The sequence below is a fragment of the Trichosurus vulpecula genome, chromosome 1 (assembly GCF_011100635.1).
Source record: "Trichosurus vulpecula isolate mTriVul1 chromosome 1, mTriVul1.pri, whole genome shotgun sequence".
NCBI lineage: Eukaryota > Metazoa > Chordata > Mammalia > Diprotodontia > Phalangeridae > Trichosurus > Trichosurus vulpecula.
Window position 1 is genome coordinate 77,601,935 of NC_050573.1, and position 125,138 is coordinate 77,727,072.

General features: G+C 48.2%; 10 protein-coding genes and 1 pseudogene across 16 annotated transcripts; 7 read left to right on the plus strand and 4 right to left on the minus strand.

Annotated features, from left to right (window-relative positions):
- The first annotated feature begins 5,410 nt into the window (after positions 1-5,410).
- Positions 5,411-20,261, plus strand: TYK2 (tyrosine kinase 2). Of its 4 annotated transcripts, none has more exons than XM_036758703.1 (25): positions 5,411-5,498; positions 6,707-6,801; positions 7,900-8,146; positions 8,892-9,015; positions 9,538-9,688; positions 9,975-10,138; positions 10,759-11,149; positions 11,262-11,465; positions 11,579-11,736; positions 11,966-12,083; positions 12,171-12,384; positions 12,622-12,728; positions 12,961-13,140; positions 13,232-13,319; positions 13,464-13,591; positions 13,834-13,969; positions 14,067-14,218; positions 14,436-14,586; positions 14,945-15,042; positions 15,171-15,363; positions 15,789-15,907; positions 15,997-16,169; positions 16,385-16,502; positions 16,601-16,711; positions 17,051-20,261. In XM_036758703.1, exons 3-25 carry the CDS (start codon positions 7,969-7,971, stop codon positions 17,183-17,185), a joined length of 3,591 nt encoding a protein of 1,196 aa, XP_036614598.1. In that variant the 5' UTR covers positions 5,411-5,498; positions 6,707-6,801; positions 7,900-7,968; the 3' UTR covers positions 17,186-20,261. The 4 variants fall into 4 exon arrangements, with proteins under 4 accessions (XP_036614598.1, XP_036614619.1, XP_036614605.1 ...); XM_036758710.1 differs by having other exon boundaries at positions 5,445-5,571; XM_036758724.1 differs by lacking the exon at positions 6,707-6,801 and having other exon boundaries at positions 5,436-5,498.
- Positions 20,262-46,530: 26,269 nt separating this feature from the next.
- Positions 46,531-47,720, plus strand: LOC118829549 (annotated as a pseudogene).
- A 3,152-nt stretch (positions 47,721-50,872) lies between these two features.
- Positions 50,873-54,709, plus strand: ICAM3 (intercellular adhesion molecule 3). Of its 2 annotated transcripts, XM_036757519.1 has the most exons (6): positions 50,874-50,977; positions 51,067-51,153; positions 51,524-51,784; positions 53,614-53,931; positions 54,031-54,306; positions 54,474-54,709. In XM_036757519.1, the coding sequence occupies exons 2-6, from the start codon at positions 51,087-51,089 to the stop codon at positions 54,680-54,682; spliced, it is 1,131 nt and encodes a 376-aa protein (XP_036613414.1). In that variant the 5' UTR covers positions 50,874-50,977; positions 51,067-51,086; the 3' UTR covers positions 54,683-54,709. The 2 variants fall into 2 exon arrangements, with proteins under 2 accessions (XP_036613422.1, XP_036613414.1); XM_036757527.1 differs by lacking the exon at positions 51,524-51,784 and having other exon boundaries at positions 50,873-51,153.
- A 199-nt stretch (positions 54,710-54,908) lies between these two features.
- Positions 54,909-62,909, plus strand: RAVER1 (ribonucleoprotein, PTB binding 1). Of its 2 annotated transcripts, XM_036757510.1 has the most exons (14): positions 54,909-55,226; positions 56,597-56,663; positions 56,785-57,254; positions 57,577-57,768; positions 57,911-58,043; positions 58,146-58,246; positions 58,815-58,902; positions 59,222-59,430; positions 59,521-59,602; positions 59,723-59,838; positions 60,168-60,251; positions 60,338-60,472; positions 60,753-60,836; positions 60,924-62,909. In XM_036757510.1, exons 1-14 carry the CDS (start codon positions 55,020-55,022, stop codon positions 61,068-61,070), a joined length of 2,115 nt encoding a protein of 704 aa, XP_036613405.1. In that variant the 5' UTR covers positions 54,909-55,019; the 3' UTR covers positions 61,071-62,909. The 2 variants fall into 2 exon arrangements, with proteins under 2 accessions (XP_036613405.1, XP_036613397.1); XM_036757502.1 differs by lacking the exon at positions 60,753-60,836 and having other exon boundaries at positions 54,966-55,226.
- Positions 62,910-63,276: 367 nt separating this feature from the next.
- FDX2 (ferredoxin 2) lies at positions 63,277-65,472 on the plus strand. The gene is made up of 5 exons (XM_036757542.1): positions 63,277-63,490; positions 63,647-63,704; positions 63,791-63,897; positions 64,612-64,699; positions 64,954-65,472. Exons 1-5 carry the CDS (start codon positions 63,337-63,339, stop codon positions 65,108-65,110), a joined length of 564 nt encoding a protein of 187 aa, XP_036613437.1. The 5' UTR covers positions 63,277-63,336; the 3' UTR covers positions 65,111-65,472.
- Positions 65,473-66,539: 1,067 nt separating this feature from the next.
- On the plus strand, positions 66,540-69,004 carry ZGLP1 (zinc finger GATA like protein 1). The gene is made up of 5 exons (XM_036740791.1): positions 66,540-66,706; positions 66,930-67,367; positions 67,610-67,710; positions 68,022-68,115; positions 68,757-69,004. The coding sequence occupies exons 1-5, from the start codon at positions 66,540-66,542 to the stop codon at positions 68,908-68,910; spliced, it is 954 nt and encodes a 317-aa protein (XP_036596686.1). The 3' UTR covers positions 68,911-69,004.
- A 2,433-nt stretch (positions 69,005-71,437) lies between these two features.
- ICAM5 (intercellular adhesion molecule 5) lies at positions 71,438-79,322 on the minus strand. The gene is given in 12 exon segments (XM_036740063.1): positions 71,438-71,918; positions 72,090-72,356; positions 72,478-72,717; positions 72,801-73,061; positions 73,157-73,402; positions 73,762-74,010; positions 76,452-76,706; positions 76,820-77,116; positions 77,413-77,733; positions 78,119-78,388; positions 78,966-79,274; positions 79,277-79,322. Coding segments are annotated over 12 exon segments (3,051 nt in total). The 3' UTR covers positions 71,438-71,628.
- A 2,310-nt stretch (positions 79,323-81,632) lies between these two features.
- Positions 81,633-85,884, minus strand: ICAM4 (intercellular adhesion molecule 4 (Landsteiner-Wiener blood group)). Its single transcript, XM_036740801.1, is given in 5 exon segments — positions 81,633-81,787; positions 82,046-82,360; positions 82,539-82,805; positions 83,420-83,620; positions 85,866-85,884. Coding segments are annotated over 5 exon segments (957 nt in total).
- LOC118841411 (intercellular adhesion molecule 1-like) lies at positions 85,698-95,760 on the minus strand. Its single transcript, XM_036748838.1, has 7 exons — positions 95,522-95,760; positions 94,609-94,884; positions 88,888-89,223; positions 87,871-88,161; positions 87,511-87,753; positions 87,123-87,359; positions 85,698-86,417 (listed from the first exon to the last, which is right to left on the minus strand). The coding sequence occupies exons 1-7, from the start codon at positions 95,586-95,588 to the stop codon at positions 86,233-86,235; spliced, it is 1,635 nt and encodes a 544-aa protein (XP_036604733.1). The 5' UTR covers positions 95,589-95,760; the 3' UTR covers positions 85,698-86,232.
- A 2,721-nt stretch (positions 95,761-98,481) lies between these two features.
- Positions 98,482-103,865, minus strand: MRPL4 (mitochondrial ribosomal protein L4). Its single transcript, XM_036769547.1, has 9 exons — positions 103,722-103,865; positions 103,549-103,606; positions 103,303-103,465; positions 99,918-99,969; positions 99,695-99,812; positions 99,448-99,554; positions 99,120-99,229; positions 98,859-98,932; positions 98,482-98,692 (listed from the first exon to the last, which is right to left on the minus strand). The coding sequence occupies exons 1-9, from the start codon at positions 103,848-103,850 to the stop codon at positions 98,547-98,549; spliced, it is 957 nt and encodes a 318-aa protein (XP_036625442.1). The 5' UTR covers positions 103,851-103,865; the 3' UTR covers positions 98,482-98,546.
- A 9,911-nt stretch (positions 103,866-113,776) lies between these two features.
- S1PR2 (sphingosine-1-phosphate receptor 2) lies at positions 113,777-122,539 on the plus strand. 2 transcript variants are annotated; one of them, XM_036750648.1, is made up of 2 exons: positions 113,777-113,828; positions 119,963-122,539. In XM_036750648.1, exon 2 carries the CDS (start codon positions 120,063-120,065, stop codon positions 121,113-121,115), a length of 1,053 nt encoding a protein of 350 aa, XP_036606543.1. In that variant the 5' UTR covers positions 113,777-113,828; positions 119,963-120,062; the 3' UTR covers positions 121,116-122,539. The 2 variants fall into 2 exon arrangements, with proteins under 2 accessions (XP_036606543.1, XP_036606553.1); XM_036750658.1 differs by lacking the exon at positions 113,777-113,828 and adding an exon at positions 114,141-114,270.
- Positions 122,540-125,138: the final 2,599 nt, after the last annotated feature.

Below are 125,138 nucleotides of genomic sequence, written 5' to 3' on the forward strand. Positions count from 1 at the left end.
AGTAACTAGGAGAAGGCAACTGACACATCAAAAAAACTCCAGCTGTAATCATGTAGGTCCTCTTAAGAACAAAAAATGAAAGAAAAAGCTGGAATATGATATGCCAAAAAGTAAAAGAGAAAGCAAAACTACTCAGAATAGTATCTGTGAATTGAACATACTCTTACATGAAGGAAAAAAATGTACCTTTTATAGGATGACTGGTTTTAATGATTCCTTCACAAATAACCAGATACGAACAGGGCTTTGAGGTACAAATCACTAAATTGAAGCTAATTATATGCAAATCCAATAGCTTGAAAGCTTTATACACAAATGCAATGTTTCTCTGTTTGTTAAGGAGTAGATTAAAATGTCTGCCCGGTTTTGGGGAACAAAGAACAACTATAATTAATCCTGATAATGGTGGTCAGACTGTCATCCTAAAGAAAAGTTGAAGAGAGGGGAAGAAATTGATTTAGTCTTTTTGGAATAAAGCATTTCATGTAGCATTGCATCAAACTATAGCCAAGGAATTCAAACAAAAAATATTGGAGAGGGTGTAGGGAGATTGTGATTAGATTGTTTTAAAGCAAAAACAAGTATAGACTGTTCTAAAAAAAAGCCAGCTCCTGGTATTTGGGGCAGGGTTGGGGAAGGAAGGGGTGTGTTTTGAGAGAGAAGATTAGGACCGTCTTATTTCAAGCCAAATAAGGTACAGTTAACGAGTACTGTGTTGGTTTTTTGTTTTTTTTTAATAAATCATTTAGCAGGATTTGATAAGGGGGAAAACATTAAACAATGATATCCTTTTATTATAATGACTTTTTCCTGTGTGGAGTTAGGCCAAACACTTTGGAGTGATTACAGATCTCATTTATGAGGCCCTTAAATGACCTGGGGCTGGAGGTAATCAGTGAACATCAGCAGCAAAAGGAAGCACGTAAAGGACCCCTTTGGAGAAGCCCTCTTTGATTTGGTCTTTGCTCTGGATATTGTTAATGACATTGGGAAACACCTGGGGTAAGCCTGGCTCTCTGCTTTTATTCCTTGATGGTTCGTGGCAATTAAATGGACAAGAGTTCATAGTGCTGGCCTGTGAGTCCATACGTCTTAGACAGACACTCCATGGGGATAATGAACTGGGAGAAAACAAGGTGGATTTTTCTTTTTTTACTAGACCTGTAATTTCATCTGTGTAGGAAACCCAGGGAGGAACTTTTCCCCTACAAATACAAATTGATACATACTCTGCAATTTAGTGTCTTCAAGAGTTGCCCTGGACAGTGGGGAACCTAGTGACTTGCCCAGGGTAACACAGCCAGTACATGTGGCCAGTCTTGCACTCATAATGGTTTCTTTGCTCCATCGGCACATCTTTGCTAAATTTCACAGCTCCTAATGACAGCCCCCACTTTTCCCTTGTAAAAAAGTTCCTTAGAACAAAAAATTTTTAAGTGATGTATGGCTGCAAATCATAGAATTCCATTCCCTAAAGTATTCAAGTTGATCACCCAAAGGACAATAAAAAAAAGCAATTGGTAGGTACGAACAGGCTGCAACATTGCAAAGGAAGAATTGTGTTGGAGATACAATGTGAAGGAATGGCCTTGAGGGATATGAAATTAGGGTATATATGAGAGCCACTTTTTCTCTGAGCTGAAGCTCCTGAGCCCTCCCTCATCCCAGTTGGTAAAGGATGTCATTAGAGAAATGTATGACTGGGGTGGAAGGGGAGAGGAAGATAGGTGGCTCCCATGGTGAGATAAAGGGATAAATAATAGGTATCCCAAATATTCCATTAGTACCAATGAAACATCAAGAGACATAGAGCAAAACCCTAATATATTGTGTGAACCCCCTGTGGCAGATTTACAAGGAGACAGAGACAAGAGTTGCACAGGATAGACAGAAATGGATGGGCTGTAATCTGTGTCATTGGGAAGAGTGTCCATATTGATGAGATCACAGATCCAATGAAATAAATTAATATTTGCAATTTGCCTGTGACGAAGAAGAAAACTACATGAATGATTGGTGAAGGAGAATTCTAGGGATATAGAGGCTTACTGGCATTCTCTATTGGAGTTTGTGACTATGTGGGACAAAAAGTAAACCCAAAATTAAACTCAGGCTTCTCAAGTAGAAAGTAGAAAGGGAAAGGGTGGTCTCCCATGCCATAGACAATCCATAGGGAGAATCGGGGCCCAGAGGGCAGAACCCAGCCTTATACTCTAAGGTAAACAACTGCCCCCCCCCCCACCGGCCTTTTACTCTCATTGGTGGAGTCCAGGCTCACAATTTCACAGAAATCTACTACCCCAGGTACAATTTAGCCAATGCCAAACTCGTAAAACACACTTTTTTCCTTATTTGGCGAGGACACAGTTCAGGTGATTTTTAGTAACTTAAAACAGGCCTAGCTATCAATCAGAAGCCCTGAGCCATGCCAAAAGGTCCCCACCCCCATTCATTCCACTCAAGTCACAGAAAGGCCGAGATCCAGATTCCATGAGAGGGCTTCACCATCCCACTCAGTGACCATTCAGAGAGAACCAAGAGGTGTCTAACTACAACAGCAACATCTTGAAATCCAGAAAATACGGGAACATCCCTGAGCTTCCATTGAGCTAGGAGAGAGACAAACAAGCTGTGACAAAACTGGGGAGATTGGCTGATGATCCCAGCTCAGATGCAGGCACTTGTGGGTGAAATCTCCCATCCCTCACTTCAGCAACAGAGGGAGCTTGCCTATTCCTTGCCTTAACCAATCCAAGAGTCTTTTGGAAGAGGTTTCCCAATCTACTCTCAGATAACGTGGAATGACATTACTTTCTGATGCTTTACTATTAATTTCTGTCTTGATTAAATGTTTTGCTTTTTGTCCCCTGGGTATGTTTGCAGGGTAAGCAAATAAGGAAGAAACATGATGTAGTGAATAGAGCATTGGACCAGGAATCAGCAATACCCGTATTTACATTCCCCCTCAGATATTTATTAGCTGTGTGACTCTGGGCAAGTCATTCTCTAGGCTTCAGTTTCCTCATGTATGAAATGAAAGGTTGGACTCAGCCTTTAGAGCTAGAAGATACATTCCAGCTCTAAATCTATGATTCTATGACTATTTAGACCTGAGTTAACTTCAGAAGTTCTCAATTTTCTAACTGCGTAATAAGCAAAAGGGTAAGCCCCGACAATTTGAACCCTAGTCTTAGAGGATCCAGAGATGGTAGGATCCAAGGACTACAATTAAATAAAATATTAGCAAAAAGGCTATAGCAAAAATAAAAAGTGTTAAAAACAAAACTTTCATTATATTTGTACCAGGAATGCAAGGAAGTTTCAACATTAGGAAAATTATTAACACATTAATTATTAAAAACAAATACATTTCCTTCTGGCTAGGAAAAGGTGTTGACCAGGCTCAGGATGAATGCAGATCTCTTTCTGCTATGTGTATTGGCATATCTGGTAGTGAATTCGTTTTAAAAAAATTAGCAAACAGAGCTAAATTGGCTTAGGTTCCTACATTGTCACCAGCTTGGGCACAACGGTTCAAAGAGGAATAACTGTCACAGCCCCAGATATGAAGTCAAGACACATGTTTAAACAGCATGTAAATGAATAACTGAATTGTGGGGAAAGTTGTAAGCTGTGGCTAGAACCACATTCAAGCAGGTTTTGTGTGTGTGTGTGTGTGTGTGTGTGTGTGAAGATGAGGAAGAGGGGGCTGTTTGGAGGAATGTGGCTGTTACTCCCAGAAGTGTGGGGTGGTTGAATGATGGTGCAGCCTGAAAGCTCTGTTGGATAAGAGCTGGGAGAAGGGCCCAAAGCCACCCCGTTGTCTCTATGGAATGTGTGTAGATTCCTGCTCTGGCTCTTGGAGGGAGACCCTCCACCCTTGAGAGCAGTGGAAGAACAGACAGTAGGAGTGGGCCTGACCCTCCTGGGTGTGAATTTTGGTGGGGAGGAGGCATGGGAAAGGATTATCCCTTTAATGACTTGGGAGTGGAAGTGACTGCTTCTTGTCAGGAGAGGAATAGGAACTGAAGGCTATTGCAGGAAGTACTCAGAGGAAATTATGGTTTATGTGAAAGCCAGCTGTTCTCTGAGCTGAAGCTCCTGTCCTCTCCTTATCCCACTCAGCAACCATCTTCCCCGCACTCCAGACCCAAAGCTCTACCCACTGAGCCATCTTATTTTCTCTCAGCTGTTAGTCCGATTGGGTTAATCCCTGAAAGAAGTATTTGCTAAACTCCAACTATGTACCTGGCCCTATGCTAGACAGTGGAAAGAGAAAAACTAAAGGGACATGAGGAGCTTTCATTCTAACGAGGGAGACAAAACAAACATTTATAACTAGGTACAAACTATATAAAGCAGATACAATGTAAGTGGAGAAGGATCTAGCAACATGAGGGAGTGAGAGTTGAAAAGAAAGGGGGATAGAAAGGTTGGGACAAAAATCTTTGAGACCTTGAGTGCCAGAATGAGGATCAATGAATTAAAACTGGAAAGCACCTTAAAAGTCATCTAGACCAACACCCCCTCCCCATTTCGTCCTTATCGTTCAGTTGTTTTCAGTCATGTCGAACCTCCGTGATCCCATTCGGGGTTTTCTTGGCAGAGATATTGGAGTGGTTTGTCATGGCCTTCTCCAGCTCATTTTACAGATGAGGAACTGAGGCAAACAGGATCGAGTGGTGACTTGCCCAAGCTTTGGAGGAGAAAGCGAGGCTGGTGACTTTGCACAGCTCACCCGCATTTAAAATCCACCTCACTTGCATGACACCTCCCTGTCACCGTCCTATTCAAGGATGCTAGTAGTGTCTGAGGCCAGCTTTGAACTCAGGAAGGTGAGTCTTCCCGACCCCAGGCCTGGCGCCTCCTAGGTGCCCCTTCCCATTTTTCAGATGAGAAAGCTGAGGCTCAGAGGCGTGAAGGGGCAGGGGCAGAATCTGAGCCCAAGAGCTCTGATTGTCAGGTCTCCGTCTCTCCGCGGCACAACGCGCCTCCTCTAAAGGGCTGAACTTGATCCTACAGGAAATCGGGACTTGGAGAGTTTCAGAAGATTCATTCCCCCGCCGCCCCGCCCATTCTCATTTCACCCTGGGAGAACTTCAGGGACCGCCCACCTCCTAGAGGAAATATCTGTAGCCCGCCCCCTCCCCACCAAGCCCCCAGGCACCTTTTCCGCCTTCTTCCCGCTGACCAATCACTGTAATTTTCTCCTGGGCCGGAGGCTCCAGCCAATCAGCGCCGAGGACCAGGTGCGCTCGAGACACCAATGGAATGACCGCCGCCGCACTCCCAATGAGAGAGCGCTGTAGCAGCCACCAATGGATGAGCTTGTTGCAGAAGACCAATGGGATGCGGGTTCTCGGCTGCCCAACTAGGGAGGCCCTGTCAGTCAGAGGGTCCAGTGGCTGCTGCGGCGGCTGCGGTGGAGTAGGTGGCGGAGGCGGAGGAGGACCGTACCGGGGTCCAGACTGGGGCTGGGCTGAGCGAGAAGCTGACAGGTGAGCCCGGGCTCAGGCCCGAGGCCGGGGAACAGCGCGGCCCTGGAGGAGGTCCGGGAGTCCGGCGGGGTTGGTGCGTAGAATCCCCAGGGACTACGTTGGCCCCAGGGCGGTGGGGACGGTGACCAGGCGGCCCCTGCGCTGCCTTCTCCGGCTGGCACCGAGGGGGCAGTGCCCGGGATGGGGGCAGTGCCCGGGGAGGACGCGGATGGGACGGTGTCCAGGGTGGGCAATGACTGGGGTGGAGGCAATCCCTCGGGTCGGAAGAATCGGGGTAGTGACTGAGATGGGTAGTGGGTCAGTACAGGGGACGGGCTCAGAGAGTGTCAACAGCTCCTGGAGGAGGCTCAGACCGAGGCAGGCATCGCCCGTGGTGAGAGCAGACGGGGGGCAGTGCCTGGGATGGGCAGTAACTAGGGTGGGCAGACTAGGGGTGTGTAGGTGGACATTGTGGAGAGATGGGAGGGAGGATAGCATTTGATACGTGGGGATATGAATGGGATGAACACGCAAGAAGGGCCTGTACCGCTGCCAGGGTTGGGAAGCATCACTGATGAGGCCTATAGTTTCTAAGATACTGCCTCTGGTAGTCCTGCACCACAGTGATCCCCCGATTTTGGCTCTGGCTCTGGCTTAAGTTCCCTCAAAGCTGGGCCAATGCCCTGTGTAAGCACTTACTGCATACGAGGAATTGTGCTGTCTGTGTCCCTCCCTTGTCCTTTGCATAGATCTGGTCTTTGGGCAGGTAGTGGTGGATCTGCGTAGCTCCTTCACTGAGAACCCTTTTCTTCACTCCTTCAAGGACTGACTCTAACCCTCCAGTAGAATTATTCTCTGTCTCAGAAACACTTTAACTAGTTCAGTTATACTTGTTTTCCAAATGACTAAACTAGGTGTTTTAGAGTGAAGAAGATTAAGGAGAAACAGAAGGATGAGCTATGACTAATGGTTAGTTTTTCAGTAGTCTTGAGAGTGTTGATGTGAGAGCTAGAAGTAGGATGGTGTTTACATCCTCCCATCCTCTGGTCTCAAGGGGTCCTCCTAGCAAGAGAAAGCTTTTTTATGGAGACCCAAGGGTCTGGGATAAGCTGTGGGAGTGACACAGAGCCCTATCTGCTAGAATGGGCCCTGTGGGAATGAGCCTCCTTAGGGAACAGGAACATCTCCAGAATTGGGTATTAAGAGAAATGTTTCCCTCTTGGATTCAGCTGGCGATACACACAATATGACTTTGGCTGCTCTGCTGATCCTCTGCCCTTTTTCCTTCCTCTGGGATTGATGATCATTGAACAGAACCATCAGGGTGAGCTCATACAGTGGTGAAGTCCAATGTTCTCACCCTGTCTACCAGGGAGAACTTGAGCTTTTCTCAGCCAAACAGCTGAGAATTTCTGTCCTCAGCTCTTTGATGTCAAGACCCTGGCTAGTTAGATTGTGTACTCTTGGCTGAGGATGTTCCCTTTTAGGCATCCCCAACCTCAGTTTCCAGCACCCCTGCTTCATTTGCCCTTATCATCTCCCAGCTGCCTGAACCTTTGTGACAAGATAGGGCTGCTAAGGGGTCAGCCTTCTTTCCAGAACAGTAGGGTATGACTCTGCCTTTTTACCTCAGGGTTGCAAGGATAGCCGGGTGATAAAGCAGACTGAGGTGCCCGTCTACTTGTGTGTGGGCTGTATTCATTCTGAGAAAGCCTAACGTAGTGGACCCCATTCATCCTCAGTTCTGGGCCCTTGGGTATCATTGCTGTATACTGTTTGAAGATGCTACCTTCTACTGTTTTGGCAAAGGGCTGAAGTTGCTTCTGGAAATTTTAATTTGGGAAGAAAGGAGCTGAATCCAGCACACATTGATGGAAGGAAGGCTTGCTAAGGATAGCTGAGCTTAGAGAGAATTCCAGCTGCCTCGAAGTATGGTTTTCTACTGACAGACTGACTATTTCATAGAGTAATGTCTGCAGTCCATTATTAGAATTGTAGAGCAGTAAGGCTTCTTAAATATCTAGCCCAGAGGTGGGGAACCTGTGGCCTGGAGAGCACATGTGGCCTTCTAGGTCCTTGGGTGCGGCCTTTTGACTGAATCCAAGTTTTACAGACCAAATCCTGTTATTAAGGGTACTTGTTCTGTGAAGTTTGGATTCAGTCAAAGAGGACCTAGAAGGCCATCTGTGACCTCAAGGACTTAGGCTCCCCACCCATGATCTAGTTCAACCTCTCATTTTACAGAAACGGAATCAGAGGTGAAATTACTTATTCTATGTCACCTATCTATCTATCTATAGTAAGTGTCAGAGCTGGGACTCAGACCAAGGTCTTTAGACCTCCAAGTCCAGTGGTCTTTCCATTATTTTATGCAATGACTCTCCATTTGTTTTCCTCCTTTTTCTCCTAACTCCTGGGCCAGGGCAACCTGGGTGGAGAGAACTTTGGAGTGGGGAGCCTAAAGCGCCCCTTCAGTCCGCAGAAGATCAAGATGCCACTATGTCACTGTGCTGCAAGACACACTGACTCCGATGGAGACTGGGGCTACCCTGGCAGCAGCGGCATCAAGGTTCTCCTCCACTGGAGCAATGGGGGTGACCCGTATGTGACCTACAACCAGGGCACCATGACTGCAGAGGAAATCTGCATTCACATTGCACAGAAAGTGGGTGAGTAGGGTTTGAAGTAAGAGAAAGTTGGATCAGAGATGAGGATTTAGTGGATTAGGGATAAGGAAGCACCATAGTTTTGAATCCTGCTTAGAAGCAGCTTCTCCCCCTCCCCTCCCAATACTCCCCTAATAAAATGGATGAATGAGGGCAGTAGGATAGGGAGGTTGGGAAGGAGCCTCCCTGGGCAGGACAATGAGGTCTGCTTCCCACCAAGTTGGTCTCAATGCCTTTGGTAGGGTAAGTATAGTTGTTCCATCCACCTCTCCTAGTCCCATGGATATGGGAAGAAGCTGGTGGTGGCTTTGGGCTTGGAATCTAGAGGCTTTCCAAGACTAAGTCTTTGTCTGAAGATATCAAGGCACCTTGATATCCCAGCACCTGGGTCCTCCGGAGGGTTCTGTGGTGCCCGGACCAGGCTCTAGGATTTAACTCCCGCCTCTACATTCTACCACCAGCTGGAATCATGGTTGAGCATCTATTTCCTTGCCTTGAGCCCCTCAGAATTTTCTACCCTTATCCTATGCCTACCTCTGAGAAAAAACCAAAATGTTAGGGTTGTTGCGGAGATTTCTTCCCCTACTCTCACTTTAGAGTAGGAGAGGGGGAAGGAAAATAATGCCTTGATATGTCAAGTTTCTTTCTAGCTGGGAGAAGCAGGGACACGCTAGTCTGTGTGTGTGTGTGTGTGTGTGTGTGTGTTTAACTCTAATGCCTTTCTTATCTACCTTGTTTCTGCTTCCAGGGATCACCCCACTCTGCTACAACCTCTTCGCATTATATGATAACCAGGCCCAAATCTGGCTGCCTCCTAACCACTTCTTTGAGATCACCAAGGACACCAACCAGATCCTGCAGTTTCGAATGAGGTAGCAGCAGCTCCCCAAGCTTTGGGCTTAGGGGATGAGGTCATGACCGAGGTGTTTCCCTCAGTGGCAACAGGCTCTCCAGGGAAAATACCCACATAGAACCTTTAGGGGCCTACTCAAGAAGTGGTGGTTCTTGGCTAATGCTCTAGGCTGGGAGAGCAGTTTCCTTTGGTGGCCAATTTTTCTCAAAACTTGGGGCAGGGGGAGTGAACACATACTGTCCAATTCTTTGTGTGCCAATGGCCCATCCGCTATAGTAAACTTAGAGACATGGGCTTTAGCCTGGCCTGTTCCCTGGAAATTGAAGAGGGGTAGAGTAGGAGGCTTCCTGTCCTTTATTTCTTCTTGATCTGAGGCACTAGAATGAGGAGGAGTAACAGGTGTCGGCCAGTCCTTTCTGGAAAGCTGCTTCCTCCCTCACCCATCAGCTACCCCCAGGATTGTAGGCTATGGTGGTACAGAGTAAGGAAATATTCCTTCCCTTCTGCAAAGAACCATGGGATAAGACTATGTACCCTGCAGGTATTACTTCCGAAACTGGCATGGTCTGAGCACCCAGGAGCCAGCTGTGTACCGAAGCATGCCTCGAGGTGTTGAGGTCTCTGAAGAGAAGAGCATTGAGCAGGGGTGTGCTTTGCTGGACAAAGCCTCCTTTGAATACCTCTATGAACAGGTTGTGGGGTGGGGTGGGGAGCATCACTCTGTGGGCTAGATATGGTGGGATAGGTGGGAAAGCCCCAGGGGCTTCCTGGGGGCACTAAAGGATTCCGATGTCAGTGATCCTGCTCCCCTGCTTTCCCTTATAAGCTTTTCCAGACTGTTTTGCCAGACCCTTATCTGTCTTTTCCTATTGAGAGCTGTGCATACTAATGGTCAGCAGCCTCTCTTGAAGGGTCAGGGAGGGAGGGCATAGAAGTGTTCTCCTGGGTCATTCATCGCACCCTATCCTGTTCCACCAGGGGAAGTTTGAGTTTGTCAATGATGTTGCATCCCTTTCGGACCTGCACAGTGAAGCAGAGATACATCACTTCAAGAATGAGAGTCTAGGCATGGCTGTGCTGCACCTTTCCCACCTTGCCCTACAGCGTGGTGTCCCTCTGGAAGAGGTGGTGAGGAAGACCAGGTACCTGGCCCCGGGAGACAGTAGGGGTACCTAGGGGTATCAGTCAGTCAACAAGAATGCCCGGCCTAGGAGGAGACGGAAGACATATAAGATATGTTCCCTGTCCCGTGGACAGCTCAGCCATATGCCTGAAACACCTTGAGGATAGTAGACAGTATGTGGGCTATAGTCAGGGCAGGCTGCCCAGTGGAGAAGATGGGAGGTCTGTTTGTCCTAAAGAACAGACAGAACTTAGATTGATGGAGAATGGGAGTGAGAATATTCTGGGTACAGGGAACAGTATAGGAAGTGGATCAGAGCTGGGACTCTATCGATATGGGACAGTAAGGACGTTACCTGATTCAGGAACTTTGAATGAGGCCTGTTTGACCCTGGGCAAGCTGCGCTAAGAAGTAGTGGGTCCTCTGGGGAAGTGCTCAGCATTGGGCCTGATGAGATGGTGCTGGCATCATGATGTGAGGGACCTTAGAGGCTGGAAGAAAAAGACTTGGGGCTTATCCTGGTAGTCAGGTACGAAGAGGGTTGGAGTGGTGTTGGCTCAGTTAGAGCTCATTCCTGTTGGAGCCCCTCAGATCCCACTCACCTTTTCTTTCCCCAATCTTCTGCTCCCCCCGCCTCAGCTTCAAAGACTGCATCCCTCGCTCCTTCAGCCGACAAATCCAGCAGAACAATTCTCTGACTAAATTCCGCCTGAGAAATGTTTTCCAGAAGTTTATGCGACGTTTCCATGTTCAGACAGTGGGTCCAGGACGTCTTAGTGAACAGGACATTATGTTCAAATACTTGGCTACTCTGGAACAGCTGGCCCCACGCTTTGGCACCGAGCGCTTTCTTGCCCTGACTTTGGCATTGGCCACAGAGGCCGAAAGGGATCTGTGCTATGTCAATAGCAGTGAACAAGGGCCTACCGTTCCACCAGGAGCCACTCTGTCCCTTGCTGACCAGGCTCCCTCCCATGAGGTTCTAGTGACAGGTACAAGTGGTATTCAGTGGCGGCCTCTTCAGGTGGAGGTGAGCAGACATGCATGGAGGGCTGCCCTCTGGGGTCTTCAAGCTCCCCTCACCTTGGGTAGACTGAGGTGAAGAGGGACAGTACACTCATCTATCCATGACTGAATTTCAGGATTCTGACTTGGAAATCAGCCACCCCCGAAGCTCCTTTGGTAAGAAGTCCAAGGCCCGGGAGGCAGAGAGCCGGAAGCCAAGCCAGCTGCCCACTGAAAGGAAAGAGAGCCCCTGGACATATTTTTGTGATTTCCAAGATATCACTCATGTTGTGGTGAAGGAGAACAACGTCAGCATCCACCGTCAGGACAACAAGTGCCTGGTGGGGGCTAGAGCAGGGGAAGTGGGCCGGAACGACTGGGGTGGGACTGCTGAAGGCTGGAAGATAGTTCTAATGGGGAAAATCCTGCTAATGCCTCCTTCCCCCATTCTTAGGAACTGACTCTCCCTTCACCTATGGTGGCCCTCTCTCTGGTATCCCTGGTGGATGGTTACTTCAGGCTGACGGCGGACTCCAGCCACTACCTGTGCCATGAGGTGGCCCCTCCGAGGCTGGTGATGAGCATTCAAAATGGCATCCATGGGCCCCTGCAGTGAGTGTGTTGGTGTGCGTGTGTGTGTGTGTGTGTGTGTGTGTGTGTGTGTGTGTGTGTGTGTGTGTGTGAGAGAGAGAGAGAGAGAGACTGTCTTATATGTAACTAGGTCACTGCATAGTTGTGTCACTGTGGGAATATGAAGATTGACACTAGGTTCGTGGAGCAGAGGGAAAAGTTTCCCCAGACTTCACTTGCTTCTTCAACCCTGATACTTTCCAATGTTCAGGGAGCCTTATGTCCTGTCCAAACTGAAGCGAGAGGAGGTAGAAGATGGTCTCTACCTTATCCGCTGGAGTTCCTTTGATTTCCACCGCCTCATCCTGACTGTGGCCCGGAAGGACCAGGTAAAGGCCTCACAGTTCAGGGAATAGGAGGGCCTGTTCCCTCTTTCCCTGGGGAGCCAGACTGCTCACTCCTCAGTGCTTCCACAGGCATTCGGAGCACAGGGTCTCCATTACAAGCAGTTCCGAATTGAAGAGCGGGGCCTGACCTTCCAGCTGGAAGGCTGGGATCAAGCCTTTTCCAGTGTACGTGAGCTCACTGTGGCCCTGCAAGGCTGCACGCTGCGATCCAGCTCTGGCTCTGGTCCTGGTTCCAGCCTAGAGAGCTTCACACTCAGCAAATGCTGCCTGCCTCGAGCAGGAGGTACAGCCAGGGGCAGGAAGGAGGGGGGGATAGATGGTGGGGGACTGTGGCTAGGCTCCATGGGCACAAGGACATTTACCACCACCACAGGTTGGTGGTGTTCTTTTTTGGAGGTAGATGGTGGGGAGTCTGCTTCCCTGTAGCATCATTTGGAAATTTCTCATTCTCAAGACCTCGGGTAGAACTATAGATAAGGCTTCTGTCTTTATCGTATCTCTTCACCCCTATTTCCCCCAGAAATTTCCAACCTGATCATCACTCGGCAGCGTCCTAAGGAAGGCCCCAAACCACTCAACTTGTCTCAGCTTAGCTTCCACCAAATCCGAAAGGAAGAGATCACCCAGGTAGGTCAAGGGTGCCCCTGTTTCTTGGGACACCCAAGGTGCCTTGATGGGTTACTTGTTCCTCCACATCCGGATCTCTTACTTTGGGTTTGGGTGATGGGTTAGACAGAAAATAGGTTTCTTAGAGCTAAGTCCCCTGGTTTAAATTGGATAGACTATGCTGCATTTGTACTGACGTGGTCCCTCTCTTCCTCCTATCCTGTCCTATCTCGGCCCCCAACTCTCACCTCAGCTGGCTCACCTGGGACAGGGTACCCGAACCAACATTTATGAGGGACTCCTACACGTGGGGGGTGGAATGGGAGCTGAGGATGAGGAAGAAGAGAGCATCCCCTCAGAGCCCAACAACAACCATCGGAAGCTTCGAGTGGTGCTGAAGGTGCTGGACCCAAGTCACCGTGATATTGCTCTGGTGAGAGGGGACTGGGGGAAACATTGTGTGTACAAGCATCTCCTGGCTGGCAGTGTGGATTCCCCATGTGTTCCTGTTGTACCTCCCCCAGGCATTTTTCGAGACAGCCAGCCTAATGAGCCAGGTCTCCCACATACACCTGGCCTTCGTCCATGGTGTTTGTGTCCGGGGCTCTGAGAGTGAGTATATTTCATCTATTATTTACTCCCCCTACTTTTCTTCACCCTCTCTGTTCCTTGAGCCTCTTTCTCCAAAGGCAGAGGTTTTCCCATCCCTGGCCTAAACTGCCCCTAGATGTGAGTACTTGGTCTCGCCCATTATAGATATCATGGTGGCAGAACTTGTAGAACATGGGCCACTAGACGTCTGTCTACGCCGGGAGAGGGGCCACGTGCCTGTGGCCTGGAAGATTACTGTGGCCCAGCAGCTTGCCAGTGCTCTCAGCTACCTAGTAGGTGCCTGGCCTAGGGAATGGGAGTGCCAGTGGAGCTGGGGGCTGGGCAAGGAGAAGCCAACACAAAATTGGCTGTTAGGAAGGCATTGTAATATCTCTCCAACTTGGAAACCAAACCAGAAACTGTACGTTCTGTGTGAGATGTGTCCTGCATACATGCCGTGGTTGAGTTCTTACTTCTATACCTGTGTTCTGTAGGTCCCAGAGAATGACCCTCTTCTCTTGATATCACTCTTTAGGAAGATAAGAACCTGGTTCATGGTAATGTCTGTGCCAAGAACATCTTGCTGGCAAGACGTGGCCTTGGGGATGGCACTCAGCCCTTCATCAAGCTCAGTGATCCTGGAGTCAGTGTCACTGCCCTCTCCAGGGAGGGTGAGGATGATGGGGACTGGGGTGGAAGGCTAGTGCCCACCTACCCTGAAGGCAGGATACAGGTACAAAAGCTCTGACTTCTGACTCTGGCCCCCAGAGAGGGTAGAGCGTATTCCTTGGATCGCCCCCGAGTGTGTACCCAGTGGAACTGGCCTCAGCACAGCCGCTGACAAGTGGAGCTTTGGAACAACACTATTAGAGATCTGCTTTGATGGGGAAGCACCTCTACAGGGTCGTACTCCTTCTGAGGTATGATCCCTCCTCCCAACCTCAGTCTTGCCCCCTCCGAGGGAATGCCTTCCCCTTCCTCAGGGTCACACTGTCTCTGTTGTGGTTTTCCTCACACCCTGTTCTCAATCATCTGGGATGTTCCTGAGTAACCAGGATAGGAGGTCAAAATGAAACCTCGTCCCTAGCCCTGCCAGGAGCTGAGCCCTTCCCTCCACTTCTCACCCTCAACCTACAGAAGGAGCGCTTTTATGAGAAGAAACACCGACTCCCTGAGCCCTCATGCAAGGAGCTGGCCACCCTCATCAGCCAATGCCTCACCTATGAGGCCAACCAGCGACCTTCCTTTCGAACTATCCTCCGTGATCTCACTCAGCTGCAGCCCCAGAGTAAGGCTGACTCTCTGTTGCTTGTACTCCTCCCCTCACTCTTGGTTACTTCTATTCCTCCCCTGTGCTGTCAAACATAAAGAAGTGTTAAGCAGCAACTAAGTACCAGTCATAAGAGAAGATCCACTATCCAGTCACTTAAGAACCTCCTGTCTGAAAGAGGAGACGTGGTTTCTGCCTGGCTAATGAGGCACTTAGACAAGCCCACCAAATGAAGGCTGTCCCTTGGGACCCCAGACAGAAGGGCCCAACTAAGCCCAAGATTTGCATGGAGTGGAGAGGCTAGTGAGCTTACCTGCCATGGGTTTGTCCCTGACTCTCTTGAACCCCTTCCTCATGAATCCATGATCTTTTCCAGATCTCGTTGACATCACCACCGTAAGCCCAGAGTTCCCAGCCTCAGACCCTACCGTTTTTCAGAAACGCTACCTAAAGAAGATCCGAGACCTGGGAGAGGTCTGTAGGGGGGTGGAGAAGAAGTGGGCTTGCATATGTGGATGAGGGCAAAGGGCTACAGGTTCCACTGACCTGGTACAGTCTTGCCTGCAGCTAGTCCCTCCCTCCCTTTCCCTGTCTCTCCTCAGGGTCACTTTGGCAAGGTGAGCCTCTACTGCTATGACCCAACTAATGATGGGACAGGTGAGATGGTGGCTGTAAAATCTCTCAAGGCTGGCTGCAGCTCCCAACTCCTGAGCAGCTGGCAACGGGAGATCGAGATCCTTCGGACACTCTACCATGAGCACATCGTCAAGTATAAGGGCTGCTGCAGTGACCAAGGTCAGGGAGCAGAGGTGACCTTGGGTCTGGCCTGAGGAAGGAATTTCCCTGCAATCATAGGCCTTGAATGATGAGCTTTAGGGCTGAGAAGGGACCTTAGAAACTGTCTAGTCCCACCCCCACATTGTACAGATAATGAAACTGTGACCTATAAAATGGAATAGATCTGCCCAAAGTCACATCCTGAAAGACACAGAAGCAAGATTTGAACTAGAATGGGAAGGACCTTTGAAGATCATCTATCTGTCCCAACCCCCTCATTGTACAGATCAGGGAATTGAAGCCCAGGAAGGTTGTGACCTGCCCAGGGTCACACCAGAGCCAGGATTTGAACCCAGGCCCTTTGACTTCTAACCCAGTGTTCTTTCCACTCTACTTTACTTCCCTCTTTCCTTCATACCTTTCTCCTGGGATGGGTTTCGCAGGGGAGAAGATGGTCCAGCTGATCATGGAGTATGTGCCACTAGGCAGCTTGCGGGACTACCTCCCTAAACACAGTTTGGGGCTGGCCCAGATTCTACTATTTGCTCAACAGATCTGTGAGGTGAGGCCCCTCTTAGGCGGGGGAAGGGAGAGGACTGTGGGCTCTGTGCCCTGTGACCCCAGCTTCTGGTGACCCTCCCTGTCCTCTAGGGCATGGCCTACCTCCATTCCCAACACTACATCCACCGAGACCTGGCAGCCCGAAATGTTCTTCTGGAGAATGACAATACTGTCAAAATTGGAGACTTTGGCCTGGCCAAGGCTGTGCCAGAGGGCCATGATTACTACTGTGTCCAGGAGGATGGAGACAGCCCTGTCTTCTGGTGACCAGGGGCCCAGACAGGGGGATTAATCCCACATACTGCCACTACTCTCATGCCTAAAAGTATAAGTTTGGGGGGGAGTGGGGCTGACAGAGTTAAGGCCTTTGTTTTAACACTCAGTTCCCTGTGTCTTTCCCCTCTCCTCCTGCCATGCCTATTGGGTACCTCCCATTTTCCCTCCCAATGGCCTGAGTGTCACCCCCAGTATCCCCTAGGTATGCCATGGAGTGTCTCAAGGAATGTAAGTTCTACTACGCCTCAGATGTCTGGTCCTTTGGGGTCACCCTCTATGAGCTGCTGACCCGCTGTGACTGCAATCAAACCCCGCCCTTGGTGAGAGCCCAGCCTTGGACCCCTGCCAGCCCTTCCTCCCATACTCCTTAGCAGCATTCACCTGTGTGACAACTCCCCTTTGCCCTTTCTCTGGTCAGAAATTCATCGAAATGATTGGGGTCACCCAAGGCCAAATGACTGTGCTGAGGCTCATTGACCTGCTGGAGAGAGGTCAGAGATTGCCTTGTCCCAAGGATTGTCCCAGTGAGGTAAGTCCCTCACCCCACCCCCAACCTCTCTACTAATGATCCTCCCTTATATTAAGATATGATCTCATCACCACTGCTGAAGATACTGATAGATTTCAATCCTTCCCTGTGCGCTGCTCCCCCTCCCTCGCCCCCATTTGAGTTTTCTTCATGCTCGTGGTGACTGATGACAGAACATTGAGAGGCCTTGCCCAGCCTTGGGGTGTAGAGTCCTCCTAAACCCTCCTATAAGCCAGGACACAATCCCCCATGGTTCCAAACTCTGGTAGGTGAACCTCACCTGAAAATGTGGGGCCTAACACTCCCTTCTTCCCCTCCCCCCCATTCTCTCCCTGATAGATCTATCTTCTCATGAAGAACTGCTGGGAATATGAGGCCTCCTTTCGCCCAACCTTCCAGAATCTTGTTCCCCTCCTCAGGACATTCCATGAGAAGTACAGAAATCAAGCACCCTCTGTGTTTAGTGTATGCTGAAGGAGAGAGGCCTGGAGCAATTGTGACCAGCCTGGGCTCATCTACTGCACTATGGGAGTGGGAAATCTAATTGGGGCCTTATTGTTAGGACTCCTCAGTGATTGGAGACTGTCTCCCCCTCTCTCCATCATCCTCAGTCCTGGGGGGAGTGGGACCTTATTTAACCCCTTGAGACCCACAGGAAAGGGCCCATGGTGGCATCCTCAACTTTTTTTTCCCCAATGCCAGGTGGTGCCCAGGGGTTATATGACTGGGGCTGCCTAGCTACTCCTCTATCACATACAGGTTTGAAACTCTGAAAATAAGAGGCACTTCAGCTAATGGGGGGACCTAACACTGTGACCTCTGCCAGCCCTCTCAGAGCTGGGAGTGAGGGGTCAGCCAGCTGTCCTCTCTCCGGAAGCCACTTGCCTTGTGCCTTGCCCCGGTCGTCCCCGTCCCGTCCCCCCCCCCTCCCGCCGCAAACACACCTCTGCCTCCCCCTCCATCACCTCGGGACCAATGAGGGGAAAACTCGATGTTGTTGCCTTCTCTCCAAGAGGCCTTAACCCTCTTCTTCTGCCTTCATCCTAACCCCTTCTGTCCCTTCCCCTTCCGGGGCAGGTTCCATTTTGGATGGGGAAGGAAGGAGAGAAACGTGAGCATAATGGAGAATCTTCAGGGTGGAGCTCTTCTAAGCCCCTTGTCATCTCCATTGTACCTTCAACCCCAGTCCAGGTGCCCTCCCCCCAACTGTGTGCTCTCAGTGCCCTGCTCTACCCACAAGTAAACCCATGTTCCTTCTGCCCACAGGAGCTTCATCTGTGTAGGTAGAAATGTTAGGGGTCCCTTTTTGAGCTAGGCTGAGTTGACCTAGGAAAAAGGCTAAGGACCCTGGTCTTAAGAACCAGTCATAGGAAGCTACAGGTAAATATTCTTGTTTTCAAAGATTAAAACACAGGGTCTGTCCCTCCCTGCAGTCGATCACTCAGGCCAGATGAGGCAGAGAATGGGCTTAAGTCTTGAGTTCCATTTTCCCTCTTACTTTAGCCACACTTGTTTCATTCTCTGTATCTCTCTCTCTCTCTCTCTCTCTCTCTCTCTATCTCTATCTCTCTCTCTCTCTCTCTCCTCTCTCTCCCCCCTTCCCTCCCTCCCCCTTTCCCAATCCCCTTTCTTTACACTGGGTCCCCCGGGCTCTAAAGTGAATCTAGGCTGGGTGTGTCTGAGAGTGTAGTTAGTCATCATGGTATCACTTCCTTTCTCCAAGAAACACTGCCATCTCCTTTTCATTTCCCACTCAAGTCCAGCAAGCAGGTCGACTTTCTGTAAATCAGCTTCTCCCAGAGTCTCTGACACCAGCCTCTGGTCAGGTTTGGATTTGGGGCCCCAACGACTCAGAAAAGAATGATTGTGTTATGTAACTGTGTGACAGAAAAGGAGATTGAGAGAGGTCTCCCTAGCCATTGAAGGCAAGGATCTTGTCTTGTCTTGCCCACAGTACAGTGCTAACTTCACACCAAAGAGGCACTTGGGAGCGTTTGTGGTAGAGGAAGAGGAAGAGCAGGTAGGTCCCCAGCAACCGGGTCCTCTAAGGATTATGATTGGTCTGCAGATGTTATGTAGGTTGCCTCATGACATAATGCATGAGTGTTGAAGACAACAGAATTACAGCCAAGGTAAAGATTTAATTAATAAAAAGGAAGAAGCTTCTAGGCGCCATCCAGGTGGATGGGACTGAGGAGGCAGCTGCCTCTGTTTATAATTAGATATCCACCCTGGCCAAAGTTTAGTGCCTTGTTTAGCTTTTGATGATCCCTGCTTCTAATACTTATACAGAGTTACGGACATCCATGTATTTTGATATGCTTAGACTTTCCCCAGGGGCCTGTCAATCCCCGCCCCCCACACACACACATAGTAACTGGGGGAGGAGAGTACGGTTGGGACAGGGAAAGGAGGGAAAGTTGTAGCTGGAATGTCTCTGGCTGGACACTGAGTGTGGCTCAATAGAACATCTTCAGGGAAGCCCAAGCAGCGTTGAAGGAGTGCTTATGGATGTGCTGGGTCAAGTTCATACTCTGTTCACCATCCTCAAGTTGTCTAGTTCCTCCCTCAGCCCAGAAGCTTCAGTCTCAATCAGTGCAGTGGAAAGTTGGATTTGGAGGCTAGGGAAGTGGATTAAAATTCCCAGCTCTGCTACCTCCTCTGTGTGTTACTTTGGGCAAAGCCCCAAAGTAAGCCCCTTTGAACCTCCGATTTCTCATCCATAAATTGATCGGCTAAATGACCTTGAAGGTTGCTTGCAGTTCTAAATTTGATGCTGTTGTAAGGAGTCTACCATATTGGAATTCAGCAAAGCTGACAGTTGGAAGAGGGGAAAGACAAGGACATTGAAGTATAAAGCACTCTACAACTCAGAAAGAACCTGAGATTTGCATAAATACAGACTACCCCATGCCTTTGTCCCCAGCCACTGAGCTGCATAAGACCCCAACCAGGGATCTGGGAAGTGAACTGGTTGGCCATAATAAGTTAGGATGAGGTTCCTCACTGAGGGAATCTGGATTTGAATAAGAACATCCTTTTGACCCATCTGGCAGAGATGTTACTTCCTGTGAAGAACACAACCAAACAGCCTGCTTAGACTGGACTGGCAACAGCTGCCCAGTGGGCAAGAGACTTCTGCAGGTTGGTCAGTCCACAAGTTCAGTGAGGGGCTGGTTCAACAGCAGAACAAACTACTTAATAAGCTCAGCAGTATATTGTGCCATCCACCCAGGAGTGGCAAGCAGCTTAATCAGCCCCTCCAATGGAGATGCTGTACCCTAGGAGGAATCAGCCTAGCCATGGAGTGACTTGTTCATCACTGTCACCAATACTGCCCTGCAGTTGAGGATTCTGGAAAAAAGAAAGGATGTGAAATTCCTGGGATTCCAGAATTGTGAATTGCCTTGGCTACATGTGTGTCTCACTACACTGTACTTTCAGTTCATGTCTGCTTGTCCCTAACAGAGTCTATGTATATTTGTGGGAGAGTGCATCCCAGATTTTTTTGGGGGGGAAATGCTTTGTAACTACTGTTGTTGCTATGCCATTTGAGTAAATGCCTTGTCTAAAAGATAATTTAGTCTACTGGCTGATTGTTAAGGGGAAGCCCTTCAATGGTGACCTATGAACTCCAGCGTTAGGAGCATAGCCATCCAAATAGCAGCTGCCCCTCTGAGTACCCAACTCGCCAGTGCCAGTTTCAGTTGAGGGAGTGAGTCCAAGGACAGTATCATTTACCCTTCTATGAAGAGGAAACAATAGGGAAATGAGGGATTCTATTAATTAAACAAATCTTTAATGAATTTAGTGGTGGAAAGGGCAGAGGATTCAACCCAATTCCACAAAAATTTATGAAGCATGTGGGAGCCATAGCGTAGGGAAGTCCCTCCCAGAAAAGAGTCTCTAGTTCTGGACTCATAGAGTCTATATTCATCCTGAGAGTAATCTGATTCCACCCTCCCCACCCCCCAAAAAAAGAGTCAAGGTTTTCTTTCTTACTTCCTCCCCAGGAGTAGAACTTCAGGAGAAATCTCTAGAAGAAAACAGAATGGTTCATTATAGAGATTCACTAAAAAAGGGACTAACAAGGGCTTTGTAAAAAGATATGCAATATAAAAAATTTATATCAGGTAGGGGACATTTATTTCCTCCAAGACAAAAAAAATACTTAGAAAGCAAATAAAGACCCTTCATTGCCATTATACTCTCCAGAAAGATAAAGACAATTTTGTGGGACAGCAGAAATAGAAATTTCAGTTTCATCTCAGACCTGCACTGTCTGAGTAACTCACAGTGTCCAGATATCCTGGACAACCAGGCAGGACTTGGGCTTTCTTAATACATTCAGCTGAAATGTACTCTTACTGGTTGTCCTAATTTTCTTTCCAGAAATAGAGTAGTTGCAGGAATCCTCTCCTGTTGGGCAGCCAGCACAAACTCGAGAAACCAGTAACTGAAAATTGCAAAAAAGCAGAATAAAGTACAACAAAACGATCTTCCTAACAATTAGAGCTGTCCAAAAATGGAGTGAGCTGTCTCAAGAGGTGATAGGTTTCCCTTTCTTTGGAAGTCTTCAGAGTTGGGATGACCACTTGTCAAGGTGTGTTAGAGTGGCAGTTCTTTAAAGTAAGGGTTAGGTTCAATGGTCACTGAGTTGGTGCCTTCCAACTCAAATTCTGTTTTTGTGAAGCACAAACACAGAAGAAGGTAACCAGAAACTTGGGCTTACATAGACAACACATATCTTTGATGCCATATGTTCAACATTCAGATTGCTATTGCCACACTCTACAGGGAGGTAGAGAAATGAGAGAAATCTCTTCCCCACCTTGTAGACCACTGAGTGGGAAGAGCCTTCCACAAGAGTCTGTTCCCCCCATGACCAATTTTCTCAGGAGTCTTCTTTGCTGCAACCCCTAGTTGCTGGGACCAAAGGACGAATCAGAAGTTGCTGTGCTGTGCTTATCTTTAACAAAGGGTCAGAGTACATATTCAGCACCAAGTATTACTCCTATTACAAAGGTGTATCAGCTCATGTCCTCACAGAGTTTAGAGGAAGCTTTTATGTAATGGAAAGAGCATAGAACTTGGGATCACAAAATCTAGTTCTGAAAATGAGAACACTTCTTTAATCAATCATAGGCTTTAGGCTAGGTGTAAAACAAGTCTTGAAAACCATTGGATGAACTGGACTGACATCACACAGGGAGTGTGTTCTGATTGGTTGAGGAAACTGGGTCACAGCTGTAGGTCATCTATAAAATAGCAAACCAGTTTGAAACCAGAGGATTTGAGCATCTGGTGGCTTTGCTAGCTTAGGGTGGAAGCTTTCCAACTCAGCCTCTGACAAAGGATTGTTGCTCAGGACAAAGGGAGGAAACAAGTGAGCCTTGGGCTCCTTACCCTTGACCAGAGGAGGCTCATGTAAACTTTTGGGGAACCACAGGATTTGGACTTTTCATCAGTGCCCTAGCAGCATCCCTGGGCAGCAGTCCTTGGTGACAGAATCTGTTTCAGGAGTCAGAGATAGAAGGGATGTGATGAAGAAAGCCAAGGAGTCCAGCAGAAAAGCTACATGATACCTAAGGGGAATGACCTGAAAACTAGCAAGAGGACTTTTGAGAATCTGTGGATTGGCATCTTTGCCACATTGTTCTAAGCATAAACCCACTTTCCCTGGGACTCTATGTGTCTTTCTGGGAGAGAATGTCCCTGATCTGACGGGAGGAAAGAAGATGACATTTATAGCACTATGATACCTATTTCTAAAAGCTAATTGAATTTGGCTAACTAATCAACTGATAATAGAGGAAGCATACCCTTGGGGGCTCATGAGTTATGGCATTAGAAAGCTGCCCCTACCCCAGTCCTCTCAGGGCTACCCCTGGAACCTTGAGAAGTGATGTAACAGGGGCAGCAAGGTGGCACAGTGGATAGAGCACTGGCGCTGGAGTCAGGAGGACCTGAGTTCAAATTCGACCTCAGACACTTACTAGCTGTGTGACTCTGGACAAGTCACTTGAGCCCAATTGCTTCCCTCTCTCCCCCAAACAAAAAGAAGTGATGTAACCACTGGACTTTGGGGACTCTCATCCTCTAGTGAGAGTAGGGGTTAGGAGAATGGTTTCGAAGCATATGCTATACTTTAAAAATAAGGATGATAATACCTGCAAATGAAAACAAATACTTGCAAAAACAAACAAAACACTGTCGTGGTTTGAAAAGAACTTGGTAAGCCTTGAAGTGCCATATAAATCGTTCATAAGAATCTGTTTAAAGAAATGGCATATATACATTATACAGTTTAAATATATAACTGTAAAGACTGTAAGTGTAGTATGAGTTCAGGGAGGGATAAGATGACACCATGAACCTCATTATCAGTAGAAACTGCTGTGTCTCCAAGACCTGCAATTCTGTCTCCCTCATCTAATCACAGCTGCCTATTCTCCCACCTCTTAGAATCCCTTAGTCTTCCTATACTGTTTTTTACCCCTATTCTGGAACTCACAAAAATAGTGTTGTGCCCAGAAGATTTTGCCTGCCTCTCCAGCTGTCTTTTCCAGTGCTAGCTGCACCTTTTCTCATGACTCCCAACAACACTCGTCTTAGAGGAATAGTTGGGCTTTCTTACTCGCATTTACTCCAGACCCTCCCTCTGCTGCTTTAGTCAACACCTTCTCTTCCTTTGAGGTACAATCGATCCAGATATATCGCCCTCTCCAGATCCTGGTAGCAATTTACTGCTTATTCTCCCTCCTTTCTCAAGGACTTCATTACCTGATTCACAGTCTTACTCTCCACTTCAACCTTTGCCCTTATGCTAAGGAACTTCAACATGCATGTCACTGCTCCCTCAAATACCCTGGACTCCAAGTTCCTAAGTATCCTCAACTCCCACGGCTTATTCCTTCACTCTACCTTAGGATACACAAGGATGGCCAGAACCTTGATGTCACCATTACCCGGAAGTATTTCTCTTCCATCGTCAAGAATTCTGAAAGTTTTCTATCAAGCCATAACCTCTTGTCATTCTATCTCTCTTTATAACTTACTCATCTTAGACCTCCTCTTCACCCTGACTTCTGGTCCCTCTATTCTCTCAGTACTCTCCTAAGCCATCACCAGCAGTCTGTTTTCATTTTTCTTGATTGACAGCCCTTACCCCTATAATTAACCAGATCAATGTTACACCATCTTCTACCCTAAAGTCCCATTGTCTGATCACCATTCATGTCCTTGACAAACAGTAACCATGTCTTCTGCTCTTATTTGCCTCTTGCTGAATGGATCTGGAGGCACTCTCAATGCTCTGACTGAAGCTACTATAAATTTATGTTATCTAATCTCAATTATACAGTCACTTTGGCAAGATAATCCTTTTACCCTTCCCTAATTGATTCTCTGTTGTACTACACACGATATCTATTCCAAACCTAATAGCCTTTCCTCAGGCTTCTTACATCACTCTCTCCCCACATCTTCTGAACAGGGGACCTTGCCTCACACTCTACTGTTCAAAAGATTATAGACATCACTTTATACCCTCATTTTAATTTAATTTAATATTTTTTGACACTACGTCTCCTTATCCCAGTCAGGCTGGAAATGCTGTAGCCATGAGTCTGACCCCACTGCTAACTGGCACGGGAACTTTGACAGGCATTGTTTCTAACCTGAGCCAACCATCGGGCAGCTATATTGGTGCCACATTTAAGGCAGACACTTGATTGGCTTTAGTTCTACTAAAGCTCAGAACTCCCCAACTCAAGCAATCCACCAACCTCAGACTTCCCAGTAGATTACATGTGCACACCACCATGCTCTCACTTTAATGCCAAATTGGGAGAAATTGTAGAAAATTTGTCCTACACCATTCTATAGTTTGTTTCCTTACAGGATGCTATATCTGGGGTGTTAGGCAAGAAAGGTACTCTCTGGGGCACTCCTCTGTCCCAGGCAAAGATGTTGGATGTCTGCATATAACATCTATTTATTCTGACAACACCCTCAGCAATTTTCTGTGCTGACTTGGAAGCAAGCAGCACTTAGATATGCGGGAGTTGCTACTTCAGTGTAGCCATTTGCTTAAAGCACTTCTTAATTGTTCTTTTGTGTATCAAGCAGATGGCTTGTATCCTTTATTCTAACAAGGTCTTTGCTCTACTTCACTATCTAAAATCTTCTTCAGCTTAGATATCTTCTGACCTCCCGGCTTCCTTTAAATCCCTACTAAAATCCCGCCTCCTACAGAAAATGTTCCTCAGCCCCTCTTAATCTCAGTGCCTTTCCTCTGTTATTTCTTGTATATATCCTGTCTATATATTGCTTTGCATGTGTTTGTTTGCATATTGTCTCCCCCATTAGATTGTAAGCTCCTTGAAGGCATCTTATCAATGACTTTTTGTATTCCTAATGCTTAGCACAGTGCCTGGCACACAGCAGGTTCATAATAAGTGTTTATTGATTGATTTCACATATAAGTCTTTTTTCTGGTAATCAAATTTCTGTTTAATTTCTTTTTCAAGTCTCTTCAATATTCTCTGACCATCAAAGTTTTTCAGGAAAACACGGTCATCTTGCTCTGATTCTTTTAAAAAAATTTTTTTTCAATTAGCAAACATTTCTTTTCCCTCTCTTTCATCTCCTCCCACTCATTGGGGGAAAAAAAGAAAAACAAACTTTTGTAAAAATATGTACACTCAAGCAAAACAAGTTCCTGCATTGGACACATGTAAAGCCCATCAACAGCAGCACACCTGAGCACTGCTGCTGAGGCCAATTTTAGGGGTCTAATCGCATAGTATGATGAACTCTCTATTCAGAACTAAATATTGTTCAATAAACTAAATCATAACATTCATAGCAACATCCTTAAGCAAAACGTCATTCAGTAGCTGTAACAACAATGTTGCTTGTAGCTGCTGTGGAGTTGTAAGGCCAATAACACCCCACACAGGAGGGCTGCTAGCACAGGTTCTTTGATCTGCTTTTCTAAGGAAAGCAACTTTAATGGGTTTACAATCTCATTTTAATTAAACACATATATCATTCACCTAGTTCAGGGGGAAAAGTCACCACCCTGAACTTTGGAGAAAACACGAACTGAAATTACAAGCAGAAATTATATAAACAGAGCAAATAACAAATCTGGAGACAGGGCTTCTAACCATCTGTCCATAGCAATACATACGTAGGTACCAGAGAGAGAAGCACCAACATCTGGGTTTTTAAAACTGGGGTGGGGGAGGGCCTCCTTAACACCTACCCGGAGTCTCGTCTGGTGAAATGCTAACCTCCAAGTACATATATGCTTCTTCAGGGTCAGAGGGTGTCACAACCGTGTGACTCAAACTCACGTGACTTAGGCTTTCTTGTGACTTTAGCAGATTATCAAAGACTCTTGATTCAATCAAAGACTCTTAATTAAAACAAAGGCAAGACTCAAAGGCACTCCAAAAGAAAAAAACAGCAAAAAGTCCCACCCTGCTTGCCATTACAGTAGCATTCAATAGCTTTCCCCAAAATACTTGTTTACACAAGTAGGGGGTCCAAGGCCAGGGTCATCCCTAACACAACATATCATCCTTAAGGGGTAGCAGAAAATACAAACACCATCCACCTCTAGGTCACAGAAAGTTACAATCTCTTCAGTCAATACAGAGTGTCTAAGTAAAGTCCTCTTTTATCTTGACTCAAGGCTGACTTCCAAACTGCATGGTTCTTCCTCCCTGGGTAGACCGCTCCCAGCATTTGCCTGGATTCACACACAGACTGCTCTCTGCTCCTGCTCATGGGGACTGCTCCACTCCAAGTTCCTCCTGCTCTTGCCCGACAGCAGGCTCCAGGGGCTCCTGCACATAGCTTCTGTTTCTGGGAAAGCAAAGCTTAACAGGGCTACAACAATATTTACACACATTACCGGCACCATCATTTCTATTCACTCATAAAGACCAAGACAGGGCTTATGTCTGAGAAATTAACACAGACCAACAGACAGGACTTCTGTCTGAGAAGAAATCAACACAGACCGACAGACAGGACTTCTGTCTGAGAAATTAATACACACCAACAGAGTGCCAGCATCACAAACATTCTTTTTGTTAGGCCTCCCCACAAGCAAATTCTCCTAGCTGCTCATGCATGCTCCTCTCTCAGCTCTGCTTCTCTCTTCACTCTCATTCTCCCTCCAAGCAATCCAATACATATATATATATATATATATGTATGTATGTATGTATGTATGTATATACAGTTTCCAATCTAAGACTCTTGATTCAATCACTGTTTCTAATCAAAGACTATTGGTTCAATCAAGAAACTTAACTCCAAAAGAAAAAAAAAGCAGCAAAAAATCCCACTTTGCTTGCCCTTACACCATGTCCTGTCTTATCCTGCATTCTGAATCCATTTCTATCAGGAGGTGGGCAGAATAACAACAGCGGTAGTAGTAGGAGTAGGAGTAGGAGTAGAAGTAGGAGTAGTAATAACAATGGCTAGCATTTATATAGTACCTACTATGTGCCTGGCACTGTGATAAGTGCTTTACAAATATTATCTCATTCTTACAATGACCCTTTGTGAGGTAGGTGTTATTATTAACCCTATTTTACAACTGAGGAAACTGAGACAAACAGAAGTTACTTCCTCATTGATCCTCCAGAATCATGGTTGGTCATTTCATTGATCAGAGTTCATAATTCTTTAAAAATTGTTTGTCTTTTCAATATTATTGTTAATGTAGAAATTGTTCTCCTGGTTCTGCTCCCTTCACTCTGGATCAGTTCATTTAGTCTTCCAAGGTTTCTCTGAAACCATCCCCTTCATCATTTCTTGTAGCACAATAGTATTCCATCACCTTCATGTACCATAACTTATTCAGCCATTCCCCAATTAATGGGCATCCCATTAGTTTCTAGTTCTTTTCCGCCACAAAAAAGAATTACTGTAAATTTTTTATAATTATGGATCCTTTTCCTCTTTCTTAGATCTCTTTGAGTTATAGTCCTAGTAATAGTACTGGTCAAAGGGCATACATAGTTTGGTGATTTTAGGGGCATATTTCCAAATTAGTTTCTAGAGTTACCACATCAATTCTGAAAATTCTGACGTTTCACCAACAGTTCATCAATGTGCCTGTTTTCCCACAGCCCCTCCAACATATATGATTCTCTTTTGTTTTTGCTATCTTTGCCAATATAATGACTCTGAGGCAGGACCTAAGTTGTTTCAATTTGTACTTTTGTGACTATTAGTGATTTGGAGCATTTTTTTCCATATAATTTTTGATAGTTTATAATTTCTTTCTCTGAAAACTCCCTGTCTACTTCCTGTGAACACTTAACAACTGGAAAAATACTTCTTATTCTTACAAATTTGAACTTGTTCCTTATGTATCTTGGAAATGAGAACTTTATCAGAGAAATTTTTTGCAAAGTTCTTGCTCTAGTTAACTAGTTCACATCTAATCATAGTTGCATTAATTTTGTTATGTGGTACAGTGGATAGAGTACTAGCCAGGAGTTAGGAAGACCTTAGTTCAAATTCAGCCTCAGATAACGTGCTAGCTGTGTGACCTTGGGCAAGTCACTTCAGTTTGCCTCAGTTTCCTTATCTATAAAATGAGGATAATAACAGTACCTATCTGTTGTGAGGTTCACATGAGATAATATTCATAAAGTGCTTAGCACAATGCCTGGCATATAGTAGGCAATATGTAAATGCTAACAATGATAATGATGATGATGATGATATGAAAAACTTCTAAATTTTGTATCATTGAAACTATCCATTTTTTGTGATCCTCTACTACTTGTTATGTCACGAACTCTCCAAATCCACAGATTCCATAGTTAACTTCTTCCTTGCTCTTCTAATTTATGGTCTTACTTTTTATATCTATATCATGTAGCCATTTGAAGCTTACCTTGGTATATAGAGTGAAATGTTGGTCCAAACCTAATTTCTGCTAGTGTGCTTTCCAATTTTCCAAGTGTGAAATAGTGAGTCCTTACCCCAGTATCCAGGAGTTTGGAGTATATAAAACATTGGGCTACTAGGTTCATCTGCTTTTGTATATCATTTAACTAATCGGCTCCATTTGTGGACTTCTCTGCTTTTTAAACCAGTACCAAATTGTACTGATGATTGCATCTTTGGAAAATAGTTTGAGATATGTTAATGCAAGGGGTCCCTTCCTTCCCACTTGTTATTTTTTTTTCATAATTTCCCTTGAGATTCATGATCATTTGTCATTTCAGACAAATTTCAGGAGAAGAATCATTCTGAATGATTCTTTTTTCTAACTCTAAAGTAAGTCTTCGGTAGTTTGATTTGTTAAACATTGCCTTATATCTTTTTTATTTAATTTATTTGATATTTTTAGTTGTTGGCATTAATTTTCACAAGAGTTTGTGTTACAAATTTTCTCCCCATTTCTACCCTCCCCCCGGGCCAAGATGGCATATATTCTGGTTGCCCCATTCCCCGGTCAGCCCTCCCTGCTGTCACCCCACTCCCCTCCCATCCCCTTTTCCCTTACTTTCTTGTAGGGCAAGATAAATTTCTATGCCCCATTGCCTCTATATCTTATTTCATAGTTGCATGCAAAAACTTTTTTTTGAACATCTGTTTTTAAAACTTTGAGTTCCAAATTCTCTCCCCTCTTCCCTCCCCACCCAACCTCCCTAAGAAGGCAAGCAATTCAACATAGGCCACATGCGTATCATTATGTAAAACCTTTCCACAATACTCATGTTGTGAAAGACTAACTATATTTTGCTCCTTCCTAACCTATCCCCCTTTATCCAATTTTCTCCCTTGACCCTGTCCCTTTTTGAAAGTGTTTGTTTTTGATTACCTCCTCCCCCACCTGCCCTCCCTTCTATCATCCCCCCTTTTTTATCTTATTCCTCCTTCTTTCCTGTGGGGTAAGATACCCAATTGAGTGTGTATGTTATTCCCTCCTCAGGTCAAATCTGATGAGAGCAAGATTCACTCATTCCCCCTCACCTGCCCCCTCTTCCCTCCCAACAGAACTGCTTTTTCTTGCCACTTTTATGTGAGATAATTTACCCCATTGTATCTCTCCTTTTCTCCCTCTCTCAATATATTTCTCTCTCATTCCTTAATTAGATTTTTTTTAGATATCCCTTCATAATCAACTCACCCCATGCCCTCTGTCTATATATATACATATGTATATATATATATATATATGTATGTATATTCCCTTCAGTTACCCTAATACTGAAGTCTTATGAATTATACACATCATCTTTCCATGTAGGAATGCAAACAAAACAGTTCAACTTTAGTAAGTCCCTTATGATTTCTCTTTCTTGATTACCTTTTCATGCTTCTCTGATTCTTGTGTTTGAAAGTCAAATTTTCTATTCAGTTCTGGTCTTTTCACTGAGAAAGTCCTCTATTTTATTGAAAAACCATATTTTGGCTTGGAGCATGATACTCAGTTTTGCTGGGTAGGTGATTCTTGGTTTTAATCCTAGCTCCATTGACCTCCGGAATATCATATTCCAAGCCCTTCGATCCCTTAATGTAGAAGCTGCTAGATCTTGTGTTATTCTGATTGTGTTTCCACAATATTCAAATTGTTTCTTTCTGGTGGCTTGCGATATTTTCTACTTCACCTGGAAACTCTGGAATTTGGCTACAATATTCCTAGGACTTTTATTTTTGAGATCTTTTTCAGGAGGTGATCAGTGGATTCTTTCAATTTCTATTCTACCCTCTGACTCTAGAATATCATGGCAGTTCTCCTTGATAATTTCTTGAAAGATCATATCTCAGCTCTTTTTTTGATCATGGCTTTCAGGTAGTCCAATAATTTTTAAATTATCTCTCCTGGATCTATTCTCCAGGTCAGTGGTTTTTCCAATGAGACATTTCACATTGTCTTCCATTTTTTCATTCCTTTGGTTCTGTTTTATAATATCTTGATTTCTCATAAAGTCACTAGCTTCCACTTGTTCCAATCTAATTTTTAAGGTAGTATATTCTTCAGCAGTCTTTTGGGCCTCCTTTTCCATTTGGCTAATTCTGCCTTTCAAGGCATTCTTCTCCTCATTGACTTTTTGGAGTTCTTTTGCCATTTGAGTTAGTCTATTTTTTAAGGTGTTATTTCCTTCAGTATTTTTTTGGGTCTCCTTTAGCAAGTCATTGACTTGTTTTTCATGGTTTTCTTGCATCATTCTCATTTCTCTTCCCAATTTTTCCTCTACTTCTCTAACTTGCTTTTCCAAATCCTTTTTGAGCTCTTCCATGGCCTGAGACAAGTTCATGTTTTTCTTGGAGGCTTTTGATGTAGGCTCTTTGACTTTGTTGACTTCTTCTGGCTGTATGTTTTGGTCTTCTTTGTCCCCAAAGAAAGATTCCAAAGTCTGAGTCTGAATCTAAGACTGTTTTTGCTGCCTGGCCATATTCCCAGCCAACTACTTGACCCTTGAGTTTTTCATGGGGGGTATGACTGCTTGTAGAGTAGCGAGTACTTTGTCCCAAGCTTGAGGGGTTGCACTGTTATTTTCTGCACAACAAGCTCTACCACACCAGTGCTCCTCCTCCCCCAAGAGCCATCAGCCTGGACCACGACTCAGATCTTAAGCAGGCTCTGCACTCCAGCTCTGATCCACCACTTATTGCCTCCCACCAGGTGGGCCTGGGGCCAGAAGCAACTGCAGCTGTAATTCTGTCCTCAGAGCTTCACCACCTCCGCTGCCCCTGGGGCGGTGGCCTAACTGGGAACTCCTTTCACTCTGTCCCCCCATAGTTTTTCCCACTAAGCTTCTCTGTTGTCTTTGGTGTTTGTGGGTTGAGAAGTCTGGTAACTGCCATAGCCCACTGATTCAGGGTGCTAGGGCCTGTTCTGCCTGTCTCCTGGTCTGGTTGGTCCAGGCGTAGCCCACTCTGGGCTCTGCTCCACTCCTTTCCCAGCTCTGCAATAGACCTTACCCAGCAACCACCCAGGCTGTCCTGGTCTGGAGCCCTGCTTCCCTCTGTTGTTATGTAGGTTCTGCAGCTCTAGAATTTGTTCATAGCCATTTTTATAGGTTTTTGGAGGGACCTGGGGGGGCAACTCATGCACATCTGTGCTTTCCAGCTGCCATCTCGGCTCTGCCCTTGCTTTATTTCTTGATTAGGAAAAAAACTGCAAACCTCATAACAACACTCTTTTCATAGGCATCTGCTTCCTCCAAAACAAGTGATAATTCTCCTCTCAAGTGCACTTGACAAATTCATAGTCTACAATTTTAACAGAGAGTAATGGTCTTTAATTGGGCTGTTGATGTTTGGTTCCCTTGGTCTCCCATCTTCACAAACAGAACAACTTTGTTTACTGTTCTATCTTTCCAGGAATCTTTGAAAACTTTTGACTTTGAATCTGTGTCATCAGGGTGACTTTCTTGCTGTATTTCTTCAGTGCATACACAAGAAGATGTTCTAGAGTTAGCAGGGATTAGTTTTCCCTCTTAGGAGTTCTTCTTAGCAGTCTTTGGGATTTTGTTTTCCCTTGACCCCAATGGTTCTGCCAATGCTTCAAAATCTGGTGAGTTTTATAAAAATTCTCAGTTTCTGTGTTCAGATTATATTGCTGGATATCAAAGCCACTGCTCACTCAGTTCAGCTAATTGACATTCTCTTCTTCAGACCTTACTGTATCCATGTTGATCTGTCTTTGTAATATGGAGTAGATATGAATGACAAAAGCAGAAGACTTTAGCTCAGAGGAGTCTGAGCTAAAATGCAGAGCCAGTGAATGCAGCTTATGGTTGCTCTGGCTCTCAGGGACCTCTTAAAGTTTTCAAGATTTTAACAAATTTGCCTCATGATATCAGACTCTGCAGACATTAGGCCCACTACAAGCCTACAATCTGGCCCTCTAATGCTCGCCATTTCCATGTCCTTCTTTTCTATGTCAGATGCTTGATGACTCCTTAATGTTCTTGACACATGGGTAATCCAAATATAACAGAAGACTGGCCAATAAGCCCCACGCTTATGAGCATACACAGAATACCTCTGATACAATCTCCATAGGGATGCTGGAGCATGAACAGCAATTCTTTACCTGGTTTCAGTCCATTACCATAACCTTTTTGACTGGATGGTCAGCCAGAACTAGGGGCATTCAAAAGATACTATCCCATCCAAATCTGTCCTTCTCTTGGACAGATTTCTTTCTGTTGGTCAGCATTCTGGTAAAAGGTGAAACAGTGCTGTAGTGGGAGAGCCTTTAGGCCTTCCTATGTGGCCCATAAACATAGTCTGCAGTAATTTATTCTTTTGCATTAGGTGAAGGAAGTTAGAGGATATGATCTTGTTAGTTTCCAGAGGTCAAGAGAGCAAATCACCAGCAGATCCTGGTATGGAGTCCATGCTTTGGTGTGTAATCAGCCAGTCTAGCTTGGAGGTCCCTAAGGAGCATGAAGCAATCTTCAAGACCCAGACCAGTGGTAGATGAGACAAAGGCTCATCCCATAGCAATACCACATTTGGACATGGACTTGGTGGGACCAATGTTACGTAGAAATTGTGTTAAGTCAGACCTCATTCTACACAGAGACTGAAGTAGTAAAGAGGACAGGGTGCCCTTCATTCCCCACCCAGCTGGACATCTCTGGACTTCTCCCAGGGACCTCTTCATCCTGCAAGACCACTTCAGCCCTGGAGTTCACACTTCATCAGCACTCTCCTCCCCTGATTGGAGGGTGAAGACTTCCACTTAAGGAGGGAGCCTAGGACAGCCATCTCTTCATTTCTTACCTATTGTACCTGTCTGAACTTGATCACAATCCCACATGAAATACCATCCATGCCTCCCCCACCCCATTTCCCCTTTTCAGCTTCCCTTTGTGTGTTGTCTCCCCCATTGGACTGTAAGCTACTTGAAGGCAGGGACTATTTTTCTGTTTTTGTATTTATATTTCCAGTGCATATCAGACAGAGGTTAAGTGACTCACCCAGGGTCACGTAGGTAGAAAGTATCTGAGACTTGATTTGAACTCAAGTCTTCCAGACTCCATGCCCAGAGCTCTATCCATTGAGCCACCTGGCTATATCCCAAGGGCCTGTGCACTTCTTCTAATACTAAAATCCAATGTGATCTCCTTGATAATGGTCCCCAGATGTTACTGCCCCAATATTATTTGCCAGTGCCACTTATTATCTCTTCAGTGGCATCAATATCATTGATAGGTATACCACTATCAATTTCACCAGTTGATATGTCCTCAATATAACCAATAATCAATCAACATCAATTACCTTTTTCAGAGGTATACTTACTGAAATGATAAAATAACCAACGTACCAAAATCTCCCTCCGCTGGAACACTCTCCCTTCTGCCACCTGAAGCCATGGAGAGAGGGCACTCCAACTTAAAATCAGTGCATCATTGCCAGTGAACAGAGATGCTTGCTTACTTGCAGAATACGGTGTCTTAGTGGCTGGCTAAGTCCACGGTTGGGTTGGGTCAAGCACATAAACCCCTTAGGGCTGGCTCTTCCCCAGGGCCTTGGCTGCTAGGTAGAATCTTCCAGCCTTTTGAAGTTCACATGGTTCTAGCCTAGTCTATTCCATCTCCAACACTGATACACCTAAGAGAATCCAGAACAAATCTCAAGAGACAAAGAAACAGGCACCCTGTATCCAGGGCATATTCAGGGACCACATGGTGGTCACTGGAGATCGGCTCTTATAACCAGGAGATTAGGGCCCAGGTCCTCTCTCTTCCCAGCTAGAGGCTTGCAGCAGATCTTCCCTTGATTGCCATGAAGAAAGAAAAAGATTGATTCAGCCAGCTTTTGTCCTTTTGTGTTCACACTCAGTTTTGCCTCAGTGGCCCATTAGGAGGCTTTTCTTCAACATGTAAAAACTGGGCAGGAAACAGTCACAGAATACCTGAACACACTTTGAATTGGGAGCGGGACCCCTCTATTATACATCATTCACTTCTACAAACAGGTTTGGCAGCAGGCAGAACTCCCAGTGCAGACTCCCAGGACTGGGCCCTTATTGGCCAGTACCCCACGACATTATTTGTACCTGTTGTCTTCTCAGACAGGAAGCTTCTCAAGAGCAAGGATTATTTCAAGTGTGTCTCCATTCCCAGTGACCAGCAAAGAGTCTGGCACCTAAAAGATCCCCAATGAATGTTTCTTTATTTATTTGCCCTGATTCTGATCTTTAGTCCTTCAATCCTTCTCAGTTTCCCTCTGTTCTTTCTCAGCCTTTCTGGTCCTCTTTTCCTCCTTCTCCAATATTTGACCCTGTGATCAGCCCTTGCAATAATGTCTTCTCCAAACTTGAAATCTTTGTTCCCATGACCTACTCTTCCCATCTTACTAACATTCACCTTAGACAACTCCTACCACCCAACTCTTGGGCTCTAATGCTCCTGAAGAAGCTAGGAGACTGCCGGGCACATCTACTATAACTTGATCCTGTCTAAAGTCAACTAGGCCCTGATGCAATTGCATGGCAATCTTTTTTTTTCTTTTCATATTTTATTTCCTGTCACACACACACACACACACACACACACACACACACACACACAGCCCAACTAGAGCTGAAAGACCCAACTCTGTCCCTTCTATGCTCATTTCCAATAGATAGCCTCACTACCTGCCTTACTAAGGAGACCAAGACCACATAAAGGTTAATCCTCTTCCTCTACTCCTCCAAACTTCTCTGTGCCTTCATCCATCCTCTCTTTCTCTGTAGTCACAAAGGAAGGATAGTCTTACTTATTCCTAAGGCTAATCCCACTACTTTGATCTCATCCCCTCTCATCTTCTCCAAGACCCTGCTCCATCAGTCATGCAGGATAGGATCAGAGTTAGAAGCAACCTTAGAGGTCATCTAGTGCATCCCTCTCCCCATTTTACAGATGAGGCTCAGAGAGATTAACTAACTTGTTCAATGTCACAAAAATAATAAGTGGCAGAAGGAGATTTCAAACCTAGGTCTTCTAACTCTCTCCTCTTTCCCTTTGGTCTATAAACAATTCAGGTCTCCTCTATCCTAACACATACACACACACACACACACACACACACACACACACACTTATATTGCTTTCCCTTGATTCTGCTATCTCCTTAAAAATTATCCCATACTTCCTCACCTTCAGAACCAATATTCTAAAAAATGTTAAAAATCTAAAAAAGAAAGGTTAGTGCTTTCACTTCACCTCATTCCACAATCATTTGCAATCTGTTTTTCATCACCACAACTTTGTGGTCAGTATTAAAAGTAGCCAATAGTATTTTGATGATGCCCTAGAAGGAGGTCTCCAGTGGAGTGCCCCAGGCACCTGTGCTTGCCCCTATGTTAACATTTCTATCAACAACTTGAATAAAGGCATAGATGGTATATAACACCAATTTCATTTCTTGATGAAATAGCATAGCATAGTCTATTTTTGAATTTTTTGGAATAATATCTTATTTTTGCCCAAATTAGATGTAAAAACAATTTTCAACATTCATATTTTAAAATTTTGAGTCCCAAATTCTTTTTCTCCCTCCCTCCTCTCCCCCTTCCCTGAGATGGTAAGCAATCTGATATAGGTTATACATATGCAATCATGTAAAACATATTTCCATATTAGTCATTCTGTGGAAGAAAACTCAACCCCAAAAAAGAAAGAAAGTGAAAAATCAGCTCTTTCTCTGGAAGCAGATAGCATTTTTCATCACGAGTCTTTGGGGATTGTCTTGGATCATTGTACTGCTGAGAATAGCTAAATTATTCACAGTTGTTCATCATACAATATTGCTGTTACTGCATACAATGTTCTCCTGGTTCTATTCACTTTCCTCTGCATCTGTTCATGTAGGTCTGTCCAGGTTTTTCTGAAATCACCTTGCTCATCATTTTTTATAGCAACAATAGTATTCCATCACAACTATATACCACAACTTGTTCAGCCACTTCCCAGATGATGGGCATCCTCTCAACTTCTAATTCTTTGCCATAAATATTTTGCTATAAATGTATTTGTACAAATAGGTCCTTTCTCCCCTCCCCCTTTTAAAAATCTCTTTGAGATATAGACCTAGTAGTGGTATTGCCAGATCAAAGGGTTGGCACAGTTTTCTAGCCCTTTGGGCATAGTTCCAAATCCTATAAGATAGCCTATGAACAAGTTGCTCCCTTGGCTATAGGACATGGTATCTTTTTTTTTTAATTTAAATTTATTTATTTAACATATTTGGTTTTCAGCATTGATTTTCACAACAGTTTGAATTACAAATTTTCTCCCCATTTCTCCCCTCCCCCCCACTCCAAGATGGCATATATTCTGGTTGCCCTGTTCCCCAGTCAGCCCTCCCCTCTATCACCCCCCTCCCCTCTCATCCCCTTTTCCCTTCCTTTCTTGTAGGGCAAGATAAATTTCTACGCCCCATTGCCTGTGTATCTTATTTTTTAGTTGCATGCAAAAACTTTTTTTTTTGTTTGTTTTTGAACATCTGTTTTTAAAACTTTGAGTTCCAAATTCTCTCCCCTCTTCCCTTCTCACCCACCCTCCCTAAGAAGTCGAGCACTTCAACCTAGGCCACGCATGTATCATTATGTATAACCCTTCCACAATACTCATGTTGTGAAAGGCTAACTACATTTTGCTCCTTCCCAACCCATCCCGCTTTATTGAATTTTCTCCCTTGACCCTGTCCCCTTTCCAAAGTGTTTGTTTTGATTACCTCCACACCCATCTGCCCTCCCCTCCATCATCCCCCCACTTTTATTTTATTTTTTTATCTTCCTCCCTCTTCTTTCCTGTGGGGTAAGAAGGACATGGTATCTTGGCTGCTGGGGCAATTCACTATTGTCCTAGATCAGGGCTGTCCAACCTTAGGTTATCTTAGGGCCACATTAAAATAAAATAACTATTTGAGAGCCACACCCAGAATAAAAAATACAGCACACTAATAGAAAGGGGGGCGGTTGGGACGTGCGTCATCAATAGTACAGGTGAAGGTATGAAGCATGAAAGCAAACACAAAACAACAAAGCAATAACACAACAGTGTAAAGGTAGGTGCATACTGACTAGTCTGCATCATACAGATGGAACATATCCCACAGATCGATCGAAAATTCTGTGTGATACGTTCCATCCCTAATACTGCTTAAAAACACCAAAGAAAATTAACATCAATGAGATTATTTATTAGTGATGGAATTAAAAAATCTAATACGCATTCCATGCAAATTATTATTTTATTTTTTCACTCGTGAAAATTAAAACCCACAGGTGGGCTGCAGGCTGCATTCCACTCATGGGCCGAATTTTGGATAGCCCTGTCCTCGATCAAGCAAGTCATTCCTGCATTCCTGAATTGGCTCCTCGTTAGCCTTAGCTGCTGTAGCTAGAAGACACAATAACCAAGTCCAGTTGCTGGACCTCTGATAATTTTTCCAGCTTTTTGAAGTTCATAAAGTCTTATTTTGGTCTGTTCCATCCCCTTAGATCAGGAAACAAGAAACATAATAGAGATGGAAGAAACAGAGGGATCATTTGTTCACGGATATGTGGAAGGCAGTTAGGCAAGAGTCTTCCTGACCCAGTATATCACAACAGTTCTTCCTTCTTAAAACTGTCAGAGAAGAGAGTCCATTCATTTGAACCTTTTGTATGCCCCATTCACTTCTGGCTCAGCAGTCAATTAAAAAGTATCTCTAATAGGAAGTAGAGGATATGTCCTCCTGCTCTGAAGAAGGGAGGGAAAAGTTCTGTCCATCATGGATCGCCACAAAAATAAAATTTCCATATGGATTGGTTTAAGAAAAGGCATAATTCACTTGTTGTAAGACCTGGGCTCTTATTGGCCAGTCCTTCCATTACGTACAAAAGACTAATCTTCAAGCTAATAGACCATCAAGGAAACTCTCTCATTTTCTCCAAGTATAAAAAATTAGGCATCCTAGAGAGTCTACTTCCCACTCCTAACCCCTGGAACTTAAGACAGTTCACAGTCATGGAACCAGTGATGGCATAAGCCCAGAATGCCCCTCAGTGCATATAATTTCCTACCACTTCAATCTCTCTAGCACCAGCAAAAGTAATGGTAAAGGCTTCACCAAATTATGGCCCTGTTCCTTGCCAAAGATCCCTCTCCTTTTCCCCCACTGACAGTGATTCTTTCCTTTGCCTCTTCCTCTTGCTGAGCATCTCTTCAAAGGTCTTGTGCGATAGCCTGCTGGCCTTTTTCTTCCTGTCTGACTGTCCTGATTTCATCATCTACATGTAGTTGTTTGGTGAACGTGGTCCCCTGTTGGTGGTGGTCATGGTCATAGTGGTCTTTCATCTTCGAGAGGACCAATGTCATCACAAAAATGATGTTTTCATTTGTGTGTACATTGGATTTGAGTGAGGCAGAACTGTGCAACATCATCAACCTTATTCTCTCTTCCAAGAGTCATCGGGGTTCAGTGGTGAAACAAAGGTCAAGATGACTGACAATCACCCAGGATGCAGAATTACCTAGGAATCTTTGCAAGTGACCTGCCTTGTGGATATATGTCTCCCTCTAGATTCATCTGTAACCATAAATGTCTATCACCTCTCTCAAGGACCCTAGATTCATTTTTATAAAGAAAAACAGTCCCTGGGATCCCCTATGGAAAAGGAGGGCAGTTATGCCCACTTATTTCAGGTGACCTCTCACCATCTCCTCAGAACTCCAATCCTGAATTTCTGTCTTTTGGGCATCTCTACTACTCCACTATTATCACACCACAATTCACAGATCATAGAATCAAAGAGTTTGAAAAGACTTCAAAGGCTATCTGGTCTAGCCCATATTTGACTATAAAGTCCCTCTACAACATCACCTAAAAGAGATTACCCAATTGTTGCTAGAAAACCTCAAAAACAATAGTAGCCCGGTTGATTTTTTTAATAGCTTTAATTATTAAAATGTTTTTCCTTCCATTGAGCTGAAGTCTGATTCTCTGCATCTTCCTCCCAGTTCCTCCTGGTTCTTCCTTCTCTGACCAATCAATCAACAAGAAATCATGGAATGTTTATTGTATTCCAGACACTGGGCTGGACATAGGGGATACAGTCAACTCTTAGTGGGCTTGTGCTATTTAGGGAGACAATGTGAATTCATAGAAAAGTGTAGGGTATATATGTATGTGGGTGACTGTCTAGTATAGTTAGAGCTGGAGTAGATGTGCCCTGGTGTATTAACAATCGGCTAGCAGCTCCTGTGGGGGTGTAAGATGCACCCAGGAGGCTGTCAGCACGCTGGAAAAGCACAGGTTCTTTTCATCTGCTTAAACAAGGAAAGCACAGTGAAGGGGTTGACCAGCTTACTTTAATCCAGCATTCAGTTAGCATACAGACAACATTCATTTAGTTCAGGGGGGAAAAGCCAGCATTCAGTTAGCATTCAGTTAGTTCAGGGGAGCAAAGAGACAAGCATCAAGAGACAGACCAAATACAGATTCATTCAGCTAGTTCAGGGGAACAAACAGCCAGTACCCCGAAGTTCAGAACATTCATTTAGTTCGGGGGAAAACAAACCAGCACCCCGAACCTCAAAACCAAAATACAAGCAAATTACAAATATCAAGAGACACCCAATACAATTCATAGTTACCAACATCTGGGCTCGGCCCAAGAGCAAGGGCTGGCCCAGAGTCATGCTTGCCGATGCTCCCACACCAACCAGAAAAGGAAAGAGAGCTCTTCAAGCTGTCCTCTCCCCTCTTATAGAGTTTTTGACATCATCAAGTGCCGCCTGAATGACCAGGGCTGATTGGTTCTTGAGTTGGCCTCTCCCCCTAGCGTAGACTAGGTTAACACCCAATAGGGCATGGCTCTGGAGTCAACACCTCCCCTCAGCCAACCCCATGACTCATCACACAGGAAGTTCTCTGCTCCCAGGCATGGCCCAGCAATGCTCAATGAGATAAACTGAGTCACTCAAAGAAAACAAAGGCCACTCTGACTACACCTGTCTCTAAGAGATACTACAATTTACACACTTGGGGCCAGGAGGAAGAACTCTGGCTGCATAGTCAGTCAGCAGCCTAATTGGGAGGAGCTAGGTGGGATCAAAGACTGCTGTGGTTGGATGATCTCTCCACTACTCTGTTGGACTAGAATTATATCTATCTATTACACATCAAATATCTATGGTCTAGGGGTATGGCATGTTGCTGTCCAGTCCTGTCTGACTCTTTGTGATGCCACGGACACATGCCAGGCCCTTCTATCCTCCATTATTTCTCAAAGTCTGTCCAAGCTCATGTTTGTTGTTTCCATGACACTATCTATCCATCTCTTCTTCTGCCATCCCCTTTTCCTTTTGCCTTCCATCTTTCCCAACATAAAGGTCTTTTCCAGGGAGTTCTGCCTTCTAATTAGGTGGCCAAAGTATGTAAGCTTCAGTTTCAGTATTTGACCTTCTAGTGAATAGCCCAAATTAATTTTTTTAAGTATTAATTGATTTGATCCTTACTGTCCAAGGCATTCTCAAAAGTCTTATCTGGCATCATAATTCGAAAGTGTTGATTCTGCAGCATTCAGCTTTCCTTATAGTCCAGCCCAGTAGCCATGCATTGCTACTGGAAAAACCATAGTGTTGACTATATTGACCTTTGTCAACAAGGTGATGTTTCTGCTTTTTAGTATGTTGTCCAGATTTCCCATAGCTTTCCTTCCAGGGAGCAAGCGTCTTTTTAATTTCATGGCTGCAGTCACCATCTGCAGTGATCTTTGAGACCAAGAATATAAAATCTAACACTGCTTCCATTTCTCCTCCTTCTATTTGCCAGGAACTAATGGAACCAGTTGCCAAGATCTTAGGTTTTTTTATGTAAAGCTTCAAGCCAGCTTTTACACTCTCCTCTTTCACCTTCATCAAGAGGCTTCTTAATTCCTCTTCACTTTCACGAGTTCAGGATAAAAAGCACTTTCCCTGACTGTTCTCAAGGAGGGAGTAATGGTTATTTTACTCTCACCAACTTGACTCCCTCCCACTAACAACACAATTACACACATTCTTGGATAGCTAGTAAACCTCTTTACCAAAGTAAATAATAAATAGAAATTGAAGAAGTTATTTATATTGAGGAAATTATATTTACATTTACGCAGGAGTAGATGAGCTTTTGGGGAATACGATAAGATCGCATATCCTAAGGAGATTTCACAGTGGAGCACAAAGTTCACTCTTAGCAGTCTCTAGGGCCGCAGGCACTGGAAGTCATAGAACATGGAGGTGATGGGGTGGTGTGTGTGGTTCCTGCTATGGTAGCAGCTCCAGGGAGATTTCTTGTCTACCCTTTAGCAGTTTGCATTTGCTTCTTGGGGACAGCTAGGTGGCACATGGGGCCTGGATCCAGGAAGACTCATCTTCCTGAGTTCAAATCTAGCCTCAGATACTTACTAGCTGTGTGACCCTGGGCAAGTCACTCAACCCTTTTGCCTCAGTTTCCGCATCTGTAAAATGAGATGGAGAAGGAAAGGGCAAACCACTCTAGTATCTTTGGTAAGAAAACCCCCAAATGGGCTTATGGAGAGGTAGACAGGACTGAAAAATGACTGAACAACAAAACAACTTTGTTTCTAGTTCTTAGCTACCACAAAAAATGATACTGTAAATATTGGTGGTGTTTTTTGCCTTTTGTCTTGGGGTACATGCATAGCAATGGAAGGTCTGGTCAAAGGATAAGGACATTTTAGCCCAGAATAATGAAACTGCTGCCCAGCTCTACTACCAATACCCATTCAAAGACACATCTGTGATCATGACATATAGCTTCAAAGACTCCAGGATATAATGAAGGTGTTACAAATCACAAAGCTCTAAACAATGGTGAATTATAAAAATAGGTCTAATTGGATCTGGTCCTGCCACAAAATTATTTATATCTTCTGATATCTCATGGTATGTGCTAGCATTAGCATATAGGCTATTAGGTTTAATCAACAACCAGTAGATTTAAAATGAGTACTAAATTCCAGGACATGATTCAATCAGTACAATATCATCCCCAAACAAGAGTATTTAGAGGAACTCACAACCTATTCCTCTTGGACTTGGATGCTAGGTTGGAACTCCTCCATGCCAGTTAACACCCTTGAAAAGCATGTCTTCCATTTTTCTGTTCTCACCTAATAATGACCAGGTTAGACAAACAAGGTTATCTCTTTCAAGAAATCATGTATCATTTTGATGTATGCATGGGAAATACCTTCTTAGAAAGATCCTTTAAAGTAATGTTTTGTTCTACTGAATAAAATAGTTTTTTATAGTCAATAAACAAAAAAATAAATAAAATGAGTAGTAAAGCCTTTCCTGATTTTAATTTCCTGACAAATTTAAAACTCTAATATTCCGTATCCATGGCTGAACTTTGAAGGAATCTAGGGATTCTAGGAGATGGGAGGAAAGGAGGGAATTCCAGGTATAGGGGATGGCCAAAGACTAGGAAAATGGAGATGGAATGTTGCTTGTGAGGAAGAGCAAGAAGATCAGTTTGACTGGACCAGGGAGTGTATGAAGGGCCATAAATGTAATAATACTATAAAGGCAGGTTAGAGTTGGCTTGTGAAGGGTTTTAAAAGCCAAACAGAGCAGTCTGCCTTTTTATTCTCAAGGCAATAGGGATCCCTGGAGCTTTATTGAGTGGGGGAGTGATGGGATCATCTCTGTGTTTTAGGAAAATCTCTTAGCATCTCTGTGGAGACTGGATTAGAGAGACAAGAGAGACTTGAGGCAAGAGGACTAATTAGGAGGCTGTTGCAATAGTCCACTTAAGAGGTAATGAAGATCTGATCTAGGGTGATGCCCATGTAAGGAGCAAAGGGGACAGATATGAGAAATATTGTGCAGGTAGGATTCATAAAACTTGGTAACTAGTTAGATATGTGGGACAAAGGAGAGCGAGGAGTTGAGGATGACACCAAAGTTGCAAACCTGGGTGACTGGAAAGCTGGTGTTGGCCTCAACAGAAATAAGGAAATTTTGTGGCAACTAGGAGGTACAGTGGCTAGAAGTACTGAGCTTGGAGTCAGAAAGACCTACTGGCTGTGTGCCCTTGGGCAAGTCACTTAACCTCTGTCTCCCCAACTGAAAAATGAATGAGGATAATAATAACACTTACCTTCCAGGATTGTTGCGAAGACCAAATGAGACAATATTTGTAAAACATTTAGCATATAGTAGGCACTATATAAATGCTATCATTATTATTATTAAGTTTTGAAGAGAAATGAGTGAGGGGAAGAGGGAAATAACGTATACTATTTTGGACATGTTGAGTTTGAGATGACTACAGAACATCCAGTTGGAAATGTCCAGTGGCAGTTGGTGACTCTAGACTAGAGCTCAGGAGAGAGATTAGTCCTAGTCAGGAGTGGGGAACCTGCAGCCTTGAGGCCATGGGTGGCCCTCTGGGTCTTCAAGTGAGGCCCTTTGATGGAATCTAAACTTCACTTCAGTCAAAGGGCTGAACTTGAGGACCTAGAGGGCCACCTGTGGCCTGGAGGCTGCAGGTTCCCCACCCCTGACCTAGATACACAGGTCTGGAAGCTATCTGCATAGAGATGACAATTCAACAGGAAAAGATGAGGTCCTCAAAGGAGAGTGTAGAGATGCCCAAGAGAGCCTTCGGGCACACCCTCAGAAAAGGTGTTTGAGAAGGAATAGATCAGTGGGAAGAGAACCAAGAGAAAGCTGTGTCATGAAATTCCAGACAGGCAAAAGAATCCAGAAAGAGAGAAATGATCAACAGGATCAAATGTGGGAGAACAGTCAAGGAGGCCAAGGAGTGAGAAAAGGCCATTGGATTTATCAAATAAGACATCACAGGGGCCAGAGGAGAGTCAAGATGGCAAAGTGAGAGGAAGCATTGCTGCCCGGTTTACCCAGCACACCTCCTCCACAATGATCTAGAAAATGCAGTCCAAATCCTGATCTAGAAAATGACTAAAGCATCATTGGTAACTTTGAAGAGATAAATTTCAATTAAGTGATAAGCATGGAAGCCAGATTTCAAGGGTCAAGAATTAAGAGGAGAGTTTAAAGGCAAGGTGAGGAGAAAGCTTTTTCTAAGAGTTTGTCTAAGAAAGAGAAGAGAGATCCAAGATGATAGCATTTGGGGATAGTAAAGTAAAGACGTTTTCGTTTGCTTGATTCTTAGGATAGGGAAGGCTTGGGTGCATTTGTAGCCAGCAGGAAAGAAACCATAGATATGGAGAGATTGGAGTTAATCTGAAAATTAGAGAAGGTATGGATTCTTGTGAAGGAGGTGGGAGAGACTGAGATTACAGGTGTTAACAGGATTTTACTGAGCTAGTCGCTAACTTGAGAATGACAAAACAGCAGGCTGGAGACAAAGTGCCAGTAATCAGGTAGCCATTTAATTAATTAGTTTCATTATGAGGAACAGGCTTGCAAATTGGGAATTCTCCTGATTAGAATTCTACCTTGCTGAAGTGAAGACAGAAATTATATACATAAATCACAAGAGGGAAGGGAGGGGGGAAAGTGGATTGCAAACAATCATTCCCAGGGCCAGAGTGGTTTCATATGACAAACCCACAAATGGAAGACAATACAACAATTCTGGAGTTCTTTGGGGAGCAATACTATTCAAATCCTTGGGGGGTTGTTACTTAGTGGGTCAAAGGACCAGAGTTCTGTGATGGGAACAGGTTCTATAGTCTTTGATTGGCTTCGCCTCAGGTATGCAGGCAGAAAGAGAGCAGCAATTGTGAGCTCCGTCAAGGTTTGATTGATCAGTTCAAGATGCATTGTGAGTCTGACTCACAAGCTGGAAAAGGCAATCCGGCAAAATCGAATCTATTAGTAAGTATATTCATTACACATACCATATTGATTATTATAAAAATCAGAATTCCCTCCACACCTGTAGATAGCTTGCTTTCCCTCCACAAAGACACATGTAGAAGGATGACCTTAGCAGGGCAGTCCACCTCATCATCAGAAACTAATGAAGGATGATGTATAAGGGGTCTCAGGTACCAAGAAGGGTGGGGGAAGAGGAAGTTCATGGTGAGTAACTGGCTTCTGCTTTCTCAATAAAGATTGATGTAATGTTCTCTGCTGAGAACATGGATGTGTAGGGGGAGGGTAGAGAGTGGAGGCTTGAGAGGAAGATACAAGGTCTATTCTAGCTGCTGTGAGTGGTGCTAGACAGAATTGATTAGCAAAAAATTAAAGGATTGTTCTGCTACATTCAGTGTCCAGTTGAGATTAGATAACACAAATCTGTAGTAGATTCATCAATGTCGCATGACTTCCATCAGCTATATTCAGCAATAGGTGAATAAATAGGATCACTCACTCAATAAACATTTATGAAGTACCTACTATATGCCAAGCACTGTGCTAAGCACTGGAGCAGAAGTGGATGGTGGGAGTGATCCAAGGTTATGTTTTGGCAAACATTTGAGTGGTGACAGGATAAAGGGGCAAGGAATTTCAGAGGAGAGAACTGGATATCTATAGGGTCCAGATTGAGAAGTAAAACCAAAGCAGCTGACTTGGACTACTGCTAAGGGCTGGAAGAACTCAAAGTCTGGGTGATGCAGAAGAATTAAGCCAGCTGTAAGGCATGGAGAAAGAGAAAATTGTAGCTTTTTCACAATGGGTTTGCTTCCAGAACACAGGTGTTGTGAAAATCATCGCTAAACCTCCCCAAAAATGGACATTGTCGTCACTGGACACGTAGACTCTGGCAAGTGCACTGCTACTGGCTGCCTCATCTACAAATGAGGCAGAATTGATAAGAGAACCATTGAGAAGTTCGAGAAGAAGGCTGCTGAGATGGGAAAGGGCTCCTTCAAATGTGCCCGGGTCTTGGATAAACTGAAGGCTGAATGTGAGTGTGGTATCACTATTGATATCTCCCTGTGGAAATTTGAGACCAGCAAGTACCATGTGACCATTATTGATGCTCCAGGGCACGGAGACTTTATCAAGAACATGACTACAAGCACATCTCAGGCTGACTGTGCTGTCCTGATCGCTACTGCTGGTGTTGGTGAATTTAAAGCTGGTATCACAAAGAATGGGCAGACCCGTGAGCAAGCCCTTCTGGCCTACACACTAGGTGTAAAACAACTGATTGTTAGTGTAAACAAAATGGATTCCACCAAGCCCGGCTACAGCCAGAAGAGATATGAGGAAATTGTCAAGGAAGTCAGTATCTTTTGTGTCAATTTCAGGTTGGAATGGTGACAACACGCTGGAGCCAAGCTCTAATATGCCTTGGTTCAAGGGATGGAAAGTCACTTGTAAGGATGGCAATGCTAATAGAACTACACTGCTTGAAGCTTTGGATTGCATCCTGCCACTGACTCATCCAACCGACAAGCCCCTTCATCTACCCCCACAGGACGTCTACAAGATTGGCAGTATTGGTATTGTACCTGTTGGCCAAGTGGAAACTGGTGTTCTAAAACCAGACATGGTAGTCACCTTTGCCCCAGTCTGTCGAAATGCACCATGAAGCTTTGAGTGAGGCTCTGCCAGGGGATAACGTTGGTTTCAATGTCAAGAACGTGTCTGTCAAAGATGTCTGCCATGGTAATGTGCCTGGTGATAGCAAGAATGACCCACCTATGGAAGCAGCTGGTTTCACTGCACAGGTTTTTATCCTGAACCATCCAGGCCAAATCAGTGCTGGCTATGCACCTGTTCTGGATCGTCACACTGCTCACATTGCTTGCAATTTTGCTGAACTGAAGGAGAAGATTGATCATCGTTCTTGTAAGAAGTTGGAAGATGGCCCTAACTTCCTGAAATCTGGTGATGCTGCCATCATTGACATGGTTCCAGGCAAGCCCATGTGTGTGGAGAGCTTCTTTAATTATCCTCCTCTGGGTCGTTTTGCTGTTAGTGGTATGAGGCAGACTGCTGCAGTTGGTGTCATTAAGACAGTTGACAAGAAGGCTGCTGGAGCTAGCAAGGTCACAAAATCTGCCCGGAAGGCTAAATGAATGTTCTGTACAACACCTGCCACCCCAGTCTTAATTAGTGGTGGAAGAACAGTCTCAGAACTGTTTGTCTCAATTGGCCATTTAAGTTTAATAGTAAAAGACTGGTTAATGATTACAATGCATTGTAAAAGCTTCAGGAGGAAAGGAATGTTTTGATGGACTGTTTCATGCCACTTTTAAGTTATTAGTTTTTAAAATCAGCAATTTTTAAATGGAAACAACTTGACCAAAAATCTTTCATAGGATTTTGAGACCATTAAAATAGTTTAATGTGGGGGAAAAAAAGAAAATTGTAAGAGACTGTGTGGTCAGAGAAAGGAATTTCTGAATTCTTGAGGATGGAAGTGGAACATGTGTGGGTGATAGTGAAATCAAGGCTATTTTAGTCCTTATAATAGCTGAGTTGGAGTGCAAGTAGGTCCTGGAAGTAGAGGTGACCGAGAAATTGGAAGGCCATTGTATAAGAGGGGATATCAGTGGGTGTGTTGAGGTCCCGTTGTACAAAGGCAGGAATGAGGTGGCTCAAAGAAAGACTTTGAGCCAAGTACTAAGCTCATTGAGAAAGAGGTGAGTAGACTCTCAGGATCTGGATTGGGTAATATATTTGGATAGGCACCTAGGTGGCCCAGTGGCTAGAGCTCTGGGCCTGGAGTCAGGGAGACTTGAGTTTAAATCCAGCCTCAGACACTTATTATATAACCCTGGACAAGTCACTTAATCGTTATCTGTCTCGGTTTGCTCAACCGTAAACCGGGGATAATAATAGCACCTTTCTCCCAGGGTTGTTGTGAGGATCAAATGAGATGATATTTGAAAAGCACTCAGCACTGTGCTTAGCATTTAATAAACTTTTGTTCCCTTCCCTTCCCCCTTCACACCACCCCCCAAAGGAAGAGAGTGCTAAGTCCTCGTGACAATGAGAGAAGTGGCAATGAATGAGGAGCAAAGACTATCCTAAGTCCTCCTCTAGGACTGGTATGGGAATGAGAGAGACAATGCAAAGATGGCCAGAGATGCTGTGTCTCCTCGGGTAGAAGGAAGGGCTGGCATGGCTGGGCCTCTGTGAGTGGCTGACCTGGAAGGATCAAGAGAGGAAGAAGGGAATTTTTTTTTTAATGATGGAAGAGATTCAAAGCAAGACATCGAATTCCACATGACACAGCCCCTAGCAGCAGAAGAGAGATGAGAAAGACTCACTGTATCACCAGGCAATTGAGAATGTTTGCTGTGACCTGGTATAGTCTCGGAGTCAGAAGACCTGAGAGTTGGAGTCTTGGCTCTGAAACTTTTTAGCTGTATGACCCCGGACAAGTCACCTCGGTACCTCAGTTTCCTCCCCAGTAAAATAGGGAGTGCAATGCTTCCATGACTTACATCATATGGTTATTGTGAGGAGAGTCATTTGTAGGCCCTAAAAGCACTACAAGTGTGGTTGTTGCTGTTGTGTTATGATACAGATAATAGATAACTTTTCTAGAATGCCTACAGTGGGCTAAGTTCTTTACATGTATTATCTCATTTGATCCTGAAGGGAGGTGCTATTATTATTCTAATTTTTACAGTTGAGGAAACTGAGGTTAAACGACTTACCCAGAGCCACACAGCTAATAAGTGCCTAAGTCAACTTTGAACTCAGGTCTTCCTGATTCCATGTCTGTGCTTTCTCCACCATGCCACCTAGCTCCATGTAAGTAGATTATGTTCTTGAGATAAACCCCCATCTGGCCCAGTCAGATCCATAGCAAGAAAAAAGTGAAATTTAGGTTTCCTACCCAAGGCCCCAGCCTCAGCACACTTAGCATTTCCCTGCTGCTCCCAGATATGTAGGACTTCTTATCCATAGATTTTTTCATGTGTGCTCAGAAAAGAGTTTCTTATTATAATGATAAAGTTGTTAGATATCTCAGCTTCTTGAAAGTTTGGTGGGAGGGGAAGGGAGTCAAGAATCCTAATAATGGCCTAAGTTCCTAATCTCTAAAGGTTTAGTGACCACTAATAACAGGATGGAAATGCTAGAATGTCCTGCTGTTACAAAGGCCTTCCAGGTTACAAAGGGCATTCCACATAATAGAAGCAGCTAGGTGGCTCAGTGGATACAATGTTAGACTTGGAGTCAGGAAGACCAAATTCAAATGTGGCCTCAGACATCCACTAGCAAGGGACCCTGGCCAAGTCACTTTAACCTGTCTTTCTCAGTTTCCTCAACTGTAAAGTGGGGATAATAACAGCACCTACTTCCTAGGGTTGTTGTAAGGGTCAAATGAGATATTTGTAAAGTGTGCTTAGCACAGTTCTTGGAACAGAGCAGGCACTTACTAAATCCTTGTTTTCTTCTTTCCTTTCTTCCTTTCTCTCCTTCTTCCCTCCTTTCCCTCCTTCCCCTCCTTCTTTCCTCCCTCCCTTCTCACCTTCCTCCCTCCTTTCCTTCCTTCCTTCCTTCCTCCCTTCAGATCATGTGAGCTTCAGAACAGCACAGTATAGAGTGGGAAGAGTACTGGTTGTGGAACCAGAGGCCCTGGGATCTAATCTGGACCATAATACTTACTCCCCATGTAACCCTGGGCAAATCACTCAACCTTTCTAGACCTTAGTTTTCTTCACCACAAAATCAGAATACCAGAATTTAAAGGATTGGAAGAGACCCCAACAGCCATCTGGCCTGACTCATACCAGAAAAAGAATTCCCACTCAGCATCTGTGACAAGTAGTGATCCAACTTCTTCTGGAAAACTTCCAATGAGCTGGAGCCCATTCTTTCTGAAGGCAGCTGGTCATGCTTGGCTTACCTCTAACAGGTAGGATATTGCTGTTGATGTCAAGCTTAAATCACCTCTTTCGCCTGGTGTTCTTTGTCCTCCCTTCTGGCCCTAAATGCTGTGATCTTTTTTTGATCTCCCCACTGTGGGAACAGGTGAAGTGCAGAGAGGGAACAGAATAAGCCCAGGCGCCAAAGCTGGGCAGTGAACGATGCCCGTGGGACAAGCAGTTCCTCTTCCCCCAACTCTAGCTTCACCATTCAAGCTTCTTGTTTAACGGAAAGGAAGAAGGCCTAACCCTAACTGTTGGCCAAGGTCGGGTGGCTTCCTGTTGGGGGTGGGGACTAGTGATTTCATCCAGATCAGAGATGCCTCTTTGGGGACTGGAAAACTGGCTCACAGGCCCAGCCCCGGCCCCAGCTCCATCCTCCTCAGCCTTGTGCTCACTGAGCAGCCTCCATGCAGAGAGTCACCCGCTCAGGAGCTATTACTTCCTCTGAGGTAAAAGCCTCTACTTAGAACCTCAGCCCCTACCCCCACCTCCCGGAAGACAGAAGGCAACACTATTTCACTGTGCACTCTTCCTTCAGCTACTCGACTAAGGCCCTGCATGGAACTCCTCAAAGCTTGGCCCAAGTCTTCCCTGAACCTGCTGGTGTTTGCCATCATGCTCTCAGGTGAGACCCTGGCACAGGTGCTTCAGACTACCTGAGCTAGCTCTCCTACAGAGAGAGGGCTGCCCATAGGCCCCAGGGCCCTTGCACTCTTCGCTTTGAGAGAAGGCAAGGAGGGAACAGAGAGACCCAGGCTTCTGTACTCTGAGGCCCAGAGAGGAGGATAACCTGGAAGGCAGTACTCACTAACTTACGCCTGCTTAGTCGCAGGAACAGGTTGATTCCTAAGAGGGCAAGAGGGAACTGCAGGACTGGGGGGTCTATAGGGAAATGTGGGTGGAAGAGTGAGAGAGGGGCCCAGACACTTGGTAAGCCAGGAAGAATGTCCTTAAAAAGAGAGCCTGAGGCAACCACCATAGCTCTGTGTTTGCAGGGGCTCCAGGGATCATATGGATAGAACCCCCAGACCCAGTGATCACTCCTGGGGGAAACCTGCTAGTGAACTGCAGTACAGACTGTGACCAGCCACAGCTCATTGGCCTGGAGACCCAACTTGACAAGACACAAAAAGACAATGGGACCAGGTGGAGAGTATTCCTACTAAGAAATATAACCCAGGATACCCGGCTCCTCTGCTTTGTCAACTGCCCTGGGAAACAACAGATGCTCTACAGTACCAATGTCACTGTGATTCGTGAGTGATTGGGTTGCTGGGGGTGTACACCATTAGTGATTATGGCCCAGAGCCATACCTAGAACAGAGCAACTAGGGATTTGCCATAGGTTTATCGACATGGGGAACAAATGTCCTGGGCACAGGCAAATGTATTTCTTAAGATCTCCCCATGCCTAACCTAGAAGTCCTCCAATAGTCTCCAATGCCATGCATGGCAACCCATGAAGGGATCCTACCAAGACTCTCTGGGGAATTTGGTCACCCTATCTCTTAGCATGCTAACACCCCAATCTGACTGGCAAGTAAACAAGTATGTGTTGTTGAGTGCCTACTGGGTACCAGCCACTGTGCCAAATGCTTTACAAATATTATCTCATTTAATCCTCACAAAAATCCTGGGAGGTAGTTTTAGTTGAGGAAACTGAGGTAGACAGAAGTTAAGTGACTCACCCAGCTAGTAGTACCTGAAGCTAGATTTGAATTCAGGTCTTCCTGACTCCGGGCCCAGTGGAGGCAGGCCAAGTTGCCTCAGACTATCTGAGCCAGCAGCGTCCCCTTCCTAGGCAAGCCTCCGATGGCCTGCAGGTCAGGTGAGGGCACATGCTATGAAAGACTGTGGGTCCAGGCAGAGTCCTGGGGCCTGTGGAACAGGAAGATCCTGTGCCACCAGTGAAGCAAGATATAGACGATCTGAATAGGTTGTGTGCCAGGAATGACTACAGGGCAGGTGCCCTGTGATTGACCAGATGAAGCTGAGAGGTCAGAAGCAAAAGAAGCGGACATTGCATGACAATCAATACAGCCTCAGTTTCCTCATCTGTAAAATGAGGGCAATGGGCAAGATGGTCTACCTCTAAGGTCCGTTCTAGTTCTAAATGTACAGTTAAATGATCTCCTGACCAGACCCGGGTATTGCCTCCTTCCGGTCAAACCGCCTTCTGCTTCCCCCATCCAGCCAATTAACAATTCAATCAGCATAACAATAATGAGAAAGGAACACCTGCCTCATTTAACCTTCTCCACACAGCACTTACTATGCACATCTGTAGATTACAGGACACCCAGGAAAGATCATTCAGGGTTTAACAAAGAATAGTGGCTAACTTAAACCTTTCACTGAGTTAAAAAGCTAGGCTCAAAAAAGGTTTGATCAATTTAACCAGAAAAAGCTTTTATTATTAATTTGGATAAAGTGTTTAGATATTTAAATACTGGGCTAAGGCAATCAATCAGACACATCTGTTAAGTGCCTACTATGTACCAGGCACTGTACTAAGAGCTGGGGATACAAAATGAGGCAAGAGCCAGTCCCACCCTCAAGGACTTACAATCAGTTGGGGAGACAACATGCAAACAAATATATACAAAGCAAGCTATATACAGGATAAATAGGAAATAATAAACAGGAAGTAGAATTAAGAGGGGTTGGGGAAGGCTTCCAGTAAAGGATGGGATTTTTGTTGGGACTTAAAGGAAGCCAGGGAGGTCATAGTCAAAGTGCAGGAGGGAGGTCTTTCTAGGCACGAGGCACAACCAGAGAAAATGCCCAGGGCCCAGATATGGAGGGTCTTATTGGAGGAACAGGCAGGAGGCCAGGGTCACTGGATCAAAGTAGTACTTGGCCGGGGAGTAAGGCATAAGAAGACTGGAAAGGTAGGTGCGGGCTAGGTCATAAAGGGCTTTGAATGCCAAACACAGCACTTTGTATTTGGGCCAGATCCTCTTAAATCAAGAGTTCCACTAGGTTGTTTCCAAAGCTGGAGCCCTTCCACTAGGAGGAGGTGGTGGGAAACTAGGGCAGTCCTCTAAGCCCACAGACCACTTGGGCTTCTCTTCCCTCTTCTCAGAGCCACCAGAACATGTGGATCTTGAGCCCCTGCCTCGATGGATTCTTGTGGGCCAGAATTTCATCCTTCGATGCCAAGTTTGGGGTGGGAAACCCAGGCAAAACCTGACAATGGCATTGCTTCGGGGACATCAGGAGCTGAGCAGGCAGCCAGTCTCTGAACAGGCCCCAGAAAAGACAGCTGAGGTCACATTCACAGCCACAGCCAGTCGAGAGGACCACGGGGCCAATTTCTCCTGCAGAGCCGAGCTGGACCTAGGAGCACAAGGGCTAGAATTGTATCAGAAGAGCTCAGCTCCCATGGAGCTCCACACCTTTGGTGAGAGACAAAAGGGGCTGTTGGGCCATGCCAAAGCTGATGATACCCTCCAGTCTATTCTCACCTGTCTCTTTTTTCCCTTCTCTCTTGTCCTCTTAGTACTGGGTACCCCTCGACTCATAGTTCCCAAGCTTCTGGAGGTCGGGAAGGTGGAGACCATAAGCTGTGAGACTGACAAGCTCTTCCCAGTGGAGAATGCCCAAATCCACCTGTCCCTGGAAGGGAGAAGCTTGAGTCCTACAGTTAGGTGGGGCCAGGACACGCTCAGGGCCACAGCCCCAGTAAAGGGACAGAGAGAGGGCCAGTGGGAGCTGACCTGCAATGTGATCCTTGGGGATCAGAACCGGGAAGTCCGAGGAAATCTCACTGTTTACAGTAAGGAGGGTCACAGAGGACTGAGAAGTAGGGAGGGGGTGGGGCAAAGGTAATGTGTGACCGTGAGCATGGAGGGTGAGTGACCCCAGCGGGTGGGAAGCGAGGACCTGACCGGGCAGACTGGAACTTTGACCCTTCCTCTTTCTCCCCTCCTCCCCACCCCGCAGAAGCCTCGAGGGACCCTGTGCCCATCGTCATGTGGGTGCTGCTGGCCCTGGGCCTCGTGGTCTTGGCAGGGGCATTCGCAAGCCTGTACCTCCGGCGGACACTGCGGAGAGGCAGTTACCAGCCCCAGATGCTGCCTCTGCAGGACCGGGTACCGACTGAGCTACCTGAGACCCGCCCTACAGGCCCGAGCCCGGAAGCCACGGCCTAGGTCAATAAAAGATACTACTGAGACAACCTCCGGCCTCTTGCATAGTACTCCGTGGGTTCGTCCGCCCGGCCACGTGGGGCGGGGCCACGGGGAGGCGTGCTCCCCATTTCCGCCAGTCACTTCAATCACGCCTCCCCACCTATAATAGGCTGCCAAGGTCCAATTAGGGAACAGAACTCACCCATGAGTGGGCGGGAAGAATCTCTCAGCCAATGGGCTGCAAAAGAAGAGGAGGGAGGTGGGATTTGCCCTAGCCAATGGATGGGCGCGGCGCCGTTGCCGCTCTAGGCCGCTCCGCCCCAGCTCGCTGGTCCCAGAAGGCGCCGGGTTTCCCAAGATGGCGGCAGACGTGTCCGTTACTCACCGGCCCCCGCTGAGCCCGAAGCCCGAGGCTGAGGCTGAAGCGGGAGGTGTCGGGGAGCGTAGGGCGCTGGACCCACTAGACCCCGAAGAGGTGCGGAGCCGCCTGGAGCGGACTGAGCGCCAGTTCCGTAACCGCCGAAAGATCCTCATCCGGGGCCTCCCGGGGGACGTGACCAACCAGGTGCGACGCGGGGGGGTTGGGGGTGGGGAGGGAGAGAGACAGGAAAGACCAACACGCTCGATGTGTGTGAGTGTTGGGGGGATGAACGGGGGGACGAGGACGGACGAGAGACACCAGCACGGGAGGCTGGTTGGCCTGCGGGCGAGACCGCTCGCGGCGGGAGAAACTAAGGAGCATCCTCCGCCTGGGGGTGGGGGGGAGTGGGAGAGACCAACGTGGGAGTTCGGGGCGGAGTACGCCGAGGGAGCGTGCTGCGCTGGGGGGAGGGGAGAGAAGAAAAGAAAATATCTAGGGGGCGTGGCAGCCTGGGGGCAACCAATCAGTTTGGGCGAGACCGAATGATTGACGTTGAGGGGCTGGACCGTGGGTGCACTAAGAAGGCTCGATGGTGGTGCATCTGGCAGGGTGCTGGGGGCTATGGACGCGGGTGGGGGGGGGGAAGGGGGGCGGGGCTGGGGAGTGGGGCTGGTGGCAAGCTTGGCCTGGCCTAAAGGCACCCGGCTCCTGGGCTATGTGCGGGGCTCCAGGCCCTTTCCTATGCCCTCTGGGCGGAGAGGAGGAAGGAAGTGAGGAAAGCAGCCAGTCTGGACTCGGGCGGGGGGGGGGGGGGGGGGGGTTGCGATGAAAAGACGGAGACGAAGTAAGAGGGGTACCTGGTTTTCTCTCGATTAATCCTACAGCCATAGCAGAACTAAAGCCTTAGTGGAGAGTTGTGTGTGCCTTTCTGTCATGACACCCTGGCCCATGACCCCTCCCCCATGTCAATGCTTTTCTCTTTCCTCCATACGTGCTAGGAAAGTGGAACACAAATTTATTTTTAATTGCTAGTACCCTTGTACCCAGTAGAGATGAAGAATGAAAGTCAGTTTTTCCCCAGGACGGAAGGAATGGCCCCTTTGCAAAGAAATGTCCACGCTGAGGCTGGCGGTTAGGAATCTTTTAGACATGAAATTTTGGATTCGATGGTCTCACCAATGCCTTTTTGCCCGCTACTATATTCTAGACCTCCAGTTTTAGGACTAGGATATGGTAGAAGGTTTTGAACCATTGAGAAAGAGCTCAATGGGAAGAGAACAGATCTGTAGGCTGATTGCTTGCTTCTGGCCTGGTGTAGCATTTCTGGAGTAGGAGCTGCCAGTCCTGGTTGCTGCCCACCACTCTAGCTCCCTGAGGAGCATTGTGTCTGGCACAGAGAGCCCAGTAATTTTTGCCCCCACAGCTTTTCCTGCAAAGAGCTGTTAGCATTGAGGAGCTGACCTGAATCCTGGAGTTAGTTTGTTCTCTTCACACACCTCGAGCAGGCCCCCGCCCCCATCCCCATCCCTACCTTTGGTCTTTAGGTAACTTTCTTAATCTGTTTATTCCTACAGGAAGTTCACGACCTGCTCAGTGACTATGAACTCAAGTACTGTTTTGTGGACAAGTACAAGGGGACTGGTGAGTGGTGCTTTGGCAGGAGAGTATAGAGTAAGGAAGATGTGGGGGCCAAGAGGATGAGGTTCTGGGGGCAGTTGTACCAGTTTTGGTGATTCTGACCTCAGTGATCCTTTCGCCTTAGCCTTTGTGACTCTGCTGAATGGAGAGCAAGCAGAGTCGGCAATCCGCACGTTTCACCAGAGCCACCTGAGGGATAAGGAGCTGTCGGTGCAGTTGCAGCCCACAGATGCCCTGCTCTGTATTGCCAACTTGCCCCCAAGCTATACGCAGCAGCAGTTTGAGGACCTGGTGAGGCCCTTTGGCAACCTGGAGCGCTGCTTTCTGGTATACAGTGAGCGCAGTGGTCACTCCAAGGGCTATGGCTTCGTGGAGTATATGAAGAAGGATTCGGCAGCTCGAGCCAAGTCAGACCTGCTGGGCAAGCCCCTAGGGCCCCGGACACTGTATGTTCATTGGACAGATGCCAGCCAGCTGACTCCAGCACTGTTGCATTCACGCTGCCTCTGCGTTGACCACCTGCCCCAAGGCTACAGTGATGTGGATGAATTGCGACAGGCCCTCTCCTCTGTACACCCTCCCACCTTTTGCCAGGTGAGCAGCCCTAGCTCTGTTAGATTACTTGTTGGGGCATTACATCTTTATTAATAGAGTCATGGGAGGAACCTTAGAGTCCACTTCATTTCCTAGAGAAGAAAACTGGCAAACTGGCCCAGAGACGGAATGATTTGCCAGAGGTTCCACAAGCAGTGCTGGAGCCATAATTTGAATTTGGTTTCCCTGGCTCTGAATTCATTGGTTTTTCTATTACATCATGTTGACCTGACCTTAGATTTCCTGACTTGCCTATCCTCCACACTGGGGGGTGGGTAGTGATGGGCCTTCCCATTTATTTCCTCTGTCTTTTGCCCCACAGCTTGCATATGGGCAGGATGGAAAGCTGAAGGGGTTTGCAGTATTGGAGTATGAGACATCACAGATGGCTGAAGAAGCCCAGCAGCAAGCAGATGGGATGGCCTTGGCTGGGAGCCCTATCCGAGTGTCTTTCTGTGCTCCAGGTCCCCCTGGCCGTAGCATGCTAGCTGCCCTCATTGCTGCCCAGGCCACGGTGAGTAAGACCACAGGGCACCAAGCTCACTAAGAAACCCATGTTCCCTGGGCTTAGGATCTCTTACTTTGTGTCAGGGCCTGGGTCATCCTCCACGTGGGAGTACTTGACTGTGAATGGGTTCTTTGGTTTTTCTCTTAAGGCTCTGAACAGGGGGAAGGGGCTACTGCCTGAGCCAAACATTCTTCAGATCCTCAGTAGCTTAGGGCCCCCTGCATCTCTACAACTTCTCCTGAATCCCCTGCTGCATGGCCCTGGGAGTGGAAACAAGCAGGGTAAGTGTTCCCTTAGCCTCTTGGGATATGGGGAATAGCCTGGGAGGTGTTCTGGGTGGTAAGAGAATATAGTGAATGGGAATGATTTTTCTGGCCTGACAGGCCTCCTGGGTGCACCTCCGGCCATGCCCCTGTTGAACAGCCCAGCTTTGTCCACGGCATTGCTCCAGCTTGCCCTACAGACTCAGAGCCAAGTCCAGCAGGTACTGCCTCCCCTCCCTACTTGGGCTACAATTCCATGCTCTGTACCAACTCTCCACCAGAGTCAGGATTTGGGAGATAAGGCCAGGAATGATTGCCAGGCAACTCCATTCCTTTCTGTAAAAGTGTAACACATCTCTTTACTTACTTACTTGTCTGTGTTTGCCTGGCTGACTAGAGGAGACTCAACTTGACCCGGGGGTCTTTTGTGTGGATCATTGTGATCATCCGAAAGTGCACTTTACATCCCCACTTTTCTTGCCCAGAGACTGCCCTGGGCCAGCTCTGCCTGAGGACTTTAACCCTTCCATTGGCCCCTCCTTTGCTTTATAAGCCTCCTCTTCCTGACTTTCTGGAATGGACTTTGATTTTCTGTTTTTGCTTGTCTTCCTTGGAACAGCAGTCCTTTTTATTTGCTGATGAATACTATATCTCTCTTCCTCCTGCTATTAGGGATACTGATGATTTTTCCCCTGGGGTTGCTTTGACTGGCCACTCTGCCCTCCAGTAGTGTGTGTTCTTGGGTACACAAAGCCACCTGATTTCTGATACTGACCAAACTGTTTCTAGAAACCAGGAATCCTTGGAGACTCTCCCTTGGGTTCATTCCAGTCTGGAGCCCAGCCTGGCAACACTCTTCTTGGAGAGTTACCTGCAGGTAAATTGGGCTTCTGCTGCCTCTCTACTTAATCCATGAAATCATTCATTCAGGAAGCATATAGTAAGCACCTACTGAATGCCAAACACTGTGCACCTCTGCCTTTACATTCTTTTGGAGGGAAACAGCATGGATACGTAATGAGGAAATGCAAAATCTACACCGAGTAATGATGGGGCAGCACTAACAATTTGGGATGATCTGGAAAGGGCAGACACAGGCTTCACAAGAGATTAGGTCCAGGGCAATTTACGTTGGGTGGGGGAAGCAGTGGAGAGTTGGGACAACCTGTGCTCATGACAGATATCTCTCTTTGAAGGAGGAGTCCTGTCCTCAGACACGCCCCCAGTTCGAGGGAAGCCACCATCTCTCTTGCCACCTCTGCTGGGCACAGCAGGGGGAGACCGTGAAGCTCTAGCTCTGGGGGCTTCAGCTACTCAGCTCACCCCACCTCCTGCCTCCCTTCGGGGCTCTGTGCTCAGTGGATTACAGAAACTGAGTGAGAATGGGCCTCCACCAGCCTCTGGGGTAAGACTCAAACCCTTCGTCTGGGTGAGGGGCAGGCAGGGTTATCAGAAGCTATGCCTTTGCTAAAGGTGACTGTGTCTTCCTCCCCAGGTCTCACTGTTGGGAGAGCCACCCAAGGACTTCAGGATCCCCCTAAACCCTTACCTAAACCTGCACAGTCTCTTGCCTACAGGTAGTTGTCCAGTAAGGTGTCCAGGCTGAGAGTTGGGTTGGAGTAGCCTTGGGTTGGGAGGTGGCAGGGTAGAGTAGCCTCTAAGGAAAACAAATCTGACATTCTTCCCTTTGGCCCCAGGGGGTGGCGGCAAAGCCTTTAACCTGAAATCCAGTATGCTGGGCAGTGCTTCTGGCACCCGTCTGTCCACTGATTCAGGCCTATCCTCAGATGGCTATGGCTTTGATTACCCACTGGTAAGTCTCAGGGGCTGAGGCCCTGCTGCCCTTTTTTCTGTCTTCCTGCTTTTTTCTCTAGTTTCTATCTCACCACACACATGAAGCTTGCACATTTTCTCTACTCATTCAAATCAAACAGGACAGGGAGCCTACTGACCTAGGAACAAGCTCCAAGTTCTCTCATAGTAAAGCTGGGCTGTAAGCGTATAATAGCTTAGGAGTGAGCAAAAGGGAGGTACCCCGTCAGAGAGACCACATGGGCTACAATTATTGTAGTGATTGTTATGAAGCTGTTTAGTCCCCTTCTCTGAACCTTTCCTTTCAACTGTATATAATCTTTTCTCCAGGATCTAGGACCCCGGAGTATGTTTTCCCATCCCCGAGAATCTGTGCGGCCCATGCTGGGACCACTTGGGCATAGCAGACATAAGGTAACAGTTCCCTTTTCTCCACCGAATGCCATTCCAGCTCTTTTCCCCATTCTCACCCTGACCTCTGTCTTCTTGCCTCCCTGCAGATGTCTCCCCCACCCAGTGGGTTTGGAGAGCGGGGGAGTGGAAGTGGGGGGCTCCCCCATTTTTACTCAGGCTCCCCTACCTCCTACTTCACCAGTGGTCTGCAGGCTGGCCTCAAGCAGAGTCACCTTAACAAGGTGAGATCCCCTAATAGGCAGTGCAGAACATGGGAAGGAGAATGCTAAGGACCCCTTGCCTGGGCCTGACATGGGAAAGCCCAAGTCTTGGAGGGAGGGGGAGCCTGGGGTCAGCAGTTAACTCTTAATTGTGGGGGAGCTAAGGTCTTAGCTTCATGATAGAATCTAGGTCCCCTTGGGGAATAACAGCTCCATTTAGTGAGAGGGCTCTGTGGGGCAGAGGGGAGATTAACAAGCCTGGAACATGGGAATTGAGACTGATGGCTCCCTCACCTCTCAGGTTGTTGGCACATCCCCCATGGGTTCTGGAGAGGGTCTCTTGGGTCTGGGTCCTGGCCCTGACAGCCATGGCAGCCTGATGAAGGTAAATGGCTTGGGGCAGGTGGTGAGTGGGGCAGGCTGGGGGAGGGGGACCACCTTTCACCCGATGCTTTGTGCTTTGCATTCACAGACTCCCATTGGTGGCCAGAAACGAGGCTTTTCCCACCTGCTTCCCTCTCCAGAGCCTAGCCCTGAAGGAGGCTATGTGGGCCAGCATTCCCAGGGCCTGGGGGGCCATTATGCAGATTCCTACCTGAAACGAAAGAGGATATTCTAATGAACCCCTGACCAGAATCTCAACCTTACCCTAGGCTGGCTGACTGCTTTTAAAGCCCACTCTTGGATTTCCAATTTAAAAAAAAAAACCAACAAAGTGTATGTAAAGAACTTGCCTTCTGAACAGGGCCAGCCCCTTTCTCCTCAGTAGAAATGGCTGTGCCAGGGGATGGGGGTTGTTCCCTCCAATACCAGCACCTTTTGGCATCCTCCTTGGGGCCCTGCAGCTCTTAAGAGAGGCTCAGTGTTTCAGTTGTAGTGGTGGAGGAGAAGAAAAAAGGGGGTGTCCTCCAAGTAACAAGTAGGGACCAGACCAGGCAGGGGTCAGAATGTCTTTTCCCCATACCCTGGACCTATGTCACTCTTCTAGGGCAATATGCTTGCCTTCCCCCACATTGGACTTCTGGGGGGGCCACCAGAGATCCTGTCCCAAAAACATTGTAGCCTTAAGAGGCCCCCAGGGTTTGTGACCTCATTCTTGCTTTCTCCTCAATACCCTTTTCTCTATGACCCCTTTCTTCGTTGTCTTTTTTTTCTCTGTCCACTCTGTCATCTCTTCGTATGTCTTGTCTTGCTCCTTTCTTTCTCCTTGGTGTCTCTTGAGAGGCGTCTTGGGCTCCCTGGGTGGCTCCATCAGGCTGGGCCTATGCTGGATCCTGGGGTTTGAGTGCCTTGGACATCGTGCAGCTTCCTTTTTAGGGAAATGCTGCATTTGTAGGTTGCCTTTAAATTTTTTTTTAACAATTGTTTTTATTTTCTTGTGTGTGTTGTTTTTTAATAATAAGCCAGGAAGAACTCAGCTCCCTGATTCCTCTGCATCCCAGGGAGCCTGGGAAGCTCAACTTACATATTTTCTTTATGGCTTTAAATTTCTTAGCCATATGTTAGAGGTGATTTTTGGCGCGCCCCCCTCTCCCCCTTTTTTAATGCTGCAGGTGTGGCTGCCTCCCACCCCCTGCTGCTGCTTCTGGTCTTCATATAGAAATGGCCCTTCTGTGTCCCCAGATGCCTTAAGGCCCTGAGCCTCAGTCCCTGCCCAGTCCAGAGAACTCAGCATCTGTGGTTCATTCTGAAGCTGCGGGGGCTACACTTCTCTCCTTAAAACTCAGGACCAAACAAACAGAGAGAGGAAGGGACAGATTGGGAGGTGAGCCTTTAAGCCCTGCCTCTCAATTAGCTCAGCTCAGCTGGAGAGTGACTTTCTGCTGGATTGCAAATCCAGCAGTTGCAGAGGTCTCCTTTGAAGTAAAGCTTTATCTTTCATTTCACCCATATTTCACCCCCCAGTTGGTTTTTATGGTGAAATTCTGCCCAACTATGTCAGCTGGAAACCCCCAGCTGCCCCTAGCCCTAAGGCCAAAGTCTCCATGCAGAATGATACCTTCTTCCTTGCCCCCAGGGAGAGAAAAGGGCCATCGTAGGCCTCTTCTTTTAGGGTAGGCTGCCCCTCTCCCAATTCAAGTGAGCCAACCCCTTCTAGTGCCTCCATGTGCCCTGGGCACACCACCTCATATGCCTAACCCATCTCTTCCCCCATTCTAAGACCTCCTGCCATGCTTTTCCTCATTGCACTCCTATCTTCCCAGTATTCCCTTTCAATCTGTACTTTTGTGTTTGCTGAGCTAGACCTGGCTGGACTACCTGTTCCAGGGCTCTGGGCTCAGACCTGCTGTCTTTGGACCGGCCCTAGCTTCCAGGGGCAAGGTTTTCAGTGCCTCCACTGTCTGTCCTACAGGAACCCTGGGTGGGGGGGTAGTAGCTCTGTCCTCGTAAATATGACTGTCCCTTGAAATCCACATTTGCTGAATTAAAGTTTTTAAGTAAAATGATTTTAATGAAACTGGTACTTGACTGATTATTTCACCAGCCAGCGGCATTTTGCCCACACGCAGCCCATTCTTAGAAATCTAAGCGTGGAGTCTTGACTCTTGGAATTAGCTCCTAACATAACAGCCTGTCTTCTCAGGCCCATCGAAGGGGCGTATCTCCATTCTCCCATCACTTTGTTGAACTAAACGGAATAGTGCACGGTAAGGGCTTTTGTAAATGTTCGTTGAGTTGGCAGGGGCGGTCAAAGGCTGAGTCCGGGCAGTACGACCTCCGTCTTCGGGCAAGAGGGCGGGGAAAGAGAAACCTAGCTTGGAAATGCGGGAGCCGCCTGGGTTTGCCAATCTGCGCGGCTGTTCTGAGAATTACAGCTGACCCGCGAGGATCGGTAGTGAATTGCGCAGGCGCCTGAGGCCTTGCTGGGTCACGTGGCGTCTGTCATGGCCGCCTCCATGGCGGGGAGAAGCGTGAGAGCCGGATCGTTGATGCGGGCGGCGGGAGGCGGCCTGTGGCGGGGCCCGGGGTCCTGCAGACCGGACTCGGGGAGAGCTGTCGCCCAGTCGCCGGTCAGGCCCAGGGGTTTCCGGAGCACAGGTGCTTGGAGGAGGGGATGGGGCTCCTCCCCTCGCGGTAACGTGCCGGCCGCCGAGGGGTGGGGGGAAGGGTGCTGAACGGGCTTAACCCCTTCGCCCCCGGGGCCCCCTCCCCTTTGGGCCGGACCCTACTCTCAAGGCACGCGCTGTTTTCCAGGCCCTTGCCCCACGGAGGAGAAGCGGCAGCCGGACCCGGAAACTCTCTCCGGGGACTTGTGAGTAAGACCCGCCCCGGGGGAAGAAGGGGAGAGGCGGGAGCCGTGACTCGTCCCCTCCGTGACAACTCCTCCTCCTTTCCCAGGGTGAACGTGGTGTTCGTGGACCGCTCGGGGAAGCGGATCCCCGCGAGTGGGCGAGTGGGCGAGGACGTGCTGCGCTTGGCCCAGCGGCACGGCGTCGATTTGGAGGGTAAGCGGGCTCGCCAGGACCGTCCGGAGCCGTGGGGAAACTGAGGCCCGTGGACGGGGAATCACCGAATGTCCGAACTGGAGGGAACTTTAGCCTCGGCCAGTCCGACACTCCCACTTTATTGCATTTTGTGTGGGTGGGTGTGCTTTTGGTTTGGTTTTTGTTACTTAAAAAAGTTCTGTTGCTAGCTTGTTTTTACAGAACAGTCATTTAGGGAAACGCTCCTTTCCTTCTTCTCCCATTTGAGTCCTCTCTTGTAACAGTTAAAACAAAAACATATGATGCAGTGACCTTCCCTGGCTGCCCCAATGACCATCCATCTCTGCCAGGAGCAGAAGAGGCTGTGCAGAGAGGCAGGCACTTGTTTGAAGTCACCCAAGAATAGCGCCTGAAATCTCTTTGGCCAGTCAGTCCAGGGACATTTCTACTTATTATAGTAGAATTAGGAAAGGAGCTCGAGCTTGTCCATTCCAGGCTTTTCCTGTTTCTGGTTGGGGGCACTTTCCCCTATTCCTCGGGAAATAACCTAGAAAGATTAGCCTTACTCCCCCTCACCTCCCTATATCTATGCATTTGACCTCACATTTTTTTCTGTTGTATTTTTACTAAGCCACCCACCCCACTGCCTACCCTCTTCCTGGCTTATTTTTGTCCAGCCTGTACGGAGGAGGAGGAGGAGTTTAGGTCCCCCACATGTACCCTTTCCTTCCACAGGAGCCTGTGAGGCCTCTCTGGCCTGTTCTACCTGCCATGTCTATGTGAGTGAAGAGCATTTGGCTGTTTTGCCGCCGCCTGAAGAAAGGTAAGAGTTGGGAAAGAGGAGAATGGCAGAGACTGCCCTTGGGGCTGAGGCTTTCTGGGGTCTCTGGTCCAAGAGGCTTGAGCCAGATGCAGATGATGGATCACAGTAAGCAGTGGCCACAGGTGTCATCCAGGCAGCAAGGGGAAGAAAGAGGCAGGTGGGTGGCTGCCTGAGATGAGGGGTTAGGGGTAGAATCCAGTCTGCTCCCCAAACCCACCTGCTCCTTTATTGACCACTACCACTTCTTTGGGCAGGGAGGATGACATGCTGGACATGGCCCCACAGTTGCAAGAGAACTCGAGGCTGGGCTGCCAGATCATCTTGACAAAGGAGCTCGAGGGTGCTCAGTTCACTTTGCCGAAAATCACTCGAAACTTCTATGTGGATGGCCATGTCCCCAAGCCCCACTGACAAGGAGGACCAGCCGAGGGGTCTGGAGGCACCTGCTGCTGCTGCTGGACACATGGGCTTGGTAGCTGCTTGGCTTGAGCATGGGACTCCCTTAACGGACATATAGCCCATCTCTTGCCCTACTCTTCTCAGGGCCTAGCCCTGTGGACCAAAGTGGGTCAGTTGTGGATACCTTATACCGGACCAGAGGGGGCTCAGAAGAGAAGCCATGAAGACCCCTTTTCTTGGGAGGAATCTATACTTGTGCTCTAGAGGAAAAAGCCCCTCTCGTGCTTCAGCCTTGGCAGGGGAGGGGATGGGGCTCCTGGGCCCCCAAACTAGGGGAGTCTGTTAGAGCCACAATAAAACACTTTGTTCACCAGTCTGTGGAACCTCTTTGGAACAGGGAGGGGCCTTAGGAGGTTTTTGCCATAATTCTACCACCACCACCCTGACAAACAGGATAAGTCTAAATTTATAAGGAGAGAGGATTTTAAATTGGAAGCACGTTATAGAAAATGTTCCAACACGAAGAAGAAGGAAGGGGAAAGACTTAGCTAGTCAGATTCACACATGCAAGCAGAAGAGAGGCAAAGCTGAAACCTAGGTCTTCTGGCACTGGGTCAGCCCTGGGAAAATGGCACTCAAATGCAGAGTGCTCACCCAGTTCACTTGGCTCCTCTGGTTTGGGGAATGTGGGGTTTTCTAGAAGAGGAATCGTGGGATATGATAGTATTCACATAATACCTTACAGTTTACAAAGAAATTTACATAGAATATGGCATGTAATCCCCACATCAACCCTGTGAATTGGATGATTTTGTTGTCCCCGTTTTACAGATGGGAAAATGGGCTCCAGTCTAACTATCCAATGAGCTGCCTCTGGGTGGCTGATAAATATATGAACCTGACTGAGGAAAAGGGGATCTAGATAAGGAAATAGGCTTAGAGAAATGGAATTACTTGCCCGGGTCTATCTTTTATTTAGGAGCGATGCCAGGACTACAGTTGAGTGTTCCAGAGGCCAGTTCCGTTCCGGGCTCGTCCAAGACTGGGAAGATCTAATGAGATGGATACACTACAAGGCCCCTCCTCTCATTTTATAAATGAGGAAATCGGTTCTTAGAAGTCTCGACTTGCCCAGTAATCATACAAGCAACAAGTGGGGGTGGGGTCAAGAGAAATGTAGCATTTAACGACTAGCCTAAGCCAGAAATATTGACGCACCGATATATATAAGGCGATAGCCGAGCATCTGCCTAGAGCTACCCTAGACAGGCAGCTTGGCTCCTAACCCGGGGGTCTCGGACACCCAGGATGGGGTGGGGCCTTCGCAGTGACCACGCCCTCCTCAGCTGCCGCCGGTTCTCCCCCGGACGGGGGCGGGGGTGGAGGCGGGGGCGGGAGGCAGAATAGCCACAGGTCTGGGGTGGGGTCTCCAGCTCTCGCCATGGAGGGGGAGCCCACCCCGGACTTTTCTGTCCTGCAGGAGCTGCTGGCCCCGCCCTTCCTGGAGCCGGAGCCAGAGCTCGAGGGGGCGCACCCTCTGCCTCACTCTTCTCCCTGCGCCGGCTCCTTAATTCTGCCCCAAGAGAATAAGGGCCCTGGAGATAGCAGGTGTACAAGGGCTGAGACCTTCCCCCCACCTCCCTACATGCCCCACAGGGACAGGGAAGACTGGGCCTAGCCGGAATAGCCTTCCCAACAGGGATGCTTGGGGTCACCCCGGGGACATTCCCTGGGTTCACGCAGGGTCAGCCAGGGGCCACTCCCTGGGGGCCTCGGGTCAGTCTGTGGGGCCTGGGGGAGGGCAGCTAATCGCATTGCCTGCTCCCCCTAGGTCTCCTTGGCTGGCCCTCCCAGCTGCAGCGACCGGCCTGCGCTTCCTCCAAGAGACAGCAGAGCGGCTCCGGCAGGCTCCTGTCCCAGAAGCCTCACGAGCTGAGCCCTGGCTGGAGCCATCACTGGCCCCCAGGGCCTTGGCCCCCCTGACGGGCCCTGGGGATCCTGGAGCCTGGGATGCTGTAGACTCACTGGCCCTCATCAGCCTTCAGTGTCACAGACTGAGCCCCCCGAGGTCCAGGAAGCAGGTGGGGCTGGGAGGGGGACTGGGTAGGGGACCTGGCCTCCAGTCCCGGGCAGGCAGGACCCTCCGCAAACAGCCCCACCCCCAACGGGGAGCCGAGGGGCTGGAGCCAGGATTCCAGGGTGTTGTGCTGAGGATGCACCTGAAGCCTGATCAGGAAGGGCACCAGCTGCTAATCACTGCCCAGTTCAGGTACTGAGCTGGGACATCCAGGACCTTCTTCCTCACATATCTTGGCCCAGAGGCTAAGTGTTCTTCTGAGAGACTTGGGGACAGCAGAGTGGGGATAGGCTGACTTGGGGAAAAAAGTAGGAAGGTGGTAAGGCTGAGGGAAGGAGTAATTCAGGGGTCTCTTCTTATGAATAAGCCCAGGGGCTTCTGGGAACACAGAAATGATGGTCAGGGCCTAACCATCCTCTCATTTCCCCCTACAGTTCAGCCTGTGGTTCCCGGAGCTGGGGGGCCTTACCTAGTCCCATGGAGGCCTTGCCCAGTCCTATGGGGGCATCCACATCAAACCATCAGGATTCTCCAGGTATGTAAGAAAACCAGTCCTTTTCTTGCTCACCCCAGGTGGGAGGCTTCCTGGCAGGTGGAAGTTAAAATCGCTGTGCCACCTGGTTCCTGCCTGTCTGCCATCCCTCTCTCTTCCTCCCCACCAAATCTGTCTCTTCCCGATCACCAAGGCTGCTGCTGCTTCTCTTTCAGTGTTGACTACCTGGGTTAAGACTTCTGCACCTGGTGGGGAAGTCTAGACCATGAGTCCCAGATGCCCATTTCTGCCCAGAGAATACTAGCCAGGTGCCTCTTTCCTCCCTCACCCCTATAACACTTCTGGCTTTCCAGGGAGTCGATGTTGTGCTTCCTGCCGAACCCAGAGAACCCCACTGTGGCGGGATGCAGAGGATGGGACCCCACTGTGTAATGCGTGTGGCATCAGGTACATGCTGGGCAAGAGCAAGGGATGTGAGGTGACCCTGGGCCAGGCTTGGGAGCTCCAAGTTGGCCCAGGGATCAGGAAGGAAGCTTTATCCCACTTGGGATAGGAATGCAGGCCTTCAAGCATCCTTCCTTCCTTTCAAGGTCCTTGGAGAGTCAGGAGGGAACTCGGTGACAGCTACTTAATTCTGACATCAGGGTGAGGTGGTGCAGTGGATAGAGTGCTGGGCCTGGAGTCAGGATGACTCAAGATCAAATCTAGCCTCAGATACTTACTAGCTGTGTGACCCTGGGCAAATCACCATCTGCTTTAGTTTCCTCAGGGCTGTTGTGAGGATGAGATATTTGCTTTGAAAACTTTAAAACTACTCCATAAATGCCTTTTACCACTACTACCCACTGCCTTCACAAAAGACCTTAGCCTAGAAGGGACAGGGCCTCCCAATGCATCCTGGGCCATCTCCAGTCCTCCTGGTGAATATCAAGCCACTGGACCCAGATGGCTCTGGAGGAGAAAGTGAGGCTGGCGACCTTGCACAGCCCTCCCTCACCCAAATCAAAGTCAACTGCAAGTCACATCATCATCTCCCTGATGTCATGGTCCTCTTTGAGAACAAAGGACAAACAACTGCCTTCACACAGGTACAAAAAGTATGGAATCCGCTGCCCTGCCTGTTGGACTGTACCTAGGAAGAGCATCTGCCCCCTTGGGCATTGTACCCGTTGTGGGGCCTGGCTCTGTACCCCACAAGGCCCTAGCAGGAAAGGTGAGGAACTGCCCCTTCTCCTTCCTTGACCCTAGTGCAAGCCCACCTGACTTTACTCATCCTGTCCCTCTCCCTATATGCCTATCCTTAGTCCCATGGACCCCCACCTACATTCTGAGGAACTTTAGCTGGAGAGGAATGTAAGTGAGGGAGGGAGGGAGGGTTCTTGGGTCTGGAAGGCAGGGGGAGGACATTCTGTCTGTCATATTTATGCCTCCTCTTTGCCTCCAAGGGACTGAAGGCCATGACTCCAGTGTCCGACCCCGGGTGCCCCGGCTCCATGGGGAGAAGGAAAAAAGCTTCCCCAGAGAAGCTACCGTGAGAGCAAGACAGGGAACAGGGGTGTCCACCAGCCTGGGGCATAGTCCTGATGAAATGTGGATTCCTGTCCCAGTGGGAAGGCCAGAGCAGTGACCTCAATCACCCCCACCCTCCCACTCATCCAAAGAAAAAAATCAGAAATAAAATAGATCTGTTCCAGCAGAGGAAGACAACTGTGTCTGATTGGGTGGGAGGAGGCATAACCCTACTAACCTTGGCCCCTACTCTGTCTTCTGACCCTTCCCCTCACATGCTCCCTGAAACAATTCTGTGCTTTTTTTGTGGGGGGGGGGGGAGGGAGGATGCCTCTTCTAGACACACATAGCCATGCGCCTTGTTACACACGTGGCCATTTTCCATCTCTTCAGGGAAGTTTTGCTCTAGCACCAGAACTCACCAAGAGACTTCTGGACCTTACCTCTGATAACAGCCTAGGTCCTTCTGTCTGAGAATTTGTTGGGTGGGAGCAGCAAGAAAGCTGGAGGGAGGGGTACAGAAAATGAGGAGAGGGAAAAAGCATCAGCTGGCAGCGTGTCCATGTGTGGTTATTGCCCCCTCCATGCAGATGTGCTAAGAGTCACCCCAGCTGTGAAGCTGTGTGTCCTTTGGGGATCTCGTGCCCTGACCTGGGGGGTGGGGTTAGGGGTAGGGGATTCGGTTGGGGACGGGGTTTGGACTGAGGCGCTAGTGGATGAGAAGCAGCTGGTTCAGAGGTTGGGTTTTACTCTGCCCCAGGTGCACACACTGAGCTCATCATGTCCTGTTCATACTCTCCTTCCCCCATCAGGAATCAATCATATTAAGAGACTGAGGATCACAGGAATGAAAGTTAAAACTTTGACATAAACTTTAGTTCTTCAGGGCTGGGAAGATCAATGATACTAAGACAGAGGTTCTTTGTCTGAGATTCCAGAGGCCCCTGTCTAGCCACAGAAAGGACAAGACAACTTAGCAGTTGACCCTGTTCTGTACCTCAGTTTACCAATATGACATGGGAAAAGTGACCCCAAGGGCAAGGGGAGAAAAGTTGCCCCACCTCCACCCTTCAGGCATTGAGACTTTTTTGTTCTCTCTGCCCTAGTCTCAGGACTTTAGAGAGGGTCTGACCAGATGCCTCAGGACTTTAGTGAACTTCTCAGGCAGAGTAAACTGAGGTAAACCTTGGAATCCTGGCCACTTAGTCCAGTTTATGCATCTCCTCTTTGTTGTGATTTAACTTTGTCCTCCACTGTCCAAAGATGCTTCTCTGAACCTGGGCTGGGTTTCTAGGAGAGATTCCAACTTGCCTCTGTTAAAGTGGTAGTGGCGGTGGGCAGTCCCTCTGGAGATTTGAGGACAGCTAAGGAGGCTCTTCTGGCCTCCGTAGGACCTCCTCTTAGCCCTCCAAGCTATCAGGGTTGGAGTTGGGGCAGAAGGAATCCCGCCTTGGCCAGAGCTGCCTGCTAGGATTACTCCCTCCCTTTCTCACTCTCACCCAGTGCAGAGGAAACAGGGAGCAGTGGCCTTAGGTCTGGCCGGAAGAGATAGCATGGAAGAGACAGCCTGGCCCCACAAAGGCTGGGATTGGAGCTGGTGTTCATAATCTGTGTACCCTCAGATCCTGAGGCCAGGACCGGGAAGGATTACTAGGCTGGGAGCAAATCACTGTACAGACACTTTTGCCACTGGCCAGAGTAGGGTAGGTTCCCTCCATTCTGGAATAGAGGAGGAACCTTAGGAGCTGTCCTGGTCTAAAGGTCTAGTGTCAAAGTTCCTTAAATAAAGACCCACCCTGAGAGGATAGGGGAAAAGGTGTGGTAGGAAAACACCAAGACATGAAGAGATTGGGAAACAGAAAGGGAGACTTACAGAGATGCAGAAGCCTAGAACAAAAAGCTGGTGCTGGAAGAAATCCCAGAGTTCAATCATTCTAATCTCATTTTAGGGATGTGGAGCCCCGATGCCAGAGAGGTGGAATGATAGACTTAGCCAAGGTAATATGGCAAGTCAGCAGCAAAGCTGGGCCTAACATTTGGGCTTCTTCCCCCCACCACCATTCCCAGCCTGTGCTTCTTTCCACCCCACCTGGCTGCCTTGGAAACACAGAGACAAATACAGAAATAGAAACGGACTCACACAAAGAGATAGATATAGAAACAAACTTCCCCATAGAAAAAGAGGGGCAGAGAGGGACACAAGGCAGAAAGAAGGGGATGGGGAGAGGGAGGGCAAGAGACAGCTGACTCAAGTCATTTATAAAAAGTTTATTAAGGGATAGAAAACTCAGGGGGCAGGGGTTGAAGGGCTCCTGGGGATCCTGGATCACAGCTGCCTTGGCACTCAGGCTCCATAAATAAATACATCAATTAATAAATACATGCCAGGGAGGGGCTGCCTACCCAGCTGGGTACAAGGGTGTGGGAAGTCCTGCTCCAGGGGAAGAGGGCTCATGTAGCAGTCAGTTGGATGGAGTACACCTCTGCTCCTCCCACCTCGGTCTCAGCCCCAGCACCAGCATCACTTCCACCCCCAGCCCCAGCCCCAGCCCCAGACCCAGACCCAGCCCCAGCCCCACTCCCATTCAGACACACAGCTTCCCCAGAGCTCTCAGCCTCCTGCACGTTGTACTCTCCTTTCTTACAAGCTGTGGACTGGAGGTAATAGGTGAGGCCACCCAGGCTGGCCAGCAGCAAGGCCCCTCCGGCCACCCCGCCCACGACAATCCACAGCCAGGGCCCTGCAGACAGCCAGGGATGAGGTCATGTCACTGAGTCACACTCTTTTGGACTGTGGGCCAGCCCCCTGTGACCCTTCACACCCACGGGACAGGCCATGGGTTACTGAACAGCTAACCCAGAGCCTTCTCTGTTATGCACAGCTATTCCCTCTCCCCAAGGCTTAGCCTTACCAGCCACGTGTACGGTGATCCGAAGGGCATGGCTGCCATGGGTGTTGGTTGCAGCACACTCATACACACCTCCATGGCTGCCCAGGGCACCAGCCACACTGAGGGTGCTGTTGTTGCCTGAGAGACCAATGTTGGGGGCTCCTGGGGGTGTTCGCCAGCTGTACTGGGCTGGGGGGGATCCTTCAGCCCGACAAGTCAGTGTAAAGTTCCCCCCAGGCTTCACACTGCCTGGGGGCATGGCCACCAGTTCTGCTACCAAGGGCCTGTCTGGGGGTGGAGAAGCCTGTTATTTCCAGAATCAGACAAAAATCTTATGCTTGATTCTGTCCCCTTGGGGGCCCTGCCCTCTTTTCTCTGCCCTGAATCTTTTCCAGGACTGGTCACTTACACTCTACCCCAATGGTGACCATCCTGGTGTCTGATCCATGGCTATTGGTGGCTACACAGTGGAAGGTCCCAGCATCTGCCCTGGAAACACTGGGCTTCTCTGGCCGCTCTGGGCCCTCCCGGGAGCACTGGACCCTTGGAGTGGGGTTGCCCTGGGCTCTGCAGGTCAGTGCTGGTGCCTGTGTCCCCTCCAGCCATGTCTGGTGGCTTGGGCAGCTGGCCTCATCCATTTCTGGTGGGGCTAGAAGACAGCAAGGTTAACCTGTCAGTAACAGATGGCCAGATGTTCTGATGAGGGCCCCTACACCCTGAACCCTGGCTTACATTCAGCACTGATGGTGACTGTCTTGCTGGCTGACCCGTGGGTGTTGGTTGCATTGCAGTAGTAGAGCCCAGGAGCAGGGTCATGGCCCAAGTGAGAACCCAGGTGAGGAAAAAGCAGCTCCTCATGGCTTAGGTTCCCTGCCCTTGCACACAGCACCACAGGCTCTGGGTTCCCATCAGCCTCACAGGAGAACTGGTGGTCAGAGCCCTTGACCCAGGTCCAAGCACCAGGGCAGTCAACCTCCCCAAAACTTGGTGCATCTGCCATAGGTATAAGACAGCCATCAGGCACTGCAGTGCTCTAGGCTGCCCTCTGCCCCTGGCCCTTGCCCCATCCCCTTTCCCTCTCCACTCACACTCAACAGTGATGGACACATTTGTGGAGGCTGAGCCCCGAGGGTTTGTAGCCACACAATGATAAGTGCCTGCATGTTCCCGGGTGACTTGAAGTTGCCCCACAGGAAGCCAGGCCCTGGCCCCAGTGGGGATGCAGCTCACAGTGGGTGGTGGGACCCCAAGAGCCTGACAGGTCAGCACCTCCTCTGTACCCTCAAGCCATGTACGTCTCTCTGGGCAACCTAATTGATCCAGGACTGGCCCATCTGGTAGCAAAGGGGGAAGGTATTGGTGGGAGTAAGGGGAGGAAAAGAAAGGCACCCACCATACTTATTTGTTGCCAAGTGGGGGCTTCAAATGGCAGGACGTAGTCATTGGAAAGTGACAGCAATGTTTAAAAACAAAGAAAAGAACCTCAATAAAACATTTTTCTAAAAATAGAAGGGGCCCCAGCCCCGCTACTCTGATGGACACTGCTCCATCCCAACTGGACAATGCCCTGGCACTGCTGGGTATGCCCCCTAAGCCTTTCCCCAGAGTCTCCACCACCCATTCTTGGATGGGAGGGCCCTCCCTCCAATTGGGCTGATCCAGGGTGGGTGTGGTGGCCCCCACAGTCACTCACACTCTACCATCACCATCACATCCTTTGTTGTTTGGCCCACTGTGTTGGAAGCTGTGCATTGGTAGGTGCCTGCATGATCCCGGCTGATGGGAAGTGGCAGGCCCAGGGGGATGGCTGGTCCCCCCTCTGGCCGGATACATTCCACAACTGGGGGTGGATTCCCTGGAGCCCAGCACTGCAGGGTGGATTCCATCCCCTCCAACCATGTCCAGTTCCCAGGACAGCCTGCCTCATCCAGTCTTGGCCCATCTGGAGTGAAAGAGGAGAATTCCCTGTTGACTGTGCCCCTAAACCTCAGGGCTGAATCCCCAAGTGAGTCTGAGTTTCAGTCCTATCAAAAGGGGCTTGAGGCTAGGCAAGGAAGGGACAAAATCAGCACAAAGTGGTAAGTCAGGGATAAAGCAAAATGAGAAGATCACAGAATTTTAGTCTGAATTTCTTGTTTTACCCTCATTTTACAGATGCCCAGAGGGTGAAATGTTTTGACCCAAGGTCACATGAGTAAAGATTTAGGGCAGGGGTGGGGTAAAGTTGGAGATCAGAAATCAAGAGTGGGACAGTTAGGAGTAGAGGTTCTTCCTTTCCTCAGTTCTCATAGATTTTGACCTCTCTGGAGCTTTCGACATTCATTTTAGGAAGGGATACTGACAAGCCAGAGAACAACCCAGGATAGCAAAGAACCCAAGATGAAAATTACTTAAAAGAATTCAATTTGGCCTGGAGAGAAGACTTGGGAGAGACATCGTAGCTCACCAACTACTTGAAGGGTTGTCAAATGGAAAAAAAGAAATGTGTTGTAAATCAAAGGGACACATCTTGGCTTGATGTGGGCAATCATTTCCTGAGTTTTCCAAAAGTGGAATGGACTGCTTGAGTGGATTCCCTCCCCCACCCCCAGCTGAGCTCTTCCTTCAAGCAAAACTTGGATTAGCCGCTTGTCACACTCGATGGATGGCCTCTGACGTTCCTTCCAACTCTGACATTCTAGGATACTTGTCTGATAAGTTTTCTTCAGTCCCTGTTGCTGGATGATTATCTATATCACACTCCCTAAGCAACTCTACACTCCCTTGGTGATCTCATTCATTTCCCATGGATTCAGTGATTAGCTCTGCTCAGCTGATTCCCATATACACCCAATCCTCATTTGTCTCTGGAATGCCAGTCCTTCATGGTCTGCTGAGTACCTCTATCACACGTGCCATTAGCGTACCACGCTCAGCCTATCTAGTGTGGCATAGTGGACAGAGTGCTGGACCTGTCCTTAGAAAGATCTGGGTTTAAATCCTCCCTCTGACACTTACTAGTTGTGTGTCATTTAACCTTTCTGACTCTGACTAGTAGTAGCTAGTCTCTGTCAGAGTCAAATGAAATAATGTATGAAAAGCATTTCACAGCTTTGGAATACTATAAGAATGAAAGTAGTTGTTCTTGCCCCAAACCCATCCCTCCTTAAAACCTTCTTATTTGAGCTTGAAACCAGTTCCGTCCTAGTCACACCGGCCAGTTAATTTGAAGTCATCCTTGCCTCTTCCCCTCTTCTTATATCTAAGCAGTTGCCAAGTCTTGGCAGATTCCAACCGCATGACACCTTCCCCATCTGTTCTTTTCTTTGAATCCATAGGGCCATCATTCTATATTATCCCTTATACCTTTCATCAGGACTATAACAATAATAATAAGTAGTAATAATACACCGCTTTAAAGTTTGCAAAGCACCTTACAAATACTATCTCATTTAATCCTCACAAAAACCCTGGGAGGCAGGAGCTATTATCATCCTCATTTTACAGATGAGGAAACTGAGACAGGCAGAGGTTCAGTGACTTGCCTAGGGTGACACAGCTAGTAAGAGTCTGAAGCCAAATTGGAGCTCAAGTTTCAGTTCTCTAACCATTGTACCATCCAGCTGTGATAGCCTCCTAACTAGTCTCTTTGACAAGGATGTCAAGAGGTCCTTCCAACTCTTCTAGTCTGTATTTCTGTGGTGCCATCTGCCTGCTCCTTACTGTCTCCAATAACTCATTCTGGCAATTAGGATCTTCCACAGTCAGGTACCTCCCCTTCATGATCCCTGCATTCCAGGCAAACTGGACCACTAATTGTTCTCTGACTTCGACATAATCTCCAGACTTTTAATCAAACTGTTCCCCTTCTTGGAATGCACTTCCTTCTCTTCTTACCTTCCTTCCTTCCTTCCTTTTTATCAGGGTTCAGATTATCTTGTTCCTCCTTTATGCCTCTTCTGCCTTCCTTAATCTCTCAGTTAAGGGGGGATGTTCCTCAAATTATCTCCCACTAGTTTATTTGCATGGAGGCCCTTTCCCCACAGGAAGAATATATACTCCTTTAGGTTAAGGACTCTTTCATTTTGGTTTGGATCCCCAGGGCTTTTTACAGTGAGTGTTTTGTTGAAGACAAGATTGTCCTGGCTCTATTCATGTTGCAGGACTTGCCTAGAGAAGCTTTTACCCTTGTTACTGGGCTCAGGTCCAAAACCCTTCCTCCTTTTTATCCATTTTGTAATAAGTACATTTCTGCTCAAAATGCCTTATGAGTTTCCTTGGTTGCTAGCTGGTGAGCTGATTCAACTATATCAGAAGGGAGCCAGACTCGGATGTTAGTAAGAGCCTGTGGAATTCTTGTCCTAAGCCATCAGAGGCAGAGGACAGGGGGAGAGATATACTCACACAGAACTTGTAGCTCCAGGCTTTGGTTCCTACGAAGTATCTCTCCCTTCACCTCCAGAAGAGCTTCACAGGTGAACACCCGTTCATCGTCCTCTTCACTAGCAGTCAGGGTGAGCCAAGCTGGCTCCCCAGGGAGAGGTTCAGGAGCCCCATCCAATCGCACCTGGGCACCTGGACGGGCTTCACAGGTCACGTTCACAAAGGTCCCCTCCCTGACGCTGGGTTCGCTGACCTTGAGTTTGGGCCGAGGAAAGCCTGGAGGAAAGAGAGTCATAGCCCATGAGCCCAAGCTCCTAGCTTCCCTCCTCAGTTTTCCCTCTTCAGCCACCCTGCTGGGCCAGCCCATTCCCCACCTGTCACCTCCTTACTATAGACTGTCAGGTTTTCTTGGGCCTTTCGATCTTGTCCCCCCAGGGTCACAGTGCAGATCAGCTCTTCCTCGCCCTCACTGGCAACCTCTTCTTCTTTCACAGTGAGAGTAGCAGCAGCCCTCAGTTTATCCCCATCCAGGATGACCTGGGGGCTCAGCATCCGGCTCCCTAGAGCTAGTTGTATGTGGGCTTCCTCAGCTGGGAACAGCTTGTCCATCTCACAGCTCACCAGCTGCTCTGTGCCAACTTCCAGGAGCCTGGGAAATGCTAGGCTAGGGGGCCCTGGGGCCAAGGCTGTGAGGACAGGAAGAAATAAGGAGGAGAGGAGAGCAAGGCTAGTGAAAGAGAAGGGTGCGTGGATCCTGCTCTTCTGACAGAGCTAGAGGTCCAGGGTCAAAGGGAAAACTGGGGTTGGACAGGTGGAGAGGTTGGTGCATTTTTTTTCCCCAGGGGCTGAATACAGACAGACTTAGTATCATCAGACTTGGGAATCTTCCCAGGCTCTTCCCTTGGGCCAACAGCTCCTTATTTTCCACCTGCAGGAGTGCAAGGGCAGGGGTCAGAAGTTTGTCCCATCCCTCCCCACTTACCAAATGTGTGGAGCTCCTGTGGGGTGGAGCTGTTCTGAAGGAGCCCCAGTCCGTGGGGCCTAAGATCCAACTCAGCAAGGCAAGAGAAGTTGGCTCTGTGGTCTTCCTTTCGGGCAGTGGCTGTGAACGTGGCCATAGCGCCCCTTGCTCTTGGCGACTCTCCTGGGAACCTCCGCCTGCTCAGTTCCTGGGCTCCTCGAAGCAGAGTGACAGAAAGGCTCCCTCGGGGTCCAGCTCCTGGGACCCTGCAGCTTAGAGTGAAGTTCTCACCCACAGGCAACCAGGCAGGTAGTGGCTCCAATTCCACTCGATCTGGTCGTTCTGTGGGCACAGGGGCGTAAGGAATGGGATTGAAGGGGGAGAGGGAATTGAAAGAGATGTGTGATGGAGAGGAGCAAGGCGCAAAAAGAGAGCCTGGGGAAGGGTTGCAAGAAGAAGGACGCAGAGTGGGAATGGAGAAGGGCGCAAGTAGAAAGGATGGAAGACACGGAACATAAAAAGGAACATGGAGAATGGGGAACGCCCGACAAAAAGGGGGCTAAAGTGGTGAGGGAACGTGGGGGATGGCAAGGGACTCGGGGACATCAGGTGGGTATCGGAGAGCTGTCCGGAAGTGGAGATCGGTGAGGGAAAAACAGAGAAGAGGGTGGAATCGACGGGGAGAGGATTGCAGAGGGTCCGCTTCACCCCTTCCTCCGTCACTCACGGTAGGTGAGGATCGTCCCACGCGCCTGAAGGGTCCGGCGGGCGCAGCGGAAGAAGCAGATGGGATGAGCTTCAGGCTCACGGATGTCCACTAGCTGGCGGGCAAGCCAGCGCAGCCCCCTCTGCGTGCCGTTCCTCCTGAGCGAGGTCTCCAGCCCGCCCCGCTCAGGTCGTGGACAGTTGGTGCTACAGTTCAGCCACAGCGAGCCCCCTCGCTCCACTAGTGCCGACCTGGGCTGCAGGTCTGCCCAGTATGGCTCCTGCGCCGCCCCTACGAGGAGACCAGGTTGCCCTCCGGGATGTACCGGTCCATCACCAGAGGCGGCTGGCTTTCTGAAAGCCAACCAAGCTCAGCGCTTCCTCTCCCTCTCCAGTGATCCCAGGAATCCCCCACCCCCAATTCTAATCATTCGCCTGTGGGGACGCGCAGCCTCCCAGGGACCGAACAGAACCCCAGGCCCAGGATTACTGGTATTTCCTAAACCTTCTGAGACCCTTGGAAGTGGGCAAGAGAGCACGAGCTTCTCACTCTCTTCCTGGTCCTTCGGTAGTGTCAGAAGCTTCGGGACTTGGTGAAAATGAAAGGAACGTCGGAGATTCTTGGCCCCTAAGCCGCGTGTCGCGGGGGCGGGCGGGAGCGCGCACGGTCCGGGGTGGGGGATGGAGAGGGTTTGGGGGCCTAAACTGAGTGGGGTATCATTCGTTTCTTTCCTGGCTGGCTGAGGTTGTAAGGGTGACACTGAGATGAATAGCAGCTAGTACTCCACGGGGAATCTGCTGCTTCTGCAAGTCGGGGGTCTCTATTCCCTGTCCAGGTCCTGCAGGGGTGGGATGGGGGTGACTCTTACCTGAGAGAGCGAGCAGCCCTAGGCAGAGGGACCCCACAAGGGCGAGCAGTGCCCGGAGCAGCAGCGGCTGGGAGAAGGTCATTGCCGGCGGAGCCGGAGCGCAGAGAAGCGGAGATGGAGAGGATGAGGAAGAGGATGAGAGGGAGAAATGGGGAGGATGGCTTGGCTCCGCTCGGCACGGCGGGGCGGGGCAGGGTGTGGAGGAGGCCAAGTTGCGCTTGGGGATTGGTTTAACGTTGGTAACTTGGTATCCAAGGAGGAGGAGGAGGCAGAGGCAGAGGCGGCTGAAAGGAGAGGAGATGGAGAGGAGAGGAGAGAGGAGAGGAGCGAGAGAACAGGATCGAGGCTCAGAAGCATGAGGAAACAAGAAACGAGAGACCCCTAGGAGCATCCTTGGCTCGGGGTGATCGTATCACCAGCTCTTACTACAGTCTTGCACATAGTAGGTGCGTAATAAATGCTCGTTGAATTGAATTAAGTTGAACCATGGGAACCTTTCCAGCAGCCTGTGCGTCTGGGGATTAGGGCTGATTTTCTCGTTCTTCCCACCCACCCCCACCAACCCTCGTTAGCCGGGAGCCAAGGCGACACAGCACCAGAACAGCCACTGGGCCTCTAAGTCCAGGCGCGTGGGGGCGGGAAGTAGGTGTGAACTGCGACGCCTCAGCTGAGGGTTTCTGGAACCTACTCGCGTCAGCTCAGTCCCGCCCGCGGGGTGGAGACTACTATAATCTCCCAGGACACGGTAAAAGAAAGACGGGGCTCCGACTCCAACTGAGCCTTAGTCCTAAAACTGGACTCGATGGGGGGACGCACAGGCGGAAGTGGTGTTAACCTCAGACTCCATTCCCCAGCTGTTAAGGCACAAGAAGCCTTCATGAAGCCCCGCCCCTATCCAGGCCACGGCTGGACTACAAGGGGGGAGCAGAGCTATGCAAACTGGGGACAGGTCTGGAGAGGTTCGAACCTAGGAAATCAAAGGCAGGCCCGCTGAGGAAGATAACTTCTCCTATGCTGAGACCCAGGCAGGGCGGCGGTGGGGTGGGGGTGGGGGGTTGGTGAGAGGAGAGAGGAGGGCAAGAGAAGTCTAGGGAAGGAATTTCTTGGTGACCCTACTCTCTCATGTCTTTGGGATCCCAATGTCGGGTGCGCTTCCCTTCCCATTTCCCAGCTCCACCCTTCTACGAAGAGTGGCTTCTCACGATCATACTCGCTTAGGAGAGTCAAGGATCGTTGTTCTCAGCGCCCCCGCGTTCAAAAGCACGAAGAGGAGGGTGGGAGGCAGAGCCCAGATGCCTCTGGAGACAGCCGTGTGTGTGTGTGCGCGCGCGCGCGCGTGTGTGCGTGTGTACTGGAGTGTGCACGAGCGCATGTGCATAGTGCGCATCGTGTTAGTGGAAATCTAAATTGGGGGCTTTTCGTTATAGTGTCCGTATTTACCAAGTGTGGGGAGGACATGTGTCTCTAAGTAGGCCTACTTGTGTGCGAGAGCCGAAAATAAGTCCTTCTGAGCTCTGTACACGAGGGAACCAACGCGTTGTGGACCTACCTGGGCCCTGGCTAGGCGCAGCATCCTGCTCTGTCCTCACCTAGCCCTCCGCGCAAACCATAGGGTTTGTGGGCTCGTAAACCGACCAATCAGGACTGCCCCCCCCCGCGGGAGCGGAGCCAATTGGGTCCCAGGGTCTGGTCGGTAAGCCGATGGCCCTCTGAACCGCTATCCCCTCATGCGGCCTCAGTCCCTCATCGGTGGACTCCTCCTTCTCTGCTCGCTGCTTCTACTGCTTCGCTTCGATAAGGCGCCGCAGGGGGAGGGGGGGTTGCGGAGGGAGAAGAGAACCGCCAAGCTCTGAGGGCCAAGTGGAGAGAAACCACGGTAGCACCCGGCTGGGGTTCTCTTCTCCTGGATGCCCCGCTCGCCCTGGCGGCTCTAGGCGCAAGAACTGAACTGCCGTCCTGGTTTCCCCCACCCCAAATCTTCCATTCCCAACCTGGTGTGATTGGGACCCTTGAGGCGCCGGCGGAATTGGGCTTATTCAGACCCCTGGGTCTCCTGCTATAGACCGGGGACCGGAAGCTGTTGGTCTAGAGTCTGCCTTGTGAAAGGTGTGGGGGTGACGCATGAGGCAGGGACTGTGGTCTGGGGCTCCGCCGGTGCGTTAGGGTGGGGGGCGGGGAAGGGCGGGGGAACGGAGGCGAGGTGATTTAGCTCAAGCCTTCCTATAGTCTTTAAGGCTTAAGAAGCACTTTACTCGCAACAACCCTGTGAGGTAGGGATTATTCTCATTTTTTAAGGAGGAAAAATTAAGGCTCAGTAATTTTCCCAAGGTCACACAGCTAGCAAGTAGATTTGGACCCAAGTGTCCTCAGACTCCGTTAGAAGTCTTTCCTCTCCACCGGGTTCCTTGCTGCTTGAAGTGCCCCAAAGCATGGAACCCAGGACTTTCCCTAGGCTGAAGCTTGGAGCCCAGAGGAGTCACTTTCCGTTTTCCTAAACTTAAGCTGGTACCGGTTGCTAGCTTGTGAGGAAGGGAGGGGGGGCGGCGGGAGGAGGGGCATCCTTCCCAGCTTGTTAGGAGGCCAACAGGGTCGAAGGCACTATTAGGGGCCTGGCTTCCTGCCTTTATTGGTCCAGCCATTTCTTGCTGTTAGACACATCAACGTCCCTCACACCTTCTCTGCAGGGGTTCCACCAGAGGGGCGCAAGGCTTCCAATTGTAGCAGCCCCCTAAACCGAAAGAGGAACACACCTGAAATAAGCAATAGGAGTCCGGCCAGGGCTGCTAAAGCAAGCCAGGCTACCACTTGAGACATCGGGTTCTCTGCAGAAAAGAGGGAGGAAGGGCAGAGAGATGAGGTCAGGGTTACTTACCTCTGCTCTTTCAGGCTCTTCTGAGTCCCGGAAGCCTTCTCTTCCCTTTCCTCCCAGCACCTTCCTGTCCTTTCCCACCCGACCTCCCTCTTCCCCACATTGATGGAAGTGGTGGGAGATGAGTCTCCTCCGTAATCCCAACAATCAGGACTCCCCTAGATAAGAAATCACTTGAGTGTCTCCTGCTTCTGCCTGGTCTGGGTCTCACCTCGGAAGTATAGCCTCACTGGCTTGGAGCTTCGAGTGATCAAGAAGCCATCGAGGTTAAGCTGTGCATGGCAGGTCAGTAGCTGTCCCATATCTTGGAGGCGTGGCTGGAACCTGGGGGTCCAGGTCACATTGGCTGACTCAAGGCGGTAGCCTGATCCAGCTAAGCTAACAGAGGACAGGGCTCTGCTTTTGAGGCTCAGGATCATAGTTAGCTTCTCCAGAGGGAAGACAAAGGCTGCGTGACAGCGAAACTCGTATTCAGTGCCCACGTCCATGAGGGTTGGTTGTTCCAAGACCACAGCTTGTGGGGGGCCTGGAAGAAGGGAGAGGGAGGATGAAGATGGGCCTCAACAGGTCACCTACCTCATTTCTGAGCCTTGGAGCCCTCCAGGGTACCAGGCCTAGAGTCCCCAGCACCTTCTCTGGTTAGTCCCTGTCTCTCTGAGATCCAGGGCCCTGAACCAAAATGAAGATTTACCCCTTTCACTCACTGTAGGTCTTGATTGTGGCAGTGGCCTCCTGGGTTTCTCCAACACAGGTAAAGAAGCATCGGGCTGCTGAATCCCAGGCCCTCACATCCAGCACCTGAAAAGCAGCCCATCCTGGTCCTGTCTTTTTTTCCCCCTGAGTCAGTGAAGTGACCAACCCCCAGGCTTCAGGCTGGGGACAGCTTGTGCTGCAGTTGATCCAAACAGAGCTGCCAGGAAGTATGTTCACCTCTTGTGGCAAGACTCGAACCCAGAAGGGCCCATGGACCTCTGTGGAGGGAGCAATGAAGAAAGAGAGGGTCAGTTTTCTGAGATCCCAGGTACCTGAACATTCTCTCCCCTATTCTCATCATTCCAAACTAAACTTGGCATTTGCTAAGACCACATAGGAGCTCAGAAATGCTCTAGGGTCCCTAGCAAAGAAGGCACTGAAGGAAATCCTTTAGGAAGAGAGGGTAGGCAGAAGGAGGGACAGAACGTTTTAGCCTTATTCCAGCTAGGCCAGATATACATATAGGCACAGAACACCCCCAGTGGAGGTGGGAAGAAGAGATAAAGGCAGAGGTGAAGTTTGGGGATGAGGGCTACCAGGCTCTCATGCCCACCCTACCTTATACACACACCCTCTCCCCATAACAGCCAACCCAGTCCATTACCTTCTCCAGGATCCCTGGTAAAGAAGTTACAGAGTAAGGAGGGAGAACTATTCAGGCTCCTAGTTACAATCTCTCATCTTTCCACCCCAGCTTCTGTGCCTAGAGTACTCCTGAAGAAGTATGGACAGAAGGTGTCTACTAAAGTTCCAGTTCAGACTCAGGTTTCTGGCCTCCTGGTCCCACCATGTCCTATCCAGCACCACTGACCCCCTCCCCTCCATTTCTCACCTTGGCCACGACCAGTAGCTGCCAGCAGCAGCAGGATTAGTAAGGCAAGAGAGGAGGGTGCCCTCATGGCCAGGATCCCAGAACTGAGGAGCCTCTCAGAAGGCAAAGAGATAAGGTCATAGACAGCCCCACCCTGGCCCTCTGAGGGCCTCTATGTTAGAGGCCAGCAAGAGGGATCAGAGTCGCCCTCTCCTCCACCCCCTGACAGAGTTTATCTGAAGGGGGTACATCTAGATAGAGCTCTCCTCCAACCCCCTGCCCTGGCTATTGAGCAAGATGAGCCAGAGTGGAATCCCAGGAGCTCTGTGTGGAGGCAAGTATATAAGTGGATCTGTGGACATTTGACAGAAGGCTGGGAGGTGGTGGAGGAAGTGGGGGGAGGGGAATGTTTGAATGTGGGCTAGAGTGAAGGCTGGTCTTCCTCTTAAAAGACAAGATAGTAAAGGGGCTTGAGGAATAGGAATATCTCACCCCTCTCCAAGTTATAATAAAATAAAATTAACGTTCTCTTAAAAAAGGGAGTATCAGTATAATAACCAAGAAAGGGAAGTACCAGAAGAGGTAGAATTCCGGAAGTTGACGCAGCAAAGAAGAGAGGAAAGGACCACTGAATATATTGGAGGTAAATCATGGATGTGACATTCTTCCTAATAAGGGGCCAGGAAGAAGTCATTGTCCTCCAAGGGATCTGATAGGTATCGCATATGCCATCACCAGGTGAGAGATCAGAGTGTAGTGTCAGAGGAAGAAAACGTCATGTCCAACTAACTTCATCACCTTTTTCAACCAGGTTACTAGATCGGTAGAGCTGTCAGAGGGCTACTGTAGATCTATAGTTTTAGCAAGATTTTTGACAAAGTCATGATATTCTCATGGATGAAAATAAAAGAAATTTAAGTTTTCTCAGTTCACTGCATCCTCAGTGTCTCAGGAATTTTTTTAGCACCCCTAGGAACATCCCCCCCCAAATAACTAACTGTCCTATTTATTAAAGTCAAAACTTTTAAATATACTGTATTATGCCCTTGTGAGTTTACTCCAGCACCAAGCCACACAGTTTGGAAATGGAGAGCTAGATAGTCTTAAATTTAAGTGGATTCAGAGCTAGCTGAATGGCCTTGACTCACACGTTGGTGATTAATGGCTTCCCGCCCATTCAGAAGTGGTCTTTAGCAAAGAGCCTCAGGGTTCTTCATTTGGCCAGTGCTATTTAGCATTTTTATCTGTGACTTGGATAAAGGCCTTTATTTAAGTTTAAGTTTTTTTGGCCTGCTTATCACATTTGCTCAAGAAACCCCTTTGGATGAAAGAGGATTCCAGAAAGGTCTTGACAGGTTAGAACATCCCAGCAAAATCTAGTAAGATGAAATTGAATGTCTTGGGCTCAACTAGGGGTTGAGACTCATGCTGTCCTTTGACACATCAGACTATGTGTAGAGTATTGTGTTCATTTTTGGGTGCTTCATTTTAGGAAATATATTAGCAAACCAACCATGTGGCTTTTTTGTTTGTTTTTGAGACAGGGTCCCCCAATTTCCCCTGGACTGGAAATGCAGTAGCAGCTCATGGCCCTGCAGTGAACCACTGATCTGCTCTGTTTTCAACCTGGGCAAGTTCACCCTTTCTGGTGTGCCTCTCATCCTCAGGCTTACCATTGTTGGTGCTGGACTTAGTGTGGTCATTTGCTCGTTTATTTATTTATTTTAGCCCTGCTGCAGTTCAGAACTCCAGAACTCAAGCAATCCACCAGCCCCATCCTCTTCTAGTAGCAAGGATTACAAGTGTGGGACACCATGCCTAGCAAGAATTGGTTTTTAAGAACTGGGAGTGTTCAACTTGAAGAAGAGGAGGTGGGGGAGGGGGCTAATAGGTGCTTTCAATTAATTGAAGAGTGTCATGTGATTAGGCATGTTTCTTTTGGTCCCAGAGTCCAGAACAAGAAGATATAAGTAAAAATATAAGTAAAAATCAAAATTCAATGTCAGGAAGATGTGCTTAAGGAAAGCTATCCCATGGTGGAGTAGGTTACCTTAGGAAACTGGGATTTTCTCTCACTGAGGCTCTTCAGAGTTATTGTGTGTGTGTGTGTGTGTGTGTGTGTGTGTGTGTCTGTGTGTGTGTTTCAGGGCCTGTGCATGTAGGAATATATGCCTGCTGGCCTTATTTTACAATCAGTGATACTCACTCCACCCCCACCAGGTCCAAGGTCAGGTGAAAGGGCCCGAGGACTAGGAGGGTGGTGATTTGAGACAAGTTGTTGGTTGCCCCAGAAGTAGAATCAGAGACATTGGTGAAGTTTTATTGATAGGAGTAGAGAAGACAACAAGCTATGGGTGAAGACACCCCTCTCCATCTTATTCCAGTGACTTCCTTCTCTCTCCAGGTCCAAAGTGCTGAGACAGTCCTCAACTAGTGTTTCCTTCTGTGCTGGCCCAAGGCTCCACACCAGCTTTCTTATGTCCCATGTCAGTGTCATCCCTGGGTCTATTCTCAGACTCAGGGGATCAGTAGTCAGTCACATTCTCTTCAGCCCCACAATTCCCATCTCTGGGTTCCTGAGTCCCATTCCCATCACCCAGGCGCACCCAGCCCAGCCTGGTATGTGGCTCCAAAGAGGCTTCAGGCCACCTCTGGCCCAGAGATCAAGCAAGACTTGACATGCTGTCCTGAGACCCAGGAAGAGTGTCAGGTAGCTTCCTGGCCCTGGCTTCAGGCTTTTGGTCACAACCTAAGTTTCTTCAACAAGGGGTTAGCCAGCCCTCTGACTCTCCAAAAAAAAAAAAGTGCTTCTTCAGGGAAGGGTGGGGCCCTGCCTAGGGGCAGGGTCCAGCCTCTTTCTTCAACAGCTTCAAAGCTCTAGCCTCCTGTGCCTTCTTCAGCTCGTAACTTCTAATCCTCTGCTGTCGGTAATAGGCATATCCCACGGTGATCACAATACTCAAAACCACCACGCTGACCAGTATGCCAATGAGAATTGGCATCAGGTCCACATCCTGGACTGGAAAGAAGGATGACTTAATGAGTATTCCATGGCCCTGTCTTGCCCAAGACCCCCCAAACTGGCTAGGGCTTCAGGGAAAATCCTATCAAAATCCCTCTGAGGGGAAGTACCCTTATTAAGCTTCCATGAAGGGGAGGCACCAATCCTTTAGGTTCAGACACCTCTAGTGAAGGTGAACATGAATTCACCCCTGAGGCAGCCCATTCTATTTTTAGGAAGGTTTTTTTTTTCTTCTCCTTATGTTAAGATTAAATCTTCCTCACTGTGGCTTACTCCCTACCCCTCCCCTCATTCTGGCCTCTGGCTCAGGGCAGAACAAATGTAATTCTTTACCCCGTCAGCCCTTCAGACAGTAGAATAGTTATGGTTTTCCTGCCTCTCCATCCCTAGGGCTTCTTTCCTCCAGGCTGAATATCCCTAGTTCCTTCAGACAATTTCCCAGCTGCAAAACCTTCACTGTCCTCCGAATCTGAGTCTGTGCCTGGGTTTCTCTGCTGTGTCCATGCCCCTCCTAAAATGTTGTACCCATTCATCCATTCTATTGAAGTCATTTATCCAGTAACTACAGGGCCCTGTGCTCATCAATGGGATAAAAAGAAAAAAAAATAGCTTTTCTGCCTTCCTAGCCCCTTTGAGTAAGGTTCTGTTCCTGAACTTGAACCTTTCTCCCCTCCCTCCCAGGTCAGATCCCTGGTCACTCACACTTCACAAGTACCAACACGACTTGGCTTGCTTCTCCCTGTGAGTTCTTGGCAGTGCAGTTGTAAGTGCCATTGTGGGCCCTGGTGATACTTTTCCGTGTCCCAACTGGCATCTCTTGTTTTCCAATACATGTCACGGTGGGAGGTGGATTTCCTCTAGCCGTGCACTGCAGGATCTGCTCAGTCCCCTCATCCCAGGTCCAGTTTCTTGGGCATTTCTCATCCAGCTTTGGGGGGACTGTAGATACCAGGGTAGTTAGTGCTGAGTCTCCTCCCCACCTCCCCCAAATATACATATATACTGAGTTTCTGGCTGAGTTCCAGCCAGAGGAGGAAATAAAAGGTCAGTGCCTTGGCAGCAAAAAGGCAGGGGGTCAGAGGTTACTTACATAGAACATTTAGTTTCAGGCTTTTGTTTTTATGCAGTGTTTCTTCCCGCAACTGCAGGGTGGCTTGGCAGGTGAAAACATGCCCGTTGTCCTTCTCCTGGACTATCAGGGATATCCGGTCAGGTTCACCACGTGGAGCCCCCTCAATCAGCACTGTGGCTGGTGGGTCTGCCTTGCAGGTCAAGTTTATTTGATTTCCCTCCAGGATGGGCTCGCTGACCATAAGATCTGGTTGTGGGAAGGCTACAGGAGAGGAGACCAGGGTTGTGATCCTTGCCTCCACCAAGCCTTTCATTTCCCCTCACCTCCCACCCCCACCCCCAACCAGGTCAACCCCGCCTGATCCCTTTCCATCCTTACTATAGACTGTCAGGTTTTTTGATATAGTCCTGGTTTCATTTCCCAGTGTCACACTGCAGGTCAGCTTTCTATCACCCTTCTCCTCTTTTGCTGCCATGATTGTGGCTGTGGCCCTTAGCAAGTCTCCATGTTGGGTGATGTTGCTTTGAATCAACTTCTGCCTGCTCCAGGACAGTTGTATGTGGGCTTTCTCCACCGGGAACAGCTTGTCCATCTCACAGCTCACTTGCTCCTTGGTCTCAGTCTCCAGGAGCTTGGGGGTCACAAGCACTGGGGGCTCTTGTGCCAAGGCTTGGAGGAAAAGGGGAAAAGATGGAGACCAGTAAGTAGGAAAAGGAAAGTCACCATCAATGTGGCCATAATCCTCCCAGGGCCCTTATTGCTCCTCCCCTACTCCAGAGATTCCCAAAGTGGGCAATACTACCCACTGGGGGCACTGGAACAATAAAGGGGGAGGTAGAGGCCTCAGGTGCAATTGGCAGGGCATTGAATAAAAATAAAGGGGTGGTGGAAACATAAAGAAGAGAAGAGAAGAAAATTGTGAAAAACTGTTTGTACATGTTTCATCTGTTGTGTAACAGTTAAAGTCATAGTGATTACATTATTTTCCAAGCAGTCAAGTCCACCAACAGGTCTTAACAAGCAAGTGTTGGCAGGTAAGCCTGTTGTGCATTGTCGGAAAGTCCAGCATGCATCAGCAGGAATATTTGCCTGTAACGACTTGTTTGTAATACAATAAGATATGGTTACATGACACAATATTGTGTCATCAAAATTTCAATGCAGGAAAAATCCCATAGATTTACAATAAACTATTAAATTTAACATGCATCATTTAAAATATATATTTTGAAGCGCTGCAAATTTCCAAAAAAAAAAACATTAAAAAAAGTAGATTTCCAGGGTGGGGCACTGAGTAATTTTTTTAAAGGGGGTAGTAGGACAAAAAAGTTTGGGAACCTCTGCCCTACCTGGTCCCCAAGTCTTGCCCTTCAACTCCCCCCACCCAGCCCTTACCAAAGGTGTAGAACTTCAGGGGTGCTGAGCTGTTCTGATAAAGCTTCAATCCCCTGGGCTGAAGGTCCAGCTCAGCGTGGCAGGAGAAGCTGGCCTCATCATCTTCCCTTCTGGCTGTGATCCGGAATTTGACAATAGCAGTGTCAAGGGTATCATCCAGGACAGGCCGTCTGCTTATTTCCTCGGTTCCCCGAAGCAACAACACCATCAGATTCTCCCGAGGTCTTCCACCTGCCACATGGCAGCTTAAAGTGATGTTCTGGCCCACAGGGATCCAGGGGAGAGAAGATCGCTCCTGAGAAGGCTCCAGATTCAGCTCCAGGTTCTTTGGTGGCTCTGGAGGACAGGGAAGGAACTAGGAATAGGCAAGCAGGAAGGGGCAGTGACTGGTTACCAACCCACCCCTTCTAGAAGGTCTCTCACTTTGCATTGTGGGGCAAGCTGGATGGAGCTTCCCAGGCCTTCATCATGGCTCTTTACCTATATTGTCCTGCTTCTGCCAGACTGACACCTGTTTTCCTTTGCCAAGGAAGGCCTTTCTTATTTTCTTTGCCAACCAAAAGTCCAAGACATCTAGTTAACCATGGAACTGGAATTGGTCTTAAAACAAAGAATGATATCAGATCTGGAAGGGCCTAACCCCCTGACCAATGAGTCCCTAGCTCAGATCACCATTTCATGAAGAGCCCCAGGTGACGGCATGCTCCTTTCACTCCCAGGTCAAATTTCCAGACATTTCCTTATCTGCAACAGTTGTCTTACCTCCAGTTGGGTACCCTCTTCCCTTATTCCCCTTCCAGAATCCCTTTATGTATTCTCTTCCCTCTATTAGATCAATAATCTTCTTGAGGGTAGGGACCATCTTGTTATCTTATATTTGCATGCCTACTACTTAGCCCAATGCCTGTTACATAGTAAGAACTTAATACATGCTCTATCCATCCTTCCATCCATTTATCTATTCATCTGCCTACATCTATCCATCCAACTATCAATTGCTTCTGTTGTCCAACACCTCTTCTGTGAAGTTCTGCTCTGCCACTGTTAGCTGTCTGATGGAAAGGGGAGTCAGATGACTGTCATTAGAAACTCCATTCTGCCACTTACTGTGTTGAGTTTGGCCATGTTACTTATTCTCTCTGGGCTTCAGTTTTCTCTTTATTGAAAATCATTCTTTAAAAGGTAGAGGAAGCAAAGAACTGGAAACTAAGGTGAATGCCTATGAATCGGGGGATGGCTAAACAAATCGTGGTGTATAAATGTAATGGAATACTAAAGTGCTGTAAAAAATGTCAAGGCCTGCATGAATGGGGTAGAGTGAAGTGAGCAGAATGATTTATACTGTAACAAATAAAATGGTAAAAACAGACAATTTTTGAGGGACTTAAAGACAATAACTTTGATGGACACAATGGTCAGTCATGATTCTAGAAGACTAATAATAAATAATTCTAACCAACTTCTGACCAAGAAGTGATAGACTAAATATTCAAAATGAGACAGTTTTGGAAATGGCCAATATTGGAATTTGTTTGATGTGATCGTGAATATGTGTTACAAGAGCCATGTTTGTGTTTTTCCCCCAAGAGGGAGGTTAGAGAGAAAAAAAAATGAATATTTGATCATTAGGCAAAAAAATAATTTTAAAAAGATCAGGGAACCAAAAAGGGGAAATTCAATTCTGGATGTGATTTTTACTAACTGGGATGAATAGGTTGCTGAGAGTAGAAATGAGAGAAACTTTGAAAATTTCTTAAAATTTCTAATAGAAATGAGAAAACTGGCCATAGTTTGACATGCAGCCTTGATATGGGGAAAGCAAATTTCCAAGGCTTCAGGGGAAAGGATAGGTAGGACCCCATGGACTAAAATTTTACTGGGGAAGTCAACTTCGGAGAGATGAGTAACTCTCAAGAATAAAATTCCAAAGGGGGAGGGAGAAGGGAACAAGCATTTATTAAGTGCCTTTTATGTGCCAGATACTAGGCTAAACACTTTACAAATATTATGTCATTTGATCCTCTCAACAACCCTGGGAGGTAGGTGCTAATATTATCTCTATTTTACAGTTGAGGAAATTGAGGTAGAAAAAGGTTAAGTGGTTTGTTTAGGGTTGCACAGCTAGTAAGTGTGTAAACTGGTAAGTCTTTCTGAGTCTAGGACCAGAAATCAATTCACTTTGACACCTAGCTGATTCTAGACAACTGTGAGGATACAAAAGGAAACAATTCCAATGAGGAGAAAAAAGAGAAGTTGTTTAAAAAGATCAGTTTGTATATATGGAGAGTTCATCGATATAGATTTTTAAAAGTTATACGCTGAGGATGGTAACAAGGGAAAGTAATGGAGGTTGAATACAAAAGTATGGCCCACTTCTGGAATGACAACAGCAAGAAAATGAGCTGAGGCCAGAGAAGAAATTAAGGATGAAAGAAAAGACCAGGTATTTAAGCTATGTTGGGGAAAAGGAGAAGATGAAAGAAGGGATAAATTGGGCCAATGCTGCACATGGAAGGGACAAAAGTAGTGGACAACCAAGAGAAGGTAGAACCACTCTATTCATTTTTTGCTCATCTTCTTCTGCTAAGAATGACATTTGGACTGGAAAAGACAAAACAAGAATGGCTAAATAATGTTAATACCTAAAGTGATAGTGAGAAAGTTCCTAATGGCAGTTTCTGAATGCAAGTCACCTGACTGATCCATTCATCCCCTAGTGAAAGAACTGATGGATGCCATTGCTGAGCCATGGTCTGGGATATTTGAATGATCAGAGAATAAGTGAAGATCCGGAGGACTGGAGAAAAACATACAACTTCTCAATTTTTAAAAGAACGGGGCAGGGGCAGCTAGGTGTCAGAGTAGATAGAACTCTGGCCCTGGAGTCAGGAGGACCTGAGTTCAAATCTGGCCTCAGACACTTACTACCTGTATGACCCTAGGCAAGTCACTTAACCCCAATTGCCTCCCCACCCCCAAAAAAGAAGGGGGCATTGCTGATATGGAAATATGTTTTGCATTGCTTCATATTTATAATGGATATTGTATTATTGCCTTCTCAATAGTGTAGGGTAGAGAGTAGGAGGAGGGAGTAACTTTGAAACTAAAAATAAAATACAATTGAATTTTAAAAAGGGAGGAAGGATAGAATTTGCAAACTCTAGGAAAATAGAATTTGCAAACTACAGGGAATAGAATCTGCTAACTTTAGGCCAGTGAGGCCCTGAAGAGGAAATGAGAAAATGCACCTTCCTCCTTTGGCTAATGGATAGGAGACTATGGATGTAGAGCACTACATATACTGTTGTTTTGCAGAACTACTTTCCCATTTTTTCCTCTTTTTTTATTTGTTCTTTCTTACTATGGTGAATGGCTTTCAATTCTGGGGGAAGGGGTGCACTTGTAGATTTACTATGTGTAAAAGCAGAAGTTATTTAAAAAAACAACAATAAAATAAGCTTGATTCCAATTCCTGGCAAAAAATCATTAAAGAGATGGTTAAAGAACATTTTAAAAAGGAAGTTGTAGTTACAGTGTCAGCATGGCTTTATTAAGGTCACGGTCTATTTTTCAGGTGGGCTTACAAACCTGGAAGTTATGTATTCTAATTTGCGAATGATTTAAAAACAGTTCCTGTAGAATAGAGAGTTTGGTGCAAGGAATTTCCTCCTCTGAGAGTTCCCTATACTAATGAAATCACTGGTCCAGTCTCTATCCCAATCCCTATTCTTGTGGAAAATAGGGAGAGAGGAGGGCTAGGTTAGATTCAATAGGTATGTAAACACTTTGGACAAAGAGGAAAGATGGTACCTGAGGGGATCTCAACAGAGTTAAATGGAAAATGGTGGAGTAAAGGCAGGAACTTGCCTGAGCTTTGCCTCCAAACCCTCCAAATATAGTGGAGGAGGGAGGAAAGAGGGGGAGGGGAGGGGGAGTGAGTGAACTTTGCCCTCATCAAAATTGGCTCACAGAAGGAGTAATATACAACCTCCATTGGTTATAGAAATCTATCTTACCCTACAGGAATATAGGAGAGGAAGAGGATAAGAGTAGGGGGGGGGAGGTGATAGATGAGAAGGCAGATTGGGGGACGGTGTAGTCAGAAGCCAAACACTTTTGAGGAGGGGCAGGGTGAAAGGAGAGAGAATAGAACAAAGGAGGGGTGGGAGAGTGGGGGGCAGGGTGGAGAGATAGGGATGGAGGGAAATATTGCCAGCAACAGTAACTGTGAAAAAAATTTTTGGAACAAGTCTCTCTGATAAAGGCCTCATTTCTCAAACATGTTGAGAACTGAGTCAAATTTATAAAAATAAGAGCCATTCCCCAATTGATAAATAATCAAAAGATACAATCAGTTTTAAGATGAAGTAATCAGAATTATCTATAGCCTTATGAAAAAAAAATACGCTAACTCACTATTGATTGGAGAAATGCAAATCAACAGACTTGAATGGAAGACTGGAATTCTGGTTTCAGCTTAGACAGGAAGGTGGAAGGTGCCAGAAGCAGAGTTTGTCCTGAGTCACTGTACAATCTGCCCTTAAAAACTTTTTACGCTGGCTCTGCCCTAGGATCAGATTTCTTTGCAGAAAAGCTGTAGAAGGTAGTACTACTGTTAATGAAGGAAGCTCCCTAGTTAATTTTACTCTCCTGTAGCTGGGGCAGGCTGGAAGCATATTCAAGTTCAAGGCTGTCAGAGCAGATTACTAAAGGAAAGTTTGCAAGAGCTCCCTAAATGATTTTCCCACCTACATTCTCCTTTTTCTCCTTCTCTCAGCTCTGTTCTGTCCTTCATATGGCTTCCTCCCCTTCCAAAGAATAAAAAAATAAAAATTCCGCCTTATGGACTGATCTGGTAATATCACTCCTTTGCTCAAAAAATCTTCCATGGCTCCCTCTCGCCGATCAAGTAAAGTCCAAATCCCTGACTGTGGCATTTCAGGACCCTCCACAATCTGATCCCACTATATGCCCTCCATGCTCCAGCCCATGTGGGCTGCCCCTATCAGATAATAATTTTGTTGTATTTAGTTTAAAGGCAAGGAAGGGACTATGTTTTATCTCAAGTTGTATCTCTTCCAGTGACCAGCACAATATTCTGAACACGGTGATGCTCAATGTTTGTGGAATGAATGTGGAAAGAATAAAGTTAGAGGTTTGAAGAGCTGGGGGAAAGCAGCTTCAGCCCTCTCAAGGTAGCTTGCTTCGGGGTCTGTAGGAGCCTGAATGGGTCACAGGAGGAGAGGGACATTTCTCATGTTCCTGTGTTCCTTCTTCATCCCTCATCATGACCTTTTCTGGATGCTTGACAACTCTTGCTTGGTCCCTGCCTCTCTTCTGGGAGGCTTGCCTGTCAAACTGTGAGCTCCCTGAGGGCAGGGGCCTTGCTTCATCTAGTCTCACATTCCTTTTTGCCTCCCTCAGAGGCTGACATAAAGTCAGGGGCATTAAATATTTGTTTTGTTGAAGTGAATTCCTAAGCAAAGATGTAGGTGACTGAGTATTTGTCTGCCTGCCAAACCCAGCCCTTTCTTCTCGCTAGTCACTCTCTCGGCTCAGGCTAACCATTACTACGCCACCAAAGGTTCACTCCACTCCCTTCCTCATTACTTAAGGTAGATGCCCACCCCCCAACCCCTACTAGTCCGTCCTAGTTATCATTCACCATACCAGAGCCTCTAGTCCCACGATTCCTGAAACCAACACATCGATTTCACTCACCATAAACCGTAATGTTAACCGTGGTGCTGCTTTGACCCTTCCCTGGGCAGTTGACATAGCACAAGGGACTATTATCCCAGGTAACATTCCTTAGCCTCCAGGCTTTCCAATTCGTCCCGTCGCTCAACTCGATTTTCCGCAGCCTAGTCTCCAGGCCGATCTTAGGGGAATTAGCGCAATCGGTGCTGCAGTTCATGTCTACTGAACTGCCAGAGAGGATCACTGGGTTTGGGGGGTACACCCAGACCTGCGGCTCGGTTGGGTTCTTCTGGGCTCCTGCAAAGATAGAGCCCGGGTCCTGAGTCTGGCCCTGGGAACTGAATCACTTCTATCCCCCAACCCCCACATTTTGACTCGATCTCCCAGGAACTAATCTTAGTAGTTTTGAAGGGAACTCCCCCGGGTTTGCCCCACCCCAAGCCTTTTGACTCTGCACTTCCTCGAGGGGAACCCAGTCCTGGAATTCCCCCGCTATGGGCGACCATCAACTTCTCTCTCGGGAGGGAAGGGAGGGAGAGAGAAGGCTTCCGAGGAATGAGGCAAAGATTCTGGGGGACAAGGTGCCTTAGGACCCCGAGACACAAGGCTGCCTCCCAGTCCAACTCAGTCCACCGTCGTGCTCCCTCTCCCGCCCTAACCTCCTTCTGAATCTAAGGTCAGTGAGCGGTGGGATTTTACTCATTTCTACCCTACCTGCCACTTGAAGTTGGAGACTTCAAAAGTTTCTCAAGTTCCTTCCCACCCTCAGTCCTAGCCCAGAGTAGTCAACTGAAGCTCCGGGGCTGGATACCAGCTCAGAACGACTAAGGATTGTGCGTCCTTCTCCGGGCAGCTTTCCTGTCGGTCCCTCCCCAGGCAAAGCTAGCGATCCGACACAGGGCAGGATGAGAGAGAGCTAGTTCGAGGACCTCACCTGAGGATGAGAGTAGGGGCAGGAAGAGGAGCGCACTCAGAGCGCGAAGGGGCCTGAGGACTTGCATGTTGGAGCCGGAGTCAGATCACGAGTCAGTCAGAGGGGAGGGCAGAATGAGAAGCTGGGGAGCGGGGGCTCCTTTTATCATCTCCCCTTGGTAATTAGGGGCTGGGCTGGAGCGAAGGAGGGGGGAAGGCGGTACTGCCTTCCCGGAAACCTCAAGCTTTCCCCTCCAGAGCAAGTTGCCCGGTATTTCCGGATGGGGGGCGGCGGGAGGGGGGACGGGACGCGTAGGGGATCAGTCCCTCCCAGTTCAGGAGTTTCCAGTGCGTGCGGACCATTAAGGGGTGAGGGGTGGGGGCAGTCTGGAGACCAGACAGGGGTACGGCAGCGGGTTTTGGGAGTGAAGCCAGGCGTCATATCAGGAGAAAGATGACACCTAGCCCACCTCACCCACATAAGATTGAGAATCCGGCAAATTTATTGATTACCGTTATTTTTTTTTAAACCCATTCGGGATTTTTAATGTAACCGGTCCACTCAAAATGTATTCTTTGCTTAGATCCGGGGTTTACGTTCCTGGTATTTTGGTTTTACTTTTGAAAGTTCTTCCTATTTTCCGGTCCCGAAGTATTCTAACTAAGCCTTGGGAGGGGGGAGTTACCAGAGCAGATGGAGCTGGAAGAGACAGGGGAAGGAGGGTGATTGGGACAGGACCCAGGAATTCCAGGCTCCTTTGAAGAATAACAGGGTGTAGCCCTCAGGGCCCTTCTCTATTCCCCCACCCCCTCATCCCCCCAGTGCAGGTGGCGGAATGCGGAACTTTTCCCAAGTAGCGCTGGAGCCTCGGTCAGCGACCGTCCAGGCTCTAGCAGAAGCATCATGAGGCGTCCGTGGGCAGGAGGGTGGGGGTGGGGGGCATAAAGTCAGCAGGAGTGACACTGCGATAACCTAGGTCACGACCATGTCTACTCGCCCATTCTGGTCTGTTATAGACTCTGTTGTCGTATTTGCAGTACTAAATTTCCCTTGGCCTTGGCCCCGGGGGCGACAGCATGGTTCAGACAAAGAGGAAGGAGGCACTTTTGCAATGACGTGCTGATTAGCCGCTGGCCCCTAGAATGATTCGCCCCCAGATAACTAAGCCCCGTCGCCAGGGAAGGGAGACGTCTCCGCGCCTTCCCTCAACCCTCACAGCAATGTGCCTCTATTCGGAGGAAAAACTCGAGGCGCAAGGAATAGAGGGATTTTGTTCCAGAGGCATGAGCGGCGTGTAGGGAGACCTACACCGGGAATGCAATGACAGCCCGGGTGGAGCTGGGGCTTCCGCGGAAACTCATACAGGGGCCTGCCCCAACACTCCGTCCACTCCGCGTCGCTGAAGCAGTGGGGGAGCAGTCACTTGAACCAGAACTGGTTTATTGGAGCTGCCGGAACCCAGAATTAATGAGAGTAGGCCTGGCCGCTGGGAAACGGGGCAGGAAGCCTGGGGTCCATCCTTCCTATCTCAGAGCCCCCTTGAATGGATGGACTGAGCCCGTGCCCCCTGGGTCATGATCCCTACCCATCCACCCACTCCAGAACTGAGAACTCTGGGGGAGGGGAGCTCGATTGGATTCCGGAAGTTTAGGGGCCCCTTTCCTATCTCTGAGGGAGGGTCGGCTAGACTCTGCTCAGAGACACTTCGGCTCTCCGGTTCCCCCTAAGGCTGGGCCTTCCGCGCCTCCCGTTTCCTGTTGTGGGACCCACAGAGCTGTTGCCATGGTGTCCACAGGGCGAAGAGGTCTCGGAGCAGAAAGGGAAGGGGAGGGGGGCCTATACCGGGAATGCGATGACACGGGAGGGCTGCGTCCTCATCTCTGAAGCCCTCACTTCCTCGGAGACCCCAAGAGGGGACCAACCCAATCCCCTTCCATTTCTCGAGCAGTAACTCGAATGGAACAAACAATCTAATTCCAATACAAATTCCTTCACCCCCCAGGGCAGGAAAAGTGAGACATTCAGCCACTCCCTATCGAGTCCTTGACAACCAGATGCGACGGCCCCATTTCTTCTCCTCTTCTTCCCGAGCCCAAAGATTTTTTCTGGCTAACACAGCACGGTCTCCAAAGGAATTTTTAAGGGGGGATGTTGGAAGGGAGGAGGGGCATGGGAAAGTTAAACCGCAAGATCTCCTGGGATTTGGGAAACCCATGCTCAGGTTTGTGGGTCTGGAAAATCCAGAGCTGTTGGGTGGGAATGTACAGGTTATTTTTAGGTCAAAGTTTCCCCAAGCTAAACTGAACCGTGAGCATCTGAACCTTAACCCCAGGACTTGTGGCCAAGGGCGGCCCCATGTGGCTGCACTGCGATGGCGGGACTTCTCGAGTTTTCAGACTCCTCAGGTTTTCTTTGTCCTTTCCCCGATAATGCCTGGGGAAGTCTGCAGTCCAGAATTAAGTGATGGGGGTCGGGGAGGGCAGGTACCCATAAGTCCTGGTTCTAAACTCATCTGTTAAATATTGGACATAGGGGAGAAATGAAAGTCTCACCCTGGTCCTTCATTGGCTATGTGGGGTTGTCCAGTATATCAAGAAGCAAAGTTTCCACGGAGAATGGGGGAAGAGGGGTTAAGGAGGGGCAAGGGAAGAAAAGGAAACAGATGTTCTACTGCCCTTAGGGTTTGAGGGCAGATTCCTCTTCCCAAAGGGGTATATGGTTGGGAGATAGGAAGCAAGATTGAGGTGCCTGGGGAGGAAAGGAAAAATTAGGATTTCCTCTAGGGTGCCAGGCAGCCTGATTCACTGACCAACCCTTGCTGGAGGAAAAGAGAGGCTGCTTAAGGAGAAGAGCAGGTGGGAAGGGGAATGAGGGAGGTATTTTGGGGAGGAGGTAGGACAGACAGAACCAAAACTGTGGGACACTTGCCAGAATGTAGCAATTCACGTTCCAGATTTAACAAAGACAGGGGAGCAGGCAGCAACAAGTGACAAAGATTCTTTATTCTGATACACCAAGAGTGAGGAAGCCCAGTCACCGTGGAGGGTCAAGGGAAGTCGCTGTAGGGCAGGCGGAATGGGTAGAGGGCTGTGTAGCGCTTATCGTGCCATAACAGCTTCTTCTCTAGGAAGGCAACAGTGTTGAGAGTCAAGACCAGAGTCTGGTGCTTCAGCATACTGTGGACATTGAGGCCTGTAGGGATGGAAGAGAAAGGCCAAGGTTAGAGACATCCCATCACTTATCTCAGCATTTGTGCTCCCAAATCTAGCCTAATCCCACAGGCCAGAGACTCAAAAAGAAGGGAGGCCTCCTAAATGACTAGGTCTCCAAGCTAGACCATTCAGACCCAGCCACTCACCAACTGCTGGCACCAGGTTGATGGTCTTCAGGTTGGATACAGCAGAAACAATGTTCTGGGGCATCTCCTCATCCCTGGAACACACAGCTGGGTAAGCAGCAAGCCATCTCAGAGAATGTCCATAATGAAGAGCCCCTGGGTGGGCCTAGGAGCCACTTCTGACCCTCCACCCAATTGTGAACTGAAGCCCTAGCTAGAGTAGGGGAAATTGAGCCCAAGGAAAGACTGGGACCATTCCCACTGCCCACAGGCACCACTCACATATCAACAAGGAGCACAGAGTCACCCCAACATCGGTGCCGAACCAGGTCTAACAAGTATCTTGGGTCTGAGTTTGGCAGCTCCAAGGAATCTACCACGTGAAGGTCATCCTGGGAGGTTAGAGTCAAGTCAGCCTTCAACAACTAGAACCTCTTATGGATGGGGCATTCTGGTTTACAACAGGAGAGAGGCACCAAAACCCTTGCCAGGGATCAGGATGCCAGAGTCCTGGTTTCCAGCCCCTTCCAGGAACACCAGGGCCACTCCCAAGGGATAAGACACTTCAGATCCACCTCCCATCGTGTGTGTAAGGGACAGTAGTTGGTACCTGCATTAGCTTGACTGTCAGGGCCACCTTGAGACCCAGCACTCGAACCTTCATTGGCAACATATAGTAGTAGCTTGTTGGACCCCGTGGACCATGGGCAATACCACCTGCAGTAGGGATCGGGGAAGAGGAAGCAAGGGAGAGTCTGATGAATGTTGAGTGTATTTCTACTGTAGAAACTTTGGCTTATGAGCTCCAAAAATGTTTTTGTGCCTTGTCCCCACACCCCCGAATTCTCAGGACTGACCTCCTCGCCAGATTGGGGAACGGATGCTCCCATGCCGGGCCCGGCCTGAGCCTTTCTGCTTCCAGGGCTTCTTCCCACCACCTCTCACCTCTGCCCGGGTCTTGGTCTTGGCATAACTCTGATAGGGTGGTGGGGTGAGGAGTGAGAGAAAAGAGCAAGAGAAGAGTTATTACAATGCCCACCCCTAGTCCACATTGTCCCCACCCACTGATATAACACTCACAATTCTCTTGAAGTTCTTCTGCCATATGGCAACCTCATGTAGAATATCCAGCCTGAGAAGAAGGGAAAGAAAAGTCATAGATGAGAGCTGAGAACTCTCAGCAAATGGCCCCCAGAGACATTATAATCGCTAAATCTGATGACCTTTTCTCAGGCCTCATTCTCCTTAACTGCTCTGTAAGCACTGACACAGCCTCTAGAGTTCTCTCATCCTAGATATTCTTTTCTCCTGGTTCTCCTCCCTAACTACTCTTCTCGGTCCTGTTGGCTGGCCCATCAGTCAAGTCCTGTCCATTGACTGTGGCTGTTCTCTAATGCCAGTCCTGGGATTCTTATCTTCTCTTATCTTATCTACCCTTTTCTCTTGGAGATTTCAACAGCTCCCATGGGTTCAACCAGCATCTGTAAGCAACTGACTGTCATATACTATATATTCAGCCTTTATCTGATTTAAAAGTATCTCCCTTAACCCAGTCTCTCTTATTTTTTCAGTTTTGTTGAGGGCATCCCCATTTTCACCTTCCTCCATGGTATGAACCAAGGTTCACAATCTAGAAGTCAACTCCAACTCTTTCTCATTCCTTATATCCAATAAGTTGACAGGATATATTGATTCTGCCTCTGTTAACACCTCTTCCATCTTAAATGATTACCGCCATGGTTCAGGCCTTTTACCCCTGAATGGAAAATTGCAATAGCCTCTTAAGTTATCTCCTGCTTCTCTCCCTTCTCTAGGACATCTTCCAATTAATCTCATTGGTTTATGAAAAGAATCTTCCTAAAGTACAAGTCTGGCCAGGTCATTTCCCAGGTCAACAATCTTTAGTGGCTCCTTATTGCCTTTATTACAAAGAACAAATTCTTCAGCTTGGTGTCTAAAGCCCCGCACAAGCTGGCTCTAGACAACCTCCTCTCCACACATTTCATACTGGCCTCCTTTACAGATACTACATGTCATTTCTCCCTGTTGTTCCCTGACCTCAGCCCTCCAACTCCTGCTTCCCTGCCTTTGCACAGGCTGTGGCCCTGAGCCCTCTTCACCTCTATCTCACAGAATCCTTAGCTTCCTCCAAGGCTCAGCTCAGGTGCCACCTTCTGTGGGAAGCATTCCTTGATATGTCCAGTCATCAGTGGTCCCTTCTTTACCAGATCAGCTGCTATTTACTTATCTATGTATGTGTTCCAGTGTAGTTGTGTGTGTAATCACCCAGTAGAATGTAAGCCCCTTTAGGGCAGGACTGCTTCATTTTGTTCTTGCATACCCAGCACATGGGATAGTGTTGCTTGTTGAACTGTACTGGGGTGGGGGGTGGGAGATAGTTGCCTTAGGCTCTCCTAAGGGCCATTAGGCAACAACAAGCATTTACAGAACTTCAGCAGCACTACAGGCAAGGGATGGGACACAGGACAATTTCAGAGAATCAGAGAAGGAAGGGCACCCAGTCCAAACCAGCATTCGTCCCCTGTATAACCAAACCAACAAGGGGCCATCCACCCATTGCTTGAAGACTTCCAGCCCCTAATGCTACTGGCTGTTGTGACCCTGTGGTAAGTCACTTAACCTCTCAGGGATTCCAGAAGCTTTCTGACTGTTAGTTGCAAAGAGCTGGCAGAAAAAAAAGAAGTGAGCAGCTCTGCTTTCTCACAAGATCCATTTTTTACACTGAGCCATCCACACTTCACAGCTGTGCTCTGATTTCTGTGATCCCTCTCTTTCTTCCCATATAGCTTTGAAAGACCTTGCTTTCCACGCTGTAATATCATACTGTATTGTTCAACAATGTGGATTCACCCCTCTGTGTTTCCTCTCCACTGACAAATATTCCTCTCTCTTCTCTGCCTTCAGAGATGGTTCATCGAAGAGCTGAAAAATGGGCCATTTCTCAGCCAACTCCCAGCTGACAAATTTCTTCATAGTTAGCTGGGGCTAATCCTCAAAACAGATAACTGTTGGGCCTGAATTTAAAGCCTTGTGCTGGACTTGAATCTGGGCTTATTAGCTAAGTTTCCTTTAAGTACCAGGGATATAAAAACAAAACCGAAAGTTCCTACCCTCAAGAAGCTTAAATTTTATGAGGAGAGATAATATACCTACGTAAGAACATATAAAATAAATACAGGGAAATTTTGGGGTGGGGAGAAGAGGAGGGAATCAGGTAAGGCCTTGTGTCGGAGCTGAGCTCTGATAGCATCTAAGGATTCTAAGACAAATGAGGAAGCGGGGAATTACAGGAATGAGGGGATGAACTGTCCAAAGAGAGATGGAAGCCCTGGATGAAGGATAGCAAGAAGTCCAAATTGGCCAGACAATAGAACATGTGAAGAGGCCTGGAAAGTAGATTGTAGCCAGATTGTGTATGGCTTTTTTGTTTGTTTGTTTTGAGGGGTGAAGGCAGGGCAATTGGGGTTAAGTGACTTGCCCAAGGTCACACAGCTAATAAGTGTGTCAAGTGTCTGAGGCCAGATTTGAACTCAGATCCTCCTGACTCCAGGACCGGTGCCTTACTCACTGAACCACCTAGCTGCCCCTGTGTAAGGCTTTACATTCTAAACAGAAGGGTTTGTATTTCATCCTAGATAGCAGAGCTCCTGGCATTTATAGAACAAAGAAGCAACATGGTCAGACTAGTGTTGTAGGAATACCACCTCAGCAGCTATATGATAGAGGATTGCTTAGGGGAGAGACCTTAGGTAGGGGGGGAGCTAGGTGGTGAAATGGATAAGATAGGGCCTAGCGTTAGTAAGACCTGAGTTCCAATATGGCCTCAAGTCACTTACTAGCTGTGGTGACCCTGAGCAAGTCAACTAACCTCTGCCTCAGTTTGCTAATTTGTAAAATGGAGATCATCCACCCACCTGGTTATTGTAAAGATCAGATGAGATATCTGTAAAGTGATTAGCACATTGCCTAGCACCTCTCACTACCAATTAGGAAGCCATTTCAATGAAAAGGCAGTGATGAAATCTTACCACCCTTTCCAGCTTGGTAAGAGCTGCCAGAGTTTGTATTTTCCTATAATAGTTTTTAACAACCAAGGTTCCTAATAATGATGAATAATTGATGAGGCAAGGTGGTGGGTAGCGGATAGTAAATTTTGGCGAATGTGAATATTTTTAAAACTTTGAGAAAATGTGTTTGATCCGATGGGATGCCCTCCAGAAGGCTACAGAAATGAGGGAAAGGGGTGAGGGTAGGGGGCTTGTCTATGCAGCTGACTGGGACTGGAAGCCACAAATACCTCGTGGTTTGGGAGGGAAGGCAAGCTTGTCCAGGGCAGGAAGTGTACATGGTTTTGTCTCTGTGACCCAGTTCACCTAGCACTGAGTGGGTGGGCTCTTAATAAGTGGGTTGGGTGGGAGTTAGGGTGGGGTCCTCTCCTACTCACCGGGGTGGCACAGCGAACACGTCGGGGTGCAGGTCGGCCAGGCCCAAGCGCGTTTCCTCATAACCCCGGAGGGATTCCACCCAGGCTTGCACCGGGGTCCTGTGCACGGGAACTGGGAGGTCACAGCGGCGGAGCAGGGGGACACCGGCGGGGCTCGGGGGTCCTAATTTGGGGGTATCATGGGCATGAGCACGCACCCCGGACCCCTCATCCCCTGAACCAGTCCCTTCCCTCGTGACCCCTGACCTGTAGTCAACGCATGCTCCAGGCTTGTGAGGTCTCCGCCGGTCAGCGTAGACAGGGCCTGTCCGGGGAGGAGGCGATGAGGGGAGCCCAGGTGACCTTTGATCTCTGCCCTCGCACCTCCCGCGACCCCTTCCCTTTACCCCAGCTTGGGCCCATTTCGGCCCAGTCCTCACCCTTCGTGCTGGGGTTAGGCCCCGACCGGGTCCCCAAGCCCCCAGTGCTGCCCGGATCAGAAGCATAGCGGCACCGGCTCCGACACCTAGGGAGAGGGCAATTTCCTGGGGCGCCCGGAAATACGTCATGGGCGACAGATATTGTGAGCTCGAATTCCGAGCGGGAAAGTCTGGACTCCGGTACAGGGGGAGGAGCAGCATCTGGGCAGGACCGTGTTCAACCCCGCCCCACTCAGGCCCCGCCTCTGCCCGGGCTCCGCCTTCTCGGCGCCCAGCTAGGCTTTCTCCTCGTGACCCCGCCCTGGGCGGGGAAGGGGCGGGGCCTTACTGGGATCGCTGAGGACCACGAACTTCAAGTTCTCTCTCTCTTCCCGAAACTGCCGCTGGGGTCCCTCCAGGTTCTCCAAGGGCGTCCTGGGCTCAGAACCCGAGGATTTAGATTGGAATAATAGTAGTAACGGCAATCATAGCTGAATTTACATAGAGGTTTGAAACGTTGCTACAGACATTATCGAAGAGACCTCAGACATCTCTTGCCCCAGACCCTTCATTTTTTCAGATAAGGAAACCGAGGCCCAGAGAAAGACACTTGCCCAGGGCCATGCAACTTGGTGGTGCTGGAGGGAGGTCTTCCCATTTACTAAGGGTATGCACTTAGACTCCTCTCTAGGCCGCACAAACGGGTCGCGCTTATGTCACTTATTAAAGCAGCTGCCTCATCGTGCTGGTCGCTAGAGTTAGTGCACCCTTTTTCTCAATGCAGCCCCTCATTGGGGTTAGTGCAGTTCCTGGGATCTGTACAGTTCCACCTAAATCAAGGTGATCAATGTGGCACCTTCTTGGTAACTGGTCAGAGGAGGCCCTCCTTTATCAATGTGCTCAGGCTTTCCTTCAACCCTATCATGAATACCGTCGATCTCACCCTCTTGCAAACTTCTCCAACCTTACCATTCTAGCACCCAGAGGATAGCTGGGTATCTTACTCTGTGTCTCCCCAGCCCAGTGTGGGCTACAGAGCCAAAGGTCAGGCTGTGCAGACTCCTAAGTCAATCTTTAACTAGGTCTGTTCATATGATGTTCATATGCCACCCCATGGCATTCTGATCAAATTCCTTCAGGGAGACTGAGGCAGGGCACCAAACTTTGGCTTCACAGAGACTAAGGTTTAAAGATAGAGCTTGCTGGAGGAAGCAGAAGTTTCTTCTGTAACCACAACTGAGCTCCCTCTTGCACCCGCCACCGTGGCCAAGCTGCAACATGAGAAATTCCAGGAGCATGGCAGAGCCATTAGATTGGGCCCAAACATTGAATCTGTATATTGAATCTGCCCCTCTGTTGCCTGTACCTGTCCGTCTATACCAGATGTCCTGCACTGGAGAGATGGAGATGGGGGTCAAGAGGGAGGGGGGAGCTGCAGTAGGCAGATTCCAGACTCTCTAGCTCCCTTCAGTTCTAGGAGACACCATTCCCCCTAAGTTCGTTAGTATAGCTACAGAGATGGAAAGCTCCCCAGGGGGAACATCACCACCTCTTTTGCATATGAAAGAGCCAAGGGGGTGGAGGAAATTTCTGTTTCTTGGGGGTAGAAGTGTGGGGAGAGGGTGGGGATTAAGTGTGGGTGTGAGAGAAAGAGGTGGCCATGTTAGCACTAGTAGATAAAGGATTGTCTGGGATTGGAAAAGGATATGCAAAAGGTGAAGTTCTTTTGGGTGGCCACTTTTCTGGAATGGCATAGAGGACATTGTTCAGGAATGGTTTTGATAGGTAACTTTTGAGTTTTTCTTCAGACCATTTTGGTGATTCTGAGAGAAGCAACATGGCAGTAAGGAGGGAAAAGTCCTGGACTTGAAGTCAGGAAGATCTGGCTTCAAATCCCATCTATGATACTTACTAAATGTGCGACTCTGGGCAATTAAATTAAGAATTAAATTAAGCATTATTAAAAATCTTGTGGTGCAGTCGTATCTGACTCTTCATGGTCCCATTTGGGATTTTCTTGGCAAAGATACTGGAGTGATCTACCATTTCCTTCTCCAGTTCATTTTATAGATGAGGAAACTGAGGCAAACAGGGTTATATGACTTTCCCATGGTCACACAGCTAGTCTGTGTCTGAGGTTGATTTGAACTCAAGTCTTTCTGACTCCAGGCCTGGTGCTCTGTCCACTGTGCCATCTAGCTGCCCTATTAAAAATCTACTATGTGCTAGGCTAGACTAAGGAAACAGAGAAAATTAAAACTCTTATCTTTCTTCCTGGAGCTTATATAGCCTGTACGTAGATAAGCAAATGCAAGATAATTTGAGAAGAGAGCACTTACTAGGGAGATAAGAAAGGGGGGGGGGATTCTAGGAGACAGAAGTGAAGAGGGAAGGAGGGCAAAGGCTGGGAGGAAGGAGATAGAGTGCTGAGTTAATGGTATGGCAAAGAGGCTAGTTGGTTTGGAATGTAGACCCTGTGAAGGGGAGTTGTATTAAATGTCTGCAAAAGTATTCTGGAGCCAGATCATGAAGGGCCTCACATGCCAAGCTGAAGAGTTTGTATTTTATCCTAGAGGCAATAAGGAGCCACTGAAGGTTCTTGAGCAGAGAAGTAACCTGGCCAGACATTTGCTTTAGGAAGGTTATTTTGACAGCTATGTAGAATATAGGTTAGGGAAAGGAAAAGTTGGAAGCAGAGAGACTAAGTGAAACACTGTTGAAGGCAAGTTGATAAAGGTTTCATTTCTAAAATATGTAGAGTACTGAGTCAAATTTACAAAAATGAGTCATTCTTCAATTAATAGATGGTCAAAGATCAAGACAAAGAAGTTTTCAGAGGGAAAAATCCAAGCTATTCATAGCCATATGAAAAAAAATTCTCTAAATCACTAATAGAGAAATGCAAATTAAAATAACTCTGAGGTAGTTGCCCAAAGGGCAGCTAGTAGGCATAGTGGATAGAGTGCTAGGCCTGGAGTAAGGAAGAAACATCTTGGTGAGTTCAGCTCTGGCTTCAGATGCTTACTAGCTGTGTGATCCTGGGTATGTCATATAACCTTATTTGCCTCAGTTTCCTTAACTGTAAAATGAGCTGGAGAAGGAAATGGCAAACTGCTCCAGTATCTTTGTCAAGAAAACCCCAAGTGGGATTATGAACAGAGGAGTCAGACAGAACTGAACTGACTGAACACAACAACAAAACAGAATAATGAAAGTTTCCCAAAAAGCTATTAAAGCATGGATATTCTTTGATTCAATCATACCACTACTAGATCCATATCCCAGAGAGATCAGAGCAAGAGAAAACAGACCCACACGTGCAAAAAATATTTATAGCAGCCCTTTTTGTGGTGGTCGAGAATTGGAACTTGAGGGGACGCCCATCAATTGGTGATTGATTGAACAAATTATGGCACATGAGTTCAATGGGCTATTATTTTGTTGCAAGAAATCATTTTGGAAAAACTTGGGAAGACTTCAATGAACTAATGAAAAGTGAAGTGAACAGAACCAGGAGACTATATAGTAACAGCAATATTGTAAAGATAATCAACTTTGAAAGACAATATCTGATCAATACGATAACCAACCATGGTCCCAAAGGACTCATGATGAAGCTTGCTATCCAGATGCAGTGGAAGGATATTGCCTTCTCTTTCTTTCTTGTCCTTGCTTTTTTTTTTTTTGACATGGCTAATGTAGAAATATATGTTTCATGATGGTACATATTTGTAATGGGTTTTGTTTTTCTTACCTTCTTAATGAATGGGGGAGGGGGAGAATTTGGGACTGAAGTAAAATTAAATTAAATTAAAATCTAAAATAAATAAATAGGGGCAGCTAGGTGGTGCAGTGAGTGTAACACTGGCCCTGGAGTCAGGAGGACCTGAGTTCAAATCCGGCCTCAGACACTTGACACACTTACTAGCTGTGTGACCTTGGGCAAGTCAGTTAACCCCAATTGTCCTGCCTTCCTCCCTCCAAAAATAAAACCAAATAAAATTAATTAATTAATGCCACACGACCCCCTCCCCACCCCAGTGCTATTGCAATATCCTATTCAGAGGTGATAAGGGTGGTGACTATTTGATAGTGAGACAGAGAGAGAAGTGTCATAGGAGTAGAATCAATCAACGAGTCTTGGCAACTCATTTAATTCTGTCTGACTCCTCTGGATTCATTCATGAAGCCTAAAAGATGATGAGACTATAGATCTAGAAGCAAGGGACTTCAGAGGCCATCTGGTCCAACTTCCTCATTTTGCACATGAGTAAACAGGTTAGTTTTTTTGGGGCTACTGTCAACTGTTGGTTCCTTTTGGGTTTATGGTCCACTAAAATCTCGATATCTTTTTTCACATGAACTATTTCTTTCCCCTCTCTCCCCCCATCTAGTTCTTGTGAAGGTAATATTTATGAAGTGGCTATAAAGGGTAAGAGAGAGCAAAGAGTTGAGGTTGAGGTTGAGGTTGTGCACCAGGAGAAGCAGGAAATTGGGGGAGGGGGGTAGAGATTTTGGTTTAGTGGGGAGGACTGAGTTCCATTTTGGACATGTTGATTTGGAGATATCAATTAGACATTCATGGAGAGATGCTCAGCAATTGGGGATCTGGAACTGGATGACTCTCAGGAGAGAGATAAAGGCTAGAAATATAAATTTGGGAGTCATCTTCACAGAGAGGTATAACTGATGCCGAGGGAGCTAAATGATATCACTTTAACCTGTCTGTGCTTCAGTTTCTTACTTCACAGGGTTATTGTTATGAGAAAGACTTGCAAATGAAGTTTGACCTAACGCACATTGGGGATGCGAAAGACAAAAATATAATAGTCACTGTGTTCAGGCTGTGTTCTGTTATATATAGGTATGTATGTATATGTGTATGTATATATGTGCATGTATATGTATATGTGTATATATACACACACATACTCGCACACACAAATGTGTGTATAATGAGCTATTGCTATTATACTGATGGGGGTAGGAGGTAGATGGGGGTGAACAGGGTAAACAGGTGTGTAGAGCAGCTGCTCCATGTCCCCCCACCCTCAGTTACCCATACACACACATACACAAACATAAGACCCGAGGTAATAGGTAAGATATTTGTGGGTAAGGGCTTATGTTGTGTCTATCCCTAACTCCTGAAGAGTTGACTGATCCTCCTGTGAGGGCTAGTGACAGGATTACTACACTGTTGTAGACGTGGCTAGAGTTAGAGCTGGAGTTTCAAGGCCTCCCAGTGACTCTTACAGCCAAAACTGGGCCCCACACCCTCAAATTCCCATTCCTCCATCCTTCCCCCATCCCCTTTAGAGTGCCAAGAAGAACATCTGGAAATGTCTGAAGCAGGCATTCCCTTCCCCCAGTCCTGGATCCAGTTGTCACTTGGGGCTGGAATTACACTGAGGATGTTAGGGAGTGGTGGCTCTGACGTTCTCCCCTAATGGGGTCCTGCCCCCTATCGTTCCCTGTATATTCTATTCTCCAGATGCTAACATTTGGCAAGCAAAAAGGGGAGGTCTAGGGACTGGAATTAGGGCTCCTCGGTCTTGGTTCTACCTCCAATGAAAATACTGGAGCCTAAGAGGGGATGTCCAATGGGGTGAGGGCCTTACCTTCTTACTCTCCCACCCCACCCCATCAACTAGACTCGGGTATGTATGTATCAGAATCTGATGTAAGTTATCTAGAAGGACTCAGGTGGTAAAACAGAGAGGTATCTGGAAGTCCCCATTTCAAAATATCTAGGGCAAGAGACACTTCTTGTCCCCTCTGCCCTTTTCCAAACGCACAGGTGGCTTCTTTATGTATTAGGGAAAGTAGATGGGGCTGGACTGGTGGGTCACCTGGTTGAGCCTGCTATGAAGTGAGCTCTATATCTGGGACACATGAGAGAGATAGGAAGGGGCTGAGTCTGTATGTTGGAGAACCACAGAATCTCAGAGTTGGAAGGAACCTTGAGAGGCATACATTCCAACTTGGACTTGAATAGAAATCTCACCTACAATATTCCCTAGGTGATCATTTAACCTACTCATCAAGGTTTTCATTGGTGGATGACTTATCATCTCCTCAGGGCCCCCTGTCCACTTCTGAACATCTCTAATTTTTCTTTGTAGCAAGTCTAAAATATCCTTCTGAAACTTCTAAGTATTCCTTCTAGTTTTGTTCTCCAGGTTCAAACAGAACAAAATTGATGAATCATCATCATCATCATCATCATCATCATCATCATTGTATTTATGTAGCACTTTAAAGTTTGCAAAGTGCCTTACAAATATGGCCTCATTTTATCCTCACAAGAACGCTCAGAGGTAAGAACTATTATGATCCCCATTTTACAGATGAAGAAGTTGAGGCAGACAGCAGTTAAATGACTTGCTTGGGATCACACATCTAGTAAGTGTCTGAAATCAGATTTGAACTCACTTCTTCCTGACTCCTAGCTACTCTATCACTTTGCTACCCTTCAAAAACTTTAGGGCAAAGATCATTGTCCTTCTAAGTCTTCCCTTCTCCAAACTAAATACCCCAATATTTTTTAGTTCAACTTCCTCATTTTATTTTTTCCAGTTTTACATTTTTAAATTAATTAATTTTTTACTTTTCAACATTCACTTTTATAAGATTGTGTGTTCTAAATTTCCCCCCCTCCCCCTCCCTACAACAGCATACAATCTGATATAGACTGTACAATCATATTAAGCATTAGTCATGTTGTGAAAGAAGAATCAGAACAAAAGGGAAAAACCACAAGAAAGAAAGAAAAAGAGAAAATAGTATGCTTCGATCTTCATTCAGACTCCAGAGTTCTTTCTCTGGGTATGGATAGTATTTTCCATCATGAATCTTTTGGAATTGTCTTAAATCATTGCATTGCTGACAAGAAGAGCTAAGTCTATCAAAGTTGGTCATGGCACAATGTGGCTGTTACTATGTACAGTGTTCTCCTGGTTCTGCTCACTTCACTCAGCATCAGTTCATGCATGTCTTTCCAGGTTTTTCTGAAGTCCACCTGCTCATCATTTCTTATGGAACAATGGTATTCCATTACATTCATATACCACAACTTGTTCAGTCTTTCCCCAATTGATGGGCATCTCCTCAATTTCCAATTCTTGGCCCCCACAAAAAGAGCTGCTATAAATATTTTTGTACATATAGGTCCTTTTCTCTCTTTTGTGATCTCTTTGGGATACAGATCGGGTAGTGGTATTGCTGGATCAAAGGGTATGCACAGTTTTATAACCCTTTTGGCATAGTTCCAACTTCCTGTCCAGCATGGTTGTATCCTTCCACAATTTTCATATGGAATCTCTCCCAATCCCTTTCCTTTCCTGGCCAAAGTCATCTGCATTCACTGATTTGTCACAATGTCCTTCCTAAAACATGACATCCTGAATTGGAAAACAATACAGATGGAGGGACATCTAGGTGGCTCAATGAGTAGAGTGTGGCCCTGGAGACAGGAGGACCTGAGTTCAAATCTGACCTCAGACCCTTGACACACTTATAGTTGTGTGACCTTGGGCAAGTCCCTGCAAAAAAGACAAAACAATACAGATGGAGTGGGCGGTGATTGTCACTTCCCTCATTTTCATCCTTAGTGCTGCCTCATTAATGCAGCTTAGGATCATTGGGTAGGAGATCTAGACCTGGAAGAGACCTCAGAGGTCATTTAGTCCAACCCCTTCATTTTTTAGAGGAGGAAATGTTTTGGAGTTTTTTGCTGCTAAATTACACATTGTTGATTCATACTGAGCTTCTGGTCCACTAAGATCCCTGTGTCTTTCTCACACGAACTGTTGTCTCCCTCCCCATCCTGGACCTGTGAAGCTGATTTTTTGAATCTCAAATGAAGACTTTACATTTATCCCTATTAGATCTAATAAGATGAGATTTGGCACATCTTTCCATCCATGACTTATTTGAGTTATACCTCCCAGCTTCACATCAACTAGAAATTGATAAACACTCTCTTTACACCTTTGTCTAAGTCATTAATAACAGCGTTGAACAGTTCTGAGATAAGGACACATTCCTGGAGCCCTCAGCTAGCCACATCTAGTCTTCAAGTTGCCACAGAAATAGCAACATTCTGGGTCACCTAGGTGGCACCATGGATAGAGCATTGGCCCTGGAGTCAGGAGAGCCTGAGTTCAAATATGACCTCAGACACTTAACAGTTGTATGACACCAGGCAAGTCAGTTAAACCCAATTGCAAAAAAAAAAAAAAGTAAGCATCATTCGGTACTCCTGATTGGTTCATTCAACTTTCTACAAATCCACTTATGTGTACTGAGAAATTGAGTTGTCATTGAGTCCGAGTCTAAAGCCCTGTAGGTAGTGGTGTCTGTATCTTTGGGTCTACGTGTTTGTTGTCCAGAGTCTGTGCCAATCAATATATGGGTCTAAGTTTGAGACTGTGTGTCTCTGAGACCACTTGGGGGGGTCAGTCTTGGTCTCCACTGTAGGGAGAGAGAATCTGAATCCTCTCCCTGCCTGGGGCAAAGGTGATTTCACAGTCTCCTTCCTCCCTATTTCTGCACTCAGAGGCAGTGAACCACAATTACCATGAGATGACTGAAAACACCCGACAGAAGTGGAGCATAGTGACTTCCTCAGCGACTTTCAAGTTCCTGAAGTGGTGAGGGGATATCCGCTCAAGAAAACTCATCTTTCTATATCATACTCAGGTGTCTGTCTACCTGTTCTTCTGGGCAAGGAGGGATGATGAGGAAGAGAGAAACCCCAACCACCTGGGTCCCAGGTTGTTCCTTCTGGCTACAGACACTTCCACCGAAGTGGGCCCCAGAAAGAGGCCCAGTCTGGAACTGTTCAAGATCTGACATCCATGGACACAGCCCAGTCTGGCTCCCCTACTACCACATGGTCCAGGCTCAGTCCCTCCATGATGACAGTCATTGGCCTTCCCAGCCTCTGAACACTTTCAGCCCTGGCCCCAAGCACTTTTGTTACAGTGGAAATCTACAGGGGCTTAAAAAAATACAGGGGTGCTGAGGCTGAGCAAGGGAGCATATTAGGTGGGACAGTGATCCTATTCTGGGGAAAAAAATAAAGGGAAAAATATACTTCTCAGCAGAGGACAGACAAGGATGAGGTTAGAGGGCTGTAGAGGCTGCGTTTGAGTCGAGGAAGACTCCAATGTGGGGGAGAGGAGACTAAGAATCTGAATTGAATCAGACTAGAGTGAGAGGAGGAGTCTAATAAATGATAGTATCAGAATTGTGGATCAACTAGGGGTTCAGACTGGGAAAAAGAGATAAATGATGCTCTAACTGAACAAACGTGAGTGAGTTCAGAGGAAAAAACATAAGTGTGTCTGAGTCTGGGGGCACACCCATTTCAGAACAATGACCTAATCTGTATATTGAAGCCTTAGTCCCCCCTGCCCAATTCTACTTCCCACTTGTCTCTCTCTCTACTCCCCTAGGTCTTACCTCCAGTTTTACAGTGGTTTATATACCCCCTGAAGTCAGATGTCTCTGTGCCCCTTGGCCCCCTCTACTTCCCAGATCACTGCAGGTGGCTCTCTGGAAAAAGACCTACAAAATGAAATCCCCTAAATTACTAAACTGTGAACAAAGGTTCAGTTTATTTGAAAGAAGCCAGAGAGAAGGTCGGGTTTGATATAAGCATGGGTTGCTGAGGCAAGAGGGGTCTAATCTCAGTAGGACCTCAGAACAGGGGATCCCAGAACAGGAGACTAGAGGCCTCTGAGAGGTGGAAAGTGGAGGAGGAAGAATTCGAGTGGTGGTGTAGTAGAGAAGTGGACCAGAGAAGTCATGGGACCAATCCTGTTTTCAAAGAGTTCAAAGAATGTCCACTTAAGTGGGCACTTGGAGGGTTGGGGGAGGAGGGGAAGGATACTCTTTTTCTCTGGCTCAGAGTGCTTGGGCCAGGTTAGAGCCCTGGCTCCGACTGGGAGAGTAACAAGGGACAATGTCCCTTGAACTGCCTTGGAAAGGTTAGCAGTGACACCCTAGACTAGGGCCAGAATGAAGTCATAGTTCTCTCTCTCTCTGCCCCCCTCCACCCAGATTGCCACCGCTTGGGAAGAAAGGGAATGTGCTATGAAGGTAGCTGCTCCAATTTCTCAGGTATGTTCTTTTGTGCCTCCCCCCCAACAACTCCTCTTCCTCTAACCAATCTCTACCCCACCCCCATATCCTAGCGGTCTTTCTCTCTCCTACTGCCCCTTCCCCGGCCTCCCTCCCACCTCTTCAGAGGCGAGGGGCTCAGCCACATCTGGAAGACATTGGCTGTGGCGGAGCAGCGTCCGGAAAACAGAAAAGGGGGAAGGGCTCAGGGAGGAGCGAGCTGGCTGCAGAGGCGGTGGCTCTCCCCGCCCCACGACCCAGGCACAGCCGGGCGGACTGGGGAGCCCCAGCCCGAGCTGCGGCCGCTGTGGGAGCGCAAGAGGGAAACGGAACACTCAGGCTGGGCGCTTGGGCCGGCCCGGTCCGGCCTAGGGGCTCGCATCCGCCGCGGGAGGGAGGCGGTTCCAGAGGCAGAGGCAGAGCCCGGCCCGGGAGGAGCCAGGTGAGCGTGCGGCGCGCGGGAGATTGTCATTGTGAAAGAGGAGTGAGGCAGTAGCACGCTCCCAGTGGACCCTGCTCCGGCTACCTCCCCAGGCCCTCAGCTCGGATTGCGCGGGTCCCAGTCCCATTGGGGCCAGTGGGATCTAGGGAGGGGGGGAACCTGTGGCCGAATGAGGGCGCGTGCACACATAGATTTCCCCCTTCCTTCTCCTTGGCCCACAGCCCGGTCGCACGAAAAGGGGGCTTTCCTCCTCTTTTCGTCTAGGGCTTTCCCCCTCCCTACTCCCCAGCATAACGCGCCCTTTGAGGATCCTAGAGGGAAATTCTGTGCCCACTTCTCTTATCCGAGGGTGGAGACCTCCTCGTCCTCTGAAGCCCCTCTACTCTTCTATCTAGCCCCCTCCTCGCATCTCTTCTCCCCTCCTTTTCCCTCCTCTCGGATGGCAGGAAGTCTGCACGGAGGCGGAGGCAGAGGCGGAATCTGTACTTTCATAGTGCACGGAATGGGGGCGGGGATGGGGCTTCTGGGGACCTGGGCGATGTCAGACGGGACTGGGCTGAGGAACTCCCGCACTCCGGGTTCCGGTCGTAGCTCCCACTCCGGTGGTTTGCCAAAGAGGTTCGGCGGGAGGTAATGGTCCTCTGAGGTCCACCGAACTGAGGAACAGCGGGCTAGGCAACTTTCCCAGAAACAGGGGTGTCTGTCCGGTTGATTCTCGGCTCCCTTTGCTGTCTGCTGCCTCAGTTTCCTTCCCCTTTCCCGGAATCGCGGGGCATACTTCGGAAGGGAAAACGAGAACCACATGGAATCAAAGAAGCTTTGCCAAGAACCTCCGGGGACGCGCGCGTGTCACTGAGGGTGTCTCGGCGTGTGTTTGTCCCTGGCTCCCTGCGTGGCCCCCATGGACCCGAGACTGACTCACAGCAGTGGCGGCGGGGACTTTCCCAAGGGGCTTATGACCTTCAGATGTTCCTCGGGCACGGGCCCACGACGCAACCCTATGGAAGTGGTCCCGAGTGGAATTGGCCTTTGGAAATTGGTCTCTACCAAGAATCCTTAGGATATCCTTAGGTCTCAGCCCTGGGTCTGCTCCCCAGTCTTTGTCTGGGCGACTCTTAGGAGTTTGTCTAGTCTCTATTTCCCCTTCCCCCTTCCCTATCTTTATGGAAGAACTTTCCCTGAAACAGACACATCGCCACTTCCCCTCCATCCTCCTGGTTCCGCCCCCTCCTTCCTTCTTCCCCTCCTTCCCTCACTCTCCCACCCCACCCCGGCGCTGCCCCCCCCCCCGCCCCCAGACCTAGAATTGTTGGGCTCTGGGGAAAGTGAACCCGGCTGCTAGGTTTGTCATATTGAAGCGGGGGAAGGGGAATATTTGGGCTTCAGGCGGCAGCCGCCCCCATGGGGAAAACTTGAGTCCGACGCCTGGAACAAGAGCAAGGGCCTGAGCTAGAGCCGGAGGAGAACCCAAGGCTAAAAGGCCACAACCTCGGAGATAAGCGGGGCGGCCCGGTGCGGATACCGAGCATTCCAGGGGCGCGATAAGGCATTAGTGAGGGCGTGGGCCGTCGTCACCATGGAGATGCACTCAGATTTAGCTGGGGGATTGTGGACCGAAAAGAGAACAGCGACTCTGTTCCCTTACACCACCCCACTTCTCCCCGCGACCCTCAGATACTAAGCATAGATAGGCAGATTCGGCTCCGAATACGCAGCCTGAAAGCTGTACTGGTCCTAGAGGGTTTCTCGTAGTCGACCTCGAGCTGGCTCCTGCCTAGGTACTCTGGGAACCAGAGAATAGCGTCTGCATCCGGAGAGGGAGATAAGAATCTCTCCTTGTCTTAATGGGCATTTCCCAGTGGCGCCTCCTAATGCACTGAGCCTGGAGTTGGATGTGCTGTGCGGCAGGTGCTCTGGCCAGTCCCTTTGGCTGTATACGTCGGCCCAGAGCAGGAAGGGCCCCCTCCGGAATTACGATGTGTTTATAACAGTCTGAGGTATCCACTTGACTTGGGTTTGTGGAGCTGATGTGGGTCGAGGGAAGAAGGGAGGTATGACTACCTATCCCTCACTGCTCTCTCGCATAGGCGGTCTATTGGAACCCGAACGCAGACCGAGCAGTTTAGGCCTCTCTCTTCTCATCCCATCTCCCTAGGCCACTCTAGCTCTGTCCTGCTGGCCCCTCATTCCATTTCGGGTCTGGCTATTTCCGGAGCCAGCTCTGGAAAGATTTTAACTCTTGCGAAGCCGAGTTAAGCATGGCTCTGGGCAAGGGGGGAGCTGGGGCTGGGGAAAGGTCTATAGCTTGAGTCTGACTCAATTGTGGGTCTCAGGCTAAGCCCAGGTCAATTCCTTTGCCTGCATTTGCCTGACTCTCCTCCTCCTCCTGCATACCTGAGGGTCTCAACTCTAGCACAGAGAATTCTACTGAGTCTGGTGGCAAGGAGGAGTGGTACTGACTCGACGATGTTTCTTCTATAAGATTGGGAAGTGGAGATACATCGGGCCAGCTCCTCAGTTTACCCATCTGTGACTCCTTTGCTTCCTAGGTCTCCTATTCTGAGAGACCCTGAAGCTGATGAACTCACTTCCGGAGTGGTCCAGACCAACAGTGGGGGTGTGGGAACTGGCAGTAGATGGCCAGGGCTGTTTAGGGCAGGCCTGGCCTTCCTACATGTATAACTGCACAGTTGTCTGGGAGCAGGAAAGAGGAGGAATCTACTGATCCATTAACAGATGATTTTTTTTTCCTTCTGAAATCAATCTTTGGACCTCCAGAGCCCTGGAAAGTGGCTAGCTATGGTCATATGCAAGTTGTAGGGGCTGTGGCCTCTCCCTTTCTTATCACCCTTCACTTTGAAACTGAAACAAAACTTGTAGGTTCTGGGAACTTCAGCAGTTCCAGTCCAGTCCATTACACCTGGGAGGAGAGAAATAATCCAATGATTTTAAAAGCAAGCAATGGGAGTGAGTGTTCAAAGAGGTAGAACTTTTATTGGTCATTAGTGAGCCCACATAGGGAGTGGATCTGAGAAAGCTGCGGTCCTAGAAGGTTAGGTTGCCCATTTGGGCTTTGGTTCTTTTAGTCAATGTCTCAATTCCATCCAACCCAGAGGTCTAAAATTGGCATTAATTCACTCCTCAAAGGAAATCTAGAGTTTTCTGTTTGCCTTATTAATATAGCCATAGGATCAGTCTGAGGATTCAAAGGGTTGCTGTCACCAGCTGGACTTAGTGTGCACCAATAAGTTTTCTGGAGAAGGAAATAGTCAAGCAGTACACCTCTCTGGCTGGGGAATAGCTCCAAAGATGAACTGGTTCCTTTGTGGGCCTTTTCCCATAGCTTTAGGCTAAGCATTTAAGTCCTGTCCTGGGCTGAGGGGCCTAGGCTCCAGCAAAGTTCAGCCTCTGGTTGAACTCCATCTGGCAGAGGGTTTCCTGGAGCCCAAGGTTGAGTTCTAGAAACAAGGGGCCTCTGTCAGCTGAGCTGGGCAGGGCCACAGTCCAGGGAGGGAGACAGACAAATCCTCCTCTGTTTCCAAACCAGGACTGATGCCCTCTCTCCTGCCTCAGATTTCCCCCCTCCTTACCCCAGGCAGTAGAGAACCAGGCCAAGAGCCAAAGAAACCATGTGTGGCTGGACCCTCAGTCTTGGGGATGTCTTGCTCCTGAGGCTGGAGGAGTCTCAGTTCAATGGCTTCCTAGGAAGACTCAGACAGCAGCACTAGTGAGAAGGTACAGGGACCCACACAAGGTGAAGTCCCAGTCCCAGAGGTAGGTATTATCTCTCAAGACCATTGCTGTGGTTTCAGGACAGTGAGGCTGGCTGTGGGAAAAGGCTCTGTTAGTTTACCTGAGGAAGGGAAGGCATCAGCTCCTCTTTCTTGTTATGATGGAGTTTGGAGAAGTTGGTAGTTGCCTCTCCAACACTTTCCCCCACCCCATAAGAGGAGGCCCTAGGGTCATAGAGTAGAGCCTCCTGAGATGAGAGGAGTTGAGTGGTGGGGGTGGGGACAAGGGCGGGATACTGTTGCACTCCTATATGGGAGAGGCTGGTCTGACCGGGAGCATAAAACTGGATGAACTGGGGAGCTTTCTCTGTGGAGAGACTCTCTTTCCCCACCCCTCTCCCCTTGCCCTGCACAACCTAGAAGAGGCCCCTTCTTGTTTTGAGTTGGGCCAGGAGATTCATAATATCTGTTTCTGCAAGAATGTGCCCATATATAGTCCCTGTCACACATCTCTCCTTCCCCATCTGAGCAATGTCTCCATTTACTGTGTTTGGAAGTTTCTCATTTGAAGGCTGCACATTCTCCCCAACTTCTTCTCATTCTCTAGTCTTCCCCTCTTTCTATGATCCTCCCTCATGCTGCCCATCCCCCTAGTGTTCTCTCCCTCATCAGTTCCCTGGACCGGATATCAGCCGAGCATGGGCTCCACCCCAATCCAGAGGCCTTGCACATCTGGAATATATCTCAGCACAGGGGTCCTCCCCCCTCCTGCCTATTCTCTTGGGACACCCTGTCTGAGCTCACCCTCTACCCCCACTCCCCCATCCCCGCCCCCATCCTGCTGATGACAAAGAGTTGTTTTTGAAAAAGAACTGTCTCTTCCCTGACTCAGCCCCTCATCCCCATCCCCCTAATGCACAAAACTGGACAAAGTGTATGTGTCCCTTTCTTAGATCAGAGTTGCCTTCTAAGGCCAGAGGGAAGTCTTTACCACTAGACTCCTTCAAGTTTGGGGGTGGAGCATCATCTTGAGCTTCATAGTAGTTCCATAGAGAGAAGGGCATGGATGAATTCAAGCTCTTGGCCTGGAGGGCCCAGTAAAACAGAGAGGGGTAGAATAACCTTTGAAAAGAACATGAGTAGCCATTTTAGGGTTCAGCTAGACTCTGACCTCTCTTCTGCCCATCTGGAATCATCCTGACCCTTATCATTTGGGCATTTAAGTTTATGGGGCTGTGGTCCCAACTGGGAAATGATGGGGAGCTGGCAACAAAGGTGACCAGGTAACAAGGGTGCTATTAGCTCAATATCACCCTCTCTCAGGAAGGTAAGGAGCATCATGGGTCATACTTCCAGTGTACAAAAGCCCAGACCTGGGCACTCCGGGAGGAGGGTAAAGAGAAAGAGCACACCTATAGAGAGCTCACAATTTGGGTGAGGAAACAGAGTTTGTCTGATAAAATTCCCAGAGCACACAAAGTAGCAAAAGACCGCACTTGTTGGTACTAATGGACTGGTACAAATCGAGTCTGTAGGTATTGAGGGAAGAGAGGAGGGGACTCAAGTATGGACTTCCTGGAAGGGCTGAATTTTGAACTAGGTTTTGATGGAAAGAGAACAGGTGGGAAGTGGTGATGAATAAAAGTTGGGGAGTGAATTAAGCAAGATGCACATTTGGGGAATACTGAAAATTTGTACCTAATTCTTTCTGATGCCACCCTGAATCTCTCAGACCACACTTGGACCATGAGGATCTACCCCTGATGATGGGCCACTGGGCAAAGTATCCAGGATTGAAGGCCACTGTTCCTGCCCCAGGGTTGGGGGGTGTAGCATGCCTACTCTCCAAACACAAGAATATGTCATCTATGACTTTGGGTGGGAGTAGAGATCAGCCCTTCCCCCCTCCCACCCCCAGTTCCCTCAGGGTTGGTGACTGATTTGTTTTTTCTTTTCCCTAGCTCTCACAACCCCATGGCCTCAAGTGGCTGCTGAGTCTCATCTGGCTTTTGGTGAGGGGTGGGGTGAGGGACAACACCCCACCCCACCTAGGGGCTGGTCATGGGCAGCCCTTATGAAGATTACCTGAATCCCAACAAAGTGTTTGAACACTACAACTTCACCAAGGAGACTCCCGTACCCCCAGACACGCCATCCCGCCAGGCAGCCTCAGCGTTCATTGTCCTGCTCTGCTGTGCCATCATCCTGGAGAACTTGCTTGTACTGGCTGCTGTTGTTCGGAATAGCAAGTTTCATTCAGCCATGTACTTGTTCCTGGGCAACTTGGCAGCCTCCGATCTGCTGGCTGGTATAGCTTTCATCGCCAATACCCTGTTGTCTGGCCCTCGAACGCTGCAGCTGACCCCTGTGCTCTGGTTTGTCCGAGAGGGCTCGGCCTTCATCACACTTTCTGCCTCAGTCTTCAGCCTGCTGGCCATTGCCATTGAGCGGCATGTAGCTATTGCAAAAGTGAAGGTGTATGGTAGTGACAAGAGCTGCCGGATGCTGCTGCTGATTGGGGCTTGCTGGGTCATCTCTCTGGCCCTGGGAGGTCTGCCCATCCTTGGTTGGAATTGCCTAGGTCAGCTGGATGCCTGCTCTACGGTGCTGCCACTCTATGCCAAGTCCTACATCCTCTTTGTGGTGACTGTCTTCACCGCCATCTTGCTGGCTATAGTTGCCCTCTACGTGCGCATCTACTGCGTAGTGCGTTCTAGCCACGCAGAGCTGGCAGGACCACATACCTTGGCACTGCTGAAGACAGTGACTATTGTGTTGGGCGTCTTCATTGTTTGCTGGCTGCCAGCCTTCATTGTACTCCTGCTGGACACCTCCTGCCCTGTCCGTGCCTGCCCTGTGCTCTACAAAGCCCACTACTTCTTTGCCTTTGCCACATTCAATTCACTGCTCAATCCTGTGATCTACACGTGGCGAAGTAGAGACCTTCGGCGGGAGGTGCTTCGGCCCCTGTGCTGCTGGGGGCCTCGAACCCGGCAGGGCCGAGGAGGGCCACCAGGGCGCTGCCTTCTGCCCTTTCGAAGCTCAAGCTCCCTGGAACGTGGCACCCAGATGCCCACATCACCTACATTCATGGAGGGAAACACAGTGGTGTGAAGGGCTTGTGTGTATGATTGTGGGGTGAGAAGGAGGTGCTAAAGGGCATATTGGTTACCAGAAGGGGGAATGATTCTTTGGGGCTAGGTCAGAGCCCACAATCTCTGGAAGGTTTTGAATGAGAGGTAGGACAAACTGCTCTTTCCCAAAGAGCCTGATGTAAGACTAGAGAGGTATGAGGGGCCAAGGTTGTTACCACTGCCACTCTAGACACCCCATCTTTTCCACCACCACCCCCTATACTTGTTCCTTTCCTTGTGTAAATATCTAATACCTTTAATTTCCACCTTTCCCTTCCAATTTCTGAAGGGTTCAGGGACTCCTCCCTCTCTGTCCTTCCAACTGTACAAGTCCACAGCTTCCCCAAATCTTGACAGCTGACAGTTATACCTCCTTCCCTTCCTCACCCTACCACATGCTGGGAAATCACAAGATGGGAAGGGGGAGGGCTGCCAAGCCCCATTCTTGGGCTTCTGTGGCTAAGTATGCTGTTGTGCGGTGGAGAATAAAGGGAGAAGACACTGAGGTCCCAAAGACTTGACTTGGAGGATTGGGGGAACAGGGAGGAGGCCAATCTGTTGAAGGCCTACCCCCAGGAGCCAGGTTCCCCTGGAGGTCTTCTCCTGTCACCTCCCCCCTCACTTGTTAGACCAGTTTGGGGAGTAGGGGAGTACTCCTGACATCCAATATTAGGGGTGAAAAAGCTGGGGTTAGCTCTTGTGGGGGATACATACTACTCTCTCACCATGGGATTTGGTCCTCCTTCTCCATCCCAGCTTTCCTCCCTACTTATTCATCCTTTTCTAGTCCCTACAAAGTATCATATCCCTTAGAACATGTGAGACCTTTAACTCTTGCAGACTGGCTTTGCCCAGTTCAAGTTAGATTGAATGGGAGTTGGAAGAATAAATGCCCTGGGGGCTGCAACCCCTCCCCAACACCCCAACTCTATAGAAAAAATCTAGAATCCTGTGGATGAAATGGAATCAAACGGTACAAATGACAATGTATATTTATGTCTGTGAGAATGCGAGTGCTTCTTTGTGTGTATGTGTGTCTCCATCCCCCCACCCCTTTGTTTTTTCTCAGTGACTTGTAGTTTGAATATTCCACATTTTTGTTTCTCTGGTCTTTGTTGAAGTAACCCAAGGGGAGAGGGAAACGGTTCTCTCCTTCCGGTCCTAACGCTTCTTGTGGAATGACTAGGAAGTCATTCCCATTGGGGGTGGGGGTGGGGCAGGGCTCTCACACGCTGCCTATTGTCCACTAATCGGGCAAAAGGGTCCTTAACAGGACTCTTGAGAGGAGACTTTTTGCCAAAGACAACTGCAATGAAGATAAGAAGAGGGGAGAGGAACAGACCCCATACTATGTATGCCTTTTTGGGAAATCCCACATGCCTCTCCCTTCCCTCAGCCCCTGACTTTGGGCTGATTAAAGGTTCAGTTTGACTTCTCTCAGCGTCTCCACTTTGAGCACTGTCTTCTGCTTGGGTCCTGTTGCTAAGGGTGGAATAAGACTGATACTCTAGGCTTTGAGGAGTAGGCCCCTCCACACACACATTCCCGGGTTATTGGCTGGGGGTGGGGTGGGGGTGGGGCTGTATGAGCTGGAGAGGCCACTCCAACCCCAGCTTGTCTTTCTTCTCAGCCTCCCTAGAGTAGTTGTCGACTTGTTGACTCGGCTGCCCTAGAAACCCTCCTCCCCTCTTGCTCCTGCCAGGCCCCTCCCCATACTCCAAAAACAGGATCTTGGTGGCTTTTAAGAACACGAGGTTAGTGACAGACCCACCCACAAGCTTGTCTTTTATTCTGGGTAGCGACCCCTCAGAGGAAACTGATTGTAATGATTTATTGATCCCCACTATTTACTGCTGTCCAGGGACTTTTCCATGTGGGAAAAGTTCCATGCAGGGCAGGAGAGCTGAATGGACACTCAAGAAAGTCAGGGACACCATATTCTCAGGAGACTGGTTGGATACACATTGAGCCACTCCCTGAAGAAACAGATTTCCTCCCCACCTCCCCCCATTAGCAGGGCATCCCTCTACCACAAAGGGTTTTACCCTCTTCAGGCCCAATAGAGGATTCTGAGAAAACTGAAGCACAGGGGTGGAACCACCTCCCTGCCAAGGACAGCTGAGAAGAACCCAGGTATCCAGGCCCCTAGCATCCTTTCCAGCCACCAACACAGGCTAGAATTTAGGCGGGGAAAGAAGAGTAGTGGTTTTCCACCCATCTACCACCACCACTATCACTACCATCACCACTCCCCCATCCTCTAAACCCCACAGAAAGGTAAAGGCTGCCAACTGCAGTCACAGAAAAGCTCCAGGTGTATGGCTGTAGTAAATGGCCCCTCAAGAACTCCTCCCCAGCCAGGCCTCCTTACTGGCTCCCAGGGAAACTTCCTTTTCTCCTTCCGTTTACACTGGGCATAGAGTGAGGCAGCTCCTAAGGGTGAACCATGGATTTCCTCTGAAAGAGTCCAGGACAGATGGGACAGAGGTTGGGATGAAGGTGAGAAGAATAACTAATTCTTCAGGACATAAATCCTTACTTCTCTGTTAACACTCAGCAAACATACAACCAAAGACACATAAGGAATGCTCTTAGAAATATATGGAAGGAGACAAACCCAAGAAAACACATACTTATTTCCATGTATACCTATATATAGGCACAGAAAAAAAGGAGACACAGTGTACTGCATACACACAGATACATTTAGAAAAAGAAAACCAATACATGTAGAAACAAAAAAAGCTGAGTTTCAGAAAGACACTCACAGTCCCTTCTTGGCCCAGCCACACACTCTTTCTAGACTAAATCCTCCCAGGGCCCCCTGGGAGGTCAGGAAGAATGAGAGCTTAGAGACAACTTTGTTTAGAAACTTGAGCTTTTGGCCAGAGGCATTGGGGAGCAGCTCCTCCAGTGGACACAACCAAGCTCAGCATTTGGGTGGGGTTATTGACATCTTGAGATGCTTGGTTGTGAAGGTTGGAAACCCACATTTTAAAAGGAGCCATTGAGTTCTGTAGTTCCCCTCTTTTTTGTGCCTCAATTTCCCCTTCCAGAATAGCAGCAATGTTGACCCAGCTCCCAGTGATGGAAAGCACTTTTGGGTCAATTTTCTTTAACCTGGAATTGCTCCATGGAGATGGAATGGTCCATTTCCTCCAATTTTCTGGAGGAAGGAGTAGCTCCCATATGCCCAGCCCAGAAAAAAAGTGGGGAGCTGAGCCTGGGTACAAAATGTTCTGGAGAAAGTCTGGGACCACACCTCATGTCATAGTTTGGGGATAGGTCAGGGAAGCTGATCCTATCCCTCACCCCTCCATATACACACCTCTCAAGCCTTCTCTGGGCCCCAGACAAGACTAGAATACCCAGTTCAGCAGGTAAGAGGGGGTATTCCACCTGGCTTTTTCTGCTGTATTTCAGTAACAGGCTCTTGGGGCATCAGTTTGTGCAAAACTCATCTCTACAGGTCTGTTGAGTCAGAGGTGTAGGAACAGGGTCAGGCAAAGACCAGAGGCAGACACCCTGAAGGCTGGCTTGTCTGGGTTCCCCCAGGTTCTGTGGGGCTGAGGAGAGGTGCCATCAGCCCTAGGCCCCTGGACTTGTTTACATTTACTGTCCTCTATCTTTGGGGGAGAGAGCTCAGTAAAGCTGTCGGTCCATGCGGGTGACTAACCCTCCTGCATTGTTGGTGACTCAGCTCCACTCGTCTTGGGGCTGACTGACCACTAGGTCACTGGTAATGTCCATTTCCTACTGTGTCTGACCTTGGTTTGGCTGAGACTCAGAGACTTGACTGTTCCGCTTCTGAACTCTGCCTCTACCCTTGGGAACACGGCAGGCGGTTGTAATTGGGAATAGGAAGCACTGTTCAGACTCAGGCTAGCTGAAGCCTTTTCTAGTCCTGCACATCTTTTCCACCCAGGCTAGGCAGGGACAATCTTTCCAAAGTTCACTCACTAAGAGCTTAGAATGCTAGACCGTTGGATAGTTTCCCCTACTT

What these genes read in the sequence shown, in the direction of transcription:
- TYK2 (XM_036758703.1), top strand. Translation starts at nt 7,969, where the DNA reads ATGCCACTATGTCACTGTGCTGCAAGACACACTGACTCCGATGGAGAC. An exon ending in GTCAGGACAACAAGTGCCTG is followed by an intron (nt 11,466 to 11,578) that starts GTGGGGGCTAGA and finishes CCCCATTCTTAG; the next exon opens with GAACTGACTCTCCCTTCACC. An exon ending in GTCACCGTGATATTGCTCTG is followed by an intron (nt 13,141 to 13,231) that starts GTGAGAGGGGAC and finishes TACCTCCCCCAG; the next exon opens with GCATTTTTCGAGACAGCCAG.
- ICAM3 (XM_036757519.1), top strand. Translation starts at nt 51,087, where the DNA reads ATGGAACTCCTCAAAGCTTGGCCCAAGTCTTCCCTGAACCTGCTGGTG. An exon ending in GTTTGCCATCATGCTCTCAG is followed by an intron (nt 51,154 to 51,523) that starts GTGAGACCCTGG and finishes CTGTGTTTGCAG; the next exon opens with GGGCTCCAGGGATCATATGG. An exon ending in AGGAAATCTCACTGTTTACA is followed by an intron (nt 54,307 to 54,473) that starts GTAAGGAGGGTC and finishes CCCACCCCGCAG; the next exon opens with AAGCCTCGAGGGACCCTGTG.
- RAVER1 (XM_036757510.1), top strand. Translation starts at nt 55,020, where the DNA reads ATGGCGGCAGACGTGTCCGTTACTCACCGGCCCCCGCTGAGCCCGAAG. An exon ending in TGGGAGTGGAAACAAGCAGG is followed by an intron (nt 58,044 to 58,145) that starts GTAAGTGTTCCC and finishes CTGGCCTGACAG; the next exon opens with GCCTCCTGGGTGCACCTCCG. An exon ending in AGCAGAGTCACCTTAACAAG is followed by an intron (nt 60,473 to 60,752) that starts GTGAGATCCCCT and finishes CTCACCTCTCAG; the next exon opens with GTTGTTGGCACATCCCCCAT.
- FDX2 (XM_036757542.1), top strand. Translation starts at nt 63,337, where the DNA reads ATGGCCGCCTCCATGGCGGGGAGAAGCGTGAGAGCCGGATCGTTGATG. An exon ending in CAGGGGTTTCCGGAGCACAG is followed by an intron (nt 63,491 to 63,646) that starts GTGCTTGGAGGA and finishes GCTGTTTTCCAG; the next exon opens with GCCCTTGCCCCACGGAGGAG. An exon ending in GAAACTCTCTCCGGGGACTT is followed by an intron (nt 63,705 to 63,790) that starts GTGAGTAAGACC and finishes CTCCTTTCCCAG; the next exon opens with GGTGAACGTGGTGTTCGTGG.
- ZGLP1 (XM_036740791.1), top strand. Translation starts at nt 66,540, where the DNA reads ATGGAGGGGGAGCCCACCCCGGACTTTTCTGTCCTGCAGGAGCTGCTG. An exon ending in CTAATCACTGCCCAGTTCAG is followed by an intron (nt 67,368 to 67,609) that starts GTACTGAGCTGG and finishes TTCCCCCTACAG; the next exon opens with TTCAGCCTGTGGTTCCCGGA. An exon ending in AAACCATCAGGATTCTCCAG is followed by an intron (nt 67,711 to 68,021) that starts GTATGTAAGAAA and finishes CTGGCTTTCCAG; the next exon opens with GGAGTCGATGTTGTGCTTCC.
- LOC118841411 (XM_036748838.1), bottom strand. Translation starts at nt 95,588, where the DNA reads ATGCAAGTCCTCAGGCCCCTTCGCGCTCTGAGTGCGCTCCTCTTCCTG. An exon ending in CCTGAAGTTCTACACCTTTG is followed by an intron (nt 88,162 to 88,887) that starts GTAAGGGCTGGG and finishes TTTTCCTCCAAG; the next exon opens with CCTTGGCACAAGAGCCCCCA. An exon ending in AAAAAACCTGACAGTCTATA is followed by an intron (nt 87,754 to 87,870) that starts GTAAGGATGGAA and finishes CCTCTCCTGTAG; the next exon opens with CCTTCCCACAACCAGATCTT.
- MRPL4 (XM_036769547.1), bottom strand. Translation starts at nt 103,850, where the DNA reads ATGACGTATTTCCGGGCGCCCCAGGAAATTGCCCTCTCCCTAGGTGTC. An exon ending in AGAAGAACTTCAAGAGAATT is followed by an intron (nt 99,813 to 99,917) that starts GTGAGTGTTATA and finishes CCACCCTATCAG; the next exon opens with AGTTATGCCAAGACCAAGAC. An exon ending in TTCCCCAATCTGGCGAGGAG is followed by an intron (nt 99,555 to 99,694) that starts GTCAGTCCTGAG and finishes TCCCTACTGCAG; the next exon opens with GTGGTATTGCCCATGGTCCA.
- S1PR2 (XM_036750648.1), top strand. Translation starts at nt 120,063, where the DNA reads ATGGGCAGCCCTTATGAAGATTACCTGAATCCCAACAAAGTGTTTGAA.